Below are 142,526 nucleotides of genomic sequence, written 5' to 3' on the forward strand. Positions count from 1 at the left end.
ATTGCTATAAAATTTAATTCTATTTCCCATTAACTCATTCCATGATTTCCTTTTCTATCAAAATATATTGCCATATATAAGGTTACCATAGATCATTGCCATATAATGTATTACGCAATTATGTAGTATAATGTTGTAAAATCTAATATTTTTTTTTTTCAATGCAAGATGTATCAGAAGCCATTTTATTAAAAGTGAACACAAATATCGTAATTCGATTTTTTATATTGATATTGTAATTTTTAAGAAAATAATGAGGAGCATAACAAATATCATAACAAGTGAACACAAATATCGTAATTCGATTTTTTATATTGATATCGTAATTTTTTATATTAATGTAGGGAACAATGCTTGAAAGATCTTTATAGGAAATGGTTGAATTTACGAGAACCGTTTTGAATTTGCTAAACTATTTTATGATGGTATATTCTCTATAAGATAAGAATGTATATAGCCTAATTACTGGTGGTATACGTCATTTAAATACGACAGATGTGGCCGTAATTATTTTAGGTTAGTATATATATAGTTTTGACTATTTTATAAACTCAAAATGCATTATATCCCTTTAATATGGTAAAAATTTAAGGTGATTCCACTGATTAATACTCCATTTATATAGAATATAAATCAATGACATATATATGGTAAACATTGCTGTTCTATGCGTTGATATATGAGTGATTGACAAGCTAAATTGAACGTCTTAAAGGCATTATGATACGAATATATTCTCTTTATGACTCTTTTTTCCTCCTATATAAGCCAAGGGGATGTGAGTCATTTCGTCCTATTGCAAACCAAAGCAAAATCATTGATCCATACCCCAAAAAAATCAACATGACTGCGATGAACCATATCGGAGACCCGAAGCTTTACAAGTTAAGATCAAAATCATCCGGCTGCGGGTTGTGAAGTTATAAAGATGATCTTTCTGTATACTAAAGTTTAAAGAGCCGTTGGAGTTGTTTTATTTCATATGTTATGCTTGCTATACATAGTATGTAAGGTTTCTTACTATTTCGTGTTCATCTTTAATAGGGTGACAAGATTCATGGATTTGTGAAGAAGGATGAAATGAGGAAATTATTCCATGTGTTGCAGCACGGATAAACAAAAATCCTCATCAACTTCATGGTTACTCATTCAGGTGGTTCTTATCGCTCAACCAAACATCCATGCGACTCAATCTCCTACGGTAAAACTAATGGAACAGCATGTCATGTATATTTTCGTGTTGTTGATACCGACATTCTAACGTGATATTATTGCTATATGTAGGGAAGTGATAACATGTTTGGAGGGATATTTTCAACTCAGTCTGATGCTCCTAAGGTTGTCTGATAATTTTCCATTATAATAATACATATATTGATGGATTATGTATAAGCTTAGTAGCTGATTGTTTTGCATTTTTAATATAGGGGTCTCTGATGTTACAGTGTGGTTCATCTCAGCATTCTGAATCTAATGATCTGACATCAGCCAAGTACACCAATCACTGGTTTGGAGGAGGATTTTTATCAGAAATATGTTACAAGGCCAGAGTTAACTATAAAGGTTGAGAAGGACAAGTTCTAAAAAAGTGGCTACATTGAAACTGGGCGTTATAGGGCCTCTGAGCAGAGGCTTATTTTTTTCATTAGTGCTATGAGTTTTCTGTTTTGGTTTTCAATGTTACGATTTTAGTTCTGTTTGGTGGTTTCTTTAACCATTTTTTTTAATTTGTTGTCCAATTTGTTTGAATCATGGTAATCTCAAGCCTCTGTTTTTTTATGAATTTCTATTTCTTATGCTTACTCAGTTTTCGTTCTTATGTTTATTTGCTTTGGTTGAAATCATTTATACATCCTTTAGAAGTTTTCAAATCACCGCCCTGCAGTTAATAATCTAAATTGTCTAATCTTAATGGTTTTTTGGCATGATAATAAACCAGCAGTTTAATCCTAGAGACGCAAGCAACATGAACGACACATTCACTACGAGTTAGCTAGACAGACTTCTATATTTAGACTGAGTTGAATACTAGCCTCTATTAACTGCATTTGATGGTAAAAATATATTTCTTGCTTTTTCTCTTAGTGAATCCATGAATATTGAAGATGATCCATTACAGAGAGATCATCAGTTAACATACATGAAATAAAACAGATCCCCAATTATGTTAGTAATATAAAAAAAAAGACAGTAAATTGCTTGAAATTCACTAATCATGGGATTAATCTGTTTAGGATCAAGACTGTTTTTTTTGTCTGTGACATCTCTCATGCAAGTTATTTACACTTCTGCAGAGACACCAGTTGACTTTCGCAGAGACACCAGTTGACTTCTGCAGAGACACCTGAAGAAGCAGCCGACCAGACCGAATTTGAAGGGATTTTCAACCTTTTTGGGAGAAGTTTCGGAGCAGATTGATACGACACACATACTTGAAAAGGCCTGCAACGTTTAAAAAATATACAATCATTCATCTGTCTTGCTGTATTGTGAGATAATAATTTATAAACATAAAATTGAAAGGTTCAGATTGATAGTTTACCAATCTCAAATACAAAGACTAAGTTTTTCCAAGAAGCCATTGAAATATTCTGTGTCTGGAAGATATACAATTAGAGAAGGAAAATATATCATCATGAGGAATAAATAAATGATTTTATCAACGAACGAATCCTTAATCGTTAAATATGAAAATTTCTAAACCCAAATTTTGAAAACCAAACCTTTATTTGAGTAGGTTGATTGGCCCCTAGAATAGAGTGAACTGTTTTGATAAACATAAAATCTTCTTTTGGTCTGGTTTTCAAATATGGATCTTCCAATAATATAAATTCCGGTCTGATGAACATCAAGGAAGAAGACTTAACTAAGACACACCGGGAAAGAAATAAAATACAAAAGCCTTTAATTTTTTATGGTTTACCTTATTTTGTGACCGGAAACAATTAGTTTGTAATGGACTTTATTATTAATATTTTAATGGGCTTTTCACGTAAATGGCCCTTGGGTATTCAACTTAATTAATTGTCTGCCCAATTTAGAAGATGCTTTGGTTTTTATTAACTTAGAGGTTGGAAACTTTTATTTTGAAACTAAGTCGAAAACGTACATGTATTGATTATTTGTTTGATAGTTATTGTATGTATAGCAAATCGTTTAAAAGATATACATACAAAGTAGTTGTTAGTCATATATTGCAACATTGTAGAATTGAGCTGAGTTCTTGAAAAACATTCAAACAAATAAAATTTAATGAGATAAATAAAAGAAACAAAATTTAAGATGAGGAAAATGTATTTGACAAACGATTGGGACATAGGTTCCGATTGGTAATGGTTGTAGCTTCAAAATTATTGTTGTAGAAAAAAAAATATGTAGACGTTTTACTATAGCTTTAGATTTTAATGCTGTAAAATTTTATGGAAAGCAATAAAAATCGATTTGGATATTTGGCTCTGCAGAGCACTTCTACAGCTGTAGGTTATTTCAAGAGCTGTGGTTTAAAAAAATAAATTAAAATTTGATTGCTCTGATTTTGGTGCTTTAAAAATAAATAGGACTGTGGAGAGCACCCACAACCACTACTAATCACACTCATAATCACCAATATTTTTGATAGAATTGAACAAATTATAATTTTCTAACTCTAATCCCCTTTCACACAAACTTAATGATGTTCCGGAAAAGGAAAATGTATGTTTCGGTTTTAGAAACATATGAAATAATGGGGTTGACTTATCTTTGGCTTTTGTTTAACATGTACATCCACTAAGATATGACATTCAAAAATATAATCCACTAAAATATATATTCAAAGGGGTTTTCCAATAACTATATAAAAGTTTATTTGTAAGCATTTGATATTGCTGTCTCTATGCATTTTTTCAATTCTATTTATTATATATTTTTTCAATTTAATTATAACTCGAACTATATTACAAATATACAAGAAAAAAAGACACCATGCAAACTACGATTTACTACTTTGATTTATCGTGTTTAAATATATAACACAACATATTAAACATGTTTATATCAATAAACTGATGTAGAATATATACAAAATATTAAGTACATAATAAAATTAAAATCAAACTCTCACACCGCGCAAGACGCGGGTCTCATCTAGTTAGATGTTACTTTATCGCAGAGCACAACATATTGTTTTTTTGTGTGAAAATGAGCACAACATATTGTTGTTACTTGTTATATAAAAGACAACTTCAGTTAAGAGTAGCAAGTACAAATTAAACTAACAAACCACTAAAATTGAGTAAAGCTTAATTGTCGTTTTTTTTTTAGTCAAAAAAAAAAAACAACTCGAGCAAAATATTCATCTGGATCCCACTATATATACGAAAATTCACATACAATACATATACTAGTCTCTAGAGTTCATGAAAAAAATATTTTTACTATTTAAAATGTTTATAGTGATTCCATGCTCTATTATACCAATTTAATTAAATTGATAAAGAAAGTTATAACCTCCCGTGTTATTCAGCAAAAATTATAGAAACATCTATTGTTTGATCCCCTCATGTAAATATTCTTTTTGTTACTTAATGAAATTTGAACAAAAAAATGGGTTTCAAATATTTAATCAACTACCTGATGCGATACTATAGGTTGGCCTGGAACCTATTTATCCAGAACTTCTAAAAATAAATAAAGGAAAAAATATGAGCGCGTCATTCAAACTTTATATAAATGTATGAATAACCCAAGGCCCATTAAAGAGAGTGCACTTATGCCTATTAGCAGGCCCACCAACATTCTTGTGTTCACTATAGTAACAAAAACAGGGAAAACTAGGGGTGGGCATTTCGGTTTAGTTTCGGGTTCGGTTTGGGTTCGGTTTGGTTTGGGTAATTTGGGTTTTATAAAACTCAAACCAATTAAAACCAAAGTAGCTTTGGTTTGGGTTCGGTTTGGGTTTAATTCGGTTCGGTTCAGTTTGGTTTGGTTTAGATTTAGTTCGGTTTACATTATTATGGTCTAGTTTGGTTCGGTGTAGTTCGGGTTGGTTATAAAATATGAAGGCATCAGTTTTATACTTTTATTAAAAAGTAATCAACCCATAAACAATAGATTGAGAATATAAAAACTTATGCTACATGATTTTATATATAATAGTATTATTTGAATCGTATTTATAATTTTTTTTTAAGATATGGAAGTTATGAAAAAATAAAAAACGAAACTTTAACTAAAATTTACAATATGTTAATACGTATATATATATCATATATATTTTTACTATATATATTAGATTATCGGTTTGGTTTGGTTTGGTTCGGTTTAAACCCAAACCAAACCAAACCGTTCGGATTGAGTAAAACATGAACCAATTGGGTTACATAAAGAACACGGTTTGGTTTGGTTCGATTTAACTTCGGTTTGGTTAGTTTGGTTTGGTTCGGTTTGAGTTTTTTTGCCCACCCCTAGGGAAAACGGTAGGGAAGAAGAAGAAGTTCATCGTTAAATAGATTCAAATCTAAAATAACACTAAACTGTACATAGATATGGCCATGGAAGAAGTATTTTTCAGGATAAATGGCTTTCACTTTCGCCATGTAATTTACGAAATACGAAGAGGTCTACGCACATACGCCACGGTCGTTTTGAGCAGCTTATCCATTTATTTTTATTCGAAGAGAAACTTAATCGACTCACCAAATCAATTATCTATGAATTATTCTGACAGAACCAAGGTCATGTATTTATTGTGGGAACAAAATCTACTTACCCCGGTCAAAATTACAAGTTGGAATTATAATTATTTTAGTACGTTTTTAACTAAGTTCTTCAACGTGAATGGCATTAAATGATAGGATAGTCCTATGTATGAAACGCAAAACTCGATTCCTTGGTCTTCTTTGAATGAAATAAATTAGTATTATTATTGTAGTATGAAGAAAGAATGAACAAATATGAACACATGTATTGACGTCTGTGGTTAGCATGCACTGCACACCACCGCCAACACTTTAATTAGAAGAAAGAAAACAAAACTCAAACAACGGTCAACTGCGAATAACCAAACGATGGATGAGGAGATAACGGCGACAAAAGCGGAAAGTTAAGAAACCCCGTTAAGTCCCAATCGCAGAACTCCGTCAACTTACAAGCCTCGTTACCGTCAACGCTTTGTTCCGTCTTCAACACCTTCTCTACCACCGCCACATCTTCATCGTCGATTTCGTCTCTCTTCCGTTTCTTCTCACCGTCGGCGTCGTCGAAGCGTGGCTTCCACTTCCCGACCTCGAGCGGGAAATTCAGAATGGCTTTCGATCCTCGCAGTCTAAACGCCGCTTCGTCGTAAGCTCTAGCCGCTTCAATCGCGGTATCAAACGTCCCGAGCCAAATGCGAGATCCGCGTTTGTTCGGGTCTCGAATCTCCGACGCGAATTTCCCCCATGGCCTTTGTCTCACTCCCCTGTAATGCCTTTGCTCTTCCGCCTCCGGTTGAACCGGTTTAGTAACTTCCGGTTGCGGATTAAATTGAATCCATTCGGTTTTGGTTGGTACGGAGATCTTCAGTGGCGGTTTACGGTTGGAATGTGAATCGTCTGAGGAGGTACAAGGGATTTGAGTTTTAAATTCCGGTTCAAATTGATTTCCGGTTTGAAATGTTGGTTTAAAATCGAAATCAGAAACAGAAACGTGCGTGTCGAATTCAAACGGAGTCGAAATCAAATCCATGAATCTCGGCGTGGAGAGATCGATGATTTCAGGTTTGATCTCTGATTCAGAGAAATCAACTGGAGATGATGATGATCTGAAGATGATGGAAGAAGAATCGGAGCTAGATTCAGTTGATGCTGATTCGTGTATCGTCCGTCGATCTGTAGCCACGGGAGAAGCCACGTCAAGAAGATGCTTCTCGATGAACCAAAGTGCAGAAGACACTTCGCTAGTGTTGGCCATTGATATAATTCTCAGTTTCAGGTGAAGATTAAGGTCGTGAGAGTTGAAAGAAAACAGAGAAGGAAGAGGAAGATGATCTGAGTAGAGAAGAGAGTGGAAACATGTATTTATATATGCTATACACAAGAACCATCCTTGCAGGAGACTTTTTCAAGGGTGGTTGTGAATATATTTGAATTTAATTAAAAACATGAAGGGCCAACGAACCATCCTCTTGTTTTAAAAGTTTTAAACTAATACTACATTTTGACCCGCGGGTATATTTTTTTTTACATTTTTTTATAAATTTAATTTTTATATTTATGTTTTTATTTATGTTTTTTTCATTATATAATATCAATATACTAAAACAGGAATATGACCTATTGATATATGTGTAGTCAAATTATTTTATGATAATTATTAAAACCTCTTATTAATTATTTAAAAGAAAGATTATACAAAGAAAAATATAAATATGATTAAAAACATACATATAAAAATTAAATTTCTAAAATATATAAAACAAAAAAAATATACCAGCTCTTTTAAAGGCGAATCCGAATCTAGTCAATACTATTAAAATAGAAACATAACATATTGATATATGTATGGTAAAACTATTTTAATACAATGATTAAAATGTCCTATTAATTATTTAAGAGAAATGTTATACAATGAAAAACACAAATATGACTAAAACATATAAATATAAAAATTAAATTTCTAAAAGAATATAAAACTAAAAAATATAAAAAGGCGGGTCCAAATGTAGAAATCTATTTAAAACCCGTTAAACTAAAATCTGTAGAATATCGGATCATGATAATAATTTTAATTTTAATTTTAGTTGTTTAGTTTTAGTTTTAATTTTATTTTTTAAAGAAACATAATTTTTATGTTTGTGTGTTTGTATAGTCATATTCTGTATGATATGAATTTAATAGAATAGATAAGTTTTGTAAGTATGTACATGTATCATATGGTAAGGCTTCATCTTTTTGTCAATATTCATTCCAAATTATTTGTTTTTTTTTATTTGAACATAAAAACAGGAATATAGGGAAGTTACGAACGGTTAACAATATTCGAAGCCCAAATTATCGTTTCATATGCCGAGGGAAGTTACGAACGGTTAACAATACTCTAAAGGACCTTTTATTAATTGGTCATACATGATAATTAATAGAATAGATTTTGATCCGCCTTTAAAAGGGCGGGTAAATTTTTTGTTTTATATTTTTTAAAAGTTTAATTTTTATATTTGTGTTTTTAATTATTTTTGTTTTTAATTTGTATAATATCTTTTTAAAATGATTTATAAGAAGCTTTAATAATTATAATCTTTGTATAATACTCCCTCTGTTTTTAAATAATACATGTTTTGAGATTTTCACACTTTTTAATAAAACATATTAAAATTTACTTATTAGTGCATAGTTTTTTGTTATTTTATATTTCCTATATTTCTAAACCAATAAAATTTCAAGAAATGCAATTAATGTTTTTGAGATTCACAATTATTCATAATTAGTTGACAAAAATTACATTGAAAATATGAAAAATACATCTTTTTGAAACAAAAAAAATTCCTAAAACATACATCTTTAAAAAACAGAGGGAGTATCTTTTTAGTCAGTTACGTGATTAATGACCATGATTAAAAAATTAAAAAATATAATTATGCAGTAATGGACGTTAACATTAAAATATTTTTTAATAACTTTTTGTGAACGCCCATTACTTTTACTGACTAGAAGTCTACTGTCTACAACGTAATCCTTCTGTTTGTAGACAGTAGACATCGTAATCCTTCTGTTTTGCACTGACTAGAAGTCTACTGTCTACAACGCTCCGTCTCTGTGATGAATGATGTACGAACGTTAATCTCGAATTACTTGAAAGTTTTCGGGACTAACACAAATGTGTACTATATATATTGAGATCAAGATCCATCGCGAGTAAAACACTGCTTTGTGTTACGAATCTGATGATTGGTGTCAATTATTTTCTATTTATTTCAACTTCATTCATCATCATCTTCATTTTATCGAGCTGTACCAAGTCAATTTGTAAATATGTGAAATACAAACGACTAAGAAAATACTAACAATTGTTCAAAGTGTGAATGTAGTTTTACAATCCGATTTGGTTTACTTCTTTCAAACGTTACTAGCAATTCTTTTCAGCCTCTGATTACAAACGACGACATTCCAATAAAAAATCAATAAAACAAGCAACAGTCGAGTCTTCTACCTAACCAAATCAGAATTGGTAATTAAATAAAGTGAAAATTGACAAATGAGAACAAAAATTCAGCATGGTTGTCTTTTTTGTATAAAAATATTTTTTGTCTATTTTTTTTTTGACCATTTTCAATTCTAAAAATTAATGAAATAAATAGTTTTGATGAAGAAAAAGTTGTGTTAAAATAGAAACAATTGATAAAACATTCATATACACAAATTGATATCTTTTCGTTGAAAAACTTGATAAATTAAAATTTTAAATTACGTTCTATTAAAAGTAGAATTTATCTTCTACGAAAAATGAGTTATTAAAAAGTGAATTCAAGATTAAACAGATTCATCTACTTTTTTTAGAACGAACAATCTAATTTTACTTAAAATTTTAAACAAGAAGAATGTGAATTTTACTAACAGTGAAGATGATTATTTTTCTGTCGAATGCAACTTCTACTTGTATTATGTATTCTACAACTTTCGGAATGTGAAATCTAGACATTGCTCTGACGACCACATGAGATATATTCTGTTTATGGAATTTTTGTCTTCATTATATGCAATGTAGACGGTGCTTTTTACGAATAAAAAAACCTGATTTTTACGAAATTTTTGAAAATTTCAGTTAAGAAAATATTTTAAAAATATATGACATATTCTAGCTTCCTAAAACATTTATATTTGTTCATAAAAATATTCTAAAAATATTTGTAATATTTGTACTTGCCTAAAACCTTATAAACATATATTTTTGATTTTTTATATGTTTACAAATATATATATATATATATATATATATATATATATATATATATATATATATATATATATATATATTCAACGTTTTTGATATATTTACAAACATATATCGACTAAAAACTATATATCTATATTTAATTTTATTTTTATTATTATATTTATTTATAGAATTATTTGAAATTAAATTGTGTATATCACTAGGAATATATAAATGTTATTGTCCATGCTATGCATGAGAATATTTTATTTTAATTAAAATTATATATTAAAAGTAATAATTGAATTTAAGTATAAGTATCATTAAAATATTAGTATAAAAGTGTTACTTATTACAATTGTTTAAGTATAAAATTATTTATCAAATATGATTAAAATTTTAAAATATTTAATAAAAGTTTAAGATAGTTAAATAATTTATAAATAGTTAACATACACTAAAACTTGTTGAATATCGACTAAAAACTTTTAGTCGATTTTTAGGAAATATTTGTTTGAATGTACAATTTATTTAAAAAAATATTTTTTGTGTGCTCTTTATAATAATTAAGGTTTTACTAATATATTCATTTCTTTTTATTAATTTATTAATTTATATATATATTTTCAATTCAATTGTTTATATCAATTTTGTATATTAATATACAAAACGTTAAATATATTATTTTGTTAATATATTCTAAAATTTCGATTTAAATAAATAATATATATATATATATATATAAAATTAAGTTTTTGTTTTTAATTCGTCTTTGATATTGAAATACTTTTAAAATGTATTTTTACTAATCAAATGTTGGTTTTTGGATTATAAAAAATATACTAAAGAGACAACTTAGTGATGGTATTATACCAAAGAGATAATTATATTGAATTTTTATTTCGTTTTGGCAATTTGTTTCTTATTCACACATAATTAACAAGAAAAAAGAGTTGGGATTAGTTTCTTTGAAATATGACTCTCTCCACCATCCAGTCCATGTTCCATTCACATTTAGTCAAAAAAGTTATAGCATCAAATTCATTTTCCAAAGTTCATATATATATAACCTCCTCCATATTCATTTCAAATCCATAATGTTTTGTTCTTAGCTATAAACTTTCTTCTTTAGTACTGCAAAACAGCAAAATATCACACAAATATCTTGATTGTACCTCTTTCAAATATTGTCTGTAATCACGTTGTGTATTCAAAGTTGGTTATTCACGCCCTATTCAAATTACTTGCAGGATCGGTCCAGAAATTTTAGGGGCTGTAGACGAGTAAAGAGAGAATTTAAAATTTGGGGGTTTAAATTTTTTTTTTACAAATTTGGAGGCTTATATCCATATAAAAAATTTTGGAGACTTGAAGTGAATGTTTCGTTAGGCTTGGTCCAGGACCGGTCCTGATTACGTGTTATAAAAATTAACGGGTTATTTTCATTTATATGCATGTATAACAAATCTGATCCCAGTGCCAAAACAAAACAAAAAGGTTTGTTAAGTTTGTTTTTTTTAATTCAAAATAGTATTACAAGAAAACTTACATCGCAATTCACAAACATAAATATTGTAAACCCTAAATATTTGAGTCAATTTGCTGAAATTTCTAAAAAAATTATGAAATTAACTAAGTGCACATGATATGACAACTTTGCTGTCTAGCAATAGAGGTACCAATATGTGAGATTTAGGGTATTTAGTTAATTATGGGAAATTTGTGTGTAGAGGATGCAAATTCCCTAAATATTTTGGATTGTCAACTTAAAGCGTGAATGGGTTTTATATGTTTTTTTCTCTTAAATTTGTGTTTTATATGTTATTTTAGGTTAATCTTTTATAATTTATGCGGAAAGATCCAACAATAAACAATTTCAGTTGACAAACATACAACCCATTCGCACAGTTTTCATACAATAATAAAACAGAAATAATTAATTCACGAACATCAGCAACTCGTTAACTTTGCATCGAAAGTAGATCGTTTCTAGTTTCTACGTACCCGAATATGTATATTACGTGGTAACAAAAGCACTCAAATTATGTTAAATCAGCGACGTCTAACCAAATCAAACTCATAACGTTAGCAGTTATAGTTGGTTTGATGCATTATTGAAGGAGTCAAGTCAAAGCATGCGGCCTTTTATCACAAACTTTATTAGATAACACTAGATTTTGACCCGCCCTTAAAAAGTACGGATTATATTTTTTTATTGAAAAATTTATTTTACGTAATAAAAATTATGATTTTTGATAAATTATATATTTTAAATTTTTATGAAATTTATCTTTATTTTATTTATATAACTTATTTTTGTTATTTTCAATATGACTAAATTTTAGAAGACTCTAAATAATTCTAACCCGTAATATGATTTTATTTATTTAAACCGAAGTTAAACTTATTTTACACTGATTTTTTAATTTAAATAAAATATTTTATATTAAATATACACTCTTGTATTGAAAATTTCATTTGTGTGTTTCATTTTCTATAATTTTATTAAATTTAGTTTACGTATTTAGTTTTTAATTTAAATGAAACTATTTTTAAGGAGTTGGGATAATTCAGACTCGTATTATGATTTTGTTGATTTTTGATAAATTATATATTTTAACGTTTTATGAAATTTATCTTAAATTTATTTATATGACTTGTTTTTGTTATTTTCAATATGACTAAATTTTAGAAGACTCTAAATAATTCTAAACCGTAATATGATTTTATTTATTTAAACTGAAGTTAAACTTATTTTACACTGATTTTTTAATTTAAATAAAATATTTTATATCTTCAACACTCTTGTATTAGAAAAATTCATTTGTGTGTTTCAAAACATTTTCTATAGTTTTATGCTTTTATTAAATTAAATTTATGTGATTTAGTTTTTATTTTAAATGAAATTATTTTTAAGGAGTTGAGATAATTAGACCCGTATTATGATTTTGTTGATTTAGCCATTTGTTATTTCAACTTGATTTATTTTGAGGTTTCATTTAATAAATGCTTTCAAATAATTAATAATGTGAAATATTTTTTGGAAAGATATGGCGCAAACATTTAGAAAACAAAATTTTCAAAAATGCTAAGAACTGAATTATATTAAATACCATTTAATTTAATTGGAAAATAATGACTTTTGATTGGTTGCAAATGATGCTGAAAGATGCGATTAGTACTTTTATATTATCAAAAAAGAAGAAGATGCGATTAGTACTTTTATATTAGTGTAACACTAAATACCATTTAATTTAATTGGAAAATAATGACTTTTGATCCGCCCTTAAAAAGGGCGGGTATATTTTTTGTTGGAAAATTATTTTACGTAATAAAAATTATAATTTTTGATAAATTATATATTTTAAATTTTTATGAAATTTATCTTAAAATTACTTATATGACTTATTTTGTTATTTTCAATATGACTAAATTTTAGAAGACTCTAAATAATTCTAACCTGTAATATGATTTTTTTTTATTTAAACCGGAGTTAAACTTATTTTACACTGATTTTTTTAATTTAAAATAAAATATTTTATATCTTCAACACTCTTGTATTGAAAAACTCATTTGTGCGTTTCAAAACATTTTCTATAATTTTATTAAATTTAGTTTATCTGATTTAGTTTTTATTTTAAATGAAATTATTTTTAAGGAGTTGAGATAATTTAGACACGTATTATGATTTCGTTGATTTAATCATTTGTTATTTCGACTTGATTTTATTTTGAGATTTCATTTAATAAATGCTTTCAAATAATTAATATGTGAAAAAAATTAGAAAGATATTAAATACTTTTTAATGTAATTGCAAAATAATGATTTTTGATTGGTTGCAAATAATGCTGGGAAAATGTATAAGAAATTTTTGTAATTACTTAGTAATTTCAGGGACAGATTCATAAACAGTCATCTCCTTTAATAGTATAACTAGATTTTGATCCGCGCTTTCAAAGCGCGGATTTATTTTCCTTTATTTTTTTAAATTGACAAATATTTAGTATAGTAAATGTCATATTTTCATATATTTATTTTTTTATAAAAGACTTAAACTTTTTATCTTTCTTTATCGTGTTTCATTTTAAATGAGTATAGGTCTGAGTACAATATCCGGACCCGAATAACCAACCCGAAACCGACCCGAAAATCAGGGTCCTGAACCCGATCTGACCTAGGGTAAATATCCGAATGAGTTCTAAATTGCTATATCCGAAGAACCGGTCTCGAACCTGACCCGAACCGAGAACCGAATGAGTACCCGAAGATATCCGAAATGTGAATATATATCTAAAATATATGTTATAGTTATATTTATAATTATTTTAATATTTTACATTAATATTATAAGTTAATTATAGTAGTTTTTTTGGTACTTTTAGTATTTTTGGATAAAATATGATAGGTTGAATAAAAGTTTACCCAAAAAAACTGTATAGAATGGATATTTTGGTTATTTTTGGTTACTTTTGAGTAATTTGGATACAAAATTTTGAACTGAATCTAATACTTTGGTTACTTTGAGTATAAATAACCAAACCCGTTTTAGATACTTTGGTTATTTGGTTATTTTTCAGGTTCTTATGCATGAGAACTGAACCCACCCGGACCCGGAAAGATCCGACTCGAATCCGACCCGAAATTTTATAATACCCGAATGAGGTTTAATTTCAAAACCCGAAAAATCTGATACCCGAAAGAACCGATCCATACCCGAACGGGTACCCGAACGGGTACCCGAACGTCCAGGTCTAATGAGTATTTATGTTTAGAAAATTAAACTTTATTTTTAATGAATTAAGTTGGCATAACTCTGATAAATTAATTTTATTATGTGGTTAATTTTTTAAATAAAAAAGTTATATAATTCTAGTAAAGATTTATACTTTTCAGTGAAAAAATTTAATTTTTATGAAGGCTTAAATTATATTAAAAAGAAAAAAAACATAATAATTAAGTGATTAATTTTTGTTCACTACAAAAAATATTAAGAATGGTTGAAAATAAATTATTTGAACTTGGAAAAAAATAAGAATTGGATCTGATTTCTTAATCGGCCCAAATGGCCCAAGAGAGATCTGATGTGGGCAATGGGCTGAATCAAAAAGAAAGACCCAATATAGATGTGTTATTGATATTACTTGATTGCCCTTAATGAAATGTGCAATGTTAGTAAAGAAAAGAGTAATTTTAGTAAAAAGACCAATAGGATTCTGCTTTAATAGTATAGATGAAATTATTTTTAAGGAGTTGAGATAATTCAGACACGTATTATGATTTCGTTGATTTAATCATTTGTTATTTAGACTTGATTTTATTTTGAGATTTCATTTAATAAATGCTTTCAAATAATTAATATGTGAAAAAAAATTAGAAAGATATTAAATACTTTTTAATGTAATTGAAAAATAATGATTTTTTATTGGTTGCAAATAATGCTGGAAAATGTATAAGAAATTTTTGTAATTACTTAGTAATTTCAGGGACAGATTCATAAACAGTCATCTGCTTTAATAGTATAAATTAAATTATGTGTTGTGACAAAAAAACAAAAAGGTTACAACAGCCAAAAAGGTTACTTTGAGTATAAATAGTCATCTGATTTCGTATTTACAGGATCTGCATGCGATCGAATTTTATGTATAAACTTTTTGTAGTAGAAAACTACAGTATACAACAGCCAAAAAGGTTACAAAGTGCATTAATTGATTTGAATTTTAAAGAATGAATCAACGAGTGTCTACTGTCTAGAAGACAAGTCTTTGCAACCATGTCTTTATGGGAAAATCTAAATAAAAGTACTAATCGCATCTTCTTCTTTTTTTGATAAACTATGTCAGTATGGCTCTGGAAAAACTCCTTTAGTGTTACAGACTGAATTAGTCAGATATACTATATTGTGTCTGTCCGATTCTAAATTTGAGTATTTTCAGTCTAATATCAGATAATAGACCGATCATTTGTTACGGTCCACCATATTAACTAACTGAACCGAAATTTAAATTCAAACCGACCAAATAATGTTAATTTAGTCTCAACAGAAAATTGAATTTAGAGTCAATGTGAATGCACGTTAAACCACAAAACATTACCAACATCTACCACCGCTTGGTTACTAATAGCATTTTAAGTCTTGTTGTAAAAATATCTATATAGTGGAATTCAATTTTCATTAAATCATACTCCAATATAATAAATTGGAAATGCTCTAATTGATTTTAAAATAATTTTATAATATAATATAAAACATAATAATTGATATTTTCAAATACAATAAATATTAAAAACATATATAATAGAAAAATATATCGAGCAATTTTACAGTTTTTAACAGTTGCGAAAGATATAACTATTCTGATCGAAAAAGAAAAATCTGATCGTTTTAGTTGTCACTTTACATATAAACAAAACAACAATAATTTCAGAACTAAAACTGCATAAAATAATTACTGCTAGTTTAATTAATATTATAATTAGAAGTATGAATTACAAATCAACACAAACAAACGTTTGTTTTCTAATCGAGTTACTAGAAAAGGTTTGGATTTAGCCCCTGATTTCTAGCCAGTATAGGATCAATATATAACACCTACAACATGACCTAAAATTAGGGGTAGGCAAATAAAACAAATCCAAAAATCTGAACCAAAATTGGTTCGATAAATATGAATTTGAAACCGATCTGAATCCGACATAAATACCCTATAAATCTTGTTTTATTGTATTCCGGGTTATGGATACTATCCAAACCAAACCTATACCTAAGTGGATATTCGATAAAACCCGAAATATTTAAAACTCCATAAAAATATTGTACCAAACGTAATCTCAATTCTTAATATATATCCAAAATACACCAAGATATATTGAATCTCTATAATAAATATATATTATATGAAGGTTGGTAATTCTATTACACGAAGGTTGATGGTTAAAGTTTGAACTTTGAAGTTTTTTGATTTGGTTTTGTTTTTAGTGAACAATGTTTTTCATTTTATGAAAATTTAGTTTTCTTTTTATTCTTTCATTTATTTAGTTTTCTTTCTATCAATAAATATGTTTTATCTTTCCTTTGATTTTGAATGATCACGGTTGATGTTCCTTTCTTATTATTTCAAATTTATTTTACTTATATTTTATTACAAAATAGGTATAAATCGTGTATTTAAAACTAAAAAGCCAGCTTCACTTATATGTTGGTTACAAAATAGGTACAAATTATGAATTTTAGAATTGAAGAACTAACTGGAATCCGAAAATACATCGGGTTATACCAGTTCTTTGAAGATTTACTCTCTGAACCAGACTCGATAGAGCCCGAATCAGTCATGAGCTGAACTTTCATATAATTCAAATGAGGTTGTGACTGATTTTGATAAAACTAAAAAACTCTAAACTGGATTGGACAAAAACAAATCTAGTTGAAATCCTGAATGCCCTGAAAACATTTTTCCCCTCAAAGTTTGAACCAAGAATATAAAAATAATACTAATGCATGCTCTTAAACTCATAATCTAGACTAATCAACCACGTCCGGTCGTGAAATTTTGTTTGTTGACGACTGGTATTGTGGTAATGATTATGTGGTAACAAAGCTGCGTTAGCATCCTAACCAAGAACCATGACCTGCGTGTCGTTTTCCTAAATCAATGTGGCCTCTGTTGATGCGTGTTGCGCACTTGCTCTATATCTAGTAAAGCCACCACATACCAACTGTTTTATCTGTTTCGGTCGCCATCGGACAAACATGTTTAGCATCACATAAATGATTGATTATTTTCCATCTATATAACCAAATTTAAGGGTCAAAATAAATAATTTGAATGAGATGTCAGAAAGAAAATAATAGCAATAATAATTTGAATGGAAATGGAAATGAATCATTCTAAATAATTAATTGATCCAAAATATATGTTTTCATCAATCAAGTGAGTCAACGTGACAACCACTCAGCATTGTAAAATGATAAACTGCAATTATAAAAGACCTAATCATTCATCTTTTCATTATAGAGAATATTTGAATTATCATCTAACTTGAAAACAAAGATAAACATAACTTTTTTTTTTTGGTCAAAAAAAAAACATAACTTTTTTTTTGATCAAATCAAAGATAAACATAACTATTCTTTCCGTTGAAGGAAAAACTCAAACATTGCGGTGGGAACGCACGTGCGGGGTTGTTTGCACGTATAGATTTGTGTTTGCTACTAATACAAGTTTGAAAAGTCAGCGTTCATAGTCAAACAAGACTAGATTTGGTCAATTTCAAAGCTTTGAATTGGTGACGGATCATTCAAATTCCTTTCATCGTTCCTCGGATTGTATTGTGTACCTTTTGCTTTATCTTTCCTAATCTTCTCTTTTGCAAAAAAAAAATTTAATTATACAAGGGTATGTTGGCATGAACAACAGAAATGAATCCAAACTAGTTACATATTAGCTGTCTACGTTTTCGGTCAGTGACATAGCCAAATTTTTTTATATTGGAGTCAATTTTTTTCTTTCAAAAACACAGTTTATAAATCATTAAAAATTACTCCATCTGTATCACTATAACTTGGGTTGTCACATGCGTCTGAATTTCATATTTCCATATGTGGAAAGAAGTATAAATATCACCATATACTAGACACTCACTAATGAGTACTGCATCTTCAAAATTGTATCATTCCCATGGCATATAAGCCACTAATATATTTTTCCCCAAAGCGAGTTTCCCACCAACTGTAGCAGCACCATCCGCTAAAATTTGTCCCTTTTTAATGCATTTACCCCGGCGAACCTGAGGTTTTTGATGCATACAAGTATTTTTGTTTGAGTGTTGATACATAATTAATGGAATATTTAAAGTATTCTTATTTCCCGATAAAATTATCTTCTCGGTGTCAAGTATAAAGGATTTTTCCCTCGTGTTCGGCTATAGCGGGAACCCCCGAATCTAAAGCCACTTGGCGTTCCAATCCAGTTCCAACAATACACTTTTCGGACCGAGAAAGTGGAACTGCTTGACGTTGCATATTAGAACTCATTAAAGCTCGATTCGCATCATTATGTTCGATAAAAGGAATTAGGGAAGCTCCAATGGAAAAATATTGGAAAGGAAAAATGCTTTGAAGATGAACCTCTTCCCATGCGATAGTCAAAAATTCTTGGCGGTATCGAGCTGGTACAGCCTGTTCTTCTTGAATGCCTCGATTAAGAGCCAAAGAATTTCCTGCCGCTATCATATAATATTCATCTTGACTTGGTGATAAAAAAAGCATCCGTATCCGCGCTTTTTTGATTTCTCAACGAGTTCATAAAACGGACTTTCTAATGATCCCCAATCACCAATCCTGGCATGAATTGATAAAGATCCAATAAGTCTCACACTATTTTATGTAGAATTTAATAGCATTTGAATTTTGTGACCAATTACAAAATGCTGTCTTTTTTCTTATTGGTTGAATTATTTTCATTTAATGATATTTGTATATAACCAATGTAAATTTTATAAAAGTTAGTATTTTCTTAGTGAGAACATCAATTATTTTGGAACAAAAGAAAATTCTTTAAACACCACTTAATGTGATACAGAGGGAGTATAATTTATAACTTTACTTTTTATGTTTTATAATAATCTTAGTGGAATTATATTTTTAGTGGAGTCAAATTTTATATTTTAATAGGATTGATAATTTTTTCCTTAAACAAAAACAAATACATTTTTGAAAACAGTGGAATCAGCTGACTCCACTTCCCTTTCACTACCTCCGTTTACTAAAATGTTAATTTACTAGTGGTCGAACTTGAATTTTGATGACTTCACCGTATTGGATTTTACTCTCAAATTAATCACCATCGGACCATAAATCATGTTTTGCAAACATACTATTATTTAAGTATAAGTATCATTTTGGTTACATGTGTGCTGGTTAATTACAATGCATGATGAATCAGTTTAAGCTACCCAAAATATCAAGCTCATCTATATTAAAACTGAAGTATAAAATAATATTTACCTATTTTAAACTATTTTACAGATTTTATTATCTTTTAAATTAACTCTAACCACTTTATTTATTGTTTTCTCTAATTAATTCAACAATATTTATTATAAAGTATAAACATAATTACCTATTTTAAGTAGTTTATTACATTTTTCAATCTTCCTAACTACTTTATTAATTGTATTTATTATAATATTCTAATATGATTTATTTTATGTGTTTAATAATTTCACAGGTTTAAATGAAATTGTTTTATTCATAAAGCATCCATATCGGTTAGTAAATATTTTTTTACAAAATCATCTAGACATAGACATCTAAATACCCATTGAAATATGAATCAGTTTTCGGAATATATAACTATTCGAGTGATACATATATTCAGACAGAGTTCAAATCAGATTCTTCTAGATGCAGATAAATTTGTAGAAACGTGAAAATATACAAATAATACATATGTTTAAAATGTTATTAACAATTTATAAAAGATAAATATAAATTAAATCTCATGCAGACACACAGGTCAAGCTATAGTTAACTAATTATGGTTGGAAGCTGGATCCTTTTCCCCTTTAAACGATTGGGATGTATTATATCAAGAAAGACGATTGGAGTTTAATTGTTGAAGTTGTGAGGATAAGTTTGGTCATCAGCTCATATATTATTAAGAAATATCAGCTTTTGTTTTTGTAGGAGTGGACACAAGTCGAATAAACAGGTTTTTAAAAGTATTTGTGATCTAATCTATTTTATCTGTATAACCAATTATCTAAATAAATTTGATCTCTAGATACTTGAATATTCAGTGTTATGTTAAACCGAAAAATAAAATTAATCAGATATATTCAGTCGTTTAAAACAAAATATATTTTCTAAATAATTAAAAATAATTTAACATTCAAAGATAAAATAAAAATAATATTTTATTACAAAAAACTATTTGATTTTTAAAAATTAATATATAATAATATAAATTCAATAAACAAAATATTGTAAAATTTACCTTAAATATAATATTTAGATATTATATACATACTTATATATATATATATATATATATCTAACTCTACGGAATCAAATAAATAGTAATATGCAAAATCTAAATATCTTAACTCTACAAAATAAAATAAATAGTTATATATATATATATATAAATAGATATGTCTGTTTCTAAAAATGTTAATATTTTTAGTTTGATTCGTTTCTATTTTATATTACTATTTATTTTATTTTGTAGAGTTAAGATATTTAGATTTTGCATATTACTATTTATTTGATTCCGTAGAGTTAGATATTTAGATTTTTTGCATATTACTATTTCTTTTAGAGTTAGGATATTTAGATTTTTGATCAGTTTAAAAGGAAAATAATTAAAAAATCGTATCAGAATTTATAGGTATTTTGCTGTGTTTTAGTTTTATAGTTTGTGCGTAAATTTCGGACTAAACTTGTGAATTTTATTGCTGAAGTGTAGACTTCGTAGTGTAAGTGTAAGAGCATGCCCATTAGCGGTTTTTAGAGGGTTCATGGGCTCAAGTTCTTAGGGCCGCGCAGGAAAAGTTAAATCGAAAATGGGCAATTTTCGGTGATCCGAGTCTTACGCGTGATCCGCTCTTAGACGGGTTCAAGACACGTGTTTGTAAGGCATTGGCCCCGCGTTTTCGAGTTTACGCGAAGCATTGACCGAGACCATTCATTTTCTTTTGTTCTTCGATAGCTAGGGTTTCTTTCCTCCGAAAGGCGATTGAGAGGCGATTCTCGTGCGACGGCGAGTTCCGAAGCTTTTCACCATCAAATCGATGACGAACGGTCCCCTTCACGAGCTCAGGTCAGTATCGAGTAGATTCTCCATCATTTTAAAGCGGTTTGGGTCTCGGGGATTCTTAATCAATTTAGGGTTTTCGTAGTAGGGTTCAAAATCGAGTTGATTGTTTCGATTAAAGGTCATGCGGGGTTGTATTTACCGAGTTATGGTTGGTTTATCGGGGATTGTTAATTGATTTGGGGATTTAGGGTTAGGGTTCGAAATTGATTTGGGGGTTTTACAGGTTACGGTTCTTAATCGATTATGTGGGTTTTGTTTTATGGTTTTAGATCGTCTAGACGGGTTAATTGTTCCGTTTTCATCGATTGATTGACATTTGTGAATGTTTTGTTTGTGCTACAGATGGATCCCGCAGCAGAGAGAAGAGACATGAAGAGGAACATTGAGTACAACAACAATTTGATCTATGTGGCAGATTCAGAGTACGGGATACCAAGTAGGTGTTACTGTGGTGGGAAAATGATAGACGAGGTTCAGGGGAAGGAGGAGAGAGACACTCTTCCGGGGAAGCGCTTCTTCACCTGCATAAACTACGAGGTAGTCTTTCAATTCTATCTTTGTTTCAGTTATTTTTCATTTTTTTTTCCTGTCAAGATTATGATGACTTTTATCTTTTTGTTTATGGTATTACCAAGGCTGATGGGCTCCATTATCGTCAGCCTTGGGTGTTTGGTGTCCAGGAGGAGATCGAGAAGCTGACTGCCCGGCTGGAGAAGGCTGAGAAGGTGATCAAGGAGGTGCCCATCCTCAATCAACAGATTGAGTCACTAGAGGTAATCTCTTCTCTCTTTATTGCATTGCTTTATTGTTTTGGTGTTTCATTAGTTTAGCGAAGATAACATATTAACTCATTTTATTTTTCTTGTTTACATGTCCAGGAACAGGTTAAAAGGCTCTTTGGCCAGGTGGATGTTCTCGCTGTGAAGGTCGCTGACTTGGAGATGGTCTGCTTGGATTGAAGGTAAGACTCAACTCAAAGTTTTTGTTTCTGTTTCTCTTCTCGATTGATGTTTCTGTTTCTTTTTTTTTTTAATATATTAACCGTATATAAATTTACTAGAAGTTTATACTACAAGTACAATTTTAAACTACAACTAGAACTAAAACTTTAAACAACAAGTAAAAGTAAAACTTTAAACTACAACTAGAACTACAATTTTAAACTACAACTAAAAGCAAAACTATAAACTACAACTAGAACTAAAACTTTAAACTACAAGTAAAAGTAAAACTTTAAACTACAACTAGAACTACAATTTTAAACTACAACTAAAAGTAAAACTATAAACTACAACTAGATCATAAATTGTATCGGTTTGTTGGTTGGTTGCTGTGATTAATATGGATTGTACTGAGCTTTAAATTATGATTTGCACTGATTTGATAGCTAGAGTTTAATGAAATTGCGATAGATAGTTGTTATGTAATGAATGTTTGGTAGTTAGAGTTTAATGTACTAGACTAAACTAGTTTAAAAACATAGCAAATCGTCATGTAAAACACACACATATCAAACCCAAACCGAAACCAAAATGGAACATTTACCCCAAACCTCCCAAACCTCTCTTCAAAGAAGAAAGTGGTCAACCAAAGAAGACATTGTGCTCATCAGCGCTTGGTTGAACACCAGCAAGGATGCCATCGTGAGTACTGACCAGAAGGCCGAAGTGTTTTATTATGTTTAGCTTTATGGTTGTGTCACGGGAAAGTGTAGTATTTTTTTTCTGTCTACACTTCATTTCAATTCACGGGAATGTACTTGTCTTTATGTTTAACTTTGTACTTGTTTGGTTGCTCACGGGTAGCAACCACATTGAACTTGTATCGACTCTGCCTACTCTATATATTAAGCATGTGTTTGTTTCATAAATTTGCTCAGTCTTTACTCTTCTTTACTCTACTTTTTCCTCTACTGTCAACATACTACTCTCGACTTTGCTCAGTCTTTACTCTACTCTTTCCTTTACTCTTCTTTACTCTACTCTTCTCTCTAGCTCTCGACATAACCCTGTCAAGACAACTTTCAAGACAAGTATACACTCAACTATCAATCTCTATCTCTCTTTGTCATTTTACTACATAGACTACAAGTATCAAGATATCTTCTCTCTATCTCTCTACCTCTCTTTGTCATTTTAAACTAGTGAAGATTTATATATATTTTTTTAAAAAGATATGTTTTGTTATTAAAGTAATGAAGATTTATATTTTTTATTTTATAAAAAATATGTTTCTTATTAGACTAGTGAAATTTTTTTTTTTTTAAATATATGTTTCTTATTAGACTAGTGAATTTTTTTTTTAAAAGATATGTTTCTTATTAAAGTAGTGAAGATTGTCATTTTTAAAAAAAATAAAATTTTTCTTTTGGTGTTGTATGAAGGAAGAAGAGTTCAAGTGATGTCTTTCTCATCAGATGATGCAACAGATAAATTAATTGAAGATACGTTTGACCAACATGTTGATAATTTTATCGACCAACAAGTTGATAATTTCATCGACCAACAAATTAACAAGCCGAAGAGACGAGCTTATATCGAAAGACATAGGGAGCAAGGCCACCAAGACCTTTGGAACGACTATTTCAGTGAAAAACCTACATACCCACCAGAAATGTTTAGGCGGCGTTTTCGAATGACCAAGCCATTGTTCCTTTCCATTGTCGATCGCCTGAGTAATGAAGTTCCATACTTTCGTCAAAGACCAAATGCTCACGGAAGGTACGGCCTATCTGCACTTCAAAAGTGTACTGCGGCTATACGTATGCTAGCATATGGTCAACCGGGAGATACGTATGACGAATGTCTCCGACTTGGTGAGAGTACCGCACTTTTATGTTTGGAGAAGTTCAACGAAGCAATAATACAATTGTTTGGAGATGAGTATCTACGAAAACCTACACCAGCTGATCTCCAACGATTACTCGATATCGGAGAGGTACGCGGATTTCCGGGAATGATAGGCAGCATCGACTGTATGCATTGGGAGTGGAAAAACTGCCCAAGGTCTTGGAGAGGGCAGTAAACACGAGGTCACGGAAAGCCGACCATTGTCTTAGAGGCTGTGGCATCACAGGATCTTTGGATATGGCACGCATTTTTCGGTTTACCAGGTACCCTCAATAATATTAATGTTCTCGATCGGTCACAAGTTTTTTCTGACATTATACAAGGTCGAGCTCCTAAAGTTAATTTCACGGTCAACGGCCACAATTATCGTATGGCGTACTACCTTACAGACGGATTCTATCCGAAATGGTCAACATTTATCCAATCCATCCCACTACATCAAGGTCTTAAAGCTGAGCTTTTTGCTGAAATACAAGAATCCGCCAGAAAAGATGTCAAACGTGCTTTCCGAGTTTTGCAATCAAGGTTTGCAATAGTAAAAAATCCTGCTCTACTATGGGACAAGGAAAAGATTGGAAAGATTATGAGAACTTGTGTCATACTACACAATATGATAGTAGAGAACGAACAAAACACATATACTCTGTCTGATACATCTGAGTTCGAGTCGGGAGAGTCAAGCAAGAGTTCACAGGTGGAAATATCGCAACCTATGGACTCCCCTTCCAACTTCGTTAATAGGCATGGCATTCAAGCTCAAATTCGGGATCAACAGAAATATGATCGTTTGAAAGCCGATTTAGTTGAAAATATATGGCAAAAATTTGGTAATCTAGATGAATAATCTTTGTATGTTTTTGAATTTCCATTGTATTAAATATAAACTTTTTTAAAAAATTAAAAAAAAATATTATTTTATTCTTATGAACCTCATTTTCGGGTTCACTAATGGAAGAGCAAAATTAATACGGATTCGTCACTATTCACAGACCTACCAAAAAACAATAAAAAAATCCCTATGAACCTCCCTTGGGGTTCACTAAGGGCATCTCCAACCCAACTCCATTTTTTACTCCAAAATAGAGTAAAAGTGAATATGGAGTAACATATGCTCCAACCCAACTCCATATCTCACTCCATTTTGAAATTTACTCCATAAATGGAGTAATCTATTTTTTGTTTGTTCATGACTCTATTATGGAGTAAAAAATGGAGTAGGATTGGAGTAATTTTACTCGATATTCACTTTTACTCTATTTTAGAGGAAAAAAATGGAGTTTTACATTGGAGATACTCTAATGGACATGCTGTAATGATCAGTATGTTATTATCTGTCGACTACATCGGTGGCTCAAGAATTTGTGTGGATATGTTTTTCTTTTTATATATAGGAGTATTTTATTTACCCGTTCGTGCGACTTAAATTGATCCGAAGTTATGTATTTTCACATATATAATAAAATACTATTATAGAAAAAAAATGAGAATAACCCATTAGTAAACTCACGGTTGTTGTATAAGGTAGATGGCTTTATTGGTTAGACAAATAAACCTAAATCAAGTATCATTATCTGAACAAATTATTGCGTAATATGAGAAAAGAAAATTCACGCTTTAAAATATAATACTAGGCTTATATGTCGCTAGCTAACTGATAAGATCGTGAACAAAAGTTTTTTTCTATATGAAAACCCTTCGTCAAGAAGGTATTTTTCGAGAAAATAAAAGTTTTATCCATATCTTTATCTAACTAAGTAAAAATCGAATTGAATTATAAAATGTATATTCTCACCAAGACAAATTATACTCTTATGATAATATTTTAATAGACCTAAATCTCAAAGACAAAATTATGTTTTCTTTGAACAAAAACATAAAAATGGAAATGAAAAAATATAATCATAAGATTTTTAACAAAAAAATATGATCATAATATGTAACAAAGAAAAACAGTTCTCCAAAAAAACCCAAGTGGGTGTATGTGAAACGTCCAAGTGATAATTTGAGGATTCAACTGCAGAGTTCAAACATGAAAACGAATGTTCAACTACTACATTGATATATTCTATGCCTTTTGATATTTTGAGTTGATCAAAGTAATTTTATAAGAAACGAGATTTAATCTCATTGGATCCATATATCAATTGCTTAACCCCCCGAATTAGAAAACCTTAGACGACTCAAATATTAACTAATACTTCGTAGATTAAACATGACAACATGTGGTGTCCAAAAATAATTGGTGTCACATCCGGAGTATATTTTTATTTTTACTTTTAGACAGTACAACAATTTTTGGATTTTGACGAGGGTATAGTTTATCGGGAAAATTGCTAGAGAAAAAAGAAAGGGTGTTGTATCTTTGGTAAAAAAAAATTTTTGTCCAATTTTTTTTTTTACCTTTTGTATTTCTGAAAACTAATGAAATAAATACTTTTGTGAATCAAAAAAATATTAAAAATATAAACCATCAATAAAACACTCATATACACAAGCTGATATTTTCTTCTTTCAAAAAATTGATAAATAAAAATTTGAAAATACATTCTACTAAAGGTAGAATATGTCTTCTACGGAAAATTGTATAGTAGAAAATGATTTCTAAAATAAACACGTTCATCTACTTCTTTTAGAACCCACATTCTACTATTTACTAAATTTCTAAATAAGTGGAATTCGCATTCTACTAATCGTAAACTATATACTTTTCGTCTGAATGCATCTTCTACTTTTATTAAATATTCTAAATTTTGGAGAATGTATTTTCTACAATGTACTCTTACGTCTACTAAAAGTAGAAAGTGTGTTCAGGATTTTTGTCAATCTTCTAAACTTTTAGAAGACGCCTTCTACGGATAAGAGTACTTGATTTTTGCGAAAATTAATGAATGTTTTAGTAAAAGAAATATTCTAAAAATCTCCTAAATATATTCTAACTTCCAAAAACATGTTGTAAATGTGTGTGTCTTATTAATGTAGAATATGAACTCTTTATATAGAGAACTACAAGATGGACCACTAATGGGCCAAAACCTAGTAAGTATCTTTTGGATAAACATCCACCTGAACCATTCGGTTCATAATACTTCCCCTGGATGTTGAATCCATCTTGAGTTCGCTAGATACCAAATCTTTTTTGGGTTCGTGATACACTTTACCAATTACTTGGTGTTACCTCATTAAAACCTTAGCAGGAAAAACCCAGTGGGACAAAATCATGGTGAAGGAAAAAGAGTACAACATGTATCACTTCCCCTGATTTGTACCTCCGTATATGCTCTTGAGGTTGGCGCATGAGTAGACTGGTGGTAACTTCATGGGCGCCAAGTCTCTGAGCTGGTCTTCTAATGTGCACGTCCTGGACTGATAGGAATGTCTCATGGACGTGGTGCTGTTGTAGACATGGTAAAGAAAATTTCCGATGCTGAATCTCCATTCTGCATTCAAGGAATTGGGCTTCTTCATCCTCTGGCCAACGTGTGCATATAACTCGTCTGAGATCTATCCATGTATGGATCCAATTTTTATAACCTGTATCATAATCAAAAACAAAACCAAACAAACACATCTTTGGGTTTGGTTAGTATAAAACAATCTCAAACATAACAAAAAGGATATTTCAATCCTGTCTCATTGCCTTTATATTTGGAAATAACTTTAGCTTAGTTCAATGCTTATGTTCGGATGTGTATGGCAAACACATTAAGGCAAGGCGCCAATAGCACCTTTGGCAAGGGACGTGTATGGATTTATTTTCAATGCCTCATGGTCTGATCATTAACAACATATATGATCATATTGTACTCTGAAGTCATTTAGATGTATAGTATTAAGTTTAGACTTAACTATGGTTTCACTTGTGAATATTTACATCTGGATGTGCCTTGAGTCTTTCTAGACTAAGGACATATGTCTTTGTCCATTCTAGGATCAAAGGATCCGTGACCAATCTTAGATGGTCTTATGACCATGTTCGTCCTTAGGACAAAGTGGGTCAGTACTTGGACCGAGTGAAAACCATTCGACCATGGGTCTTACATTGGCTTGTATCCAGACTAAGGTGCAACTTCTTTTTTCCTTCTTATGACCTAATGAGTCTATGTCCGGATCTAGGGACTATGGGACTATGTTACCATACAATGGGGCGAGCCATCTTTATATAGTAAACGTTTAGATTCAATGAACCTTATAGACTTCACACAATGGTTCATGCCTAATGTTTTGTCATCTTTTATATATGCCTTATTGATGCATAAAGATTTCATCTCTAAGTATATTTAAGATACTTACTTTGTAATCCCAAACAATCTTTGTTTGTCCCAAAATTAATCTTTCCCAAAACATTCATTTCAATGCTTTCTTTAGATAGTCTTTTGGGAAGTGTCTACAGAGGTTCCTAGGATATTTTTAGATCATTATCATACACTTATACACTTTAGTTCTCGAGAACTTGTTGCATTTGGCAACTCAATATCCTCTGAGACTTTCATTTCTATTCATTATCCAGTGGACTTATTCATAGTCGGTTTTTACATCCTTTAAACCGGAAATCTAATATCTTTTCTTATGGCCAGACTTACTAGGAATCTATTCATTTGTTGCATCCACCACAAGGAGTATGTCTCCTTTATAATTGATTCCTGGTCTTTGTGAGATCCTTGTGCATATGGTCGTGCCTTATACTTGGCTATCTCACCATGTTTGATTTCTTTTACTCACAAAGAATCATTCCTGTCCAACTGGTTTTCTGTCTAGAGGTGTCCGAACTATAGGACCAAAACCTCTCTTTCTTTATGAACTTTACTCCACGTCTCCTTATCCATTTGATCTTAATCTCTTGTTGAATGCATTCATCTATGGACGTGGGTTCATGATCCTCATTAATAATCTCATGTGCTACATTGCATGCATAGTATATAATTAATCTCGAGCTCGTTTGTTTCTTTGAGTCCTAGACATGACTTAACTCTTTGAGGTTTCATTGTAGCCTTCAATACCCTGAAGCTTGGCGTCCCAAGCATCATTAGGTACCTTAGGTACAACCATATCTTATGGTTTCCTCATCCGTGGCCACGGCTTTTAGGTTTGTCCATATTTGGATCGACTATGTCTAGGAGTCCCTCATCCACAGTTTCATTTGCACCTTTCTATATTTATACGAGGGATCTTATCTTTGGAATTCATTGGTCTATCATGTTTTCAAAACATGTCATAGACTTAGTAGCAACCTGATTGTGTCCTTCTTGAACATCAAACGAATTTGGTGCATTCATAGCTGGTATAGATGACTTAGTCATTCTATTCGGGTCATTGGAATCTGGCAATTGTTTAAGCTAGCTTTTGTATACTCTTCTGGACTTTCTAAGTCTCATTCTCTAGTCTGAGGATCTTGCCAATATCAGGATGTATGATTCCATGTAATCTCATTTTATCCAGCTTATTCTTTTCTCCCCTTGATGTTGGATGTTCGGATTCACTGAGGTGACTATCCTTGTACCTGGCCTTTAATCATCCGTGGTTGGCTCAAGGTTCTTATGAACGTGGGAAACTTATATCAAGTCATATCCAACATCTATTCCCATGCTCTCATCTTATATTTCTGTGGTGGAGCGATAGAATTTATAAGTGGCACTTCTTTATGTGCTAAGATGAGGTGTGTCTGGCCTTTGACCCGTTTCAATCAATGGGATGGGTATCAATATTCACTTCTGTGTGTGTATGTCCTTGTAGAATAAAATGTGGGTTTTTATTCTTATCCTTCCGCCATGGACATATCATTCATTCTTAAAATACTTTTAGAATGTGAATCATGTAAAGATATGTAGCCTTTTAGGTGATTTTTCTTTATGTTCTTGTCCTTTCATTGTGAATATTCGTGTCCACATTGAGTCATGAAATGTTTTCTACATTCTCCATGATCATATAATGTTTATCAAACCCTTTGGAACGTGAGCACTTTAATCTATATTCACTTGGACGTTTTGAAGTAACATGTTTTCCTTTATCCTTAGTTTTAATCCGAATGGGATAAGTCTATCTTTGTTCTTGTGAACTCTTTGATGTATCAATATTGTGTATGTCCATGTTACATGAAATGATTAACACTTACCCCCATGGACATATCATATTTGGATACTTTTAGCGTGAGTTAACTTAGCTTTTACCATTATACAATCTTCTTTGGGCGGTTTCTATTTAAGGAAACACTTTGTTTCTTTTGCCCATGGATTCATTATGAAACTATCCATTCATCAATTCTTAAGTCTTTCACTTATAAGAATGATTATTGTACACGTCCTTTCTTTGTGTACATAGCCTCAAATGTGAATACAATGCACACGACGTCTATATTGTACACGTCCTCTCTTTGTGTACCTTTGAGGCAATAGGATATTTGGTCGTGGATTTTGTGTCTTAAGATGTCTGTGGTTTGATCCACTGTACATCATAAGAGTATTCACATGAATGAATGTTTTGTTTATGATATAAAAGCTTTCATTTCTTTATTCTTTCAAAGATAGCAACCAAAGGAAGTGAATAATGTTTAAAGGAAAATAATAAGGTATGAAATAACTAAGTAAGAACACTAAGGGCTTGATGTCGAGTCATCATGGTGATCTATTCTCTTATGCTTCACTGGATTAATCTTTCTTGTGATCCATCCGACCACACTCTCCTTGATTCATGAGAATATCTTTGACAATTTTCCTTCATATTTCCGAACCATCTTTGCTTTTCTTTTAAAGATTTTATGATAAAGAACAGCTAGATACTTGGGAGTTATGCATCTTTGTCCCGAATGGATTTTCATTCCACAATTATTGCACAACTTAGACCATCCCCCACGTCTATATCCTCTCTTGACATGGTTCGTTTCTAAATCAGCCTTGTCGGTTGGTAGTGCAATAGCCAGTGGCAATGGAGTTGATCCCGTAGTCTTTCTTTCACTACTGCTCATTAGCAACTCATGATTTTGCTCAGCTTGCAACAATCTTGCTATTAGAGATGCATAGGTGGTGAAACCCATCTCTCTATATTGTTGTAGTAACAATAAGTTGGTAGGGTGAAAGGTGGAGAATGTCTTTTCCAACATATCTTCATCAGTCACTACCTCACCACATAGTTTCATTTCGAAAACTATTTTGAGTAGTGCAAAGTTATATTCTCCCACAGAGTTATAGTCTTGGAATTTGAGGTTGATCTATTCGTAAGGCTTTGGTATGTATAACCTCTTGGATACAATTTCTATTCTCTAGATCTGTCCAAAGCTTTGAGGGATCATCGGTCAGATATAGACTTTTGAGTTTTTTCACAAATATGATGGCGAGTGTTCAGGAGTTCTCTTGCGATGCTATCATCTGTGATGCATTCACTGAGTTTATTAGACTCAAGTGTGGTTTTAATATCTTGTGCCCATTGCACATATTGCAAGTAGTTTTCTCCTCAGATTATGATGGAGGAATTCGACATCTGAAATATTTAGTGTTTCATAACTTAGACCTTAGTAATATGTTCCGAGGAACTGATTTTAAAATCTAATTTTAGAGAAGTTTTCCAGAAAATTCTATAAAAAGAAACATTCTAAAAAATGGAAACTTTCTAAAAATGAAAACTTTCTAAAAATGAAACTTTCTAAAAATGGAAACTTTCTAGAAATGGAAATTTTCTATCTACCAAAATAGGGTTTAATAATCGGATATGGTTTAAAGGATTTCATAATCCAATTTGGTTAGGGTTTTATACAAAATTTTAATTTCATAAGTTTTATGGTTTGAATATTAATTCGGTTCATTTTATAAAATCTAGCAACCTAACGATTTGATTTAAATCAAGCAAGAACAATAGTTCAACTTAGTTCAAATCGCAAAACTCAAATTTCATTTTATAAAATCGGTTTCAAGTTTTCAAAATATTAACCAAGTTCTATCAAGTAATCAAAAGAAGTTTGGATTTTGTTAACTTACCTTAAACTCGATCGATTTTGCTCCTTGGCTTCTCTTTAATCTCAATGGGTCTGACTTTGTTTTCCTTAAACAAATTGATCAAAGAGAAGTTAGTAATATGAAAAACAATCAGCTATAAACAAATTAGAAAGAGAAGTTTGCAGCCTTAGGTTTAGTTTCTGATTTTGACGGCGCGTCTTGTAGCTGTCGTAGAGAACGCGTCTGATTACGGATTGAGGTGAGGTCTGCGGCGTTAGATTCTCCTCTTCAATAGCTTCAAATTGATATGTCGCACGTCTTCTGGATCGTTACGGTTTGGGAAAACGATCGATTTGAAGTTGAGTCAAAATTAGGGTTCTTGTGCAATTGACGGCGCGCACTAAAACAGAGCTTGGCGGGGCGTCTGAGATCTGATCGACGCGACGTTTACGGCTTTGGATTCTTCTCTTCAATATCTTCAAGTTGGTATGTTGCACGTCCTTTGGATCGTTATGGTTTGAGAGACCGATCGATTTGAAGTTGCGTCAAAATTAGGGTTCTTGAGCAATTGACGGCGCGTACTAAAACAGAGCGTGCCGGCGTGTCTGAGATCGGATCCTCGCGAGGTTAGTGGCGCTGGCTTCGTCTCGTCGAGATCTTCAGATTGATAGGTGGCTCGCCGTCTAGGTCGTTACGGTTAGGGAGATATGACTGTTTTAAGATGCGGCTAGTTTTTAAGGTTTGGGTGACCTACGAATTTTGCTAGGGTTTTGAGCTTAGCTCGTGCTGATAACGTGTTGTAAATGTGTGTCTTATTAATGTAGAATATGAACTCTTTATATAGGGAACTACAAGATGGACCACTAATGGGCCAAAACCTAGTAAGTATCTTTTGGATAAACATCCACCTGAACCAGTCGGTTCATAATAAAACATTTTATTTTCGATTTTACTTGTCAAAAATAAAAATAAAACGATTCTCTCTTGTCTTCTTCATCAATCTATGATTTTTCCATAGCTTTTCTTTTGATTTTTTTCACAAACTCTTGTTCTCTATGATCTTAAAAGTTAAAACACAGATGAAATATTGTGACTATTAATGAGGTTTTTTTTGCAGGAAGTAAATGGAAACATGAAACCAACTTTTTGTGTGTACTTTGTAGCTATATTTTGCTCAGTGGCTATGTATTTCATTCATACATAAGCGAACCCACTTTCTATATATGTGTGTAGAGCAAAAGACAGAACATGAAGTCTTTTTTTGTTTCATCATCCTCATTTTCTCTCCAATATTAATAGTTCTTTTTATCTTTCTTGGGCAACAACAATACACTGGAAATCAAAATTGCAATAATCATTATATCTTACAAAGCAAAAAAAGATGAGCAAAGTACAAATCGTAGAGGGTAAAAAAACCTAAAATACTAAAAAAATTAAAAGTTTGAATCCCACTGATCACATCCCTTTCCAGCATCTATCACAGATATACACATCGTTTATTAGGGTGGTATTTATTCATCTTATTTTTTAACATTTTTTTGTCTTGTGAAAATTTTTTTAAACATTTTTCATTATAATTAATTAAGGGATTAATTAATTTCATTTTAATTTGTTATTAATTTACTTAATGAAAGGTTAGTTTTAGGATTATGAAAAGATTTATACCATAAGGACAACTATGTGATGATATTATACCAAGAAGACAACACCCTTGTTTTTTTATTCTCTTTTGACAATTTCTTTTTATTGCCTAGGATAGAACAAAGAGAAATTTACGCCTACAGACACAACTCAACTTATCAATTACACATAAAGACAATTTGGTCTTAGTGCACACTTTCTCTTAGTGAAATGTCTAGCCTAACCTTCATCTTGGCGAAAGTGGATTTGATGCATTGCCTAACCAAAACAATTAACCTCCTAACTAGATAATTTATAACTGATCAGATTGAACAAACCGACTATTCCTGAAACAATTAATATATTTTTGACTCTTATTTTAAAAGACAATTGACATTCTCTTACTTCATTTTGTAGATTCCAAGAGACAAATCCTAATTTTTTGTTCTTCCTCGACATCTTCTAGATCCAGAAACTGAAACTTTCGACAATCCACTTTGGGTTATTCTACGATTATCGATTTCGTCCTTTGTTTGAATGTTTTCCTTCTTTATTGACGCTGTTTGTTCTCATCTTCATCGACGCCGTAGAATCTATCCTCGCCGCCGTCTGTCTCGACGCCGTCTGTTCTCATCTAGCCGGATCTGTTATACAGACATAATTAGCTTGACGGTCGCAACATCACTAAGAACGAGGCTCGGTTCTGTGGAAACGATGGCGGTGGAGACCATAGTGGAGGAAGCGATGGATACTGCAGTGGAGGTGGTGGTTACAATGGTGGTGGTTGGTGGAGGTGGCTGCTGAATTTTCATCCACAAAACCTCGAACATAAGACCGCGTCCACAAGATCATCATCCACAAAACCTCTCTTCTGATTGATATCTTTTTCTGTGTCCATATGATATCGTCCACAAGACCTCTATGCCGAATCTTCATCCTCAAAACCTTGAACACGAAATCTTTTGTCAGATGAAAGATATTTTGATAACTTTTCCAAGGTTCTCAGCCGTAGAAAACGTACGTTAGCTCTGATCTGATCTTACTTTCATATGAATTGTAGAACATATAGGCTTTCTTAAGATTGAAATTTAGTTGTTGAAGTTTTGTGATTTGAATTTGGATTTGTAGTATACTCATTGATCTATTGTCAAGGGATTCAGTGTGTAGTGTATGTAATGTTTCATTTGATTTGATTCTAGTCTTATTTGCAGCGAGGCAACAACTGATATATTCATGTGGAAGAACAAGAAGATTTATGGTGGTGTACTCATGGTGCTACAGATGCTTGGGTTCTCTTAACCACATCACTCTGTCCAATATTTTATCTTCCAAAGTTCGATAGGATTATGACATTTTTATCTTATATACATGATTTATAGTAGTGATAGTTACATCTTGAGTTTACTTTATTGTGCAATCTTGTGTTATATGAAGTGTTGGAGAAAACGAAAGATTGTGACATACATTTTGAACAAAGCGGAAGAATCTTATTCTGTATTAGATGAAGTTGAAGTAATTTGTGGATGTGTTGGTGCTAGATTTTGCACACTCTAACTGTTTCTGAATGAGGCTAAAAACTGAAAAAACTATCTATATCCACAAAACACTGTTCATAATTTGTACGTCCACAATTTGCATGTCCACATAACACTCGTCCACAAAGACGCCTCCATACAAAATTTTCACAAAACACTTGTCCACAAAGATGCATCCATACAAAATTGTCACAAAAACCTGACTTCATCTCTGCTCCAACTATTTTATTTTATTCATGATTGATAAAAGAGATAGACATTTAGCATAAGAACATAGTTGTTATCCTTTTATTGATAGAAAATTATAACTTGAGAATTGTGAGGCAACACTAGGCAAATGTTTTAAAGTTGAAGCAACTTATGGATGTGTTGGTGCTAGGGTTGCACACTCTAATTGGTTCTGAATGAGGTTCAAATCTGAAAGAATCCATCCATATCCACAAAACAGTGTCCATAACTTGTATGTCCACAATTTGTATGTCCACATAACACTCGTCCACAAAGACGTATCCGTACAAAATTGAAGGACCAGATCTGAAAATAATCGGAAATCACCATTGTTGCTCGATCTCTTATGTGACGAGACAGACACATCTCATCCATCTGCATTACACGAACAAAAACAAAAGAAACACAAATACATTAAAACCAAGAGACTCTAAAACCAACAGGAAACCATAAAAACTAAAAAAACTACAACCACAGAGATAATAGACTCAAACACACAACGACACGAGTCTCCAACAACACATAACCACATCCACGTAACCAACCACGAAAATAACAAATAACGACTCAACATACACAACATACACATACCATTGCTTGGTTAACTCGACGAAATTGTTTCTTCAAAGAGACATTAGACGTTCCGGTGAACTTCCAATCTTGCTCGGCGAAACTGTTTCACTCTCCAGATCTGAAACACAATTTTCTCACAGACTGAAATTATGAGGAGTTATTGCTCTTTCCATCACGTCGTGTCCTCTTTAATTGCACAAAGCTCAACCCTAATACACTATGATATCCACGGCCGTTGGATATATCCTTATTTAATTCTTTAAATTTCGTCCATTAGATCCATCCACATCTCAGCGTAGGTCTGTACCCAATAACCAAGCAAAGTACTTTACTTACTTTTACATTAATTACAACTGAGCTTTCCACTAGTTACAAACGGAAAATCACTGTAACCATTATTTACAAGAGTAACGAGAGGGAAACAATAGACTTAAGCAGTTCAGGGGCAGTTATGGTCAACAAAAGGACAGCTGTAGCCAAAAAGTGTGTCAAACTCAATATGTATCTGTTAGTGAGAAAAAAAAAGACGAAGTGCCTGTTTTCGTAACAAACTCTAGAACAAATCGTTATTTCTAAATTATACTTTCGATAAGCATCAATTAACGAATAAGTTTTTTTGTGTATGTGTTTTTGCAACTGTTTTAAAGTGAAAATGAAGTTGAAAATTAAGAGGAAAAAAGAGAGTTGAAAATTAACAAAGCTAGTAGAGTATAAAAGAAAGGTAAAAGGCAAAAAGTGAGATGAATACTATTTTGTGTCTAGGGGAAATGCATCCTGATTTGTTCAGACATTTTAAAAGTGTCCCATTGAAAATAGCTATGACCTACCTTATAATATTTTTGTTTCACCACTAAACACAAAATCTAAACTAGATTTCAAATACCAAATTATGCAGATTATGGAGAAACATATTACAGAAGATTTTCAGCTTGGTGCAGGGCGTACCTTCGAATATGTATCTCATAAGACGGCTCAGAATGGTGCAGTCAGGCGATCGATTCAGACGTTAAAAAGCTAGATTTCAAGTAAACTAAGATATATTATTGGCGACCATCTAATTAAATACACATTTACAATTTTAACATCACGTAGTCATGTATTTTTGATACTTTATCCCATAACAAGTAATATTACTTGGTTGGAGAGTTATATAGAATATAGTATAACAACATCACGTAGTTCTGTATTTTTGATACTTTATCCCATAACAAATAATATTACTTGGTTGAAGATTTATATAGAATATAGTATAACAAAGATTAACAGGTTTACAAAAAAAAAAATAAAGAATACCAAATTAAGACCTTGGTCCTATCCTATAGACTAAGTTAAGCCTGGGCATTCGGGTCGTCGGGTCGGGTTCGGGCCGGGTCCTTTCGAGTCTGGGTCTTTCGGGTTTAGGAGTTTAGGATCAGATAGGGTAATTTCAAATTTTTGGTTCCGGGTCGGTTCGGGTCGTACCGGGTCCGGGTCGGGTCGGGTCTTATATAGTTGGACCCATTCGGGTAATTAGAATTTATCGGTTCGATTCTGGGTCGGGTTCGGATCGGGTTCAGTTCGGGTTCGACCTAAAAAATACCTAAAAATACAAAAAAAATCTGAAAATATTTATATATCCGAAAATATTTAAAATTTTATTTAAAATTTGTGTTTTTATTATACTAAAATGTGTATATATACTAAATTATGCGAGATAGAACAGTAATTGGTTGTATCCTAGTGGCTAACCCCTTTATTCTGTAGACAAATAACCCGTCTTCGACTCTCCTTGATTCCTTTTATATAATTTACGTTATTAATTCGGGTACCCGTCGGGTTTCGGGTTCGGTCCAGGTCGGGTCCAAGATCCGCGGGTCCTTTACAACAAGACCCGATAGGGCAATTTGATCGGATCAGTTCTTACCCGGACCAGATTTTTTCGGGTCGGTTTCGGGTCGGGTTTTCGAGTCCGGGTAAAATGTCCAGGCCTAGACTAAGTAAGGGAGAGTTGCTTAACAAACCCAGAACTCAAAATCAACACCGAGCGACAAAACAAGGGACAAGTTGATAAAGAAAAGGGGGACAAGTTGATAGACAAGACCAATCTGCAAATTGCTTCCCTAAATCTCATATCGTTTATTTTGACACTTGATAGTGTGGATAAAACGCACGTGTATTTTTAATCCACGAACGTTCGTAGCACTGAAAAATCCACAACTTTCGTTTCTTAAACCTTATCCACTATATAAACGGTAAACCCCCTCAGCGGCTTGCCGGCTTCCCACATAAGAAAAAAAATAGACAAAAATAAAACATTTTCATTTGCTAAAAAAAAACATTTTCATTTGCTTCTGTAATAATGTTCGGACAGGGCGAGATAACGGCGGCAGCAGAATCCGATTACACATTGCTGGAATCAATACGACGTCACTTGCTAGGAGAAGACAACGAGTTAGGATTCAAAATGGGTAGTATTTAAAAGGCAATTTAAGCTTTCACGTATAAATAAATAGAGTTATAGTTGGTTGTAAACAACAAGATCCGCTGTAGCACAAAGGTTAATTTCAAAACGAGAGAATAGAAAAAGATTATTCACCCCCTTCCTTGAAATCCGGGTTCGATTCCTGGCAGCGGAATAACATCCTTTTTTGGGAAAATTGCCAAAACGGAACAAAAATTCAGCATGGTTGTCCCTATAGTATAACACTATCATTTAGTTGTCTTTTTAGTATAATTTCTTTCATAATCCCAAAACTAACCCTTGATTAATCTAATTAAACACATTAAATTAATATAATTTTAAAAAATAATAATTAAAACGTTTAAAAAGGGAAAATAAAAATAAAAACTTTTATTTTCTTTAATAAAAATAAATTTTGTAAAATTTAATTAAAAAAAAAAAATTTACAAATTTTTTTAAATAAAAAAAGTTAAATCAACCTAATAAAAAACAGTTAACAAATTTTTATTTTTTATAAAAAGTTTAAAATGTTTGTAAACTTTTTAATTTTATCAAAATTTTTAATGAAAATATTAAATGTATTTTTATAAAGTTTGTTTAAACTTTTTATTAAAAACTTTTTGTAAAGTTTTATTTTATTTTTATAAAATTTACAAATTTTATATAGTTTGTTTAAGTTTTTATTAAACACATTAAACTAAAAGAACTAAAAAAATAATTAAAAACGTTTTAAAAAGGGAAAATAAAATAAAACTTTTACAATTTTATTTAATAAAAATAAACTTTGTAAAATAAAAATAATTTACAAATGTTTTTAATAAAAATAAACTTATTAAAACATTTTACAAAGTTTTATTTTTATAAAAAGTTTAAAACTTTTTAAATAAAATTGTAATTAAATAAAAAATTTAAAATTTATAAAATAAAAATAAAACTTTACAAAAAATTAATAAAAACTTTAAACTAACTTTATAAAAAGAAACATTTTATAAAGTTTTATTTTTATAAAAAGTTTAAAACTTTTGTAACCATTTTAATTTTATCAAACTTTTTAATAAAAATATAAATTTTAAAAATGTTTTTAATAAAAATAAAATTTGTAAACTTTATAAAGTAAAAATAAAATTTTACAAAAAAATGCACCTAATTTTAAAACACAACATGTTGTATAGATATGTATCATAGTGAACAAGAGTTTATGAAAAAAAACAAAAGAAAAACTATGGAAAAACCATAGATTAATGAATAAGACAAGGGAAAATCATTTTTTAAAAAAATTTGACAAGCAAAATCGAAAACAACACGTTTTAGGAAGTTAGAATATTTTTAGAAGATTTTTAGAATATTTCCATAACTGAAATTTTCATTAATTTTCGCAAAAATCAGGTAATCTTATCCGTAGAAGGCGCATTCTAAAAGTTTAGAACATTGACAAAAATCCAGAACACGCATTCTACTTTTAGTAGACGGAGGAGTACATTTTAGAAAACGCATTCCGCGAAATTTAGAATACTTAATAAAAGTAGAAGATGCTTCCGGACGAAAAGTAGATAGCTTTAGGATTAGTAGAATGCGCATTCCACTTTTTTAGAAAATTAGTAAATAGTAGAATGTACGTTCTAAAAATAGTAGATGAACATGTTTATTTTAGAAAACGCTTTCTACTATACCATTTTCCGTAGAAGGCACATTCTACCTTTAGTAGAACGTATTTTCAAATTCTTATTTATCAACTTTTTGAAAACAAAAAAAATATCAGCATGTGTATATTGGTGTTTTATTAATTGTTTGTATTTTTAATATTTTTTTGATTCACAAAAGTATTTATTTCATTAGTTTTCAGAAATACAAAGGGTAAAAAGGAGAAAAATTGGACAAAAAATGATTTATACCAAAGGGACAACACCCTTTTTTTTTTGTTCTCTATTAGCAATTTTCCCTTTTTTTTTCAACAAGCTTATATGGACCAACTAAACTAGGTTTTTAAAGGTTTTTAGAAAGCCCATATTAGTTATTCTTTTTTTTTTGTCAACCCCCATATAAGTTATTCAATTTAACTAAATTATCAATCAAACCTTTCATTATTGACTTCAGTACTTAAATACTATGTATATAATATTCTTTTATCAAATATCAAAAACTCAATAGATGGGTAGGTAGACAAGAGATCTTATAAAATTCTACAATTGACTACAGTGAAATTTACCAGCAGAAAATGTGAATAAAGTTGTATAGTGAGAATTTTTTCTTTTGGGTAAAATATAGTGAGAATTAATGTAAAGTAATGATTAGTTTTCTCATTCATTCAATCATGCATATGTTTAAACACACCACTGCTCACTGTCTTTTAGAGCGAGGAACAATCACATTCATTCGTCTTTAATTTGGTCTTTCAAAATCCAGCTCTTGGCATGCGTCTTTTCTCTTCCATGTCAGAACCACCAGGATCTTACAAATACTAGTTTCATAGCCCCCGCGCAGGCGCGTAGTCGAGGACATTGTCGACACGTTAGGTAATTTTGTTTAGGGGTGGGCATTTCGGTTTAATTTCGGGTTAGGTTTAGGTTCGGTTTGGTTTGGATAATTTGGGTTTTATAAAACTCAAACCAATTAAAACCAAAGTAGTTTTGGTTTGGATTCGGTTTGGATTTAATTCGGTTCGGTTCAGTTCGGTTTGGTTTAGATTTAGTTTGGTTTACATTATTATGGTTTAGTTTGGTTCGGTATAGTTCGGGTTGGTTATAAATTATGAAGACATCCGTTTTATACTATTATTAAAAAATAATCAACTCATAAACGATAGAATGAGAATATAAAAACTTATGCTATATGATTTTATATAATAGTATTATTTGAATCATATTTATAATTTTTTTAAAGATATGGAAGTTATGAAAAAATAAAAAACGAAACTTTAACTAAAATTTACAATATGTTAATACATATATATATATATATCATATATATTTTTACTATATATATATTGGATTATCGGTTTGGTTCGGTTTGGTTCGGTTTAAACCCAAACCAAGCCAAACCGTTCGGGTTAAATAAAACATAAACCAATTGGGTTACATAAAGAGCACGGCTTGGTTTGGTTCGGTTTAACTTCGGTTTGGTTGGTTCGGTTCGGTTCGATTTGGGTTTTTTACCCACCCCTAATTTTGTGTACGTGATTTTGTTATTTAATTAGGTTGTTGAATATTTAAGGGATTTTGTATGATTATTATTTTTGGAATTGTAAGAAATGAGAAAATGAATTTCGAGTTTGAAACTTAAAAGTGTTTTTTATTTATTATTAGCCTGTATTGGTACATAAATTACTTTCCCGACACACTGGCAACTTATATTTGTACGAAGCCAATGATCAATGCAAAGAAAATGAAATTTATGGGGTTGAAATATTGGTTACATTGGTGTAGTTCTCAAAGCAGATGGATCATATATGATTTTCCTCTTCAGTTGTCGAAGGTCTATCAGTTCCTTCTAGATCCGTGATGATCAGATCAACGTCAAGTCTTGTGGTTGCATTTAGATTGTAGTATGTGATGATTTTGACGCGGTTTTTGTCGGCGTCAGATGTTAGACATGCAAGAAAGAAGGTTTGAAAATGTTAATTTGGTTGTTCTGCATTGTTATTCGTCTTGCTTAAAAATAATTTATTCTCAATTATATGTGACATTAATTTTAACTATTAAATATTATGGTACTTTGGGATTTTTGGATATTTCAGTTTCTAAATAGTATTTTAAATTTTTTTATTATTCTAAAATCTAATTATAATTAATATTTATAAATATATAAATTATAGCATTGAAATTTGGATATCCATTCGATTGTTGATTCGGTGTCAATTAAGTTCCAGTTCTATTCAAATTTTTTTGTTCTACCGATTTTGGAACCATTCAGGTAACTGGTAGAATCTACATCCAGACCAATTCTCTCTTTCAGTTCTGTTTGGATAAATGTGCCCGAGTTATTTCATCTATGAGAAAACTTATTTGGCCTTTTGAATGTTTGTAAAACATCATTCAAGTGACTGATGATTTTTTTTATCGTCACTTCAAACTAAAACAAATAGTTGAACATGTTCCAAAACAAATTTTCTTAATTGCTTCACAATGCCAAGAAAAGCATTGGAAGTCACACAGATTTCCAGTGGCATTGACGACGGACCACACTCTAAGCAACGTGTCCCTTTGTCACTCTAAGCAACGTGTCCCTTTGTCCACACTCTAAGAAATTGTATCATTTAATTTGTGGAGTTGTTTTCCCACTGATACATATACTATGTTTCTTGAAAGACTTACAGTAGGAGATTGGATGGAAATTGTGGAGTTTTAATTTTAAATATTAACCAAATTTCATCTCCTTTGACCAACTAAATTAATGGTAGTAAAAGTATAGTGGAGTTTATGTGTGAAACTGATTATTTTATGTTTTATCAGCTTATGTGTTTGGTAGCTGTAAAATTGTTTAGGCTATATACGCAGACGCCGCCGTTCTATCGCTAATAAGAACAATAACTCGTTTCACACAAACATTTTCTTACAGAGAGCACTACCACTCTTATGTTCACATATATTCTTCTAGAAACTACGCATCATAAAGAAGCCTTTCGTAAGGTCCACCATACACAGGACTACATGAGCCTCTTGTCCCTGTTTATCAACACCAGATAAAGAAACGCAAGGGATAAATGACTTCAGTTCATAAAAAGGGGGGAAGGGTATAATAAATGAACACACGTACTCACTCTCTTTTCACCAAAAAGAAAAGAAAAAACAGATACTTTCTTCAACAATAAGCTTGGGACAAACAACAAAAGGGCAAAATATAGTAAAAGATATATTAAACACCTGTTCTTGTCTCTCGAGTTTGCCAAGTTGCAAAGTACGCTAGAATTTCGCACAGAAATGATCTCATTCTTGGACACTTCATACACCCTGTGACCACAAATTCGCATATCTCTCTTCTGTCAGTGATAACCAGCATGCATGTAGTATGGCCACAAAAAACTTTAATCAATCCAGAGACCACAAAAATGGGAAGAAAGGAAAAAAAATTATGAGAACACGCTGCATAAGTAAAACAATGTACGTTTCAGTGAACATAAGTTGAAACAAAAGAACACAAACCAATTATGCCATAACAGAGAGTGACAAGTTTGAGGCCGCATGTCACCTTGCTTCCTTCGTGTATCCGTTTATTCAGCTCGTAGCATTCTTTTTTGGCATGTGGAATCCTCACTGAGGTTAAGCTCCGACGCATCAAGCCGCTCTATCTTTAGTACTCTGTACACTCCATTACCATTCCAACCAATCATATAGAAATTCTGAAGAAAACAAAAAAGAATGGATATTCAAGCATGTAATCATGTGCTAATGATTACTACATAAACATGTAATCATGTGCTAATCACCTATATATGGTTTACTGATAAAATTTTATATTCAAGTTAGGACGGGATACCTCTCTCAACGTTCCTTGATGTTTAGCGAAAACCTCATTGTACTTTATTTGAAAATCAGACTTCTCAGAATGAAGCTTCTTGTAATCAGAAACTGAAGGACCTCCTAGCTTCTGCTGGATGAATCTGAAAGCAAAACCAAAGAAGAATACAATAGTAAGGGATCATAAACAAATTATGAAATTATACTGTAAGAGTTTCGTTTGAAATAAGAAGACAAACCAAGAAGTTGTGGCAGACGAAAGCTCTAGGTTCCCAAGAGAGCACTTCAGTCCACTGATCTCCTCTCTTCCCAAGTCCCTCCTCACCTCTGAGTACGATAAAAAATAATGAAAACAATTTGACTCAAAAACATCATTCCGATCAAACAAAATAGTCAGGGTTCAAGCACCTCTCAGTCGCAGCTCGTCGGAAATAAGAGAGATCCATAGGAGAAGATTCGTCGTTGTTATTAATCAGAAGAGAGAAAACCCCAAAATCCAAAAGCATCAAGAGAAAGATCGTCACCATGAACCAACATCAATGTCGACCATTTCCTCGCAGTAATAATCTCTGCGACAGCCTCGCCATCACCACCGCTAAAGATCTACACGAAACAACAGAGAAAGAGAGTACACCCGTGGGAGGAAGAAGAAGATTAAAAAATCAGTGGGCAATATCTCTGCTGGGCAATATGATCGCTTTGAATTTGAATATTCGGTTACAGAGAACGTAGATATATCTCAACTTCAGGTTGAAGCCCACTCATCTTGAATATAGAACACATATTACAGGAAGAGGAATCACATCGTCAGTGGAGAACGCGGAGGAGTCGAACAGATCGAGTAAAAAAGGAACTTTCGGGAAGCGGAGTCGACAGAGAATGAAAAAGATGAAGTAGGAAACTCTAAAGATTAACGGGCCAAATGGGAAGCCCAGCAACACAAAAAACATGAATTGACCATATGATGCTCACGGGCCGAAAAACATTAAAACCCACTCGGCGGGAGATAAATATTTAATGTGATGCCACGTGTCCTTTATACAGGAGTGATACTCCCTCATTATATTATAGATTCTAGAATAGAATGAAACGTTTGGTCGGAAATGCAACATAAATAATGTTTTTTTTAACTTCTAATTTCATTGAAATCAAATACCGAAATACAATTTTGAAACAGAGGGGACTCGACGTACACAGAGGCTAGTCGATCACCACTCCTAATAAAACCACAAGCCAAAATTACAAACGTCACTACGCACACGTTTGTATTCAACCCCACTCAACAGCAGGATGATTAGAGGCAACGACTTTCATTCACAAAGAACTCAAAAAGCCACGCCGGAGGTCCCGTAGCGACATAAGATCTCACTCTCCCCTGCCTCGTGACACTTTGTGCTATGATTGTCGCTCCTCTATTCTCCTCTGCTACAACGCTTTTAAGCTGGAACTCATCCATTCCTAAAAGCCTTTCTTTCATCATCTGAACTTGAAATCTGAGAGCTGGCCATAGCTGAGGTTTTTGAAATGCAGAGAAGAGATCCTTAAAACTCCCAGCAAACACGATCCTCTCTTGATGCATACTCCGCATGCTTTCTATCGCCCAAAGGATTGTCGTTAATCTCGCCTCCTCCAAATTGCCAAGATCCGAGAAAGCCCTTCTGCTATGCCAACGAACCACTCCTCTATGGTTACGTACAACCCAAGCAACCCCAAGTAACTTGGTTTTTTTTGCCACTCCATTCCTATATTGCAAGTTAACCAATCTTCATTTGGGGGTAGCCACTTTCGTCTAGTGCGCACCACTTCCTTCACTCCACCATTCAATATCTCTTGTCCTACCTCCTGAGCCAAAAACCAATCAGAGGCCTCTTCCTTCGCCTTGGTTCTAATCTCTTCCGGTTGCCAGCTTAAGGATTTGAACAAGAGCTCATTTATGTTCTTCCAAATTAACCACAGGACCCATGGCCACGCTCTCTTGTCTTCAACCTCACCTCTATGAACCGCTTTGATATTCATCAGCTAGTTTAAATTGCTGAACAAACTCCCTTCCTGAAAACCAAAAGGCGGCTATGGAATTCCCGAGAGAGCCCATACCTGTCTGGCGACATCACATTGAAAGAGAATATGATGAATCGATTCTCCCACCAAACCACAGCCCTGACATCTCCCATCCATCTTCATTCCTCTGTTAATGATCAAGTCATTAACCGGTAGCGCCTCACTGATGGCTTTCCATAGGAAGATACGTATCTTTGGAGCCGTCGGGATCTTCCAAATCTTCTCCTTTATTATGTTAACCGACGGTTGTGCCAAAACCTCTAGGTAGGAGACTTCTATCTTTGATTTATGTGCTAACCAGTACGCCGACTTGACCGTGAAGTTGCCACTTTTATTGTGCTTCCAAATTGCAAAGTCATCTCTGCCTAGGATCGGTTGCTTTGACATGATCAGCTCAATATCACTAGGCACAAAGAGTTCCTCAAGCGCTTGTGGGTTCCACTTCCTTGTCTCAGCATCAATCAGTTTATCTGCTGTCAAGTTGACATCAAAACACACATTCTTTCTCCATGGAGCCCTCATACCTGACTCAGGGTCCTCCACCCAGTCATCTAGCCAAACCCTCGTGTTTTCCCCATTCCCCACCTGTCTTTTAAGACCTTTTTCAAGGCGTTCTGTTCCAAACAAAATGCTTCTCCAAGCAAATGAAGGTCGCGCTCCCAGTTTTGCTTCTAGGAAGTTGGAATGAGGGTGATACCTACTCTTGATGAACCTCGCAACAAGAGAATCATGATTATCAAGAAGCTTCCATCCTTGCTTTGCAAGCAAAGCCTGATTGAAAAATTCAAGATCTTTAAATCCCATGTCTCCTAGAGACTTTGGAAGACACATCTTGTCCCAAGAAATCCAATGAATTTTCTTCAAGTGAGAGTGAGAGCTCCACCAAAACTTGGACATCAAACTAACAACAGCTTTGATGACAGTCTTTGGGATTTTAAAACATGACATCGCGAAGACTGGGAGGGCTGAGGCAGTAGTTTTGAGTACTATCTCCTTCCCTCCTTGAGATAATTTCCGAAAGAACCAGCTCTCTAGTCTGCAGTGAGTACGGTCCTTGAGGTAGGAGAGTAAGTTCACCTTAGACCTTGAGAAGCATTCAGGTAGACCTAAGTATTTACTAGTACCTCCGTCATTGAAGATCCCTAGAATCGTTCTCATCTCAGCTTTGTTCTCCTCTGGTATCAACTCTCCAAAAGTTATCGATGACTTCTGCAAGTTAATGCACTGGCCAGTATCTTCTTCGTAGAACATGAGGATTCTTTGTAGGATTTTGCATTGATCTACAGTTGCTTGACACAGGAAGAGACTATCGTCTGCGAAGAACAGATGGTGTATAGACGGCCCCTCGTTATCAAAGCTCATCCCCTTCAAGAGAGAATTTCTCTCCGCCACGTTCAAAAGATGAGATAGTCCCTCAGTGCAAAGAACAAACAAGAAAGGCGAAAGCGGATCTCCCTGTCGCAAACCTCTGCTCGGAGTTATCAAACTAAAAAGTTGGTCATTCATCAAAACCGCAAAAGATGTAGAAGTCACACACATCATTACCCATATGATCCACTGTTCTGCAAAACCCATAGCTTTTAACAGAGCTTGGAGGTAAGACCACTCCACTCTGTCATAAGCCTTTGACATGTCGGTCTTGATGGCCATGTACTCCGCAGCCACTGCCTGATGGGTTTTTAGAGCATGAACAGCTTCATGTGCTATTATGATATTGTCCTGTATCAATCGCTCACTAACAAAAGCGGATTGATTAACTGATACCATCTCTCCCAAGAAAGGCTGAAGTCGTTTGACAAGGATCTTAGACACCGTCTTGTATAGTACCGAACATAAGCTGATTGGCCTCAGGTCCGTCATGTGCTCAGGATTTGGAATCTTCGGAATCAGGCATAGATAAGTGAAATTCCAATCCGCTGGAAGAGATCCGTTCGCGAACACTTCTTTAACTTCCTTTGTCACCTCATCACCAATGGTAGACCACAACTTTTGAAAAAAGAAACCGCTCATGTCGTCGGGTCCCAGTGAGACAATACCGAGTTCATGTCTCACATAGAGTTGGGGAGACTTGCCGTCGTTGAAAGAGAATGATTCCGAGGATATGTTAGTATACGGTATACTTAACGACGCCTTCAACGGAGCCTCTGAAACGTCATCACCGTCGTCGGACTTGAGCTGTCTCAGCGACTTTAACGACTTTTCGGCGGTTAAAATGGAACGTTCGGAGAATGTCGCAGCGGAGACGGAGAATCCGACGGCGGTGGCGGCAGAGGCAAATGGAAAGCATTACAGAGGGGTGAGACAGAGGCCGTGGGGGAAGTTCGCGGCAGAGATACGTGATCCGGCGAGAAAAGGAGCGAGGGTTTGGTTAGGGACGTTTGAGACGGCGGAAGATGCAGCTTTGGCTTACGATAGAGCTGCTTTTAAGATGCGTGGTTCCCGCGCTTTGTTGAATTTTCCGTTGAGAATCAATTCCGGTGAACCCGACCCGTAAGGATCTAGTCGAAGAGGTATTAGTCCTCTTCTGGAAACGGGAAACCGAAGTGGAGGAGAAAAACAGAGAAGGTCTCGTCAGAGTTGTCGCAGGTGAAGTGCGAGGTTGAATAGGAGACACGTGTCAGTCACTTGTTTGGTACCGTTAGTTTGATGTGTATTTTATAGTTTGAAAGTAAAGTGTTCCTTTTGTAAATTATCTGATACATGATGGCTGTAACTGGAAATATATTTTATGAATACTCCGAATGAAAGGAATTAGAAAAATTGGATGTAAACGTTGAAATGGGAGCAGTTACAAAATGGAATGAGTAATTGCAGGAAAACATTTTTGTAACATAAATGGTAACATTTTAAAGGAATGGATTGGAATGAAATTAACTATAATTTTAATTATTATTAAAAAAATTTCATTATACTACTTAAATGTATCTAACAGTAAAATAAATTTCACTAAAATTAATAAAAAAATGATGAGAGGATAGGATGGTACTGTTAGAAGAGAAAACAACTTTTGATTTGTAACTATGATTATTACGAAGTGTTTAAAACATATTGCTATCTTTTAGTTTAAGGTTGTGACAAATAAAAGATTCTACCATTATTTTAAAATTTAAAATCTTAAAAATTACGCCATGTTATAGCAAAAAAAATAAGTAATGTAAAAAAAAAGAAAAAAAAATACGTCATTTGACTGCAAATAAATAAGTTATGTAAAAATAGTATAGTTTTATTCCATTCCACTTCATTCACGTTACTTTTTTCTTCTGAATGATTTATTACTGCATTCCTTTTGTTTCCGTTGATTCCACAGGAATTGTTGGAATGTGATCTTTTTTTTTATTCCATGTAATTGGTAGTTTTATTTTGGAATCAATAGGAATTAGTCATTCCAGAGAGTTTCATTCAGAAAAAAGGCAATCCAGTTGCAGCCGATAATCTTCTTTTGTAAATTATCTTTTTTTTTATCAACCCTTTTGTAAATTATCTGATACATGATTTTCATTTGTTTTTTGGTCTCTTTTACTAAAATAAACGGAGCAACTCCTTTAATACATTGTTAGATGATATATAATAATAATAATCTCATGATATGAATACATGACTATCTCCAGTGGATAGGTGATGCACAATTACTTATTCACTGGAAATAGAATGGCTAAAATAAATGTTAACACCGCACACATCTTCTGCAAAGAACCACCAGAGTCACATGATCACTTGTTTATCAGTGCATATATACTCGTAAGGAATCGAAAAAGTTCACTGAAAATTTACCGAAAGAATTAGGTATGCTTAAGAACGGATTAAAGTCATTAATTTCATCACAAAATTCATCAATGGGAGCAATACCTCTGCTGCTGACAAGATATGCTTTCCAAGCTACCACTCATGCTTTGTGGAGAGAAAGAAACAATATGGGCGGGGAGGATCATATTGTACACCAACAACTCTTAAAAATCTTTGTCAAAAATGTTTGTAATCGTCTATGCTTGCTGAGGAAAACATGGGAAAAATATATTTGAAGATGTATTTACTACTTGATTTTCCATACGAGTTTAAGCCGTAAATATCTTATACAAACTCATAAGTAAAAACATTTGATGCAATAATGAGTTTTTTAATGAATACAATTTTACATTCATTAAAAAAAACTATATATTTGAAAGACACTTTTATAAGAAGACATATCGAATCTATCCAATACTGATTCCTCATAAAAAGACACAAAGAGAGGATCCATACCCGATCTTTTAGTTTCATCTCTTTATTTATGTATGTCTTAAAAACAAGTAATAATATTTTATTCAAGGGTTGTGGTGCTCTGTGTTTATGATTCTGATTCCTGTTATCTCTACCGAAAGAGCAACCGCTGAGTTTGTCTTCACTAATTTCAACACTAACAATGGACTCGTTATTAAAAGCTACGCTTATATATTCGTTTCGGGGGCTTCTCATGAGCCAGTACACTATTATAGGGTATGATGCCTCTGCCCACATGGTGAGTATGGAAGCAAATGGATCATTGTGTTAAGCTTTCTCGAAGTTTAATACTGCTTTATATAATATAAAGTGTATTATTCCATGAACTAAGTGCATGCATCTCTAATGGAGTACTATTTTCTCCTATATTTTTCGCTCTAAAATAGCAACTATATTGTAGAGTTGTATTTACTCCAATTATGAACTCTATAATAGAGTTACTCCTTAATAGGATAGAAAATAGAGGGATGTAACCATTTTACTCTAACAATAGACTCATCATTACAAGCTACGCTTGTATATTCGTTTTGAGGGTTTCTCATGAGCTAGTACATTATTACATAGGGGGTTTCTCATGAGCTAGTACACTATTACTAAAGATCGCAAAGATCAACTTTGTAAAGGAAGAAAGAAACTTTAACTTTTCTGTATTTCTTTGCTTGAATGAAACATTACAACGTCATGTTCTTTTATAGTGAATCTAAATCTTATCCTCTACCTAGCCACAACACGTCATCCCACACAAGCTGAGAGCATCAAATCTGTTAAAGGTCTTGACTGTATGAGCTGGTGCCATCGTACAAGGACCAGCTTGTCGTCTTCTGCCAACGTTAACGTTGAACACTTTAACCGTTGCAGTCAAACGTTGAACGGGCTTTGAGACATGATCTTGCTTGTGGGCTTCGGATACTTGCGTGTGGGCTTTAGGAGGCGGGCCTTGCTTCTGTCCTTCAGCTGATGTCGAACCTTCTCCATCAGTGAGCATGTTTGAGTTCATGCTGTCTTTACTCCCCCTCAAACTTAGTGGCGAGAGAAGAGAGACACCAAGTTTGCCACGAAGTCTGAAGAAAGGTTCCTGAGGTAGAGGCTTAGTAAACACATCAGCTAGCTGGAGAGTGGCCGGAATGTGCTTCACCTCCAGTACCTTAAGCGCCACTCTTTCTCTAACATAATGAAAGTCTACCTCAAAATGCTTTGTTCTCTTGTGGAACATAGGAGTAGCTGACAAACAAACTGCTGATAGGTTGTCGCAGAGAAGGAGAGGTGTCACACGTTGTTGTAAACCCATAATCTTGAGGAGGTTCTGTAACCAAGCTATTTCAGAAGCAGCTGCAGACATGGTTCGGTACTCTGCTTCGGTAGAAGACTTTGACACTGTCTCATGTCGCTTTGCTGACCAGGAAATGAGGTTAGATCCAAGGAAAGTACAGAAGCCCCCTGTAGAACGTCTGGTACTCTTGCAACCTGCCCAATCATTGTCACTGTAACACACTAGTGTTGAATCTGTGTTTGCAGTGATACCAATCCCCATGTCAAGCGTTCCTTTCACATACCTTAGTATCCGCTTCAGTAAGCTAAAATCTGATACACTGGGCATATGCATCTTCTGGCATATGTAGTTGACTGAGTATTGAAGGTCAGGCCTCGTCAGTGTCAAGTACTGAAGCTTACCTGCTAGACTTCTAAAGTATGTCGGATCAGAGAAGAGGATATCTTGTCCCGAAACATTATCAAGCTTTGTTGGTAGAGGTGTGGGCATTGGTGCGCAATCCTTCATCCCAGCAGTGACTAGCAAGTCTTGAGCATACTTTGACTGATTCAAGAACAAACCGTGCTCATGATGATGAACTTGGATGCCAAGGAAGTAGTCTACTTCACCCATATCCTTCATCCTGAACACTGTATTGAGATCGGCAAGGAGCTTTCCGATCAGAGAGTTGTTGTTTCCTGTCAACAACATATCGTCGACATACAAAAGGAGATAGATCACATCGGTTCCCTGATGATACACAAAGAGAGAAGGATCCGGGAAGCTGCACTCAAATCCAAACTCAAGCAAAAACGAACTGAACTTATCAAACCAAGCTCTTGGAGCTTGCTTGAGTCCGTAAATAGCCTTCTTAAGCTTGCATACATAATCAGGTCTTGCACTATCTTCAAAACCTGGGGGCTGAGACATGTAAACAGTTTCTTGAAGATCTCCATGCAGAAATGCATTTTGAACATCTAGCTGTTTAATGTCCCACTTCTTTGTCACGGCGACGTGAAGAACTGTCCTTATGGTTGCTGTCCTGACCACCGGGCTAAACGTTTCAATGAAATCAACACCTTCAACCTGTTCATTGCCTCTAGCTACCAAACGTAATCTGAGCTTCTTCACACTGCCGTCAGAATTATACTTAATCTTGTGAACCCATCCACAACTGATCAGCTGTTGATCCTCTGCAGGTGGAACCAGATCCCAAGTATCTATTTCCTTCATGTTGGTTACCTCCTCTGTCATAGCACCGTTCCACCCCGGATGATTAAGAGCTGCTTTGAGTGTCCTTGGTTCAGTGACTGCAGACTTATCAGTGAACAAAACATATTTGGGATTCGGCTTTACGATTCCTAACTTGGCTCTTGTGTTCATCGAATGAGGCACTTGAGCAATAGGAACAGGAACCGCTTGAGCATTTGGCACTGGACTCACTGGAGGAGTGATATCAATAGCATTGTCTGAATCCGAAGCACTGCTATCTGAGTCATTAACTTCAGGGGGTGGGGAATGTTGTACTACAACTGAAGGCTGCTGTAGAGGACGTCTGAGAGGTGGGAATTCTTCTGCACTGTAAGAGAAGCCTGTGTCTGGAGGCGACTCACATACTTGCTCTTCAGCAACTGATGACAATCTCCAAGCATTGAGCAGAGCGGAGTCTGTCTTTGTAAGAAACTTACTGTAAAGGTCTGAATAAGGAAAACTCTTCTCTTCAAATAAAACATGCCTGCTAATGAAAACCTTGCCTGTTGGAGGGTACAAGCATCGATATCCTTTATATTTCTCATTATAACCCACAAACACACACGGTAGAGACTTAGGATCGAGTTTATTACTCATGTAAGGCCTGAGATACGGAAAGCACTTACAACCAAAGACTCTGAGTGATGAGTATGTTGGTGGTTTGCCATGAAGCTTTTCGTAGGGACTGACATTTGCAGGAAGTACAGACGAAGGAAGTAAATTCCCGAGAAAAGCTGCACTGAAGAAAGCTTCCACCCAAAGCTGTTGTGGAACATTGCTTTGATACATCATAGTAAGGCCGAGCTCTGTTATATGTCTGTGTTTCCTCTCAGACAAGCCATTTTGTTGAGGGGTATGTGGGCATGAGACCAGTTGCTTGATGCCACAATCTGCTAGGTGAGTCAGAAATCTTGAGTTTATAAACTCTCCCCTGCCATCGCATTGAAACTGCTTTATTGGCAGACGAAATTGTGTCTCAACCAGAGTTTGAAAACGAGTAAACACAGTAAAGAAATCTGACTTCAACTTCAAGGGATAAAACCAAGTGAATCTTGAAAAATTGTCTATAAAGATCACATAATATCTGAAACCTTGAGTAGAAAGAACTGGACTAGGACCCCACAAATCACAATGAATCCTTTCAAGAGGACTTCTTGTTACTGTCTCAGAAGATAAAAAAGGAAGTCTAGAGCTCTTTCCTAACTGACAAGCATCACACAACAAAGAGGAGCTTATCTTATTCAAAACTAACGACTTGTTCTTGACGAGCAGCTGAAGAATGTCCTTGTGAGGGTGACCCAACCTCTGATGCCACACCTCATCACTTGTGGCTTGTTGTCGTGTTGAATAACAAGCTTGAAACTTCGCACTCTTCAGCATATACAAGTCCTTATGCCTTCTTCCTTGAGCCATCACCTGTTTTGTCTTTTTGTCCTTAATAAACACAGATTCATCATCAAAGGTGAATTCACATGGGTAATCTGATGTTAACTTTGAGACAGACAAAAGAGATTTTGTGATAGCCGGACACACTAATACATCATCGAGAGGTAGAGTACCTTTAGGAGTTTGAAGAGAAACAGACCCAACATGAGTGATAGGCAGATAGTCACCATTACCAACAATGATTTGATCGTTTCCCAAGTAAGGTTCAGACGAATGTAGTTGAGATCCATTGTTGGTAATGTGAGCTGAAGCAGCAGAGTCTGGATACCATTCATTACCATCTTCATCAGTCAACTTCATGACGGTAAGAGCGTTGTGCAGATTGTCCGGATTCTCGTATGCCTGATCAAAGCGGTTGTAACATTTTACTGCAGAGTGGCCAAACTTCCCACAAATCTGGCACGTAGGACGCGTATTTGAGCCAGAACCTGACCCTCCTGCGAACTGTTGAGTGAAACCACGTCCCCGTGTTGAGTAGGAGTGTGAACCTCTTCCTCTGTAGCCTCCTCTGTTTGTGTATCCTCCTCTGCCTCTGTTTGAGTAACCTCGTCCAGCGTGAAAAGCAAGGTGAGGATTCAAATCAGGTGCTTGGTTATAGATCTGTAGCTTATCATCAAAAGTCACGAGCTTGAATACTGCATCTTCAAATCTCATTTCAGAAACAGAGTCCATGGAGTGTTCTATAACCGTGCAAATCGATTCATACTCCTTCCCTAGACCACTCAAAGCCCCATAGATCATTTCTTGCTCAGAGACTGGACAACCTATGGAGTCTAGTTGATCACAGACAGCCTTAATTTCTCCTAGATACGCAAACATGGTTTTCTGGTTCTTTTTCATACCTTGGAGTTTTCTCTGCAGGTCAAGCTTGCGGGTTGCTGACACTCTGTTGTATTTCTTCCCAAGGCTGAACCAGACATCCTGAGCCGAGTGAAGTCCATAAATGGAACGCAGAGCCTCTTCAGTCAACGAACCGAACAACCACGCCATGACGAGTTGGTCCTTGCGTATCCACTTGACAAACTCTGGGTTGGCTGTCTCTGTTTGTTCATCTCCGGTTCCAGTCGTGACAGTAGGGGATGGTCTGGGTGTGGAGCCGTTGATGAAGCCTAGAAGGGATTGACTCGATAGAAAGGATTCAAACTGTGTTTTCCATAAGAGATAGTTTGTAGAGGAAAGTTTCAGTGTCACACACTGAGAGATGCTCAACGTTGGAGCAGAAACAGAGTCGGCAGGATCATCCATGCTCTGATACCATAAAGATCGCAAAGATCAACTTTGTAAAGGAAGAAAGAAACTTTAACTTTTCTGTATTTTTTTGCTTGAATAAAACATTACAACGTCATGTTCTTTTATAGTGAATCTAAATCTTATCCTCTACCTAGCCACAACACGTCATCCCACACAAGCTGAGAGCATCAAATCTGTTAAAGGTCTTGACTGTATGAACTGGTGCCATCGTACAAGGACCAGCTTGTCGTCTTCTGCCAACGTTAACGTTGAACACTTTAACCGTTGCAGTCAAACGTTGAACGGGCTTTGAGACATGATCTTGCTTGTGGGCTTCGGATACTTGCGTGTGGGCTTTAGGAGGCGGGCCTTGCTTCTGTCCTTCAGCTGATGTCGAACCTTCTCCATCAGTGAGCATGTTTGAGTTCATGATGTCTTTAATTACATGGTATGATGCCTCTGTCCATATGGTGAGTATGGAAGCAAATGGATCATTGTGTTAAGCTTTCTCAAAGCTTAATACTGCTTTATATAGAGCATATAAAGTGTATTCCTTTAAAATAGAGTGAAATATAGAATAGAAAATAGTATTCTATTGGAGATGATCTTATATAGTAACTCTATTATAGAGTTTACTATTGGAGCAAATCCAATTCTGTAATAGAGTGAATTGTAGAGCATAAAATAATGTTCCGTTTGAGATAGTCTAAGCTTTTTTTGAAGCTTAGCCTCATATAATTGTAATCAAATAATAATATATTTTAAAAAAACAAAAGATGGATAAGAAAGATAATATAACAAAATCATAATATACAAAAATCATTTCATTATCTTTTTGAAATAATAAATATTAATCTAAAATACAAATTCATGTAATTCATTAATTTTAGGGATGTTAATGGGAGGATAATTTATTATGGTTGTTAAACTTTTAAAATTATATAATTATAGATTCTAACATTCTTACAAAATCAAGTGTTATTGGTTTTGATGATTCTTTAATTACATATACAATCAATTTTTATTGAAAAAGTTTTAATGATTTTACAATTCTATCAAAATCTATTGTTATTGGAACTTAAATTCTTAACATTTAACTCATCAAATAAAACTTTCAAAGAATTGCATTTATACTCAAGATTTTCAAAATCATTGTAGTGAAACAGTTTCATAGATCCTTTAAATATAAAAAAAAAACTCATTGAAACTCTTTATAAATTTAACAAATCTATAAATTCTTAAAATTAATCTAACTCAACTTAAGAAAATAGAATTGGGCTACTGGGCTAGTTCTAGTTTCGTATACTTACAAGTTATAACATTTAAACAGGACATGGTTAGGGTTAAACAGAACCCATCTTATACTGAATAAGGCTGGGCCCAAACTTTAAGCATCTCTAGGTTTTACATCGAAAGGCGTATCATATCATCATCATCTCTAATTCTATACCTTCGGCCGCATCATTGCTAGGGTTTTACATTTCGTAAAGCGTCGTCCAGTCTCCTTCGACATCTGAAACTCCCAAGTGTTGTCTGAATCACCTTTTGGCCATGGAATCGTCTTGTCAATAAGGTTTTTCCCTCTCGAAAAATCCATCGGTCAAGCTCGCAGTGTGTCGTATTTTGATTCGCGTGATTACCCCGACCGGAGATGACGACTTTGAACCCGTTCGATCTCTTAGGAGTTGACGCTGAGGATCCAAGCCAGATTGTTGTGGCTTTACCGAAGAAGGTCGTGGAAGCAGCTCCTCTGCCGCCTGCTAAGAACACTAAGTTGCAAACCAAGCAGGCTCCTCCTTCTCAAGCTGGTAATATTGTTATTTTGTTTGTGGTAGATATTTTAACAGTTTCAGTGTTTAACCATGTTGGGTAGTCTTTGATTGTTAAAACAAATGTATTCTTAAGTGTTTCTCTGGTTTTATTATGTCTGCATAATCTCTTGTATTAGTAAGACCTAAGCTTAACTAGGGAGCTTTGTGTCTGAATTTTCTTTTTATCTTGATCCGTACTCATTTTGAATTATACAACAGAAAGTTTTCAGTTTCATTGGTGTCTTGATAAGTTCTTGAGTAAAATGTAATATGACCTATCTAGTTTTTTTTCTCTAATAAATGCAGTGAGGGAGTCAAGGAATGCTCCTTCAGGAGGTCGTGGTGGTGCTGGAGGTCGTGGTGGTGCTGGAGGTCGTGGGCCTCCTCGTGGTTCGTTTAACCCGGGAGGAAACAGACCTTATGATCCAAAGGATGGACCAAAGGATGGAGAAAGAAATGGTGGGTTCCGTGGATACCGCGAAAGTGGTGGTCGCGGAGGTCACGTTGGTGGATTTGCCAATGGTAAGACGGGTGATGTGGAACGCACAAAGAGGGTCTATGACCGCCGTAGCGGAACAGGTCGTAGGTAAGCTTTCTTTTTCATGTCTTTCCTTCTACTTTTGGTTACTCCTATGAAATTTTTCTTTTTTACTGTTTGTGATTTTGTTTTTGACTTTTGCTAGTAATGACCTGAAACGTGAGGGTGGTGGGCGTGGAAACTGGGGTACCCCTGAAGATGATATTCCACCGTAAGCGTCTTGCTCTTCCTGCCATTAGTTCACTGATTACCTTTGTACATATAAACTGAATAAGAAACTCTTATATTAGACCAACCGAGGAACCAACAACAGAGGTTGAGAAGAGCCCTGTTGCTGAGAAGGAAGGCGGTGAGGGTGACACCACTGATGAAAAGAAAGAGGCTCCTGCGGATGAACAAGAGGAGAAAGAACCTGAGGACAAGGTATAAAACATGTTACTATTATAATATGAGATGAGAAACGCTCATTAGTTTTAGCCTCCTCAGGGAAAGCATGTATGCATACTTAACTTTTTTAAGATGGGTTTTTGTTATAGGAGATGACACTGGAAGAGTATGAGAAAATTCTGGAGGAGAAGAAGAAAGCTCTGCAAGCCACAAAAGTTGAGGAGAGGAAAGTTGACACCAAGGTGTTTGAGTCTATGCAACAGCTTTCTAACAAGAAGACCAATAATGAGGAAATCTTCATCAAGCTGGTGAGATAGAGATGATACTGAGTTTTGTTAGTTCTCTTGACAATAACAAATGTTTTATCATTTTTTTTTATTGTGTCAGGGATCCGACAAGGACAAACGCAAAGATGGTGCTGAGAAAGAAGAGAAGGCCAAGAAGGTCTTGTTTCCTTCTCTTCTCACCATCCAATATACTAGTCTTTCGGGTTTAAACATTTACGTACTGAATCCTTCTTATGTGGGTGATTTTGTAGTCGTTGAGCATTAACGAGTTTTTGAAACCGGCTGATGGAGAGAGATACAACCCAAGAGGTGGATACCGTGGAAGAGGAGGTCGCAGTGGTGGTCGTGGACAGAGAGATGGAGGAAACCAAAGGCATGGAGGAGCACTTGCTCCGGCTATCGGAGACAGTGCTCAGTTCCCATCGTTGGGCAAGTAAAGACCCCTGTTGGTCCTTGAGCCTCTTATCAATCTCTACAACTTTATTTAGTTTGATTTTTGTTCTTAGTGCTATCAATTTTTGTTACACTTTCTCTACAAAACGAGTTTGGAGACTTTTATGTTATGAAAAAAAAAACAGTATTGTGATCTATCTGATCTTGTTAGTTTTTAAGATTCTTTTATTCCAGCATCTAGATGCTGCATCAAATACACAAAACCGAACATGGCCTATATGATAAACTCAACTTATGTTAGCTCTTCTGTTGTTTAACACAGGATTAGTTAAATAATAAAATGAACTTATGTTAGCTGTTGTGTTGTTTGACACAGGATTAGATAAAAAATAACATGAAGTTAATGATAATAAGCCCCCGTCCTAGTTAAGCATTTCCCAAAACTCCATTACAAGTTTGCTTCCTTAAGAGTCTGATTTGGACTTGCTTCCTTTGTAACAGAACTTTTGAAGATAACCAAATGGCTAGTATTTAAAAGGCCATTTAAGCTTTCACGTATAAATATAGTTATTGTTGGTTATAAACATCAAGATCCGCTGTAGCGCAGAGGTTATTTCAAAACGAGAAAGAATAGAAGTAGTTGATTATTCACCCCCTCCTTGAAATCCGGGTTCGATTCCTGGCAGCGGAAAAACTCCTTTTTTTTTTATTTCAACAAGCTTATGGACCAAATAAACTAGGCTTTTAAAAGTTTTTAGAGAGCCCATATAAGTTATTCAATTTAACTAAATTATCAATCAATCCTTTCATTGTTGACTTCAGTACTAAAATACTATGTATATAATATTCTTTTATCAAATATCAAAAACTCAATAGATGGGTAGGTAGACGAGAGATCTTACAAAACTCTACAATTGACTACAGTGAAATTTACCAGCGGAAAATGTGAATAAAGTTGTATAGTGAGAATTAATGTAAACTAATGATTAGTTTTCTCATTCATTTAATCATGCATATGTTTAAGAAACACACCACTGCTCACTGTCTTCTAGAGCGAGGAACAATCACATTCATTCGTCTTTAATTTGGTCTTTCAAAATCCAACTCTTGGCATGCGTCTTTTCTCTTCCATGTCAGAACCACCGGGATCTTACAAATATTCTAGAATAGAATGAAACGTTTTGTCGGAGATGCAACATAAATAATGTTACAATAATATATTTTGAGTTAAAGCTTTAAGAGTGGAGAATTTAGAAAAACCAACGGGCCTATATAATTTACTAACATATACATATGATTGCTGTTGAGTTGTTTGACACAAGATAATATAAATAATGCGACACAAGATTAGATAAATACAAGAATCTATACTATACTAAACTAAAAGCTAAATAACATCAACTCTCAGTATGTCCACTTAGACAGATTAAATCGACCAATAGGAATAGAATTTTGCGACACGTCAGATGCGTCATTGGGCTTTAATCGCATTCCACTTAAATGTTAAGCGTCAATTTTTTTTAATGACTATTTCTCTTCGTCTTCACCAATCGATTCCTCTGCACTGCGGTTACTGTAATCTCCTCTTCGTGAATCTGTAATGCTCTAAATCCTCCTTTAATTGTTTCGTTCCATCTCCCCCTCTTTCTTCTTCTATATAAAGCCCTAATCTGATGTTTAATCCACACCCTTTTCAAAACCGTATAAATCTTCCAAAATTCAAGCGATGAGCGAGAACAACTTCAACGAGAATAATAGGAGTATTCTGTCCTAATTACAACTCTGATAATGGCGAATTGCATACCAAAACTGGAAAAGGCCATTGTTATCTGCTTTTTTAGCTTCCAGATGCGAGAGGAAGTTCTAAGAAGATGATCGGAGGAAGAAAGTCGAAGGCTTTAGTCTCTCAGCGCAAACCGGTACCTTTTCCCTTCTCAATCTGAATGGTTGAGCTTTATTTTTTCTTTTTGGTAGAATGTATCGATATATTATGTGATCTGCTGTCGAAATTGAGTTCACTGTTTAATACTTTGTCTTCTGGATTGAACATAATTGAATGTATTTTTGGTTTTCTTATTGCAACCAGTTTTCAGAGGCAAGGAAATACTTTCTCAACAAAAGCTGGGACCTTATTACTTTCTCAACAAAAGATGGGTCCTTTTTTTTGTAAATCATGGTGGGCTGTCTTTTCATTTCAAGATTCCCTGATGTTCAACTATTGCACTTTCGATTTTAAGGTTTTTCTTTGTTGCTTATGCTGGTCAGACCTGTGTCTTTGTGAATAGATAAGGAGGGTTTCCATTTTCTCTGATTTTGAGAGATATGAGTATCGCAGTCCATTCAGATTGCTTGGCCAGCCAACAAATGGAAAGCTTGAATTGATGGATGGTCAATGATGCAAACTTGATGTGCATGTCAATAAAATTTCTAGCGTAAGTTATATATGTCTTAGCTAAATATAGAACTATTGTAGTTGGGTTGGTCTTGAGTGAAATCCCTTGAACTTTGCAGAACAAATTTTGTTTGACAGATCCTCGGGCCACACAGAAACTCCCTAAAAAAAGTTGAGCGCAACACACTGTAAGGTTTTTATTAGAGGGCGAGGATCTGTGAAAGACATTGTCAAGGTATGGTTACTTGATAATTGATTCTCTGAAACTGGATTTTATTTCATATGTTTTTACTCACCTACTGGTTCTACATCCATTAGTTGAATATACACAATTGTCTTACAGCCATTTGTGTTAGGATCGGAACTTTACTAGAGTTTCAAGAAATTCAGAGAGTATGGTGAATGGATATGAGAAAATAAAACTAGAATATGAAATTGAAAACAAGAAGACAAGCTTCTTATTGTTAGCCTAACTTTATATTGCATCTTTTTTAGTTTAGATTATAGTACTAATTCCTACGGGTTGCTCTCCATTTTTGCAGCTGAAATCAAAGATAGAAAAATCAACAACAGAGTTTTTAAAATATAATCTTTATGGAAACCATCTGAGTGCGACAATGTTTTGAGATATTGGCTAATGTTTTGAGCATCAGCATTAGAAACATAGGGAAATTGCAAAAGTGATCATGATGCAGAAGATTCATCAAGAGTAGTTTACTCAGAAAAATCCCCTGAAGCAGAGAAAATGGTGTACTGATCTTAGTTGGAAAACTTAAGGGACACACAATACCGATACATTGTGGCAAGACCTACAAACGTCTTTCATTATCCGAAAAGAAAAACGTAACGAAGAACTGTTTGATGCAGCGACTGCTTAAGTAAATGAAAGGCAAAATATTTCTCTTCCCTAATTTGATAGAGACACACTGTTTTGTAAAATGAATGAATCGTTTCATGTTTGGCTGGTATTGTAGTCGCTAAAGTTCTTTGCTAACAAGAGGGAAAGAGCCGGAAGATTTGGAAGTGAGTTTAATAGAATTTTTCAAGACCCTGCTTCTGAGTTATGTGGTTGCAACTTGCAAGTAGGAGTAAATGATTAACACGTAAAAGTTTATTTCCTTTGACGACATGATTATTTGGAATTATTTTAGGGGGGTTTGTGGTAATAGTTTATAAAAAAAGTTATTAATTCACTTCAGTATACATTACAAAAATTTATTTCATTCCATCAATCGATATCACTAGGATTAGGGATGGACGTTTGATTATCCATTAGAGTTTCGGTTCAGGTCTATTCGGGTTTCAGATTTTTGGAGTCAAAGATTTTAATCCCATTTGGATATTTTTAAATTTTGATGCAGATTGGGTTCAGATCTTTGCAGGTTTGGTTCGGATTCGGATAACCCATTTAAATAATTTTTTAAAAAATTAAATTCATTGTATAGTTTAAATTTATTAAAATATATAAATAAAATATTATATTACATATAAATTTGAATTATATAAGTTAAAATACCTAAAATTAACATATAATTTGATTTGGTTTGACTATTTGAATAGAGTAGAATAAATATTTTAAGTAGTTTTGGTTCTTTGACTATACTTTAACTATTTTAGATATCTAATTTTGACTATTTGTATATATATATATTTTCAAGTCTTCCAGAAAAATGAAATTAACCCACTCAAAAGTACGTGTTAAGCACTTCCTAAAACTCGATTACAAGTTTGCTTCTCTAGAGTCTGATTTGGATTTGCATCAATTATTTACAGCTGTGTCGACTATATCATGTTAGTTTTGAAAAGATAACCAAATTGTAATAAAGTTTGCTTCTTCTGTAATCGAGTTGTTAAAGATGACCAAATCTATATAATCTATTAATTTAGGGATTATCTACTATTTGAAGTTCTCATTTAAATTTTGGACTCTTTCATAGTTGTTGCTAGAATATATTATGCCTCTTATACAATGCAACCTACCAACTTAAATTAAACCAAATCTTAACCAACATAGATTAGTTAAACGTAACCAGTAAAACTTTTATAATATTTTTGGTTAATCTCTTAATATAATCAATACTATTAATTTTCCAACATGACCAATTGATAACTGTTTAGTCCATTTATTTATAATCATGTTTTCCTAATAATTAACTGCCAATATTTAACATATAGATATCTGCAAAGATATATTAGATTGTTGATGTCTTGCATATTTGCATTGTTTTAACCATTCATTCATAAGCATTTACATCATGTAGATTAGGATTTAGACATGTTTAGGTTGCATTATGCATACATATGTCTCTATCAGGTATTGGAGCACCTCATGAGGTTATTGGAGACATTTGGATGCATTTGGAGCTCAAAAGAAGAATAAGAGTTGATCTTTGGACAAAACCGACCGGAGCGACCACCTCGGAGCGACTAGGTGACATCGCTCCAGCCGGAGCGACCTCAAGGCTCAATCTCAGAGCGACGCCATGAAGTCGTTCGCCTTTTTATCGCTTCGGACATCCGTGGATCAGCCTGGAGCGACCTGCAGAGGTCGCTGTGAGACCTCGCTCCAGCCGGAGCGACCTTTGACGACCAAAGCTGGAGCGACCACTCCAAGTCGCTCGGCTTTACACAGCTCGAAGACAGAAGAAAATACCTCCGGAGCGATGCCTCGCAGCGACCACCCGAGGTCGCTCCCGAAGCCAGAGCGACCTCTCGGAGCGACTGGCCGAGGTCGCTCCGCGTTATCAGTGCACGACTTTTATTATTTTCAAGGACCTTTTTGCAATTTATTGTGCACGTTTTTGCACTGAAAAACCTAATGTTTAAGTACTCTTTGTAGCCACCATTGGCAGATTATCTTTTATCTATTGAAGAACACAAAACTCTCTCAAGAAAGTTCTCTTTTGATTTGATTGTTCTTGTGTTCTTGTGATTTTCTTTTCTAGTTCTCTATATGATTCATCTGAAATCCACCATGGGTTTAAGAGGAATCATGGGGATTAGTGAGTAATCACCTTTTGAATTCATGGGTTAGGGAGATTAAGGGTGATTAGGCTAGTTCTAGGATGTTTTAGTGTAGATCATTCTTGTTCCTTGCTAGTAGAGTATTCATAATGCATCATTTGAGTAGGCCACTCAAAGGGTGATCTCTAGGCATTTCCCACCCAAAAGGTGTTTGATGAAATGCCTGAGTCAACTCTCCTAGGCTTTTAGTGTACTTTGCCAAAGAGATTTGTTGTTAAAGATGCTAAGATAGCTAATAGACTTGTTAGTAATGATTGCTTGCATGTTATTCAACCAAAGACATTTGATGTTTGAGACATGTTAGCAAATGAGCATTCATCTAGACATAGAGCTTGCTTAGAATTGTGTCTAGGCTTAAGGTTAATAGTTTGATTGATTCATTTGTCATCCTTAGTTCGAAACCTGATCACCCAAGGTCTAAATCCCTAAACCCATGAGTTCTCCTTTCCAATAGATTAAAAGTATCATTTTTATTGCTTTGCTTTAGCTTTAATCATTAGTATAGAAATCATCAAATCACTGTTTGCACTTAGATTAGGCAAATACTTGCATTCTCACTGCTTTGAGTCCCTCAGAACTGGTTCGACAAACTTACTTCCACTATACTATCATTTGACTTAGGAGCCTTAAAACTCCTAGCATCAAATTGGCGCCGTTGCCAAATTCTGAGTTTGATTTGAACATTGAGATTTAGTCATTTGCTTGAGACTAAGTCATTTTTATTTTTGTAAGTTACTGATTCTCTTCTTCACCTCTTTGTGGTTTTCAGGTGTATGAACTTGAGGAGCAAGGGTACATCAAACCTTGTTCCAAGAGCCGCAGACATCAGAGCTTTAGAGAGAGAGTGTGCTAGAAAAAGAAGAGAAGAAGAGCAACAAGCTCAACTGCCGCCACTGGAAGCTGCAATGGAAGAACAACAAAATCCTCAGAACCCCAATGGACCTCAACAGCGACCAGCTCGCCCCATTGGCACTTATGACTGCCCCAACATCCATGGTCCTAGACTTGGAATCCGAGCACCAGCTGTGGCTGCTAACAATTTTGAGATCAAGTCAGGACTGCTAAACTGCATAGAGAACAACAAGTATCATGGTCTGGCTGTGGAGGACCCATTTGATCACTTGGATAAGTTTGACAGCTACTGTGGTATGTCAAAGACTAATGGTGTGTCAGAAGATGTCTTGAAGCTCAAGCTATTCCCTTTCTCTTTGGGGGATAAGGCACGTCAATGGGAGAAGTCTCTACCAAGTGACTCCATCACCACTTGGGAAGACTGCAAAAGGGCATTCTTGGAGAAGTTCTTCTCTACCTCAAGAACTGCTAAGTTGAGGAATGAGATCTCCAGCTTCCAACAGAAGAACTTGGAAGGATTCAGTGAAGCTTGGGAGAGATTCAATGGTTACCAAGCTCAGTGCCCACACCATGGATTCTCTAAGGAGAGCTTGCTGAGCACATTCTACAGAGGTGCTCTTCCTAAGTACAGAGCCAGACTGGATACAGCTAGCAATGGGTTCTTTTTGGGGAGAACTGAGGAAGAGGCAGAGGCTCTGGTTGACAACATGGTTAAGAGTGATGCAGTCTACAGTGGAGACCATGACAGAAGCAGCAGAGGTGATGACAATCAAACAAGGAATGAGATAAAGGCTCTTCAGGAGAAGATTGACAAACTCATTGCTGATAAGGCCACACAAGCACATGTGAACTTTGTTGGCAACCCAAGCCAGGAGATACCTCCTACTGTCAATGAGGTTGAGGGTTTGGAAGGGCAAGAAGAATTATGTTTCATCAACAGTAATGGTAGCTGGTACAAGAAGGAACCCAACTTTCAGTACAACAACTACCAACAGAAGCCCTATTCAAACAACCAGCAGAGTGGTTATCAGCCTCGAAACAACCAGCAGAGCAACTATCAGCCTCAGCAAAACTCCTCTCCTAGCTCCTCTACCCCTCAACAGAGCAGCACTGATGCCTTACTGAAACAGATCTTGGAGTCTCAGACTAGAAGTGAGAAGCATGTGGGCTATGAGCTGAAGAACCTTCACTCCAAGATTGATGGGAGCTACAATGAGCTCAACAACAAATTCACCCACCTCGCTTCTTCTGTCAAGAATTTGGAGAATCAGTTTGCTTCCATGAGCTCCCACCAGAACCGCCAGCAAGGATCTCTACCTGGAAAGTCAGATCAAAACCCCAAGGAAGCAAAAGCTGTCACACTTAGGAGTGGTAAGCAGTTGACTCCTGTAACCCTCACCAGGGATGCTGAGAAACAAGGTGAGGAGGTGGCCATCAACCTAGATGATGAAGTGGTCATTGTTGATGAGAAGACAGATGCTGAGATCTTGGAGAAGATTGTGAAAGCCAAGGGTAAAGGAAAGGTTGGAGAAGAGAAGAAAACAACAAAAGATGGTGAATCTGCTGCTCCAGCAAGTGAGAGCTCTCCTGTCTCCCCTCCCTATGAACCAAAGCTTCCATTCCCTGGTAGATTCAAGAAGCAGCTGCTACAGAAGTACAAGGCTTTGTTTGAGAAGCAGATGAGTGAAGCTCAGGTTACAATGCCCATCATTGATGCTTTCATGCTGATTCCTCAATACAGCAAACTCCTGAAAGATGTTGTAGCTGCTAAGAAGAAAGAGATGGAGGGCATGATGGTTCTGAGTCATGAGTGCAATGCCATCATTCAGAGGCTTGATGCTCCAGAGAAGCTAGAGGACCCAGGATGCTTCACACTCCCTTGTGCTCTTGGACCTATGGTATTTGAGAAATGTCTCTGCGATTTGGGAGCTAGTGTCAGCTTGATGCCTTTGTCTGTGGCAAAGAAGCTTGGCTTCACTCAATACAAGAAGTGTAGACTCTCTCTGGTGTTGGCTGATCGTTCAGTGAAGTACCCTGTGGGCATCCTAGAGAACCTCCCTGTGAAGATTGGAAGGTATGAGATACCTACAGATTTTGTGGTGCTTGAAATGGGTGAGGAGGCTCAAGACCCATTGATTCTTGGAAGGCCATTCTTAGCTACAGCAGGAGCTATTGTGAATGTGAAGGAAGGGAAGATTGACCTCCATTTGGGCAAGGAGAACATCCTCCACTTTGACATCAAGGAGAAGATGAGGAACCCCACTGTATTTGGACAAGCCTTCACCATTGAAGAGATGAATTTTTCTCCTGCTGATGATCTCTATGATGAGCTACCACCTGAGGAAGATGGGGTGTCAACTCCACTTTCTGCCTCTAGTCCAGCCTGATCCAAGGGAGGCAAAGTCAAGCTAGAGACTTAAAACAAGCTCACTTGGGAGGAAGTCCCATGAGTATCCTTGTATATATTGCATTAGTATTTGCATTATCATTCTATTGCATAGAACAATTGGAAAATGAAGTTGTTTGCAGGTGTGGAGCAGAAACTCGGACATCAGAGCGAGGTCATGGAGCGAGGGAGAGAAGTCGCTCCAGCTGGGAGCGACTTGCCCACAGCGACCCCCAGAGGTCGCTCGTGGCCTCCGGAGCGAAACTGACCATGGAGCGAGGTCTCCGCAGCGACGTCACGAGGTCGCTCCAACTGGGAGCGACCTGCCGCAGCGACCCTTCAACCTCGCCCCCGTCTCAGGTAACTGCAAACTTCCCTTTTTCCAGTTTTTCTTTGTATTTCACATTTCCATTGGGTACCTCACTCACACAGAGACTGTGTGATTTAAGTGTGGGGGAGGTACCTAGTATTTGATCATGTTTGTTTCCATGATTTTGAGTCTCATGCATTGCATATACATTCTTATTTGCATTAGAAAAATCCAAAAAAAAAAAATAAAAAATTTGAAAAACACAAAAAGAATCATTTAGTTGCATCATTTGCATTTTTAGGATTGAGTCTAGAAGCATATAAGTTGCATTCATGCATTAGGGGGATCTCAACCTTGTAAAGAGCTCATGCTAAGTACTGAATTTGTTGACCTTTGTAATCATGACAAGTAGCTTGAGCACCCTTTAGAAAGCTTGTAAACTTCGCGCCTTGAATGCTCCTCTTGAAACTCATTTGACTGTTGATACTCTCTCTTTGAAGCAAGCTCCTGTTTTAATGACTCTTGCATATGGTCCCTTGTGTACTAAGTCATGGATATACACACTTGAGTTGTCCCATCTGTTTTACCAATCTTTTTGACAAACTCAAGTGGTACTCCACTCCCAAAACCCATACCTCATTTTTAAACCATCAGTATTTGTTGAGTGAGGCCTCTTTGGAAAGCTTTGCATGTGCATAATGTTGAGAGTATTGGGAACGACAATGCTTAGTCTCCATTCTTGCTAGATTAGTCACTCTATTGTCTAGCTATAGGAAGGGGGTGAGTGTTGTGATTGTGATTTGGGAATATGAAAGGTTTGACTCTTTGTGCTTAAATGATTAGTCTTTATGGGATTAGTGGAGAAGTATCTAGCTCTTATTGTGAAAAGTCTTGGCCCCCAAATAAAAAAAAAAAAAAAGAAAAAAAAAAAAGAAAAAAAAAAAAAAGAAGAATGAAAAAGGGGGCTAGCAAAGTTGTTAGGAGCTAAGATTTGTTTTAAAATTGTGAAAATCCCTTATTGATTTCAAAAGAAAGAGTCTGATGTGAAGAATGTTCTTGGGATCTTTTGGTGAGAGATGTGAGTTGGGTTTGACATTGAGGAATGATTGAATATCTTGTGTGTTTGGGAAAGGGTAGAACAATGGAGATTGAGCATTGTATGCATGAGTTGATCCCTTTCTTAGATATATTATGTGTATTGTCAAAGCTACTTTGTTTTGAGAGTAAACCACCATAAAAGATCATTTTGAACCTCTGATTTCACTTGCATTAAAGCCTTTGTCTTACCAAACCAAATGACTTGGACCAGTTGACCATTTGTGAGATGTCTATTGAGTTTGCTTCATAAATGTTAGAGAGATGTGGATTTGTGGTTTGTAGATGCATGGTTAATGAGTGTAGAGATCAAAGGAGCTGAGATAGGCCTAGAGAAGTTAGAGATGGATAAAATCTTTGCTCTTGCTATTTGGTATGATTATGCAAGGTTGTTAGGTTGAGAACTAAGAAGATTTTCTTTTGGTTATGAGTCCCCATTTTCAAACCTTTTCTCCTTGGTTCTTGAAAGTTTACTTGTGGACAAGTAAAGGACTAGTATGGGGGAGTTGATGTCTTGCATATTTGCATTGTTTTAACCATTCATTCATAAGCATTTACATCATTGTAGATTAGGATTTAGACATGTTTAGGTTGCATTATGCATACATATGTCTCTATCAGGTATTGGAGCACCTCATGAGGTTATTGGAGACATTTGGATGCATTTGGAGCTCAAAAGAAGAATAAGAGTTGATCTTTGGACAAAACCGACCGGAGCGACCACCTCGGAGCGACTAGGTGACATCGCTCCAGCCGGAGCGACCTCAAGGCTCAATCTCAGAGCGACGCCATGAAGTCGCTCGCCTTTTTATCGCTTCGGACATCCGTGGATCAGCCTGGAGCGACCTGCAGAGGTCGCTGTGAGACCTCGCTCCAGCCGGAGCGACCTTTGACGACCAAAGCTGGAGCGACCACTCCAAGTCGCTCGGCTTTACACAGCTCGAAGACAGAAGAAAATACCTCCGGAGCGATGCCTCGCAGCGACCACCCGAGGTCGCTCCCGAAGCCAGAGCGACCTCTCGGAGCGACTGGCCGAGGTCGCTCCGCGTTATCAGTGCACGACTTTTATTATTTTCAAGGACCTTTTTGCAATTTATTGTGCACGTTTTTGCACTGAAAAACCTAATGTTTAAGTACTCTTTGTAGCCACCATTGGCAGATTATCTTTTATCTATTGAAGAACACAAAACTCTCTCAAGAAAGTTCTCTTTTGATTTGATTGTTCTTGTGTTCTTGTGATTTTCTTTTCTAGTTCTCTATATGATTCATCTGAAATCCACCATGGGTTTAAGAGGAATCATGGGGATTAGTGAGTAATCACCTTTTGAATTCATGGGTTAGGGAGATTAAGGGTGATTAGGCTAGTTCTAGGATGTTTTAGTGTAGATCATTCTTGTTCCTTGCTAGTAGAGTATTCATAATGCATCATTTGAGTAGGCCACTCAAAGGGTGATCTCTAGGCATTTCCCACCCAAAAGGTGTTTGATGAAATGCCTGAGTCAACTCTCCTAGGCTTTTAGTGTACTTTGCCAAAGAGATTTGTTGTTAAAGATGCTAAGATAGCTAATAGACTTGTTAGTAATGATTGCTTGCATGTTATTCAACCAAAGACATTTGATGTTTGAGACATGTTAGCAAATGAACATTCATCTAGACATAGAGCTTGCTTAGAATTGTGTCTAGGCTTAAGGTTAATAGTTTGATTGATTCATTTGTCATCCTTAGTTCGAAACCTGATCACCCAAGGTCTAAATCCCTAAACCCATGAGTTCTCCTTTCCAATAGATTAAAAGTATCATTTTTATTGCTTTGCTTTAGCTTTAATCATTAGTATAGAAATCATCAAATCACTGTTTGCACTTAGATTAGGCAAATACTTGCATTCTCACTGCTTTGAGTCCCTCAGAACTGGTTCGACAAACTTACTTCCACTATACTATCATTTGACTTAGGAGCCTTAAAACTCCTAGCATCAATTGTAACTGCCACTACACCACTACACGTTTTAAGATTATCACGAAAACAACTTCTGTTTTTGAATGTTTAAAAAAATCAAACACACGCACAAATATATTAATATGCTATACAAATTCTTATATAAAATTATGGTTTTATGGTATGTGTTATAATTTAGCATAACTGTATATATATATATATATATACATATATATTTATATGTATATTATTTATAGTTTGTATTGAAATATTTTTAATAAACTAAAAAATAGTATATTTAAAATTTAAAATAAATCTTCAATTTGTATTCATAAATTTATGATTAGAAAGTTAATAATAAAATAGTAATAATTAATTTCAGACATATTTACAGAAAAAAATACAAAACAACACTATATATGCGCTTCAAGTACATATCAAGATCTAATATAGGTCTAACATTTTACCGGACCCGAAAAACCAAACTAGAACGGATCCGAAAATACAGGTTCAGATTCAAGTTTATGCTAAAATATTTATTGGATCTTTTTTATGGGGACCCACAAGTCTCGGTTTGGATCTACGTCCTACAAGAGACCCAATCAGGTATTCGAAATACTCAAAAATTATTATATATTAGGTAAATTTGGATGATTGTGTGTATTTTAGATATTTCAGATATTTTTTTAAATAACGGATTCAGGTTTTAGGTATAATTTCAGGTTTCGGGTAAATTTTAGATTTTCAAAAAATATAATTTGGGTGTATGGGTAAATTTGAGATACCTTTCGAGTTTTCGGATCTGATTTTGTGTAAGTTTCAGATATATTTTCTCCAGGTATTTTTAGGATTTGCAGGTACTTTTTGAGTTTTCAAATTCAGTTTGGATATGTCAGGTTTTTTTCGGGTCCTATATACCCAAATCAACCCGAATCCGAAATAAAACTGAAATTACGAGTGTTTTACGTATATTAGAATTATATATTTGAACCGACAAGAGTTCGACAAGATCCTGGCCGAACAGACCTGAAAAATTATAGATATCTATATGGATCTAAATTTTCAGGAACCGAAAGATGCGGACCCAATAAGACCTGATCTGAGGACCGGATGCCTAGGCCTAATCTGAATAGATAAATATGATTACAAAAAATGGATTTATAATTATAAAGAAACGAGTATATGCCGGCCAACTTTAAATTACTATTATTTCTACAGTAAATCAAATAGGTTTTGATTAAGATTTATACACATATATGACTACAAAAAAATATGATTAAGAAAAAAACATAAGTATTACAATTAAATATCTAGAAAAGGTTAAACAAAAAATATACATGTCCTTTTGAAAGGGCGGGTCAGAATCTAGATTCTGAAGACCCAAATGTTCTCAAATATTTAAAAAAATAGTTTCATTTAAAATAAAAAATCATATAAACTTTTTAAAATACACAAAAACAGATTTTATCAATACATAACGGGTCTATGACAAAAAAATAGTTTAAAAATATTAAACTTTTTCTTTAAATTAAAATACTAAAAATAAAATCACTGTGAAATAATTCACAAGTTTAACAACAGGTTAATAAACAAAAATCATAAAATACGAATCAGAATTATTTGGAGTCTTCAAAATTTTGGTCATATTTAAAATAACAAAAATTATTCATACAATAATTTTAGATAAATTTCATAAAATTCTTAACAAAATATAATTTATCAAGTATAAAAATATTCATGACATAAAATTAATATTTTCAACAAAAATATACCCGCCCTCTGAAGGGCGGGTCAGAATCTAGTTGTTAGTTTTAAAAAGGCCATTTAAGCTTCTATCTATAAATAAATACCTTTATTGTTGCAATTGACAACAAGATCCACTGTAACACAAAGGTTATTTCAAACTGAGAATAGAATCTAGGGTATATCCCTTCGTTCACACCACCCCCTCCTCAAATCCGGGTTTGATTTTCGGCAGCGGAAACTTTATTTTTTATTTCAATAAAGCTTACGGGCCAACTAAATAAACTAACCTTTTAAAGGTTTTAAGAGAGCCCATATAAATTAAACAATTTACAACTAGATTATCAATCAAACGTTTCATTATTGACTTCAGTAATCAGTACTAGAAATCTAGAATACTATGTAATTATGTATATAATAATATTCTTTTATCATCAGTTTTTTTTGGTTTGTTTGAATAACATTATCGTTAGTTTTCTCATTCTGTCAGTCATGCATATGTTTTAAGAAACCCACCACTGCTCACTGTCTTCTAAGGCGAGGAACAATCACATTCATTCGCCTTTAATTTGGTCTTTCAAAATCCAACTCTTGGCATGTGTCTTTTCTTTTTCAAAATCCAACTCTTGGCATGTGTATTTTCTCTTCCATGTTAAAACCACCGGGATCTTAATAATATTCTAGAATGAAATGTTTTGTCGGAAATGCAACTTAAATAATGTTACAATAATATATTTCGAGTTAAAGCATTAAGAGTGGAGAATTTAGAAAAGGTTTGTCTGCTTTATTTGCATAAATGGTCTTTCACTATAGAATTTATGGGTTTCAAACTTCGAAATACATCAGAAAAAGAAGAGAAAAGCTATAAAACGGAAGGAAAAGAAAGTTGTCAATTGGAGAAGTCTTACATGCAATGCAAACAAATGATTATAATGGTGTGTTATGATCCAAATAGACTTCTTGAGACTAATAGAATCAAGATGAGCAACAGCCTGATTGCTGGTTCACTGGCTGTCCGCGAATATTGACCGTCGGTGGCTTGGCACCTCCAGCTGGTTGGCTAGCCATTCTGCAAACAGAAACCACAAAAAAAAAAGGTTAAGTATGGAAGTGAAAGGTTTAACTTTCAGGGAACACAAGTAGAATCTAAAACAAACCTGGTCTTAATAGCAGCAGTCATGGCCATGAAAGCTTCTTCAACATTGGTTGCATTTTTGGCACTTGTTTCCAAGAAAGGGATCCCAAGTTCATCTGCAAAAGCCTGTAAGTAGAGAAAACAATCTTCTTATTATCACTTCAACAAGGTTTATGCAAAAGAAGGGCCATTTGGTTTGTTTAATTACCTGAGCTGTTTCAGTGGATACAACCTTCTGCGATGTGAGATCGTTTTTGTTCCCAACCAGTAGCTTGTTCACATTCTCACTGGCGTAACGGTCGATTTCATTCAGCCATTGTTTGACGTTGTTGAAGCTCTCTTGGTCCGTGACGTCATAGGTGACCTGCCAAGAATAGCCAATGATGATGATGGAGAACCAAAAAATGGATCAATAACCAAAGAACGGAGAGCACATACAATGATCCCATGAGCTCCTCTGTAGTAGCTACTGGTGATAGTCCTGAAACGTTCTTGGCCTGCTGTGTCCCACTGTATGTATACGCAGGTCATTGCCACGAGTTTATATATTATACAATCTTAATCAAGTTTTAAAGAGTGTCATAAATGCAGCTAAGGAACACTTACGATCTGGAGTTTGATTGTCTTTCCGTCTTGTTCAACTGTGCGGATTTTCTGCAACACATGATTAATCAAAATTAAATACTAATTCGGTATTGATGCATATCAATTCAAGCAAGCATGCGAGCGAAGAGTAAGCTTACAAAGTCAACACCAATGGTACTGATGTAGCTATCCAGGTAAGAATCATCCTGTACACAAAAAAAAAATCGAGATATCAAATTATAAGCACGGAAAGAGTAACAATGATACAATAGTGTAGTCTGAGAAGTAAGAAGTGACTAGTAATTTTTGAGAAACAAAGTATTAAACATCAAAGTAGACCCATAGATTGTTACTTGTGTACAATGTTAAAAAGGCAATTACAAAAAGTGTAAACTGAGAACTAAAGTAGCCATTGAACTAGAAGGACGCATTATTAGATTGTTACTTGTGTACAATGTTAAAAGAGCGATAAACATATATGTAAAAACAATTCATCAGCTGGAGAAAGTAAAGAGTTAACTTACAGCAAACCTTAGAAGCAAGCAAGATTTGCCAACACCAGAGTCACCAATAAGCAAAAGCTTGAACAGATAGTCACTGCCAAAGAGAGATCAGAATACACATCATTAATTAAGAATATGTTATACTACTCATAAAGGATTTGCCTTTTGCTATGTTTCAGCGTTGTATATCCAAAACTGAAAAAAATCAATTAATCTGAAAGATATATGTTGCTCGCATAAAAATCAAAACCACGAGAGAGCATGAGATCAAAGGTATTGTTATTGTTATTAAGTCACAGCCTCCTCGAATCAACAGAAATTTCGGATCTCAGTCAAAAATTCCCCTAGATCCAAATCTATGTAAAATCGATCAAACAAAAAATTGAGTAGATTCAACACAGAAACCTACATAATATAGATCCAAAGCAAAAAATCGACAAATTCAAATCACATGAAAACCAAAATTCGAAAAGAAGAATCATTCGGGGATCCAAAATCATATAAGATGCAATCATCAAATCACGAGAAGAGAAGAGAAGAGTCTTACTATTCGGGATTCATGGTTGTAGATCGATCTCCAACGTATCCAAAGAGAATCTCGCGGTAAACGGAAATCCGGCGGTAGTAATCTCTCAGCGATCTTCTTCGTCGGACGAGAGGGGAGACGAGAGAGGGAGAGACCTAAATGGTGAATGTTTTTTGGTTATTTATTTATTTATCCTTTTCTTCTCTTTGGGCTTCCCTAACTTATTATTATTTGCTCTCTCTATTTATCACGTCAGCATTTTTTATTTTTTTGTAAAGTGGGACCTAACTTTTGGAAAATTTATATAAATGCGTTTGTTTTTTTATTCTCTAATGCGTTTGCTTTTGATGTTTGAATGCTGACTTGGCAAAGCCAACCCCATATATTATATAGATGCGTGGAGTGGAGGACATATATGATCAAATCATTCAATCTTTTCTTCTCCTTTTCTCACTTTTTTTTTGATTCTATACACTCGGGGAGGAAAACCTAAATTTAGGAGGAGATTAAAGCTTCGAATCTGATCAAACTTACTTTTAAGATATTTATTATTATGCTTTCTGGAATAATTTGCTTTTTAAGAAACATATATTCGTTCTACAAAAATTAGACATATATAAAGACGAGAAGAACATTTGATTATCTTTTGTGATTATTACTGTATGATAATTTTATTATTTAGTTTATCATCGTCGTGTAAGTCAATGATAACGCGAACATGTAAACAAGTTGAATGAACTAATATAATCTTTAATTATTTCATTTATATTCAACATGACGATTACAGCCTTTATAAATCAACGAAAACTACGTCCAGAAAACTCAAGAATGTTAGCACCAAACCATAGGAGGAACATACTTTGAGAATATCTCGTAGCCTTCACTACATGTTTTCATGAAACTTGTAAGACAGGCGAGTAACGAAGCACATTGTTCATCATAAGTCGCAAGAGATATACAAAATGACCTTGTTTCTTGACTCGATGTTGTATAATGAGTGATGATACGTACTTTGACTGATCGTACACTTCCTTCTGAGATAAACAAAGCATTTTGCCGACAAAGAAAAGAAAAAGAAAATTAGTATATAGCTATAATGCAGGCTCCACAACAACAGAAACATTTAAGCAGTTACACAAGGCTCAGAATCGATTATGTAATCATGTGAATAAGTTTTGATTAGTAATTCTCTATCACATGGATACAATAATAAATGGTTAGTTACCAATCATAAAAATGATATCTGGTTTAATACTTTACCATTCATCAAAAACGTTAAAAATATATGATACCACAAACATATATTTATTTGTAAACTCGTTAAATGGATCATCTCAAATTCTAGAAACTGGAAGATAACAAGCATTAGAGCAGGCATTGGTTGCGGAGTCAGCTTTGGTAAAAATGGTCTAATGTTATATTCCCTCCGTTTCACAATAGATGAAGTTTTAGGAAGTTTTGATGTTTCAAAATACATGATGTTTTCAACTTTCAATGTTACTTTTTACTTTATTAAAAACTGTGTAACCAATCATACTCAATAATGTCTTTTGTAATTGGCTAAATAGTTTTAAATTTATATTTTAATCACACTTTTTAAAATAAATAACAAATTTCTTAATAATTGTGCATAGCCTAAAACTTCAACTATTTTGGATCAGAGGGAGTACTACATTTATAAAGTGAATACGGGCCCAATGTATAGGCCCATTAAAGCTATTGTGCCGAGGATAAGAGATTTTATTATTTCTAAAACGCAGAAGCTGATAAGGCTTCGTTTACTTTGCAAACATGGCGACTAGCTCTCATCTTCTTCTTCCTCAGGTCCTTCTTTACTCTGACTCACAAGTTGATTCTATTGAATTCTCTATTTACCTTGTGCTTAATTTCCTTTGTGTGGAGACAGGCACTGCATATGATACCGAGAATCCCTAGTAAGAATCTAGGAGTTTCTTCACTTATACCATCAGTGAACTCTCGGATATCATTGTCTAGGGTTTCCCTAAACCATTCCAGCTCGAACGTTGGATTCGCAATCGGTTCCAGGAAGAGAAGGGAGTTTATAGCTAAAGCCGAAGAGAGCAGTACTGTAGGTGAAGACACTGAAGCAGTTCCGGAGGATGTTGCTGAAACAGTAGAAGACAATGAGGTTGAGGAAGCAAAAACTCCGTGGAAGCCAAGGACCAAGCTCGGAGATGTCATGGGGGTAAAGTTAAAAATATCAAATGATATGTGCCATGTTCGTTTTTATCTGATGCTACAATGCTGATATTACAACGGATATATGACATGTTGTATTGGGTTTTGATTATGTAGATACTGAACCAGAAAGCAATTGAGGTTTCAGAGAAAGTAAGACCGGTTCCAGAGATTAGGACAGGGGACATTGTAGAGATCAAACTGGTAAGTTCTTCTTGTTTCTTGGTATATATCTGAAGGCAGGCATGATGCATCAAAATGCAAATATTTGATTTTGACATGGTGGTGTGGGTTTGATTTTTTTACAGGAAGTACCTGAGAACAGGCGTAGGCTATCAATCTACAAAGGGATAGTGATGTCTAGGCAAAACGCAGGCATCCACACTACTATTCGTATCCGGAGAATCATTGCTGGCATTGGCGTTGAAATCGTCTTTCCTTTGTAAGTATCTCTTCTTCCTTGCCATTCTTTATTATCCACACACACACTGGCTCTGGAATATTGTTATACATGAAATGTTAATGATATAAATAGGAGACTAGCTGGGGTTAGAGTTAAAGAGTCTTTGACCATTTGGTAGTGATTAAGGAGTTGGGGCTAGAATGCAAACTCTACATGGTCATCATCATGTTCTTCCTTATTTTGAAAATTAAGGAGAGTTTAGATTCTGAATCGTATCACAATTGCAACAGCTATCTATCTTACATGTGAAAAAATGGAAAAAAGCATTTGCTACTGCAAGTATGAAATATATAGAATTATCACGGAACAGTGCATGATCAGCCTTAGTCTTGATGACTTTGGAGTCTCTTATAACTCTATGAACTTGGTAGTAACATTGGCTTGAATCAACAGTTAAGAATAAGTATGTGATGTGTGTGTTTGAAATGAACAGATACTCACCCAACATAAAGGAGATAAAAGTGGTAAGCCACAGGAAAGTGAGAAGAGCAAGACTTTACTATCTGAGGGACAAACTTCCTCGTCTCTCTACTTTTAAATGAGGCACCAAACCCAACATCAGTCTTTTGCTGTCTTAAGTCTCCAGAGGTAGCCTGCTACTCCTCTTCTTGTAAGAATTGTTTGTTTGTTTGCTTTGTCTTATGGGATTTTGTTACTCGTCATGTAATATTACAGTGACAATTGAGAAAAGTAAATCAAAATGTTTTGTGAGGCTTCCAGTTGATGTTTTTGATATTGAGTAGAAATGTGGAGCAGTTAATTTTATATTCAGGTCTTACTGAATCAAATGATTTTCCTAGGTAAAGCAGAGCAGACAAACGAATATTCTGGGAAATCATAATATGAGTATTTTCTTGTCTCTTTCATCTCTAGTGACTATAACCCATAATAGTCTACTACGGGTTCGTTATGATTAAAAATACTAATCTGGAGTTAATAATGCGTTTATGTCCGATATTTAATTACTACAACCCAGTGCCCACCACCAAGACTAATCATTAATGCCAATGGTCACGGAAAGATAATTAAAAAAATAATAGGGAGGAATGAAGATGGCCAACCACCTGAAAGCCCATTATGACATTTAGCCTTATATAAACTAATTAAACCAATGATAACATGCCACGTCTTTGGCTCTTATTTACAGCCTGTCGCTTTAACATTATGTCTTCTCCTTCAACTGTATAACACACGTGTCACGCAAATTCTCTCCCTCTTTCTCTCTTCTTCCCCCGTGGTTCCCGGAGACGACGCCGGAGGAACTTTGCTTCGACTTCACGTGGCCGCTCCACGAAGCGCTTTGGTTTTCTCTCTCTCTCTCCTGAAATTTTCCCGTGACTTGGTTACCACCAACTGAACCAGAGGAGGAGAGCGATTTTCGGAAGACAGAGAGAGAGAAAAAAGAGCAGCTTCTTCGCTGATCAAACGTTAGACCCGTGACCTTTTGTTTTTGTTTTCTTCTTCTTCTTCTTCAGGTTTGATCCCGTATCTTCTGGCTCTTTACTTCTCACTGATATTTTTTTTTTTTGCACTTTGTAACTTTTCTGATATATATTTTTTTCTTTTCTGGAGAAAAGAAAAGAAAAGAAGAATTTGGAATTGTTTGAAAAAGGGGTTTGGATTTGGATGTGTTGTATAGGTTTGAAGTTGTAGAGATTGATTGAGAATCGATTCTTGTGTGTGGAAATGTCTGGCGTTGGCGAGAACCAGCTTATCTCCATTGTACCTGATGAACTCAAATTCCTTTGTAAGCATTCCCCCCCACCCCCAACCTCCTTATACCAGTTATAGAAGATCGTGCCATGCATATGAAATGTGAAATGTTGTCTGGGTTGTCCTTAGAAATAGTGAAATGTTGATGATAATGGTTTCCTCTTGTTACACCAAATACACTTTTTTAGGGCTTGATTCTCTTAAGCTATGAAGTAAAAAATTGTTATCAGCTCTATGAAATAATGGATATATATATGCTCATGTCAATATATTGTTATCAGTTGAACTCGAGAAACAAAGCTACTGTGATCTTAAAGTTGCCAATAAAACTGACAACTATGTTGCTTTCAAGGTATTTTTCTTCAATACTTGCATTTGCTTTCCTTTCTCTGATGATCAAGTCCGCAAAATTAAACTTCCTTTCACTAAATCATCAGGTAAAGACAACATCTCCAAAAAAGTATTTTGTTAGACCCAACACTGGTGTCATTCAGCCATGGGACTCCTGCATCATTCGAGGTACTACTTCTCATTCACTCTTCATTACTCCTTCCCTCATTAACATCTTCTAAAATTGGTAGTTACTCTACAAGCGCAAAGGGAGTATCCTCCAGACATGCAGTGCAAAGACAAGTTTCTCCTTCAAAGCACCCTTGTTCCTCCACACACCGATGTTGATGATCTTCCACAAGATACAGTAAGTCACTGCTTAAAAACATTATTTTATTCAAAGTCATTATGATTGCCAACATTTCTTGGAAAGGAATTAGTTATTAAATCTGCCACCATGTCTGTGTTTTAGTTTACAAAGGACAGTGGGAAAACGTTAACGGAGTGTAAGCTCAAGGTCTCTTATATCTCCTCCTCTACTACAACCCAAAGATCCTCTGATTCTGGAGCTACCAATGTCGATGCAAATTCCTCTGAAACCATCTCTGTGAGTTACCACCCACCTCATATCATTGAATCTAACTTCTCTTAAGGACCATGCTATTATTAATTTGAACTGCTAACCAATTCTGATAGTAACAAAAGGCTTATAGTAGGATGATCCTGTATTTGATACATATATATATACCTTGGACCTCTTGCATAGACGGACACTTCATTTTGTGATAGTTGTATTAATACAGACTTTCATTTCAATCCAAGACTTTCTAGTATTCACCCTTATTGTTGTTTTGAGGCTATATAAATTGTAATTCTGAGTCTTTTCTTCATTCGGTGGACAACTCTACATCGCAAAATCCCGTCACCACATATCATAGTTTAAGAGAGATTTAGTTCTTCCCTTCCACTCTAACTTCTTTACCACTGACATTGTATGGGTCAGACTGTTCAGCGGTTGAAGGAAGAGCGAGATGCAGCTGTAAAGCAAACACAACAGCTGCAACATGAATTGGTACGCCCTTCTATCATTGATATATCCATTGCTTAGTTACAAAGGATACCGCGAAACATGTTTTTTCTTTTAAATGGCATTGCAGGAGATGGTGAAGAAACGAAGAAATAACAGCGGAAATGGGTTATCCTTAAAGTTGGCAGCTTTGGTTGGACTCATTGGACTTATCATCGGTTTCATCCTAAAACTCACCTTAGCTTCTTCTCCCACATAGAAAGCTATCCAAAACGGTTTTGGGGTATTCTACTCTGTTAACCCTCTCTCTCTCTCTATGATCTGTTCTACTTTTGTTTTTGTCCATTAAAAGGTTTGCTTCTTCGTCAGTTGTATTGGATGTACATTTTTTGACTCAACAGACTCTTTCGTGATTTGCTTTGTACTCTTTCATTGCTTCATTTAGTGTTGAAATGCCTAATCCTTTATTGTGAAGGAAAATCTGTTTCGAAAAAAAACAGACCTCTCCAGTCTTCAAACTAGCTTGAGTGTCCAAATTTTTTATTTGTCTACTCTAGACTGAATTGTTGGGCCCAAGTTATATAATGAATCAGAAAACAAAAATTGGATAAAAATAATAAATCTGAATTGGGTCCATAAGTTCCAAAACAGAGTAACATTTAATTTGAAAACATAGCAAACTCTAGTTAGTTTTGTTTTTGTGTATATACACACCCATAACAACTTGAAATGATGTGATCCATTTCTCTGTAGATTTTGATGATGGCTTAGGTTTTTTCTTTTTGTTTTTTTTTTTCAAAAGGTTTTTTTTTTGTATATTCTGTTAAATATACAGAATTCAATACTTATTTTTCATTTATTTTCTCTATGGTAGTTGGAGCCATTAAATGAGAATGAACTACTTTCAAGTTTCAACTAAGGTTTGCATTTGGGTCTTACCAACCCAAGCAAAGGAACTGGTACTAAAGATAGCATTATTACTAAAGATAGCATTATTAATAACTTTGTACAAAAACAGAAACAAAAGCATCAATACAAAAGAAAGGGTAAAGCATATCTGACAAGAAAGCAAAAGATTCCAAACCCTACTGTTATGTTATGATTAGCAAGCAAAGTTCCTTTACTCTGATACTATCTCCATTCTCCACACCCAAAAAGAAGCTTTCCAACTCACACTAAATATTTCAAGTTAGTGGAAACCTGACCAGCAACTCTACATAGCTTGAACTTAAACACAACACTACCTCCACGTCCCCTCTCTCTCCAATATTCCTGAACCAAGTACAACCCATCATACACGTAACAGTTTCTCTTCTGGCCCAATCCCTTAACGCCACGTATCACTCTCACCGGAGTCTTTGCCTCCATGCTGTTAGCCAGAGCCAAGTTGCCCGTCTCAAGCTTCTGATCTTTGACCACTCTCTGATCCTTGCTCCTCAAGTTACCTCCCTGCCCTGAGTAAATCATCACATCGGAGTTAAACCTATCCGTGTAACCATTCCCTTCCGATGAAATGATGCTCGTAGCTAGCTTCAAGTCGTCTCCTCTAGTAATGTAGTCAATGCCACCTCTGATGTCGAAGTGGAGACCGATCAAGTTGAGTTCTGATTTGTACTGGAACTCGTCTCCAATCTCAATCCCAGGGACTGGTCCAATCATCTTCTTAGCGTTCACAAGCATCCCCTCGCTCATGAGGATGGCTCGTGCTTCGTAATGCCGCCGCCCTGCTTTGTCTGGGTCCAGCTCTTTAAACACAAGCTTGAAAAGACGCAACACCTTTTGAACTTGCTCGCGTGGTGTAAGAGCTTTGGTTATCTGGTTTTGTCTCGTAACCGGGTTAAGTCCAAGTCTTTGATCTTTTGCCCTTAGCGCAGTTGCATTACCCTTCTCAGGTGAGTTTCTCTGTTTTTCAACAGCTTTGGCTAACAAAAGCTTCCTCTCGCTGCTGGTATACGAAGGTTGTCTTCTTCTACTATGAGAGGCACTTAGCCTGAAAGCTTCCTCAGAACTAAGCGGTTTCACTTTGCTTCCGCAAGATGGAGCGAACTTAGTGTGAGATGAAACAGATCTTCTTCCCCTGTCAGCAGCATGACTCCTAGCTGGGACATTGAAGCCAGCTTTCTTCATAATCTCATCAATCGATTCAACTTCATTGACAGGACAAGCAGGCCTACTACGGTGGTGGTGACCACGATTAGTAACACCAATCGATTCTTGTCGTATCTCACTTGTGACCGGAACAGCTTTACGATTAACACTTGTATGATTCTGAAGAGAGCGAGTCCCACATCCATTTGGAAAATCTCTTATAGCAAAGACCCTTTTTGTCTTTTCGGAAGGGTATGTCATTTTGGATAATCTTCCTGCAATACATGCAAAATCAACATCTTAGTAACAACACTAAACATTACCTTCTAGCAAACATACAAAACCATTTTCTTAGTAACTCTAAAACAAAAAAGTTACTTCTTAGTAACACAGGGAATGAACAGTGGCTAGAACAAATTGGTGAATATGAAGTGGTAGCAAATACACAATCTGGAGCGATTTTAGTGAGATTCGGACCGTTGCAGTATGTACGAACATGGATATTGAGTGAAAATCGATTAATACACATTGATTCAACCTAATGTTCTAGAGACTTCCATCGAACTTCCCCTGCTTAACAAAAACCCAAGCGAAAAAAAAACAAACAAAAAAAAACAATGAGAGAAGAAGACTCACAACTCACAAGGAAGACGATGAGTAAGTAGCGAGATGATGATGATCCTCTTCTTCTTCTTCTTCTTCTTCTTGTAAGAGTATTATTTGCTTAGGGCTCGGAGAACGAGAGATATCACTGAAAAGACCGTTTGTTTGATTGATTAATTTTGTGAGTTTTTGGATTTTAAAAATATATGTTTTTTGAGGAACCGCTTAGGCCACTATTAACTACATTAATGGTTTTCGGTTATAACCTTCAAACATAATTAAGCGAATTATTAGCAAAAACTTAATGGATTTTTAATTCATAATCACGTGATGCGTTATGCCAATTGTGTACGATGTTGTGATGTTACATCTTCCATAGCATTTACTTCATTACATGATTAAAATTTTCTTTCCTTTCTCTGCCTCATTTTACTTTATTACTGGATATATGCTTCTGGAAACTCAGAAAGTCTTATGACAATTCAAATTTCTCTTTCTATAAATACTTGTATGAATTTATTACTATTTAATATGCAGTTGTATGAATTTATTATATATTAATATGCAGCTCTTTTTTTCAGTTTACTACTGTGAGGTTGCACAAAAAAAAAACTCTTACTACTGTGAAATAATTTTCTAGATTTCTGATGCTTCATTCTCTTTCAAGTATAGAAAAATAATATTTTTAAAAGAAGGCTCGTATCAAGTTCAAATAAAATTTATTTTTTTGGGTAAAAAAGCTCAAAAGAAACCAATAGAAAATAATGGCATACTAGTATTTTATAGATGATAAAACAAACCCATAAATTAGATTATTATGCTATCAAATCTTATAAAAATATGCATAGTAAAATTTTCAGATATAAACATAAATTTTCTTAAAAGATTACTTTATATTAATCTTAAATGTTAGTAGTTTAATAATCTCATTTATGAATATGTGGACTACAAATTCTTTTATTGAAATAATAAAATATGAATAGTTGGAAACAATAATATAGATCGATAAACGATAAAACCAGTGGCGGATTTGGGAGTCGATTCATACGGGGCATATAATTCTATTTCGGGTCTAACTGGTGACCAAAGAATGGAAGGGAATAGTGCATTCCTTGCTATTCCTAATTGTTTTTACCATTTATGAGGAATAATTTTTTCTTTTCATTCCTTATCATTCCTTTTATTCTAGAGGAATATAGAACAAATTTGTTCCTTGCTATAATTGATGAGGAATAATATTCCTTTCTATTCCTATAAGTTTATTCCTCTGCATTTTTTCCCTACTCATTCCTAGTATTCCTCTAATGGTCACCAGTTAGACCCTTCATCATATTTAGCTGTAAGACTAACGGTCTAACTGGTGACCAAGGAACAGAGAGGAATATTGCATTCCTTAATGTTTCTAACAAATTTTACCATTCACAAAGAATAATCATTCATTTTCATTCCTTCTAATTTTTTTTATTGTAGAGAATTAAAGAACTAATTTGTTCCTCACTAAATTTGATATGGAATAACCATTCCTCACCATTCCCATAATTTTATTCCCATCCATTATTTTCCTATTTGTTTCTAGCATTCCTAATATAGTTACCAGTTAGACTCTAAGTGATAACCTGCGCCTTGCGCATGATGAATAGATTAAAAGAAATTATAAATTTTTGTTAATAAATATTAAAAAGATAAAGCCAATCTTATAATGATGGTTGGTCGTCTGATATAAACTGTTAGAAGATGTCAAGAAGAAATTGAACACTCTAGTCATGTATATATAGTGATAACTGATAGGAAAGTTGTGGTACCGTAGATATTAGTTTAAGTCATGTATATAGTGATAACTAATAGGGTTAGTTTCACCTCAATTTGAAAGAAAACGAATATTCTATCTCCAAAATTTAAATCTTAATAATCCCAAAATTTTAGTTCATAATTTAGAATTTTAAAAAGTATCATAACTAAGAAATCAACATATAGGAAACAATATTAACTATGAAATTTGACTCTAGAAAACAATATTAACTATGAGATTTGATAATATTAAGGAATCTAATAATTTATATGGTCAAAATTATTTGTCTATCACCATTTATGTTGATTACTTAGTTAAAAAAAAATTTTAGGGCTTAAATTAAAGGATTGCAAAGACTAAATTTAATATCGTACAATCAATTAAGAGATAAAAACCAATTATATCTGCTTATTCAAGTTTTAAATAAATATTCAAATCATCGTCAACTAAATGATATATGTATAGACGATAATTTTGAATATAGTTTTAAAAATATTTTTTGATCATGAAAAAATAATAAAACTAAAAAAAAATAATTTGTTTCAATAGTGATTCATATATTAAGGTTATAGTACGAAAAAATATATTTATTTCAACAGTGATTCATCAAAATCATTGACCCGACTGGTTTTACTGGTCAAGTTAGTAAGGCATATATTTTGACTTGCTATTATCTACATGTAAACCTATAAATGACAACTTCACTTTCATGTATAATATATATGTTGGTATATTATATGGTTAATTTAGATATATAGAAGTGGATTATATTATGTCGGTATTTAACGTCATATATATTAGAAGTTATATATATATATTAGAAGTTATAAATCAAATAAAATTCATATATAATATAATGATATTTTAATCATATTTAAATAGTATTTAAGCGATATATGACAGCCAAATAAATAATGTAACGGTCAAGTTTATAGTTAAATTATGTTTGGTCCGTCTAAATTAACCTATTAATATTTCTTTGTTTATATATAACAGTCTGTAACAGTCAAGTTTATAGTTAGATTATGTTTGGTCCGTCAAAATAGTCAATTACAAAATTAACATATGCATTGAACAAAATACTACACAGAAATATTTCAGCAGCTTCATACAAAATACAATTTCATGACACCAATATTAAGAAAATAAAAAGAAGTAACTATTTTTTAGATCTGATATGAGTTCAAGTTTAGCATCTTAAGCACCTACAACTTTGAACTTCAGTGTAAATATGATTTTCATGAACTCTAAAATTTTTGATATCTAGACTTGTGACATAATAAAACTATTAGAAAAATTATCGGAATACCTCAATTCATTGTTGCAAATTTTTTTTGAGTGAATTTGATATGGAAAAGAGTTCTTTATTTTCAAACAAGATTTTGAGGTTTTTCTCCTCCCACCTAAAATCTTTTTTATGTGTTGTTTTTTAATTTTGTTTCCATGTTTTCTGTAATGGTTCAGAGACAACTATTTATAGGTAGAAAGAGAGACTAAACTTTCTCAAATTACTTCGTCCTTTTTTCTATTATAAGTGAAAGTTTTGAAAGTAAATATTATTGTTTTGAAGTCAATGAGTCTGACCAGGAATTTTGCAAAGCTTGAACTTGTACATACTCTTACCACTAACTCCGTTCTCTAACCAATACTTATCAACTAAGTACAACCCATCATAGACATAACGCTTCCCTTTACCATCCCATCTCTCCAGGCCACGGATCACTCTCACTTCGGTCTTGTGCCTCATGCTGTTAGCTAAAGCTAAGTTTCCCTTGATCATCCTCTGATCTTCAGTTTTCTTTTCATGCTTGCTTATCACGTTACCTCCTTCACCTGTGTATATCACAACACCTGCTTCAAACTTATCATTGTAACCATATCCTTCCGAGGCGACGATGCTTGTCGCGTACTTCACACCTCCTACGTCCATGTAGTCGATCCCGCACATGGTCTTGAAGTGAAGCCCGACAAGACGAAGTTCTGTTTTGTACTGAAACTCGTCGCCGATGTTGATTCCAGGAACTGGTCCGATTCTCTTCTCTGCATTCACGTGTTTACCTTCACTCTCTAGGAAAGCCTGTGCTTTGAGGTCTATTCTAGCTGTAGCGTCAAATGAATCTCCACCACGCCTTGCTTGTTTATCTCGATCTAACTCTCTGTAAACATCTTTAAAAGCACGCAAGACCTCGAGCACTTTCTCACGAGGTGTAGGAGGTGCAGCAACAACATGGTCATGATCAGAGTGTTTAGACTCTGGTTCTTGTTTGGAACAACTTCCCTTGTATTTAGGAGCTCCAAGAACACGATCATGGAAAGATCTTAACGCCGGTTCTTGTAGTTTGAGACAAGTTTCTTCAGGTTTTGGAGCGCGAACAAGAACACGATCGTGTTTAGAGGTTCTAAACTTTTGTTCTTCCTTGGGAGAAGCACCAACAGGTTCCGAATCTGAAACAACATCATCACTTGTTCTTGAATTGGTGAAATGATCCTTGTCAGGGAAATTAGCGGGATTAGTTCCACAACCAGGTGGAAAATCTCGAATTGCATAGACAATTGGTCTCTTACGAGCACGATCCATCTTCCTGTACAGACATTACAAAATGCACAATATCAAGTTTCTTTTAGACATTAGATAAATTCAAAACAATTTCTATATATTTCTTTCTGGACTGAATTTCTATATATTTTAAGGAAAATTTTCACTAGAAAATATCTAAAGAGAAGTCTTGTTTTAAAAAAAAAATTGATTTTATGCACTTTTTACAGATCGTTTGAGAAAAGTTAAAGATAATTCAAAAAAAAATTAGCGAAGAGGATTTGAATTCCCTTTCATTTCTTTGGAGAAGAGAGAACAAAAGAAGGAGATGAAAGCATGAGGTAAGAACTAAGACTAAGTCAGTTCAAAGAAGACAGATGACGAATAAAAAGTTAAATGTAAGAAGAAAAGACAAAGACACAAGATATTACCCGAGAAATCACGACGCGTAAAGACTGATCGATCTTCTTCTGCGGCTTTGCCTCAGGGGAAGCAAACGAACAGTCACGAGAAAATAAGGTAGAGTGTTGAATATGACTTGGTGCAGAGTTTGATAAATAGACAAAAAATGTGTACTTAATGTCTCTGTTGTTAAGGGGCCCATACCGTTCACTTAATTAAGGGTTGTGTGATGTTCTAAAATTAAAATGAACCTGAAAAATGGCAAATATACTTTATTATTAGTTGGACGGACCACGTTTGATATGATCATGATTCCAATATCATGTACTATGGTTTACTAACAAAGCTACTTGAATGGTAATAAGGTTTGTGATAATTGCAAGAAGACCATAGGCAGAACACACAGATGAATAAATGCAATAAACGAAAAGAGCACATAGATTTAACATGATTCATCAGTAGACTATTTCTATGAGAAGAACAGATTAAATTGCTTTTTATTTTAGTTGCTGTAGAAGAGAAACAAAAAAATATACATACTGGTCTCTTATGTCCTAAAATCCTATTATTAATGGACTTAAAAACACTAAAAACTTAAACAGATTTGTGTTTTCTAAATCATCAAAGTGCTAGATACATACAAATTTCTCTACAATATCAAAATAGCGAACACAGATTTTTTAAAGTGGACACTTCAGGTAAACATCAAAGTTAATGCTATACTTAATCTAGTAGCATAAAAAGGATGAGTGTTTTAAACTTTCATATGCTTTCTTTTGCGTTTTAGTAACCAACATTGATTAAACGGTATCATACAAAATAATGCAAATAATGCAAATGCTGCTACTGCCATGTGGGTTTCATATAAAACGAATATAGTGTTCATATTCATGACATCTATGTATTACCTTAAATATGTACAGAAACTTTCCGTTTGTAAAAAAGGGTTGCTATTAAGAATTCAAGAAGATGACAAAAATATGAAAAGCCAGAAATATGAAAAAAACACTATATTTTAGAAAAGATTGATAACGATATTTTAGTCTTCTATGTAAGAAAGCGTATAAATAAGACATACAAATTGTTTCTCTATTTCTTTTTTGTTGTTGTAAAACAGAACTCTAGAAAATTAACCAACTGACGTTCTAACAAAAAGTAGTCTATTGAAAAAACTATTTGTACTATATAACATATAAATCTTTTATTTAAGAAAAACAGTTTAGGCTATTTGCTCGGCAAACAATCGTAATTTATCATTTACTTGATTCATTAAAAGTAACTGCGAACAAACCACAAAAGCAAAGTATAATCATCGAATCTGGTAGTGATGAAGCGGATTAAAAGACAATTTGAGTAATTGATTTTCTTTATCTGTAAAATAGAATTTAATGTACCTAACCCTTCTGCTGACAACAAAAGATAAAAGGAAATTAATATCACACCATAAGATAATTTAATAATATAACTGTGTTGAAAATAAAACTGATAAAAGGTAGAAATGATTTTTGAATTAGTATGCCTGGTAAAACCATTTACATAGGTTTATATAATTCACTACTATCTTTTTCTCTTTTCGATACTACACATCTTTATTTGTCTCTTTTATCTAATTACTAATAAATTTTATTATAACTAATTTAAATAATTGAAATGATATAGTTTTTAATAATTTTAATTTTTGTTGATATTTTTACATATTTTATAAAATGGGATTAGTCTATATTTATATATCATAAAACTATGAATATGTTTTAGTATTTTTGAAAATGGTTTACTGTCAAATAATTGAATGAGATAAAACTCATAAGAATCTTGACAACCAATCAAAATTAAACACTAAATTTCATCTGGTCATGCATATATTGCCCAAGTAAAAGCCAACACATGGCAGCTTAGACTGCTTTTCTTCTTTTCAACAAATTTAATATTTAGAGTGCATCACTTTCAAGTTGAATTATTGATTTAAGAGTCAATTGGGCGAAAATACTAAAAGAATATGGATATATGGTGCAATTTCTCTTGATTTAACTCTAGTATCGATGGTCTAATGCAAAGAGTGAGCTTCCTTCTTGGTTTCGTAGGGCTTCGTAGGAAATAAAAAGTATAATGTGGAATCAAATGCACTTCTGTAAATAGGCCCACAAACTTTTTTTACACAAACTTTCAGTCCATAAAACAAACTTTTGCTGTTAATAGTTAAAAAAATCACTATGAAAAATTGACATGTTATGCATTGAGAAAAGTTGTTTTCACACTACATCTTAGGGAAAAATGGCATATAGCAAGCTTTTTTAATATAAAAAGACTTATGACTACTTTATTAGTGAATAAAATGAATTTTGAAGGTTTTTTTAATTCTTTGAACTCTTAAGTTGAATACAAAAGCCGGCCCTTCAAATTTAGGGGCCCAACCAAAAGAAATATTTAAGCCAGTTTCACATTTTTCAGAAATGCCTAAAGAACAAAGTTTTCTCTTTAGTAGAAAGAGATATCTGATCTTCATTTTTCTTTGCATTGCTTACCACGTTTCCTCTTTCATCAGTATAAACCACAACATCAGCATCAACCTTATCATTGTAACCCTATCATTGTTGGCACAATAAAGTTTTCAAGAAATATATTTTAATAAGGAAACCAAACTTTCTTTTTTCTTCAAGTTTAGTAAAAACAAGAAGACAGTATATATATCAAATAAGACCGCCGAAAAGATCCCTTACAAGAAACTTCTTCCCTTTTAAATATATCTGCAGATTGCAATTTCTAATGCAGGAAATTAAAATCTCATTTGGCCACATTTTCTCAGCCAAGATAAAGAGAGTTTTATCTTCAATCATTAGAGACAGAAAGAGAGAGATCTTTGAAGAGGTCTTTTTAAGTATTTGTTCTGAGAAAACACCAATTGAGATTGAGAAGCTTTCTCTTCTTTCATATCATGTGAAGAAGCTCTGCTTGAGGGTATGATCCATTGGACGGCACATCAAGAAGAAGATCCTGATCAGAAATATCATTATCTTCATAGCTAAATGCCATAGATCCACCATAGCTCATTTGATTGAAGGAAGAGACACTATTCTCTATAGTTTCATTGGTTTCCATGTGTTTTGAGCTAATCTTCATCACTTCTTTGGGGCTCTTCATCACTGCCCTTGTCTCTGAAGAGTTCAAAACTCAAAATTATCAGAAACAGAGAGAGTTTTTATTGCAGGAAGTTATGGATTGACATGATTTAAGAATCTTGAATTGACCTAAGAAGTTTTGGTTTAAGCTTTCACAAGGTCTTTCAATGGTTACTAGACTATGATTATCTGATGGTTTAGTAACAGAGTCTTCAATTCCTTTTCTCTGTTCCTGAAGAAAGGATTTTATGTGAACAAAAGCCGAAGTAAAAAAGAAACTATTTGTTTCATGAATAGTATATGTTAAAACCTTGAGCATGTGATAGGTTTCCAACAAATGGGATTTGTTGGGATCAGATAAAGCAAGCTTTGCAAGAGTCTTAAAGTCTGATCCTGAGGAAGAAAAAGATGGTGAGCATGTCTCAAAGACACCATCAGCAACTAGTTGCTGAAACAAGGAGAAGTTTTCTCTGAATTGAGAACACTCAAACATGCTTCTGACGCTGGCAAATAGAAGAAAATGAGAAGTATAAGAATTTTGAAAGTAGCAACTAAAAAAACCTATAAAACAATGAAGTTGCATTGAGTTTAAAACCTATCAGGAAGATCAACAGAGTCAACTTGAGGAAGTAATTTCATCAGCTTTTGTTGTTCTTCCTTTGTGAAATTTTCTATGAACTCATCATAATTGAAAACATCCTGGAGAAACAAGATGTTCCATGATAAGGCATTTTCAAAATGATCTTTGAAGAAACAAAAAACTGTTGCAGATGAATTTTTTACCTTCAAATCTATGTTACAAAGTGGTAAACCATGTCTTCCCGAGACTTGAGATTTGGTCCTGCAACCAAAGTTTAGAGATCTCTGGCCTCTCTTCACCACAAATTCAGCAGAACGAATTGATGAGGACCTGCTGCTGTCAACCAAGAGTGAGCTAGCTTCAGTTTCCTCATGAGGATCTCTCAAAAGAACACTCCCATGTCCTATCACCATAGGTGATTCATTCTCATAAAGCAAGTCTTCCTCTGAAGTACCAGAGAGACAAGAAGACTGTTGTTCTTGTAAAATACTATAGAGATCCTTTGTGAGCTTCTCAACAGAAGAAGCCGCCTTAGGACGCCCCAACACACATGTCCTCTTCTTACAAGGAAAAGTAGTTTCCCAGGCATTGGATTGATCACAGCTCTCCGAGTTGGATACAACCGACCCTGAACTCGACCTGTTGCTAGCTTCTAATTCGTCTAAAGCCCTCTTCTTCAAACCGTTGTTGGTTCTTTTAACCGTGAAGTTTTCTTGATATGGTTTCCTCTTGGGAGTCTTTTTGTTCAAAGGCATTCCATTAATCAACATCATCCTTGGAGCTCTGTGATCATTAATATCATCAGCACGAGAATGAAGGGGAGTGTAGTTTACTAATGATCCCTTCGTTCTCCATCTCGAACCACACGCATTGCACAATACTGGCTTCTCTGGTGGCCCGTTTCTCCATAGAGGTGTGCCTGTCAACAACATTTTCCCAATGATCAAACACTAACAAACAAATGTCACAGTCATATTCTTCAGGTTGTATAAAATAAAGCGGAAAGAACAATTATCTATCAAGACCAAACGTTCTTATGATTTGAGTTCTGATTCAACACAACTCGGCATTTTAAGAGACAAACTAAAGATCCAAATTTGCCACACAAAAAAAAACTAATGACTTCACTACACATTTGACAACAATACATAAACATATACAAAGCTAAGTGAGGAGTGATCAAAACAGCAAAGGACACACAACTTGTGGTTAAGGTCTCATAAACACATACACAAACATAATCATTTTCATAAGATTCAATGTTTGTTCATGTTTGCATTATAAGTTGAATCAAGTTATTCTGTAAACAACCTGTAATCAGCTCAAAATCTGGACTTTAATTAATCAAAATCAGGAATTGGTGAGAAAAACAAGAACTCACTTGTGACACCACAGTGATAGCAAGGCCCTTGCTTTCCCATATTTTTCAACAAAAAAAAAGTTATTTAATATTATAGATAGCTTATTGAGTTTAAGACTATTGAGAAGCTTCACTGCTAAGAAATAAACCCAGAAAAGTCTATTCCTCAACAGAAGCCAATAAAAAAAACCTTCCTCTGTGAAAATTCGAGAAAACAAGAACAGCCCAGGAAATAAAAAGAGAGAAGAATCTAACAAATGGCTGTGAAAAAAAGGGAAAGAGAGAGAAAGTAACGAGGCTCTAGACAGAGAGAGAGACTTTTATGAATGTAAAAATGGCTCTTTTTTGTATTATGAAGTTAATGTTTCAGCTTCCTAGTCTTATACCACTATTAATTTTAGTTTAAAAACTTTAATGTATACTTGACTTTGGAGATTTTCAATTACTTACTTAATTGAAAGGACATTTTATTTGATTTATTTCTTAGCTTTTTTTAAAGCATATCTGTATTTTCATTTGATTGAGAAGTGTATAAATGGTTAAGAAATAGAGTAATGCTTTTATTTTTTGGTTATCACTTTATTTTCCACTCCATTTTCAACTTCATTTCTCAATTTGGAGTAATTTATGGAGTGGGGTTGGAGATGGTCTAAGTAGAAACATTTGGTTAAAAGTAAAATTGACATACCACATTCACTAATTTCAGATTTTTTTAAAAGGTATGCAAACGCACCAAACAACATGAAACATGATGTATATAAGCTTTTTTTTTAAATGAAAAAAATAGTGAGCTCATCTAAATACTTTAATATTAGATAATAAATTTATAAGTATACAAAATTAACTAACATTAGTTATTGGTTTCAATGTGTTTCTTTTGCGTCTAAAATGCTCCAAGCGCTATGAACGGAATATATATTTACAGTTAAGCCTTTTTCCACTTAGAAAAGGTAAAATAATTGATCTAATCTTCAATAATTTATAGTTATAGAGAAGCCTCTAATGGTTCGAAAGTGACGATGGGGGGAGAGGCTGGAGGAATATCATTGCTTGTGCCTTATGGTTCCTTCCTGTTGACTATAGACTTTTCCTCTGATTTTGTTTTCTTTTGTCATTCCAACGAAAATTAAAGTTTTATAATGACAACAACTATAATAGTCATAACAAAGTAATAGTAGATGGTAAATAATATTTATAAGAGTTGAATGGTACTCCTTCCGTTTTTTAATAAGTATCATTTTGACACTTTTTACGGAGATTAAGAAAATTATATTTTTTTTATCAACCAAAAAATTATATAATATACTAATATATCCATATTCAATACACTATTAGTTAAATGAGAATAATTTAAATAAAATTTATTAGTTATTCAAAAAAGTAAAAATAAATTAAATATACAAAATTGTATTGAAATTGTAGAATGACACTTACTTTAAAACAAAATTAAAAATTTAAAGTGACACTTATTATAAAATAGAGAGAATATTAAATAAAAATAGAGAGAATATTCACAATATCATATTGAAATAAAAATTAGTTATCTGTTATTTTCCAATTAAATTATTTTTTTCTACTATACAGATTCATTTTCTGATTTTCACTATTTTAATTAATTTTTTCACAAATCAATTTTTCGTACAAAAAAGTTTAACTATAAGTGTTAAACAAAGAATGAGAGGGTTAAAAAGCCAAGAAGGAAAGATGAAATCAACAAGATTAGTTCTTTTCACTTTTGAATTTTATAGATATAGTAAAAACTCTTAAATTAATAATGTTGAGACTGTGATATTTTATTAATTTATAAAAATGGTTTTTCATAGTTTTATGTTTTAAATATATAAATTTTCAAAAATAAGAAAAATATTTGATTTTGTGTATGTACATTAACTAAAATTTTGAAACTTTATAATTTAATGAGACTATATATTTATATAGGATTTTCTAAAACTTTATTATCTTACTATTATTTGTATCATATTTTGAAACGGTCTAATTTGATGTAAAAAATGTATTAATTTATACCTTTTATTAATTTATCGAGTATAAATTAATAAAGATTCTACTGTATTGTGTATATAACTGATTGTCGTTTTGATAAATAGGAGTATAAGAGTAGGTTATAAGAATAGTTTTAACTTATGCAAAAGTATGTGATGGCATGACGTTGTGAATTAATATTTACATTTATTAATAGATTCCAGAATATCAAACTAAATAAAATAAATGGTGTGTGAAGTCACCGGCCGTAACGATCATGGACACAACTCTTTTCTGCACCGTTTGATTTGGTTAAAGTATTTGTAATGATGGGGCCCACTTCTTTCGTTTGGTGAATGTGATTAGTGGGCTAATTTCGGTACATTACTCGTTGTCTACGCGTATTATAATACTGTTGCCTATTGCCACTAAGTTATATACTTACATACATATAAAGTTAACTATATATATTTATATATATGCGATTATCCATGATCAAGTTCCACATAATTTGAGGTTTGGTAAAATAATGACATGTTATAATGAGATGTATAAAAAATAGGTTTTATATTTCAAGGAAAAAGTAAAATGTAGAAAACTTTGATCATGGTTACGTAACTCCAAAAATAACGCAGAGTCTCTATCAAATAATAGTACTTTATATCCTCAAGAGAGGTGTAAGGAAGCAATATAATCTCCTTCTTATTAATCAAGAAGCATTTTTAAAAAATAACCTTAAATATGTAAGTTATTTACATGAGTGCCATGCTGACGTGTCAGCACCATATTCACTCTCAGTCCATATATAGAATCACCCTTGATTCACTACAGAAATTACAAAGAAATGCCATTGTGGTACCACTCGAATTTCCTCATATACATTATAGTTCAAAATGAATAATTGGACGATTTCGTGTAAAAAAAAAAAGTCAAAGATATGTCCGATTTCATCATTTCATGTTTAAGGAAAGTCAAAGATCATTACTATTTCTCTTAATTCTATTTCCCATTAACTCATTCCATGATTTCTTTTTCTATCAAAATATATTGCCATATATAAGGTTACCATAGATCATTGCCATATAATATATTACGCAATTATGTAGTATAATGTTGTAAAATCTAATATTTGTTTTTTTTTCAATGCAAGATGTATCAGAAGCCATTTTATTAAAATTAAACTAAACATTTTTATAATGTATCAGAAGCCATTTTATTATAACCGTATTTAATATATGAAAACTGCAATAAATTTTAAACTAATTTAGTATGTTATTTAATATAACCGTAATTTATGCCAAATCCTCCACAGAAATGGTTATCATTTTAAGTTTATACTATACACTTAATATTTGGTCAAATATCGTATTGAATATTGTTTCCTATATTAGGTTCGAAAATATAGTACTAACCAAATTTTGGAAGGCGATAATGCGTGTAGTTAAATATAGTAATAGCGTAAATTTTGGGTAAACTACTCAATATTTGTTTCTGGTAATTCTTGTGTGCCTAAACCCTAAGTTGCCTGACTATATATGACCTTCTAAACTCATTTACTCAGCATCATTACCAACCAAGTTCGAACCAGTATGCAATCTAACAAAAATAAGTTCTATGCACTCAATATCTGAGTTGAAACATTTCAAAGGTGAAAAAGAGATGTAAAAAGTTTTTGGAAGCAATACTAAGCTAAAGGTGTAGAAACTTTTATAATATTTTTTCATGGATGCAAAAATAAGTTTTTTTTAGTTTATTGCAATATGCTCTATATCAACTTAGCCCTGTCTAACCAAACAACTAACACTTTCATATGGTAAATTTTTGCAGGAGGACAAAATGCGACATTTAAAAAGGTTTTGGTTTCTTAGTTTGATCCTTTTCTGAAACAAGGATAAAAAGGATTTTATTTCTCTTTTTGATTCAAATATATAAGCAGGTGACTTCAAATAGACGAGGAGCTTCATGTTCTCACATTTTGTTTGACCCTGAACTCCTAGAAATAGAAGCCTTCAAAAACAAGTAAGCATATATGAACATTTTCATCTGTTAATTATTTTACTTCTATGTTTGCTTACACAAACTACATTGACAGGATTTGTTTTTCAGGATACCAAGAAGAGCCTTTTCATGTGAGTTGCATATTAATTCGAATTTTATTTTGGTTTTCAGTTTTTAAATAATAAAGCCTTTGTAACGTATCGTTCATATTTTGATTTGTACCATTGTTGTTTTTAGCATTTGATCTTAAGATTCTAATTGATGAACTATGTACCGTTTAAATTATCTTGCCAGGACTAAACTATTGAAAGCATTATTTTTAGTTATTTATTGTCCATTGTTTAGTTTGTTTTATTTTGTTGCTAAATATTTCATGGAAATGAAATAATCGATTAGTTTATAAATATTATAAAAACTACAAAGAGATTTCGCAGGTATAATTTCGGAAACAAAAGAAGATAAAAAATATTGAAAGAGTAATAAACTCCATAGTTTTGGGACATATTTAACAACCATTGAAGGTTCGTCTTCTGGATTTTATATGTACTGGTATAAACTAATAAAATAATCGATTAGTTACGTTAGTTCATCATTATTATTAGTTCAAAAAAAAAAAAAGTAAACCCCTGTTATAATATTTTTTGTACCTGCAAAATCTCTTTGTAGTTTTTGTATATGTATTTTCTTATAGTGATTTTTATTTTACAATGCAAACAAAAATTAAATTACAGAAAATATAATATTAATTTCCAACATTAAAAATATAAGAACAATTTAAGTTGAAATGTTTTCACAGATAAACTAATTTATTTGAAATCAAATTTCTATATATTTAAATGTAAATGATACACTTTATGGTATCAATTCATAATCGTGATTTGCAAGTTATGATCTTTAATTTAATGCATTTATGATTTAGAATATAAGTGAGTGATATTTGTTATCAATATATTGATCTCCACTCAAATTTAGATTATTATTTAGGTCAATATTGTATTGTATATGGAAAGTCTTGATTGCAATCACAAAATTTTATGTGGAGATAAAATTAGTGCTGATTGCCGTTATTTATACTACCTTCTTAATCTTTACATCACAAACGAAATCCTTGATTCAAATGTTTAATATTAACCTAAAACAGTATTCAGCCATATTTATCAACTTCCGAAAACAAAAACATTTGAAGAAATCTTAACTTGCAATTTGCCAATCAGTATCATCGAGCGTATATTTGATATATTGATCTCATTTAATAAAGAAATAATTTGAAACTTATATAAATATAAGTGATGGAAGTGCTTCAATGATATCATCTTCTCTCTAACTTTTTTTGAGATCCAGTACTTAAATAAATGGCAGGTTTAGATTTAATTTGTTAGCGATTTGAAGCCTGTCTACACAATATGCCCCTCACATAGAAGACCCACATTTAACATTTACTAGATCTTGACCCGTAGGACCGCACATGTATTAATTTTCAGTTTTAGTTTTCATTTATTTATACTTAATTATATATTTGTAATATTTGATCATTTTATATTGACTAAGCTATGGGTGGGTATTTGGGTACCCATTCGAATTTCGTTAAAATTTATTCAGGTTTGAGGTTTTTGAGTTTAAAGATTCTAGCTCTATTCGGCTATTTATAAATTTTGATTCCGGTTTAATTCAGATCTTTGCGGGTCCGGATAACCCGTTTAAACTATTTTTAAATTTTAAAATTTATATACTTTAAATTTCCCTAAATCTAAAAATAAAAATACTATAACATGTAAATTTGAGTAATGTAAGCCAAATTACCTAAATTAAAAATATTTTTAATTTGAATATTTGGATGGAGAAGAAATATATATTTTAAGTATTTTTGGTGTTTTTTTATATTTCAAATATTTTAGTCAACTTTAAGATAGCTTATATCTTGGATATTAACTATAAAAATAGATAACATATTCAAGTATATATGATTCAAATACATTCGAATATCCGAAATATTTTGATCGGATCATGTTTGGTTCTGGTTATTTAGATACCAGAATGATAAATTTGTTTGGATATTTATCCACTTTTGATTCAAATTTAATAATATTTTTTTTCGAGATATACACTTAAGTCAAATTTTAGTTGTTTCCATATCTAAAATGACTTTCTGTACACGATGTTTTTTTTAATTGTTTAGTTAAACAAACTAGTTGGTTAGCAGATAAACATGGTAAGTTAACTGATAATGTATATTTTATTGATTTCGATTTTGGTTAAAGCCGTTTGATACTGAAATTACGAAAAATGACATTAGCGAATGAAGCAAAAAAACGACCGAATGCTATACCTATTTCCAAACATAATTAATTTTTTTTTAATATTACTATCTATGTTTCTAAACAAAACTGAAATATAATTCAGTTTTAATAATATAGATATTTGGTTATCCTTTTATGGTATAATATTTTACATTCACGAACCTAATAAATGATATACTATAGAACCACAAAATCATATTATTTAATCATATTTGCTAATTAACCTAAAACTCAATATCATGATCTCAGTTATGCATAATGTTCCTCTCTTTATACTATAGAACCTATAGAATCGTATCATGTAACTATTTTCGATGGTAGTCTATCTATAGTTTAACTATTTTCAATACAAAATACATGTAACCTAATGTTACCTATCAAAGATTTGATTGATTCCAGTCAGTGCTTCAGATTGTCTTGGGATTTGTATTTGATTTTTTGTTACTGATTTGTTCAAAGCTCCCTCAGATAGATCTACACAAACCAAAATTAAATAGAACAAAGACACTGGTCAGAAGACCAAACCGGAATGAAAGTTTGGTTTATTATTTCATTAACGAACAAAAATCACTCAAGTAGTGTAATGTATACAAAAGGTCGCTACGTACCTTTCGAACGAAGAGATAGATGAAAATTAAAAATATATGTCTATCATCCGTAGTTAAAAATAAATGTCTATCATCTATAGTTAATAATTATGAACAAAAATATGTTGAGAATGTTATTACATAACCGATCCACAAACTATGTTTACAAATTTAGAACATATGTTAAAATTAAATTAAAATTTTAGAAACCAATCTCACCCTATGCAAGGCGCAGGTCCTACCTAGTTACTTAAGTACAACTAAACATGCCGACAAAAAAAAGTACAACTAAACATCTTGTAATCGCTATAAAGGAAATTTGGCTATTGGGTTTGAGGTTACATATGGGACAATTTACTAGCTGGTTTAAATACTTTTGAACGTGCTAAATTACTATTAGCAAAATGATTAGTGAGACATCAAAATCAAAATAGATAAATAAAAAATCTAGCAAGCTGGTCTATGATTTTATATTGAAAGATCTCTTCATTTAATATTATACTAGATAAATATCTGCGTCTTGGACTGACTAAGACTGTTCTTAAAATATTAACGTTTTGCAACAACCTGCCCTTGCATAAAATAAAATATTTGTAATTTAAAAAAATATGTAAAATATATTTTAATGATTTAATCAAATTACAACTAGAAGAACATTTAACTTCTTTTCAGTTAAAATATGATACATGTTTCTAAAATTTTGAAATTAAAATATTTTTATATAGTATACATTTTAACCTAAACGATATTAAAATAGATATGTATATATATATATATATATATATATATATATATATATATTTAGTATGCATATATGTTAGATGAAAATTTTCTACTCATAAAGATTTATGATTATTTGTATATTAGTATAACAAAATTCAAACGATTGATTACAAAATTTACAATGTGAAGTTTTTTAATAGTTTTATTAATTTATAGTTGTTTTAAAAAAATTCAAATATAACATATACAAAAATCTAAATTTTAACTATATGAATAATATGATTTGTTTAGCTTATTTTAATAATATAAAACCAAACAAAAATGATAAATGATGAATTAATTTTTATTAAATATTTATCATTAAAAATCGTAATTGTCATATTAGGTAACTCAGTAAATTTATTTAAGAAAATTAAAGATAATCCTTTTTGATTATTAATTGAGTTAATAGTTATTTATTATATGTTTAATATAATGGGCCAACATATTTTAAAAAAATAATTTAAGAAATATTTTAGTTATAACATGTATCATTAATAAAAAAAGTTGTAATGTTTTTCAAATAGTATAGAATTTTGGGTTTACGTGAACCTAAAGGTTTACCAAGTAATAATATTTATTTATTTTATATTTTATCTTTTAAAAATGAAACAAAATATTGTTATGTTATATTATATTTTAAAAATAAAAAATAGTAGTAGTTGCAAAAAAATATTTTTAAATTTTTTTTAACTCCGTTAATAAAACACTAAACTCTAAATCATTGGATAAACCCTAAACCTTTGGATAAATCTTAAACTAAACATTAAATCTTAAAAATACTAAACTTTTAATCATAACCCCTAAACCCTTGGATAAGTCTTAAACCCTGGAGTTTATGGTTTATCCAAAGGTTTAGAATTAAGTGTTTCATATTTAGGGTTTAGTGTTTAGTATTTAGGGTTTAGTGTTTCACTGAAGCCATTTAATTTTGTAAAAAAATTCTTTTAGCAACAACTACTATTTTTATTTACTTTTATCTAAGGGTTTAGTTAAGGGTTATATTTAAAGGTTTAGTGTTTTAAGATTTAGCTTTTAATATTTTTGATTTAGGGTTTATAATTTATCTATGGGTATTGGTTTACCCATATATTTAAGATTCAAAATTTAGGATTTAAGTTTAGTATTTTCTGACTGTGTTAGAAATAAAATCCTTTTTTGCAGCTATTATTTTTTATTTATTTTTATTTTAAAAATATAATATAATTTGATAATATTTTTAATATTAGTTATTAAATAAAAAATACTATTGGCTGGTGATCCAAGAATAACTCATATATAATATACATATATACCAAAGTTTAATCAATCACGAATATTTTATATTAATAGATTGCACGTTGATACGATATCATAAAAATTAACTTGACAATCTAATTGTCAACATTCCTGAGTTTGATGAGTTATTTTTTTATAAATATTTTTTTTTTGAAACCTTTTTATATATAAATTATTTTTTTTGTCAACCTTTTTATAAATTATTTTTTAACCTTGCTAATTTCAATAAACATGATATCTGTATAAAGAAATTAGAAATAAAATGTTGCGAGTATAGTATTTTCCAAAGGAAATATGAGTAAAATTATATTTATTTGTGAAATTTTATATATCTATCAAACTATAACGAAATGGTAAGAAATTCGTGACCCGTAATTAGACTGCGTGCTAATTAAGTTCAAGAAAATGTTGATGGAACTAAAAAAATAATAATGTAGTGATCATAGAATCGGACGGTGGAAATCAGGCGTTGGAACTAATGGATGAGATAAGGTTAAAAGTATAAAAGGTAATGCACGAGTAGTGCTTAAATAAAAATAAAGTTTATCGACTGATGATCTGCATGCAATTCACATTCACTCTAATAAAAATACAAACACCACAGCACAAAATGACAACAATAAAAAAAAAAAATATAATAGGTCCTAACTCTTTTATTCTTTCTATCCAAATAAACAATTCCGGATAGCTAGGGATGGCAATTAAGTTCTTCTGTCCCGTCCCTCCCAAACCGCTACGAGTTCGGCTTTTGGCAGTACACGGCGGGTCTGTCCCGCGCAGAATGCGGTCCTCAAACTAGTTGTCCAATCCCGTACCGCAAAATATGCAGGTCTTCATGGACCGTCTCGCGAGACATCAAATATTACATTACTTGTTTCTACATGCACAAACAAACATAGACAAGAGTTGAGTTTTACCTTGCACATGATCAAGCATACTCTTACAAATTAATACACTAAGCTTATACAAAACAAATGTTTCTATTATCATTTATGATGGAAGCTTCACCAGTGCAGATCAGAGGCGTTTGGGAGACCGGAAGCATCATCGACTCTGAAACCACCATCAATAGAGTTCCATAATGTCTAATCTCATTCTCTCTTTCTTTCTCTCTCTCTCTCTCTTTTCTCTCTCTCTCTCTCTCCCTCTCTCTCTCTCTCCCCCTGTCTCTCTCAGGTGAAAAGACTTAAGATTGTGGGTCTTCAAAATTCTGTGGTTTAACCCATTCCTCTTTCGACCCGTCCTGCTTTGAGCCCATCCCATTTTGAACATGTCAGCTTTGAACCCGTCCGTGAGGTCCGTAATTTTGCGAGCTTATCAAATAGAGATCCAATCCCGTCTCGCAGCAAACTTTTACAGACCAGTTTCGCGGTCTAGATCATTGATTGTCATCCCTAGAGATAGAGATAGCTAAAACTAAAATTTAATAATGACTTATATTCCAAAAAGAAATCAATAATGATTTGGTATTTCATTTATTTCAACCTCCAACCAGAGCGATTCTGGTATCACTTATTAATTATCAATCGTGATTAGTCTCGTTCCACCGTATGGAATTCATCTATATTCCCGTTTGAACCAAACTTTTTCTTTTTGAAAAGAAAAGATCTTGTTGGATTGGAGCTTCATACTGGATTTAAATCTTTTAATTCTTTTGTTCTGAGTTTGAGCCAAACTTACTACCTTCTATATATTCTTAGCCTAGCTAATGCGACTGAACTAATCAGCAAAAGAAAAAACAACCCTAATAACATGTCCATCATTTACCACCGGACGTGGTAAACCAATTGGTTTAATTACAGACTTTGGTACTGTTAGGAAGAGTGTTCTACCATGTTTTGATATAATAATACGCCATCTTTCTTGCCTGGATGACTAACTATTAGGCCGAAGCACCTCTTAGTTAACAAAAAAAAAGATGTCCATCTTTAGTAAAATAAAACATGCCCATCTAAATATCTGAGTAACGACTTAAGCATTTGCACCACAAGTTTTCTTTTGAACTATACACCACGATTATATTTGCTACAACTATTTATTTAAACTAGAAAATATCCTAGATACTACAAAACAAAACAAGTTATAATTTATATATATATATATATATCTAAAATACCACAAACCTGAAGAAGAAAAATCCCAAAAAAGAAAGAAAAAAAGAAAAATCCCAAATTACTTAAAATTTTATGCTACAAAAGCACATTTTCTAGTTTTGAAATGGTTTTCAAATTATATATACATATTTCTTAATTTTTCACTGAACCAGTTTAACGTTTTGGTAAATAATTTTAAAATTTAGTGTTCATCTTGATAAGAAAATATTAGCATGTATGAGAACAAAATGGTGGAATCGTACATTTTCACGATTTCATCTAGTAATTATATATTTTCACCAATGCATTTTTACTACATAAGGTTACCATTTACTTACTTTCAAGAGTTTGATTATGTATTGAAATGCAGATTAGGAATATATATACCTATCGAAATGATTTAGTTTATTGTCATAAGATTTCTTTTCAGCGACCGGACCTAAGTCTATTTAACCCTCTGTTTTCAACTGGTAAAGATGGTGTCATCACCTGAAAAATGGCCAATTTTTATTACGCATATGGAGGAGTTCCAGCGCAGTAAGACTTTCATTCATTCCTTCAAGATCCGACATATTTCGAAAGCACATAATCTAGTGACGGACAAGTTGGCACGCGGTACGAGATATTTCACTTCTGCTATGTTTCATGTCGATTCTAAACTTCCGATTTGATTCTTTAAACCGGAAAAACATATATCATAATTAATTTTATTTGTTGTAAAAAAAAGTAATAGTGGAAATAAACCATCATATTTTTTCTTTGCATTTCTTTGATTTACAAATCCAAAAGTTACTCGTCATTCACAAACCTATGCACAATTTGTCGTCAACAACTTCGTCTTCTATAATTTATCGTCTATACTACGTAGTTCATTACTCATCATTTTTTACAGGGACAAATTTGTTAAAAATACATCTAGACCCAACAAAAAAGCGTTTCACATGTGGAAAATAACTCTCGGTATTAAAGAAAGACAAGGGTGTAGTTAAGTCTAGAATCATTCTGAGTTTTTGAACTAAGGAAGGATGGTTTTTTTTAACTTTACTTTGGGCTAAAGGCTAAGCTAAAATGAAATTGGCACCTATTTGATATATAAAAGCCCATTGATAATCACGTTTTCATTTGGAACACAAAAACGTCACGTAGTTTCTGCAATGAAAGAAAACACGGAAACGACATACATTTTACGCGACTAACGACGATAACATATCTTTCCCTTCCTTCAAATCTCATTTCGAACCACACATTCAAAACTAACTCTGAAGAACTGAACAGAGGAGAGACAGAGGAGGAGTGTGTGTGTGTGTGTGTGAGGACTGAGCAAGCAACAAATGTCCATATCCATGGCGTTATTCTCTCCGCCGATCTCTTCTCCACTTCTAAACCCTAACCCCATCCCCAAGATCTCGCTCTCTCTCCTCTCCACCAAGCGCCTCTCTCTCGTCTCCCTCACTCGAGCCTCCTCCGACAACGGTACGTCAACACCCGCTTCCTCCACAGTCTCTGCAACCACCGTGGAGGCTCCAAAGCCTGTAGAGGAAGTCTCAGTAAAATCTCCGTCTGAAAACGGCGCCGTTGGAGGCGAAGAGACTGACTTGACGACCACCACGACGACTGAGATCAAGTTCCAAGATGCGAAGTGGGTTAATGGAACGTGGGATCTGAAACAGTTCGAGAAAGAAGGCAAAACAGATTGGGACTCTGTTATCGTTGCTGGTTAGTTAGTTCTTACAAAACTCTAGTTTCGTTTCACTTACTTCATTCTTGTTACAATTTACTTTACAGTAATATTTTATTTTTTTGAAAAAAAGCTTTACAGTAATGTTTCCTCATAATGTGACTTTGATATTAGCAATGACATGATGATGATTTAGGTCTGTATACTTGATGCTCTGTTACTAGGATGCTCATTGCTCTTGTTTTGTAATAAATTTAGGGAGACGAGTGATTGTTGTGTAATTATGTGTGCTGTTTCTGTAATGATAGAGGCAAAGAGGAGAAAGTGGCTTGAAGATAACCCGGAAACAACTACTAACGACGAGCCTGTCCTTTTCGATACCTCCATCATTCCATGGTGGGCATGGATGAAGAGATACCATCTACCCGAAGCTGAACTCCTCAACGGTTATTTTCCAAAACACTATTGTCCATGATAAAGATTCAAACATTATCTGAAGTTTGAAGTGGCTTTTTTTTTGGTTTATCTTGTAGGTCGTGCGGCGATGGTAGGGTTCTTCATGGCTTACTTTGTTGATAGCCTTACCGGAGTAGGACTTGTTGATCAGATGGGAAACTTCTTCTGCAAAACACTCTTGTTTGTGGCTGTTGCCGGAGTTCTTTTCATCCGCAAGAACGAAGATTTAGACAAACTTAAGGGTCTGATTGAAGAGACAACGTTATATGACAAGCAATGGCAAGCGGCATGGAAAGAGCCGGAATCATCATCATCAACGGTTTCTTCAAAGAAGTGAAGAAAATTAATGGCTTATGTTTCCTCTTTTCTTATGTGATGTTTGTGATGATAAGTGAAAGTCCCAAGATAATTTCTTTATTGTATTACTGATCTTGAGATTGTAATCTTTCTGGCTTTAGAAATCTCTATGAAGTAGTCCATCCCAAAGAAAATCCAGGAAGGTCCTTTACTTTTGTAAAACAGAAGAAAAACCGATTCTACAAAAAAATTATCAATTATAAACTACTAGATGAATCAGGAAAGATAATTGGTTTGTATGTTTGTCATGCTAATGTGTGTGCCTTTGTGTGCTACAGTTTACAAGTCATCAAGTGGCTTAGAGATATCCAATGTATTATCCTGTATTTTCTTTAAAATATAATTATATTTTATTATAGATTTGTTTCATGGAGTGAAAAATGAAATAATAGATAAATATAAAATTTGAAAAAGAAAAAATAGATAAATATAAAATAATTACTTAATTTTGAAGTGCTTCCATTATTTATTCTATCATGAAATAAAAAAACAGGAAGCAGGGTTAAAAAAAAATTAACACCAAATTCAGATTTAAAGTAAAAAAAAAGAAATGAAAATGGAAATGTAATTATAGTTTAAAATAGCATTGTGCTATATAAAAGCATCAAAAATATTATTTTTATGATACAATTTAATATCTAATATATTTATCTAAAGTTTTGACAAGTATTATATTAGTTTCAAAAACATGCTACTAAAATTTCTCAATGAGCTATTCTTCTATTGAAAAAAACATTGGATTTCTCAATAATAAAATTGTTGCGTTTTCAAGTCACGGATGTTCCAGTTTTAAAGATTGCAAATCAGTGTCTTAGTCTCCAATTCATCACATTGGTAGGGATAATAATACTTATTTTTTCTTAGTTCTCCAAAGATAGGTTCTTGAGTGTTCACCTCTTTTTTATTTGCAAAATTCAATTCGAGTAGAAGTGACAATTAATTGTGAATAGACATGCTTTGCTGAATGCAATTTCAAAGTTTTGAAGGTCCTTAGCCACTCTTCTGTTGCAGATCTCCGACGAAGAAAAGTGCACATCTTAAAGGAAGAACCACACTTTATTAGTGTTTTTTCTACTTTAGAACAAAACTCTGCTTTTCTTTGATAGAACAGTAAGATAATCAATTCTTTACAAGTTTCATATAATATGATTCTCCTGGTGGTATAAAATAATATTGTTCCTTATACAGTAAAATATTATAGAAATTTTATCTTTGCGCGTGCCTATCTCAAAGCTCAATCTACTAAACCCAAATATTTATCAAAAAATGTAGAAAGAAACATATACCAGTCACTCAATTTTTGCTACAGTTGCAAATCTTCTTTGCAGCCATGAGAATTTGAACACCCATGAAGCATGTATTTGAAAAATCAAAATTAGTGCATCATTTTATGATTGCATCAACTAATTTACAAAGAGATTTTAAAAGAACATATTTGTTACAAAAATCTGCATATACTAATTTTATGATTGTATCAACTAATTTACAAAGTTATAAAAGTACATACTTGTCACACAAATCTGCATATATCAAATATTGTGTCCAAAATACTTGTCACACAAATTTGCATACATCAAATATTGTGTCCAAAATCATGTTCAACGTTGTGGATGTTTTTGTTCATCCAACAACTAAGAAAATTGTTAAAACCGTGAATACTTATATTCTCATTCAACAAGGAATTGAAATTGGGATAGGAAGGAAATGACATGTAGATTGGTGCTGACCGTTGTTAGAAAAAGGAGCAAGCATCAGGCCCCTTAATTTCCAGTCAAATTTTTAGACCCCATTTATGTGTACAATACATTAGTTTGTGTGCAATGATTTATATGTATGATACATTAGTTTGTAAGTGTTAGGAATATTTTCAGAATATATGTATATAAAATATATATAGTTTGACTGGTTATATTTTTTTTCTCTACATTTTAGCTTGGAATCTTTTATTTTTAGAAATTTTTATTGTAAAACAGTTGTCTTAGCTGTTGCAATTTTCTTATTAGACATACCAATTAAATTTTTTATAAAGACACTATTCAAAAAAATTGTTTAAGGCGTTGTAAATTTTTTTTGGCTTAGGCCCCCAAAAGGGTTCCATGGTTCTGAATTTGATCCCTTATCAACTTGAATCATAGTTTTTGTTATAAAACTATTTAAAATCATAGGTATATTCCAACAAGTAAAAATATAACCTTTTTTTTTGCAAAACTGTTTTGATCCAACAAATCAAAATAGTTTTATATTTTATAGTTTTTCTTTTATAATTACTCAAAAGTATATGTATATTATTTAAACAGAAATACTTTGGAAAGTATTTGGAATCATGGATATCAGTATTAAAAAGAATATAATGTCTTTTGAAAACATATGTAGCAGTAAATTAAAAAAAATATATTTTTATGTTATTAGAAAAATTAGAAATCAATTATATTATGAAAAACTATCTATCTGAACCAGCTTTAAAATATACGAAAATGACTCAATCTGATTATCTAAAAACATCTTTTATCTAAAACAATCATAAAATAAAATCTAAACTTTATATACATATTTCAAATCAAAATAATAATTTAAAATTGATTATATCAAAATTTGATTCAAAAATATACGTATATTCACAAATTGATTTTTACTAAAATATTTTTCAATAACCATATATATAAGTGAAATACAATACAAAGCCATGTTTCAAACACTAACTTAATTTATGATTTTTATATTTCACATTAAATTTTAAAAATATAATATGTGATTATTTATATGATGGTACATATAAAATACTATTAATATATGATTATTTATATGATGGTACATATAAAATACGATTAATTATACGATGACACATTACACATGTATGATATATAAGAGTGGCATGAAAAAAATGATTCAAAAATATTTGTGATTATTTATATGATAGTATGTATAAAATACTATTAATTATATGATGGTACATATAAAAATATTATATATATGATATATAATACGATTAATTATATGATTAGTTATATGATAACACATATATAATATATAATAGTGATTGGTCATTGATCCATCCCAGTGCCGATGATTGGTCATTGATTCATCATTGGTAGTGTAGCTGGCTGATTGTGTGCATGTCACTAGAGTCTTCCCGGATTAGTGTGTGGCATAGAGGTCTGACCCTTTTATGTACAGGTTCGGTGGCGGCATTAGCAAGCACTTGCTTGGTTAGGAGGAGGTTTCAAACGTTGTGTGGTGTTGTGTACAAGACGGGTTTTGGTGGCGATTGAAAGGTTCATGGTAAGTATCCGAACTCTCCTCTATTTGTCGTCTGGAACTATAAGCATAGTGATAGATATAGGTTCGGTGGAGTTTATTGGGAGCTACCTACTCAAAAAGAAGATACGAAAAACCCCGGCGTCCGAGGCAACAAAGAGAATCTCATTTTCTAATGATTTTTGGTAATAGTTGAGAACAATAATCGATTATAAAAAAATTCGAGGATGGACTAGTGGAATTTGTCGGGTTTAGTGGACGAACGAAGCTAGTTTTTATATTAAATCGACTTTGAAATTTTTTTCAAAATCTGCTTGTAACCAGATATAATCCCATTTTTACAGGCTGATTTTAATTTAATATATATATATATTATATATATATATTTATAATTAAAAAAAGTGGGGCCAAGTGGAACAGTTTAGGCATGGTTTTTAAGATAAAGCCAATATTTCAATGGTTATGCTCAGATCCGGTCCAGGTTCATGGTTCAGTGATTTTCTCTCTCTTTAGTGGCTGCCGATTCACCGCTCCACTTCCTCCCTCGTCTCCGGGAACCTACATTTCTATTTTCCATTTTGCCCCTTTTTATTTCTTTATTGTTTAATTTAAAACACTTTTTCAAAAAATAAAAATCCAACGGTGAAATGAGAAAAATATACAAAAGTTTCTCGGTACGAAACAGACAGTAGTACTTGCGAAATAAAAAATACGCTTAGAACCAGATTCGACACAGGAGAAAAAAGAAGAAAAAGCTTCCATTTCAAAACCCTAGAACTCAATTTAAACCAGCTACGGCCATCAATTTCTCAATCCCACCGGCAAGAATCGCCATTCTTTTATAAAACGAGAAAAAGTCAGGGAGAGTGAGAGAGGGATTTTAGAATCATGTATCAAGAGAGAGGAACGAGACCAGAGGTTGTGGATCGTAAACGAATCAACCAAGCTCTTGAACGCCCTTCTCCGTCAACCTCCCGTCAAGCTAACGGCAACGGAAAAGGAACCGTCACGGGAAAGCAGCCGCATGACACTAGAGATTCACGTTCTGCTTCTCTCTCTAAGAGTAACGTTTCAGACAGTGAGTTTAATTCATTATCATATCCCTCGTCTATTGGATTCTAATCAACCAAAATGATGAAATGTGTGTTTGGTCATAGATGAATCAGACACAGACAGTGAAGAAGAATCTGATGTCAGTGGTTCAGACACCTCATGGATATCTTGGTTCTGTAGTTTAAGGGGAAACGAGTTCTTCTGTGAAGTTGGTGAAGATTACATCCAAGATGACTTCAACCTATGTGGACTCAGCAGTCTAATTCCCTACTATGAGTATGCCCTTGATCTGATTTTGGATGTAGAGTCTTCTCATGGTAAGTTCTTTTGTAGCCAAACTAGTTAGGCACGGAATCTGCTTTGACGCTTAAGATTAGATAGTGTTGATGAGGGATCATAAAAGAGTGAAACCTATGTCTCTTGGATGTTTGATATGGATTGGGTCGGTGACAGGGGAGATGTTTACAGAGGAACAGAATGAATTGATCGAGTCAGCAGCTGAGATGCTTTATGGACTTATTCATGCGCGTTACATATTAACAACTAAAGGGTTGGCTGCAATGGTAGGCAAGATATAATCTTTGTACTCATTTCCCTATTTTAAACATCGTATATGAAAGTTTTCACCTCTTGATTCTTATCCTTTGTTGTGATATATTTGCAGTTGGATAAATACAAAAACTACGACTTTGGAAGATGTCCTAGAGTTTATTGTTGTGGCCAAACTTGTCTTCCGGTTGGTCAGTCGGATTTGCCTCGATCAAGCACTGTGAAAATATATTGCCCTAAATGTGGAGACATTTATTACCCAAGATCAAAATACCAAGGCAGTATCCTTTTTTTTTGTCTCACACTTTCACTTCTTGCTGATACATTATCTATAATGCAAGTTCTGAAATCTCGTGTTTTATTCTTATGCATAAAGCAATAATCATCTTTATTGAGTTTCTATAGACCTGGCAGCTGTTGTTGATCTTTGTTGGGCTTTTCCTTAAAACAATGAACAGACATTGATGGTGCTTACTTCGGGACAACGTTTCCACATCTGTTCTTGATGACTTACGGACATCTCAAGCCACAAAAGGCAACACAAAACTATGTTCCAAGAGTATTTGGGTTCAAATTACACAAGCCGTGAAGGAAGTTTAAGATAGAGAAAATCAAGATTATTGCTTTGGATTTGAAAAGAGAAACAAGAAGCATTGTAATCACGAAAGGTGAAGAAGCAATTAGTCTTGGCTCTATTTGTCATCAGGTACATACAACACATTATAAGCAAGCAAAAGCATGGTTAGAAGAAAAATCATTTGATGAGCTTTGAAATTTGCACCTGTATGTTCCTACTTCTGTAATCTTTTTATTTTCGTTTGTTTTGTTTCTCATTGGCAGATGATATCAAAAGGAAAGTTATATTTTAGCTTCATTCACTAGAATATCCCATCAAAGATTTGGAATTTAGTTTCAACTGTCCAGGGTTTAGTGGTTAGGGGCATCTTCAACTGCTCTATTTTCTACTGGAAACATTTTTTTTTTTTTGAAATAAAATATGCTCTAATTCTATTCTATTTGCAACTCAAAAATGGAATAATACCTCCTCTTCTATTTTAGAGTTGAACTTTTTTTATTTATAAAATATATTCTATTAATTTAGTATCATGATCTAGTCTAACTATTTTAATATAATTCTTAAAAAAATTATTAATTAATTAAAAAATATTATATTAAGATAAATATAGATATGAATAAAACAAAAATAGAAAACAAAATTTCTAAAAAATATATTCTATTAGAACATGACTCTTAGAAAGTTAAAACCCTGGAAAGTTATATTCTATGAGAACATGACTCTCAAAACATCTTCACCAATTTCTATACTTGTTTTTATAATAGTATTTAAAAATAAAATTAATTTGATTCTTTTTATTTTTATTTTTAAAATAAAATATTATTATTATTTTATTTATAGAAGAAAAAATAATACTTTTTTATTTTAATCTATTGTTGAAGATTGATATGATAGAATAAAATATTAGAGCAAATCTCATTTTTATTATAAAAAAATCTATTTAAATGAATAAATAGCAAAATACATTGGAGATGAATGTTTAAACAAAACTTGTAAATTATAGATACAATTCTTGTATGCAGGCCCGGCTCGGGACGGAAGCGTTAGAAGCGACCGCTTAAGGACCAAGTCTGTTTCCCATTTTTTCTAAGCTAATTCTTTTTTTTTTTTTTTTTTTATTCATACAGCTAAAATCCAAATTTTGCGTGGAGTCTTCAATACAGTGGGACCGGCGCTGCTTATATGTTCAAGTTGCATCATCTTATTGTTTAATTGCGTTACTACCCATATTTCTGCAAAAATATTGACCAGAAATATTTTTCTCAGGAAAAATCTTCATTATATAGGAAGTGGATAATTTCAAAAAAATATATATAGGAAGTGGAAACGTGGTTTGGCCATCTTCAGAAAAATGTCGGATTAAACATGTCTTATAAGTTTCTTTTACATAAATAAATTAAGCACGGGAGTTGCGAATATCTCCAACTCATTGTTGTCGGATTTTGATGGATATGTCTTATAAATTTGTTTACATAATTAAATTATTCACGGAAGTTGCGAACATCAACAACTCATTGTTATTTTTATATTTATATGCTATAACAATAAAATATACTTTAATTTATATATGCTTATTCCTCTACAGTAGATATTGTATCTAAATACAGAGAGAAAATACAGTGAAACCTCTATAAATTAATAATATTGGGACTACACCAAAACTATAATTTTTTAGTAATTTATAGAGATTATTAATTTATCGAAATATTAATTGAATCAAAAACTCAATTTAAAACTATTAAAATTATATTAATTTATAAAAATATTAATTTATAGAGATATTAATTATAGAGGTTGCACTGTAGTATTATTCTGCTATAGAATCTACTCTACTAAAATAAAATTTTATTTTATCGACAAGTTTTTGGATTATCAAAATATTTAAAATGGTCCAAACAGAATTGACCTCTTTAATAATATAATTTCAGAAATATAAATATTATATAACCAATCAAAAAATTTAATTTTTGAACTAATATTTGATTTTTAGATTTATTTTGAACTATCTTTGATTTTTCAACTAAAATCAGATAATAGATATATTTTAAAAGTCGAAATCTCTTTATATAATTAATTAATTATCAATGCTTATAACAAAAAAGTTTCCTATAACCATATCAAATATACGTGTAATAATATATATTTAAATATTTTAATATATTTATATAAATGTCTTATATAATTATCAATGCTTATAACAAAAAGGTTCCATATAACCATATCAAATGTACGTGCAATAATATATATTTAAATATTTTAAATTTATTTATTTTAATAAAAAGATATACATCTATACCAAAAAATCATATTTTAGAAATATATATTTATTTTAATATATATTTATAGTTATGTGAGAAAGAAATCAATTTAAAAAATCTGCTCTATTGAAAAAAAAAAGAAATCAAATTTCTTAACAATAGGTATATCTTATACTTGTTCAAAAAAAAAGGTATATCTTATAATCAAAAATGAAAACTGTAAGTAATGATTATCTTTTGTTATGTATTGCTACATAAAATATTAAAATTTGAAAAATAAAATTACTATAATATATTTTTATCACAAATTTTGTAAACTATCACATAATTTTTATATAAAAATATACTATATAAATTTATTTACACAAGAAATAAAATAAGATGGTTTCATCTTTTAAATTACATAAAAATCTACATTCTAATGTAATCTCTAAACTATGAATACTTTTCTTAGTGGGAAACCATCATATAAATATTAAATATTCTTAAATATTAAATTAATTCCAGTTTCAAAAAAAAAGAAAAATTGTGAGAACCTTTTAAGAGTCATTCAAAAAGACTAATATATCTCATACATCTAAAATAGATCTGAATATGCAATTTAAAGTATTTATGCATATAAATAGTATATATTTGTCAGTAAAAAAATCCTTTAAACTGATGATAAAAAATAAAACTGTAAATTTATATTCAAATTAACTAAAATTTAAAGTCAAATTATTTATAAGTAAGATTGTTCATCAGTTCTATAAATTTAAATAATCAATTTTTGATCCGTAAAAAAGAACAATGTCCATGTTGTAGTTATAAGAAAACATTTTCGGCGTTTTAGCATGGGTAGTATCCTAGTAATATCTTAAAAGATTTTAAATAGTCGTTCAATTCTTAACTTCCAATCATTGTACAATTTTTCTTTTTGAAATTATACGAAATGTTTGTGCAATGGTTTCAAGTAACACAATAACTCACTAGTATTGTTTTTCTTTTGCTTGCTTTTAGTACTTTGTATCCATCGGACAAAGATGGTTGTCTTATATAAGGTTCACATAAATATTTCATATCCAATTTGAACTCAATATATACTAATGTTTTTTTTAATTTTGTTACATGGGAGTTATGAAGAAATAACCAGATTGGAAATGTTCACCGGGTACGGAAAATAAAGTGTTCAGAAGAAATTGGATCTCAAATGGAACATTTCATCTCATCAGATCATTCTTGTTGATTATGTTTGTGTTCAGATTAAACCCATCCGAACAAGAACACTTTTGACAACTAAATAAACAAAAGTAAAGTCTGAATATAATGTCTCCTTTGTTTTATTATTGTATATAATATATCTTTTTGCAATAATTAGTTTAAATGATAATACAATTTTATGAAGATCGCAAAAATTAAAATGAATAAAGTTACTTATCAACTTTTATAAGTACAAAAGTGTTAGGTATAAAATAAAAAACAATCTATTAAAAAATCTTTTAAAAGGAAAAAGTAAAAAAAAAAATACATTAGAGTGAAGCACAATTTTATTGAGACGAGGATTTCAGTGTCTCCTCTGTTTACACAAATATGTCATACCTGCTGAGCTTGAAAATTGATAAAAGAGTGGAAATCGAGACGAGGTGTAGCTGGCCATGGATTCTGTGGTACTTGTGGAAGAATAGAAATTCCCTTATGTTTGAAGGGAAAACTTTTGAAGCAGAAGAAATTGTGGCCAAAGCTAGAGAGGAAGCTGATGACTGGTTTCTAGCGTAACAAGTGCAGGAAGGGATGGAGCTAGCAGAGGAACAGATCTCCACTGCTGGCGATACCACGATGCTACAAAATGTTCCGGTGGGATGGGTTCAGTGTGAGTTCGCGATGGATTGGGCGAAAAGGGATGAGAGCATGGGAGCCTCATGGATTGTCAAAGATGATAAAGGCAAAGTGCTGGAGCATAGTAGGCGTGCTTTTGTGAAGGTGGGATCTTTGAGAGAAGCTCAAATGGTCTTGTGGTTATGGGTTCTGGAAAGTATGAAGAGTTTGCGGAAACGAAAAGTCAGGTTTGTTTCATCTTTTCATGACTTGATTGAAGCCATCCAAAAACCTGCCTTGCAATCGGCTCGGCAATTTGAAGCGGGGGAGCTCAAGAGGGAGTTGCAGGCTTTCGAAGCGTGGGAACTAAGGATTGGGCCGTGGGCTATAATCAGATGTGCATCTTTCATTGCTCAGAGTGTAAGGAATTTGGGTTTTACTCAGTCATATGTAGCTGCTGGTCACCCTAGATGGTTGGACCATCTCTACATGAATGACAGAGGTGCATCTGGTGTTTAAGTGGGTTGCTGTTTTTTGTTTGGAATCCGCCATGGTTGGCGTTGATGTGTTGGGGTTTAGAGCTTCTAACCCAATTTTTGTGATGGTTGTTTAGTAAGTTGTATGCTTAGGTTTTCCATGTCCTTTTTAACATGGTGATATCTATAATATTTCAATTTGGGTTAAAAAAAAAAGAAGCACAATTTTATTGTAGCTACTAAAGACAAAAAGAGAGAAATGGTCTTGCAGTGTTAGGAACTTAGGATTAAAGAATCATTAAATTGCGATGTTGTGGTTAACTAGCTGTATTAACTTACTTTCTAACTAAGAAATGTATATAGACCGATCTGACTCAATCCAATAAATATGATTATTGACTATTATCATCACACGCTTTTTAAAATAATTTTCTTTCAAAAATTTAGACGAGACTTTTAGTTATATTGACTTATTTAGTCAAAAAGTTTCACCAGTATCAAACTGTAGGTTTTGGACCATTTGTGATTTGTTCATTAAAAAAAAATTGCATTCTATGTAAACAATGTTCATCTATATGATATGACCATTGAAATTCTTCTACTCATACGCTTTTCAGAAAGAGTTTTATTAAATTCATTGTAAACAGATTCATACACGCTTATTTTTTGGGTTGTGTAGACAGCAAAAGAATACATTTGAAATTTGATTAGTGGTATATTATACTGATGAAATGAATTTTTAAACCAAAAGCAAAATATACGTATGTATCAAACTTTATTTATTTAACTACTTTAACAACCAAATGCATGTATACGACCACAGATAGAGTTTAACTTTTCCACATGTTTTATTGATTTAATTATTTTAATTTGTGTTTTCTCTGTAATTACAACACCAGACCCTACAATTATAACACACTGAATTGTTATGACAAAGTTTTCCCATTGACCAAATAATCAAATCCTTCTTCTCTCAATTCTTTCACACATACTTTTCTACGTCTATTTTTCACGTACGTACACGATTTCTTCTTTTCTTCTTCTTTCCTTTATTCTTTTATTACGAGGAAGAAGAACATAACACTTTTTTGTCCCTTTCCCACCTCCAAATCATCTCTGGTTTTCTCGACAAAGACGTGGGAGAAAGAAAGAGAGAGAGAGAGAAAGTCTGATTACTCCTTTAATTTTGTTGTCTCTCCTTCACTTTCCAGGAAAATCCCTTTCTCATGTTAGTTAAATTGATTTCTGTTCATACTTCTTATTCCATAATTCATATTTTTTGTGTTTAACTTCTCGGATCAAAAGTAATTTAATTGTTTTCTTTATTCCACCAAAATTCAACTTGTTTTCCTTAAAAAAAGTTTTAATTTTCTACTCTCTGAAGACATGAACTGTCTGTTCTTGTTCAAATCAAAGAAACCTAAAACCAGAAATCAAAACAAAGACAAAAGAAAAGGAAAAGAGATAGCACAAAACTCAGCTCCAGAATTGAGGAACCAGAGCGAAACGCTGTCGTTTAATCTCCAGACGCCGAGATCGTTGCCTTCTCCGCGAAGTATCAGAGACTTGTATACAGAGAGGGAAAATAATCTTAGGGTTTTCACTTACGAAGAACTCAGTGAAGCCACTTGTGGGTTTAGCAGAAAGCTTAAGATCGGCGAAGGTGGTTTCGGTAGTGTTTATAAAGGAAAGATTCCGACAAGTGGAGATTCTGATTCTCCACTTGTCGTAGCCATCAAGAAACTCAATCAACAAGGCTTACAGGTAACTTAAAAAAAATAAAAATATATACTCACGGTCTTGTCACTGTTTTCTGCTAATCTGATCATGAATATGATTTTAAAGGAAGAAACTTATGTATTTAGGGTCACAAGCAATGGTTAGCAGAGGTTCAGTTTCTTGGGGTAGTGAATCATCAGAATGTTGTGAAGCTCTTAGGTTATTGCTCAGATGATGGCGAGAGGGGGATCGAGAGGCTTCTGGTTTATGAGTTTATGTCGAATCGAAGCTTAGAGGATCATCTCTTCACCCGTGGATCATACACATTACCATGGAAACAAAGGCTTGAGATCATTCTTGGTGCAGCTGAAGGATTGGCTTATTTACATGAAATTCAGGTAAACATCTTTAAAACAAAACAGAGGAAACCTATTTTTCTTTTAAAACAGATCATTTGGTAGTTTCTTGATAGTTTAGGACAAAAACAGTCTAAACACATTGATTGTATATTAATGTCTTATTAGACCCGTGATTAGTAGATTAGGTATGAGACAGAGACATGCTCTCTATTGGGTAGAATGATTAATGGATTCTGAAATATTCACTGTCTAGTTTCTAAGCTTTGATATGTGATTCAGTGGATGATAGTTATTTGGTTGGGCAGGTGATATACCGAGACTTCAAATCCTCTAATGTGCTCTTAAACGATGAGTTTTGTCCCAAATTATCGGACTTTGGGCTTGCAAGAGAAGGACCTCAGGGCGACAATACTCACGTCACAACTGCAGTAAGTATTGGAATACTCCTTACCTTCTTGGTTTTAATATTTTGCTGTTAGGTCTTGGTTTGGTTCTGTTCGTTATGGTTATGGTTTACATAGCTTTGTAGGTGATGGATCATTTACAAAGTTTTTATAATATTTCTTCTTGTTCATCTTTGTGTCATTATAGAGAGTTGGAACACATGGTTATGCGGCTCCTGAGTACGTGCAAACAGGCCATCTTCGAATGAAAAGCGATGTCTATAGCTTCGGTGTTGTGCTCTACGAGATCATAACCGGACGTCGAACCATTGAGAGGAGCAAGCCAGCTGCTGAACAAAGACTATTGGAGTGGATCAAAGAGTATCCTGCTGATAGTCAACGATTCAACATGATCGTTGACTCTCGGCTACGCAACAATTATCCAGCTGCTGGAGTCAGGAGTTTAGCTAAACTGGCAGATCTTTGTCTGAAAAAGAACGATAAAGAGCGGCCGTCAATGGAGATAGTAGTGGAAAGATTGAAGAAGATTATCGAAGAATCAAATAGTGAATATTATTCAATGTCAGGGACTAAGGAAAGTAGTCAAGTACGAAGCAAGAGTCGAGTAGGAGGACCTGTGAAGGGGAGTTCGAGAGGAGGAGTTAGTGTCAGAGGATGATTTTGAGTTTTAGAAGATTTTTCTTTTTTTTGGTCAAAAGTTTTAGAAGATTATTTTGTAGGTTTTAGTATATAAAAAAAGTTACATGGTTTATGCGATTTGTTGGTTCGTAGTGGAATTAGTAGAAAAAAAAAGGTAGCATATTGTGTGTTTAGAACTGATTTAATACGGTGAATACAGAGAACCTTTAATGGTGTTAGCGATAGACGACCACAACAAAATCAGTGGTGAATCTAGAAATTATTTTTGGTGGGAGCAAAATATATAATTATAAATAATAATTCACTAAAATAAATAAATAATACTATTATTTATAATTTTAGTTTGGATAACAATTTTTGGAACATTAGTATTTGAAATATTTTTATTGTACATTTTATTACTTATCTGATATCGTAAATAAGTAAAACTCAATTTTTTAAAATTTTTAAATTTAAAAGACAAACATTAATAAAATATTTAACACACTAGTTTACAGTGATCTATTCTATTAAATTAGAAACAAGATCTATTGATATAGATTTATTATAATTATTTTAATATAATTATTAGAACTGTTTACTAGTCTTTTAAAAAAAATATTTTACATTAATATAGTTACAAAGAAAACATAAATATGACTAAAACACAAATATAAAAATTAAATTTCTAAAAAATATATTAAACAACAAATGTATCCATCACGAATCAGAATCTAGTAGTTTTTAAAAAAAAATTATGACAAAGTCCTAGTTGTAGTTAAAAGTCCAGGAGATATTTTGAGTAATAAGAAACAAATTCATATAGGCTAATATGATATAGGTTTAGAAGGTTAGATTAGTTAATATACAAGCGTTCACGTTAAAAAATTAAAAGAAAAAGTAATTTGCATATATGGGCTCTTTCTACAAATACAATTTAGCTTGTATTTACATTGAATTTACTCTGCTTTTATGTTAAGTTTCAAGACTGAGGGCACAATTGCAAATAGTTATGGGGCCTTTATATCAGTTTGTCTAAATTTTACATGAACTTTGAAAAATAAATGGGGCATCTCCCCCCCCCCCCACCCCACCCCTTTTACACCACGTGCCTCCGCCATGAACAAAATGATGCATGTTTACAATTTCCTGTTAAAAATTTGTTGCACATAAATACAATTAACGAACAAACATAATTAATTGCAGAAATATATCGTTATTGTTGAAATATGAAGTTATATTATTCGTCAATGTCGTCGTGACTATGGTAGCAAATAACTAGCTCTTGGACAAAAAAAAAGTATCTGTTTTAGAAAACAACCAAACAAACGACAATCACATTTATTAAAACTCCGAAGGAAATTGAATATTTATAGGACATACAAATGATTCCTTGCAAGTTATACGTTCCACTTAACTTTTGTTTCCAAGAAGAACTATATGGTAGAGTTTGCTACACTTTCAAATTTATGCACGATAAAAATATGCAGATGCAATGAAGTAAGTTTTGTATTTTATTATGACTACTTAATTAAGAAGTTACTTGGTAATAGCTCTTGTGACTACCGAGATAATATCGAGTTTTCATCTTCAAATGATCAAATCTGCCATATACTACTCTTTCTCTAGATTTCATGCGCTCTACTTTTTGGTTGCTCCAGTTGAGGAAGAAGTTGTGGTCGGGAGGATGCTTCTCTTTGGCTTTGGTTGCAACGGATCGGGTTCTGAAACCCGTAATTAATTTCTGATTCTTTAGAGATTTTCCAACTTCTTAGTGTCCTTTCTTGCAACAAACAGTAGTTGGTAGTCAAATGATAAAAACAGAGTTTCACCTTGTCTACCTGGGCTCTGACCCAACACTAAAGCAGAACAAAACATAATAAACCAAAAATGTGTGTGAAGGGGAATCAAACTGGTGAAAAGGTGGGTCAGTCAAAGTGGCGTAAGACCAGATGAGCTACCTGTGTCAAATGATAAAAACACAGTTTCACCTTGTCTACCTGGGCTCTGATCCAACATCAAAGCAGAACAAAAACATAATAAACCAAAAATGTGTGTGAAGGGGAATCAAACTGTTGAAAAGGTGGGTCCGTCAATGTGGCCTAAGACCAGATGAGCTACCTGAGTATATCGATGTTACCATACAAACAGTGTATTATATCACTTAACCTGTGTCATATGACCCCCTATCTTGCAACATAGGTCAGCCTCTGGTTTGCCTCGTGGTTCTTTATGACCATGGTTTTGAATATCGACCTTAATAATGTTCAGTAGTGGTTGTTACTCTTCTCACTACTCCTATTTATATCAGCATTCTTCATTTGATTTGGTTGTTTGGTTCTTTTGATTTGTTATGTTGTTCTATTCTTTTTCTGGGATGTCCCTTTCTCGCCGGTTTTTGCCTCTGATTTTTATCTACTGGCTTTGGTTTCCTGAGATTAATAAAATCAGCAGTTTTATTTTAATGGGTAACATTTTTGAGTTCAATGTTAAATAATATCCTCGTTCGGTAAAAAAGAAAATAATACCCGCCATAGGGTTAATGTCAAAAACTTAACTTGTTAATCATAAAAATGGTACACCATTTTCGTAAGAAAAAAAGAAAAATAAATTTTGTACTGCCAACAAGTATTTGGAGAGAAAACTGTACTACCACAATTTATTAATTTCCCTGTTTTAGCAAGTCACCAAACTTGACGCAACAAGAATCAAATGCTTTTCTTTGCCAAATAAACTTAATGTAAATAATTCTCATAATTTTCTCGTATAGTACAATATTTTCATGGTCGAATATGTAATTTTTATATATTTATTTTCTCTTATTCAGCAAGAATTAGAAACAAGAAAATTTACTCAAGAATGCCATGGATGTTATATAACTCACACAAGCATTTACAATTTATCTCCTCATATGAACTACCAAAACTTTAAAATTGAAACAAAAACCACAAAGCAAAAAAAAAAGCACAAGGAAGAAGTTAAAGGATCTTTAGCTTTCTTATTTTCAAAAAAAAAAAAAGGAACTTTAGCTTTCTCTTTTCCTGCAAACTTCAAGCTGAAGTAAAATAATCTTTAAGGAAAAGATCTAAAGAGAATCCCAAAACCAGCTTCGAAGCTTAAAGAGAAAATCTCACTTTTTTCCATTTTTTAACATAATTATTTTTATTATTATAATTCTCAAACTCATTATCAGATTGGGAATTTCAAGCAGCAGCAACAGTTCCGTTGTGAAAAGCATAGTCACGAGATCTAGTAGGAGACGAAGATGAGCTTCGTTGTTCTTTTCTCCTCATTGCTGATTTCACAGAATGAGACAGATTCTTTTTCTTCTCTTTTGCTTCATCTCTCTCTATCTGTTCTTGTCTACACTCTTCGCTGCAAAATGGTGTGTCTCCTCTGCAAATTACACAAAACTTCCGAATCAGACCCATGTTGAATCGTTTAATTGGTATCCTAAAATAATCAATTATTTTTTTTCTCTGGGTTTTAATCATTTCGATGAAAAGTTGAAAATTTTAAATGAGATCTGATGTGTAGATCTTATACCTGTACATGTAGATGTCTCTGTTATCACCAAGTGGTTTCTTGCAGAGGAAACACGAATCCAAGAAATGAGGCTGTTGATTATCGAATCTCAAGTCATGGAATCTTCCGGACACAACAGATCTCGGAGACGAAACAGAGTATTGTCGGTAATAACAAGGGTAGTTGTTATAATAACAGTTCTTGTCCCTGTTGTTGATACTGTTCATCCTCGTATAAGAGAAAGGTCTCGAAACGACGCCGTGTTGTGGGTTTCCACTGTTACCAGAAAATCCAGCTTCCATCTCCGATAAAGAAGAACCCAGATCATCTTCTTCTTCAATAAAATAAGACTTTGTCGCTGAAACCTCCATTAGAGAGAAAGAGAGATAGGTTATGTTTTGTGGGTGAAGTGTTTGAGAGGAAAGTGTGAGTGCGTGAGGTTTTATAGCAAAAGTTCTTTTGTATTTTTAAGGGGTTTAAGAGAGAGAAAGTAAGAAACAAGGTGTGCGGATGTTGAGAGAGAGAATCTGTATCGGCTTTGTAGTAACCAAAACACTTTTTCTTTGAATTTTTGCAAGTACAAGAAATCGAAAACCACTTTTGTTATTTTCTAGAAATACTTTTTATTGCCACATATGGAATATTAATTTTCAGGCGTTATAAAGTAATTTCTTCGTGACTTATTCACTGCAGTTTCAGAGGAACTTTCGTGAGAGCTTAGATTTTTGAAAAGTTTACCTTATTGATAGTACTATTATTCATGTTTACTTTCACTAAAACATCTTCAAAAATATCTTTATTAAGAATCAAAAGTCTCTTAATCTTTTTTTTATATATGTATATATATATATATATATACATGTGTGTATATATACACATAGTCTCCTAATAAAATATAAAAATATAAAGTATTTTTTTATTTTTTGAATTATACTTTTTCAAATTCGAAATTTTTTATAACTCCTTTTTGAATATTTTCTTCGAATTTTTTGAAATTTTCTATTTGAAATTCAAAAATTACTTTTGAAAATTGAAATTATTTTTTAAAAAACTTATAAGTATTTATTTAGATATTTATTAGAATCCTAATTTTCTCTTTCCAAAAATCCTACTCTATAGTGAGATTGAATAAAAATTGTAAATAGATCAGATTAATTGTTTGCAGAGTTTAACAAAGAATTTAACAAATAATGCTCAGAACCGAAAACTAGAGTCACTAGCAACTCTCGGAATTCTCTTTTTACTATAATAGATTAATTTTTTTCATATAGTGTTCAGGATTCTGAATCGATGGTTTTTTATATCACTGATTTAACTTTCTGAATCAATGTTGTTATTTTTAAATAGAATATATATTGTTAAAAAACAGAACAGATAAAACGATTATTTCTCTGTTTCAATATAAATTGTATGCAAGAAAAAATATTTGATTTTTATTATAAACAAATTTTAATGTTTAATGTAAAAAATTAACTAGCTAATAATAATATTTAATCTAAAAGTTAAAACGTAAATTTTAAGTATGATTTTGATCATTCTCTTTATTTAACTAAATGTTAAACACAAATCAATAGGTATCTAAATATATATTTTTGGCAAAAAGACTTATAATATAAAACAGAGAAAGCCTATATAAATGACATATATGAATTCATTTTATGATACTTTTTATAATTTTACCCAATTACCAGTTAAGTTATTTCTCTAGTATTATTTATCTAGTTAGTGAAACAGTTAAAGTATGTTTGCTATAAAATCTAAATTTACATGCCCAAACAGAAAGTTTAAGCAAATGATCACATATGTCCAGGAGGATAACTTTTTAAGGAATTGGGGAAATTTTTATTTTATTTTTAAGTAGGAAAAGGTAAATAAATCAAATTTAAAAATTTGAATAGAACCCACTGATAAAAATGAACCTTAACCAAATTGATTTTGACATATATATCAGTGAGATTTATTTTATAATTTCTTAGATTGTGGATAATTTAGTTGAATCAACCCTAAATAGATATCCAAAATGTGGAAATTTTAAATTTCAAAAAAAATAAAACTCAAACTCATTCTCGTATAACTATCTAAAATACTCAAAAACTTTAGTATTCAAATTAATTATCTATTACATGAAGAATAAAAAATACTTAAATTTATTATATTTTGGTATTTGATGTTCTTTGTTCTTCACTATAGCTGTGTTGATTGGATTTTATGTTTTTGCGTTGTAGATTTATCGAATATGATATGATTGCTCATAGTTTTGAATTTTGTTCTCTTATTTTTTTTCCTATCTAATTCACTTCAATTATATTATAACAAAAAAACTATTATAAGAGCATTTACCATTTTAGTTTTTTTCTATTTTTGATTTTTATTTCATTGAATCTTTATTTGATTTTTAGATTTAACTAAATGCGAAAGGTATTTTAAAACCAAAAACTTGATCAAATCTGAAACCTAAAATTATATTGAATCATTGATTTTTATAATATTATTAAATGTAAACCGAATCAGATCTAAACCGAATTTTTATAGTATTCAAAAAGATTAAAATTAGAAATCCAAAAATTCAAAATTTGATTGAATCCGAATTCAATTTGGTCTCCGAACATCGACTCCTAATTTTAAGGTAAACAAAACAAGAGGAAGAGACGTAATAGCGGTAATAATATATATAAAAAATATTAAGGGTGTAAAACTAAATAAATCACATTCCATTACGGAAGTCACACCAGTACTTGAAAGGCGTTAAAGAAAGTCATGGGGATTCGGGGAGGAAGAGGTGGAGTCTACGCGCGTGGGGGTTCTCCTTTATTTTATAAAGGCGTTACAGTTACGGGCGAACACAGATCGAATAGTACCATAATTTTTAGTATTTGTGATTTATTTTGTACTTACAGATATCTGACTTTTTGACTTTATTTACTTCGAAAAATACAGATATCTGATTTTTTGGATATCCAAAAAGATTATTGATATTTACGAATATTCATAGATATTTACAAATATTTTATCTACTTTATCCAATACAAGTAAATCTACAAAACATTATACCAATTTTTTTTTTCTTAAAAAATATTTACATATTATAGAAACTAAACTAAAAATTAATGAATTTTTTTGTTTTATGAATTTTTAAATCAATAAATATTTCTTATATAACAAACATTTTTAGAAAATTGTATTTTTCTATAAAGATTTTATATATTTTTATTGATACTATATTTATAAGTAATTTTATAAATAAAATTAATAAAATTATATGTTAAAATAATAATTAATATAATATTACCTTAAAACTCTATATTTAGTCATAGACATACATCTATGTGTACATAAGTCGAAGCTTATTAGATATTCACTTCTAAATTTTTAGTATTGGTATTTACTTCGTTTTTAGCGGATACTGGTTTTGAATATATATTTTTTTGGAGATTTAATGATAGTCATATTTTTCAGATCGAACCAAAATAAATAACGAATCGAATCAAATTTGAAAGATAAAATATCTAGTTTAATTGCCGTAGTGAAGACACCGCATTATTTACTATTAGTCTACTACAACTTGTGTTTTTTCTCTTCTTTCTTGACAAAACTGGTAATTTGTTTTTGATAAAATTATTTTGTTTAGTACAACTGAGAACGAAATATATAAACAAGATTTTGTCGTTTTGTCTACTTTATGAATTTCCCTGGTGGGTGACGATTCTGGCGAAGACTTTGAGGAGCTTGGTGAGCTACAAATAGTAGTGGTGCGGCAAGGTCGGTGTTTTCTTAATGTGGTATTGGTGTGGTTGCGACTAGTTGTGATTTACTGATTTTGATATATGTACTAATTCAAAATAAAGGATCATTCTTTTGCAAGAAAAATAAAGGATCTTGAAACAAACGATAATCTGGACCTCTGATACTGCGGGAGATGCTCTTGTACAAAAACCCGGTGAGTTTAAAACAACTTTCAAAAATTGCAAGTTTTAGCACTATAAAAATATTTCATACGATGTTTTAAATCTGTATATTAACTTATCTTAAACTATTGTTTAGGATACTCTTATAAGTAACATATCAACCTTGTTTGTTAAAAAAAAAAAAAAAAACATATCAACCTTTATCTTTCAAAGTTAAGAAAATTATATTTATAGAAATAAAAAAATATTGAAATAGTGAATTGATGTTATGGTAAAAGAACTTCAACACTACTTAGTTTTCTACTCTGTCGTATACAGAAAAATGGTTTTACATACTCTAGAGTAATATACTTTTTGTCTACCACTTTATTTTACTATAAAATAAAATATAATACAATTTTATTTAAAGTATATTTAAAAAAAATAGAATGATCCATTGGGGATAGTTTAATTACTTCAAATGAACTTGAATTACACACTATCATTAACATCCCGACTCCCGAGTCATGAACATATTTCTAATCGTTGTTACACCGCAAAATATTATTATCCAAACCCTCTTTTGTCAATGAAAGAAGTGACATGTGTATACAGTATTACATCACTTACGTTGATATCTGGGGACAGAGCCTTTACTAGATTAAGTTCGAAGTGGTTAACCTAGATTTCTTACGTGCAGTATAATTCACATGTAAGTGAATAAAAATATACGTATTGGGAAACTAGCAATTGCTAAACAATAGTTTTTTCCTTCGAAAATGTAGACTATACTACAAATAGTATTATGTATTAATAGTTTACTAGGTGATATCCGCGCCTTGCGCGGAGTGAACGAACTAAATAGAAATTAAAATTTTTAATCTATAGATATTAGAATGTTAAATGTTTTAGTCACAAATATTACATACACGTTATATAATGAAAGATTGAAGGACATTGTGCATATTATAGAAAGTAAACTTCGACTTTTTTTAAACTTGTGTAATTGGTAAAGTGTAATTGAAGTATATTTTGTGAAAGTAAATCTAAAGAAGTAATTTACAACTTGTGTAATTGGTTAGATTTTTTTTTTAATTATTTAAAAAACTTGTTTAATAATGTTTCTCAATTAAATCCCAAAATTTTGTGTGTGATTTTTAATTAGTTATGAGAATTTGAATAAATTTATAGTAACTTTTTATATTAACCGAGACTAAAATGTGTTATGATAATCGCGTATATCAGTTTTCTATTTTTTAATATTTCATAAATTACGATCAAATTTAAATTTTCTTAATATCTATCTTTTTAGAATAATGTTATTTAAATTTGCATATGAAACTTAAATTTAATATTTATATATTGAAGGAAAGAAATCTTGTATGGATGGTTAGTAGTTCGGTACGAACCATATGAGTGATCAACTGAGAAGTTAATGAGAATCTTTTAATCACCCTGGGACAGAACGGGATCAAATCGATTCACCAATTCCTTTCTTCACGGAATCATGAATTTTCATTCCCAGCAATGAACATTGGCAATAAAAAAATTGTTACAACATATCTTCCACTTAAATAGCATTAAAACTACAAAAAAACAACAATGAATCTCACGTTAGAGTCGACGACGACCATCTCCATTGTTAATCCTCTTGCAGGGGAGTAGTGCTTCCAAAGACGAACGATCTTAACCTTTATCTTCCACATGGATTTGAAAGGTTTGAGATCAGTTACACTGCTGAAAGAAGAGATGATTTTGGTAGGTTAAACGATTTAAAGAACGGCAAGAGAAGCTGTATGTCTAATCTATTATCGGTGGTCTTATACCCCTTTATATAGTTGATAAGATATAAAGGAAATTAGGTATCGACGATATAAATGTGAGCAATATTTAGTAAACTTGGGTAGAAAGCAATCCAATGAAGCATTTAAGTTTATTTCTTTTGCAAGTAACAATATACAAAACTTTAAAGAAACATTGATTAAAATGTAAACATGCGAATATCTAGATTCCAAATCGAGTATTTGGATCAACAATAAGTAAAATGTATATTATGTATATCTAATAAAACGGTTAATATATTAATGTTTGACGCTTCTCCAAGTATAATATATTGAATGCATTAAATATATATGTCTTCACCCTCAAGTCTGTAAATATTTGACTTTTAATAACTATTAAAAGTTGGCAATATGAAAAACTCTGTAGAGAAAGCATTAATAGCAACTATTTAATACCCCTTATAATTTTTAATATGATTAAAAAAGTGAATAGAGGAAAGTTATATAAAATAAAGTTGGAATGTAATTTTCCGAACAATAGAAATCGTAAACAATCTTGAAATTGTAATATAACTATTGCTATATTAAGTTACTTTTTGAATATAATAAAATGTATAAGTTACTATTAGTTATAAAAATATTTACTAACCAAAAGGGTCTTAAATAAAATTTAACAAAAAAATTTACATGCACAACGTCCTCTTAAACGGGAAACAAATCAATGTGTTTTACTGCATCTGCTCGATATTATTATCATGCAATGTGATCATAAGCCAACGAAGTTCAACTAAAATCCACCCATGTCATGAAGTTTAACTAAATCAACTCGAGTTCACCTGAAGTTCAAGATTTTATTGCAGTGTACGTCTATATAGCTTCTTTCTATAACCTTGTTTGACAAAAAGAGAAGAGACCAAACATTATTTGAAGCTGTTGTTTCGGTTATGAAACTTCCGCGAAGAAGAAACACATAATTCAACAGAGACAGACATGAAGCTGTGGTCGAGAAGGAAGCTTAGTTTGAGTTCGAGTAGGAAGCGTAGTTTGAGTTCAGTTTGTTTATTTGCTATAACGACATTGTACCTTCGGCCTCTAATGAAGACCACATGTCGGGGGAACAGAGCGACAGAGCAATATAGATATGTTTGTCTAATTTTAGTTTGAGTTCGAGAAGGAAGCGTTGTTTGATAACTCTGTTCAAGTCGGATGAACAGAACACGGAATAGATATGCTCTTAAGCTCACGCAAAAGAGCTTGCTTGTTTTTATACATTGCAATCTTCTTAGTTAGGATCAACGAAGCTTATGACAGGAACACATAACTGGCTAACCTTCTGGTAGAACTTGAATTTCCACTCGAGCGTCGCATACACATAAGATTTCTAATGCATCTCAATCTCTTCAACCAGATCAGAATTTCCACATGTCTTCAATAATAACTAAAGCATACAAAAAAAAACATAACTACTGATCAAACATGACTATAATGTTACTGGTTGGTTCCATACAATTATGGTTATACAATAGCAGCAAATGACTCCGCATATAACTTATATACAACAAACATCTGTGTGGATAAATCTAGACAACTAATACTAAAGCATACAGAAAAAAAAAACATAATTCACTATCAAACATTACTATAATGTTACTGGTTGGTTCCATAGCAACTATGGTTATACCATAACAACAAATGTCTCCAAACAGGATTCACCCACTTGCCTTGTCAAAATGCAAGACTTTCTTTGAATGTTTGATCACAACTTGATTACTAACGTAATGTTTGCGAGAAACGGGGATATAAACATCAGCTCCACGATCAGCTCGGTTCTACAAACACATAATTCAACAGAGACATAAAAGATAATTATGGTCGAGAAGGAAATTTAGAGACCGAGAACTAAACTAAAAATCAGTGTAGAGAACAAAATGTGTGATGCAAGTAAATTTTTAATATAAAGGACAAAGAAGTTATGTAGTATATAGTCATATATACAGTCGAAGACTATGAAAAACATAAAGTTTCTTCTTCGTAAACGTATCAAATCTTCTCCTTCTCTCTTACAATCTTCCATAGTTACTAATATGACTCTGCTCATCCCTTAGCTCTCCCTGTTTGCAAACGGCAACCTCACCACGGATTTCGAGGCGAGTTTGGCCTTCGCAACTGGAGTTCCAGCCAATATAATGTTCTCACTAACTTTTGTCCTCTTCGTCTACGCTAAGTGCTGCCTCATGAATCTCAGATCAATAACCCGCGACAGAACACAGCAAGACTCGAAGGGAGAGAACGATGACTCGGGTCCATCCATCATCGACAGGAAATGCTTCTAAGTGTTTCTGGTTCGTGGTGGTGAGTTTGGTACGATCTTTATCCACTTGCTGAGATGGTGATTCAAAATATATGTTGTAATTGTGGTTCTTTCTTGTCGTTTAACGTCAAAGCTATGCAAAAGAATGTAAACAGAAACAGTTCGAGCATGAAAAAAATATGGTTACGTTTCTTGTCATTGAAGCAAATAAGGAAAGAAATCAAAGAATTAAATGATCCGTTTTTCTTAAAATCGCTCACAGAGTGACACGTGGAATGGAGCCTTCTCATGCATTTTCACCAAAATTGTTTAAGGAAAGCCTTAAAAATGTTTCTTCTTTAATATATAGGAGATTGATGGGAAGAAAATAAGACGGCCTTGAAGTGTGATACACTTCACACGAGCTACGGAATACATGCAAGCATATATTGTAAGGGTATAATTAACCTCGATCTCTTCACCGAAATTCTTAACTCATGATTTGATATTTTTATTTATTTATTTTATTTTCTACACTTTTCGACTAAAAATAATCTTATATCTTTTATTAAAAGACGGTTCTTAACTTTTTTTAGTTAAAATCTAAAGAATACTAAGAACCGTCTTTTAACCAAAACTAAGAACTCGAGTTAAAAGACCAGAATTAATTATAGTCTAAGAACCGTCTCTTAACCAAAGGTAAAAACTCCAGTTAAAAGACCGGAGTTAATTATTGTCTAAAAGCTAATGTTGCACACTTGCGCAAGGCTCCGATGTAAGCGAAACCCACTTTTTTAAACAAATTCTAAAAAGAAAAATCTCATTTTTTTTCTTTGATGTAAACGAATTAAACCCACTTATTTTTTTTTATAAATAAACCCACTTGTTTGCCGTTGTCTTTGTCTTTGTCTTCGTTTTTGTCTTAGTCTTAGACAATATCGTATTCTAAAATTTTGAAATAAATTACATTTTTTGTCGACGAGTTTTCAAATAATTTCGTAAGTTTTTTTTCTTTTGGAACTCACAGCGATAAATTTATTAATAAAATTTACACTTTTAATTAGAAGTTAAAACGGAAATTTCATTTCTAGTAATAAACTGCCACCAAAAAAAGTTATTCCTGTGACGTCAGTTTTTACCTGTCGTTGTTTCTTTTACAAATTAAATTCGTTTTAGGTTATTCTCCTTTGTCTTGTCTTTTCCCACTCTTCTACATGACGTGGACCCACCGTCTATCCACTGGATATGGACCCATTCAATGTATTGAAGTACGTGTCTACGCTTCCCTTGCCCAAATATAACTTGCGAGTAACTTTTAGCAGACTCGTGATGTATTTCCAGTAATGTTTGTTTCTTGATATTTGAATTTACCTTGTCAAGTGGCAACTAAAAGAATCTTGTCCAAAAAAAAAGAAGTGGCAATTAAAAGAAGGAACTATATATAGTAATACCATAGTATAATTTATGTTATAAACTAAAGAAGAGACTATATAGTATGGTAAGAAAATATAAAATTGTTTTATATAAAGGTGCAACTTTTGCAAGGTTTGTTTATTTCATCAACCACTCCTCTTTGCCGGGCATTTCCCTGGAGTCCATCGCCCCTAGACTCCTAGACTCAGTTGTCATTTATGAAATTGTCTCCTCTTTTTATATCAAATATTAGAAACTACTCCATCAAGATTTGTTACAAGGAAACGAAAAACAATTTTGTTAATACTTCTGTTTAGTTAAACTGATATGGAACATATTATTTGGCATACAAACTTATCTGTCACTATTACGATTATATAGCACCTATGTAATAATGCCGTTATAAAAAAACACCTTTATAATATATGAGAGAAATAATAGTTAGAATGGCGTAAATTTCGATTTTTATACAAAAATAAATATACTAGTGGCATTTAACTTGTGTTGTCTTGATCTTTGATCTAGAATTTTCAAACAGTACACGTGTGAAACAAGGCTTGACAATTGTGACACGTAAGAGCTTACCGATCAGGTATTGTCTGCTTCACAGTGAATCTAATATCATCAGTTAATCAGTTAATCAGACTGTCAGGCTCTGATTGGTTTTCATCAATGGCGTTAATATATCAGCGAAAAACATGTTACTCTCACTTCAGCCATTGTATAAACCAATCAGGTGAAATACTTTTTCGGAATTCTCATATGCTCTAATTACTGTTAAAATGGGTAAAACACACACACAATTTTCCTCCACCCTAGATGAGAGCCTTGTGCAAAAACGCGGCCGCGTTATCGATTTTGCGGCCGCATAAACGCTACTCGTAACATGAACGTGGCGATTTTCATTGATTCGGTTGCATTGAATAGTAACACGCTTAACTCCCGTAGAATAAGAGAACGCGGCGTCTAAATCCGTGTAATTGGAATCAAAATTCTTCGACATCTGATTTCTTCTCTTTTTGCCGGTGCCGTCACCGTTTTCGGTGGTCCCATCGAATCTCCGACGTGTTCTCCAGCTCTTTAACAACCAATCCCTTCATATCTCCTTCGTTCATTGCCTCAACAGTTTCATGATTTGTATTGTCAGGGTGTTTGTTTAAATATAGTATACTCTACTAAGCTCATAAAAAGGTTGGGTTATGAGTGTTTTGACTCATAACAAGGAAATCGGGAAAAAAACATGGCGGCTGCTGTAATTCTCTGCAGAAAATCATAATTCTGGATTGAAGATAAGGATATTTTAATCATTTCCTATTTCTGATGACCTAAAAATAAAAATAATTAATTAAATGGGCCGTTCTACATTCGAACCTGGATCTGCTGGATGTTAAGGTAAGCCAACTAACCACTACACCAACGTATTCTCATTGTTATGTAACTGTAAAACATATATGAAACTTAAAAATTATGCGCCGATTAATCCACGTGTAATATCCGCTTAGTTGATTCGGCGCTAGGCCCTATCTGACCGCACGCATAGCGCCTAGCGAGTTTCCGAACAGGGGATGAGAGTAAATATATTTAATCTACTTTACTCTCTCTCTCATTTTTAGGTTTTGATTGGTAAAACAACCAGCGCAACACAGAAGAAATCAAAAAAAGCGAAAAAGATTTATTAAATATTTTGAATAAATATTTTGGAGTAAATAAATTTTACTCTGTATTCTACTTTATTGTTACCAATCAGGTGAAAGGCAGCAGAAATGTTTTCCACCTATTTTCAGCTGAATTCTGCTGAAAAGGTTAAAATGTTTTCCACTTGTCTTATAGAGAAGTAAAAGATTACGTGCTCTCTCCTCCTTTTTTTCTGTTCCATTTTCTTTATTTATTTTTTCATTTGACCATTTAACTCTATTTACTAATTTTCTTTTCCTCTGAGTTCATCTATTTTATTTACTTCTAGTTGCGCTGTGGTTTCCCAATCACACTGGGAAACTTTTGAAAGAGAGATAAAAAAAAAAGTAGATTTTAGTTTCTCGCGCAAATCAGAATAAAAACTTTTTATCTCTTTTCATCTTTGATTGGATGAGTTTAGGTGGAAATGAGAGTAAATTCTACTCTACTTTTTGTTGCGCCAATTATACTAAACAATCGTACTCTTATTTTTCTTCCATTCCACTTTTATATTTCTCTTTTATTTACTCCAACTTTTCCAATCACACTCTCAATAAGATTTGATCATTTGATCAATGTTTGACCGTACGATTGTAAACTGATTCATTCAGCCTCCTAGGCTCCTATGAACGAGTTCAAAAGTGATAATGTAGTAAAGTTAAGAAATGAACTTCACAATCAGAAAAAATTTTGAGCAAAAAAATTTATAGAAGTTTGTCGTAGATTGGAATTTTCACATAAATCAATCATGTTTGTTGTTAACATGCGTTTGTAAATCACTCATTATAATCAACGAATATAGTGAGACAATCTCTGCAAAAATCTAGGCACATGCCTGATATGATAGTTTTTATTTATAATGATAAACATAATTAAAATTGATAACTGCTTTGCTGAGTTCGTTGCATGTGATGTGTTTCATGAAAGAAGTTGCAACCAATGTGGCTCACCATGGGCCATTGTTGGTGTATATACCAAATACATCAAAAACAAAAGAATGAGCCTAATGTTGATATCTTTATAATTAGTGAACTAGCCTAAGACCTTTTGCGCAGGCTGAACTTATATAATAAAAACTAAAACTATATAGTATTAAAAAATTAAATATGTATATTTGTTTGATTTTTTTATTATGCATACAATTATGTATTTTTATATAATCATCTATATGTCGGCTGAGCATTTGTAATTGTAGTTGTAATTGTAATTATGAACCGAATTTTATTTTAAATTTATGATGAATTTGATCGGTTTGGACTTAAAAATTTTATCACCTTTTTATACCTAATAAAATCATAATGTGATCATTAAGTAAATTTTTATTACAAAAACATATTTTACAAATTTTTTTAATACTTTATTTTAACATCACTGAAAACCATTTTAATTGTTTTAGAATCAACAACTTAATATTATTTCCAAAATCAAATTACTTTGATCTTAGTATTCCACATGCTTTGAAAGGTTTCAACCGGATGTCTAAATTCATACAACCAATTTTTTTTTTGCCTTAAGTTGTTAGCTAAATATATATATATATATATATATATATATATATATATATATATATATATTATTTAATTTGAATATTTATTAAATAAAATTCATTTTAATACAATTTTATGATCATTTGTATCTTTTTATAACAAAAATAAATTAATCCATTGATCACAAAAATTTTAAAGTGAAATTTTTAAATTTCTAATAATTTATAGTCGTTTGAAAAAATTCAAAATATAACATATAAGTGAAACTTTTTTTTTATTATATGGTTAATGTGATTGTTTAATATCTTTCAATAATATAAAATTAAATAAAAAAAGAGGTAGGATACAAAAATTGTTATCAAATATTTATTATTCATAATCATTAATTGTCATATATACGTTAATAATATTATGTAATTCCGTAGCTTTTATTTAAGGAAAGTGTGAGACCTTCCTTTAGTTAATAGGATATATGATATCATATAGTTGGCACTCGATATATCTAGAGAGATATACAAATCGAACTGGACCACCATGTTTTTCAGTTTGAATGTAAAGATGACATATATGACTAATTGACTATCTAATGGATTGCCACATAAGCAAAGTGTCTTTTTTAATTATTATAAAATTGAGATTACAATTTTTCAAATATTTCTCCTTTAATATATAGTGATTCAGAAATTATTATTTATACTTGATAATTCCAAGAACACATAATTATTATTACAATATTGTGTAAATTTTTCAAAATTCAATATGTAATAACAAATTGAGCTGCTGAATATTTCCAAACATTAGGTTGGCTTAACAAATACCTATTTAACAACTTTTGGATCCACCGTGACGTTTTACTCCTAAACAAGAGTTTGGAGTTTAGAATACCACAATATTTACACAAATCAGTTTCCGGGATTGATATATTCAACCTTTATTTTTTTGTTTACAATTAGGTAATTTCAACCTTTTGAGAATTTGGTAATTTCAACTTGCCAAGTTGCATTGTTTAATTATTTATAATTTAGACAAATACGCCGTTAAGAAGAAGCCGCAACGGAGAATTTAAACCGGCAGCAAAATGTGTTGAATGTCTCCGGCTTGTCATGCAAAATGGTACCTCTATTCTTTTTCACTTTATTTATTTTTAAAACATGCATTACTAGTTTAATGCAAAATTCACTTAGAAGGATGTATTCAATTGAAAGTTCAAAGTGATTTATATTGAAATGATAAATTTATTGTTATTCAACCATAAATTTTAAAAATGCTTTAAAATCTAGTGTTATTGAACTTGACATTTTATAAAACATTCTGAACTCTACTGCTATTGAACAAAATTTAAGTCGGAGATTTTAGAGTACTTCAAGTGTTTTTAGAATTGTTTGAGAAGAATTCCTTAATTATAAAAATAAAAATCTAAATCCTACTGTTTTAGATGAGATTCTAGAGTATTTTAACAAAAAATCACACCAAATTCTCTAAAGGATATATTGAATTAGGAGTTTTAGAAGTTTTCATAGTGTTTTTATTTTAGTGGGATTTAGGTGAATTTTAAAATTATTTGGGTTATTTAATAAAAAATTAAAAATACAAATCCAAATCTTTAAGTGATTTGATAAAAGATCTTTAGTGTTTTATAATTTTCAGAGTTATTCAGGTGATTTGAAACAATAATTTTGTTTCTCTTTTTTGTTGAAATGCAATATTATATTAAATTAATAGAAGAAGAAAAGTGATATACACAATGATCGTTGATGATCAGTTGCCCAATAAACTAAAGATGGAAAAGTTTTTTTTTTTTTTTTTGTCAACTAGATAGAAAAGTTTTATGCTGAAAAACAGAGAACCTAACTTGCAAAAGATTTCTGCTTCTTTGGATGTCACAAGCCGCAGTCCATAGATTTTGCAGTTCGGGAATGTCGCTGGAGTAAGCCGGGAGAGTTCCAAGTGTATGGGTTTGTTGTTGATGTCTACAACACGTGTAGGCTATTCCAAAAAGAAACACCAAAGAAACAATCCATGACATTTCATCTTGAAGAGTTCCATCTGAGTAAACCAAGACATGTCACTCTATTTGTAAACTTTTTCCAATAACTTCATGAACGCCTTCATCCCTGGATACAAAAAGGAATTATATTCAACAATGCTCCAATAAAAACCTCATCTTGTAGGATTAGACTAAGGTATAATTATAAGCAATGGAAAAGTATAGACTCTATGTAGTAAATAAGTACATGCAAATTGGAGAGCAACATCTAGCCTTTGTATACAACAGATAAGGACCAGTAAAAAAAAGACAAAAAAAACAATTCTATTAATTAGGACTGCAGAAACAAGTAAAAGTATCAGAAGAACATAAACACCAGAACCCTATTGCTAGAGTGAATATTTTGGAAGACATGATATTGATAAAGGTTAAAGCTTTGTATACAAATTTTATCCTCCTCTTCAGACACTTCTTCCGAACAAGATGCATGAACTCACCCTGCACCCTCTCCGTCTCTTCCACTACGCGATCAAATCAATATTCTCTATGCAAGTGATGAAATCACTAGTTCAGGTTTCACAGAGGTATTGTTTAGAGAAATCTGTTGCAGCAAGATTCATAGGAGACTAGGATCTAAGCGGAATAGCAAAACAATCGAAAGAGCACAATTTTCATTAACGATAAACTATAACATTTCTGAGAATGTTTTTTTTTATTCTCCTCAAATAACACCTCTGGAGATGTTATTCTATATGAACTATTTTTAACTAAGAAGTGACGTGAACTATTCTCAAATCCTCTTCACAAACTTCTCATCTGAAATATTGTTTACCTTTGAATAACATGGAATTTGATATAGTTTCTATAAATTGTCAATTGCATAACAGGGAATTTAAAGTGATTTTTAATGACTTTGTACAAACTCTCTATTGAATAACACATGATTTGAAAAAAATATATCCAAATCACTACTTGAATAACAGGTGATTTTAATCAAATCCCAAAAACTTCTAAAATCTAATACATCCCTCTAATTTTCCTGCAAACATCTACAAACTCTTTAAAAACAAAATCACTTCAAATTTCAGATTCAACACACCTCTTACATTTTTAATACTTACTCCCGTAGATAATTTCGCGTGATATTATTTGTGTCACATCACCTGTTTTGAATATGATGAAAGCAAAGCCAATTAACAAGAAAGTATACTAATATTAATGGGCATACCTTTCGTCACTTTCTTTTCACAGTGTTATTATAATTTTTTCTCATACCGCTGCTTGTCTAGGTCGTATAAAAATAAAGGGTCTCCACCTCGTATGTGGTAATTTTGAAAATGTAATACATGCTCGTCTACTATTATACGAATATTTGATGACTGTTGTGAATTATAGGACAAATCAAAAGTATTATTTTGTTTATGGGAGTGATAGTCTTGCGAGAGAGTAAGTTGAGTTGGATCATTATTATTTTGTAAATGGAGCGATACAGAAAAATAGAGGAGACCAAAGATAAGTATTCAGCTCTTCAACGTTCTATTTAAGCTCCGAGTGGAGAAAGCGGATCAAGCGTTACGGAGCAAGCGTTACGGATCAAGCGGAACAAGAGTTCTCATCATTGTCCTTTAGTCAAAAACTGAACAAACATATCAACTTGTGTGTTACTATTCGGTTCGTATGTATGAACGAACAAGTCATGCGCGTCCATCTTATTGTTTTTTTTTTGTCAAGTCCATCTTATTGGGCCCTGTTTGTTTCTCCATTTAGATGAATCCATTTAGCTGATCCATTTGTGTGTTTTATCTAAATGATCCATTCAAATTTTTGGCCATATTTGTTTCTCCATTTGGATGAGTCATTTGAATGAACCATTTGAATGTATTTTATGTTTGTTTTTCCATTTAGATGAATCATTCAAATGAGTTTAATAACCAAATTACATATATACTCATGTTTTGGTTTAATCATATATTTGATATCAATTGATATCAATTTTAACTACACAAAATTTTATTATTCATTATAAAATATATTTACACTAAAATTATTTTAAAATTAACATTTTGACATTTATAAATTTTTATTTCATAAAATATACTCAAATTTTGCGGAAAACCGCATTTTGCATTTTTTGCGGGAAACCGCGTTTTGCGGTTTTTGAGGAAAACCGCGTTTTCCTCAAAAACCGCGTTTTGGCGGGAAACCGCTGTTCTGCAGTTTTGGCGAAACCGCTGTTTTGCGGTTTTTGCGGGAAACCGCATTTTGCCGTTTTGGTGGGAAAACGCGTTTTTGCAGTTTTTACGAAAAATCACGGGTTTGCGGTTTTTGCGGCAAACCGTGTTTTTGCTGTTTTGGCGGGAAACTGCATTTTTGTGGTTTTAGCGGAAAATACGTTTTTGCGGTTTTGGCGGGAAACCGCGTTTTTGCGGTTTTGGCGGGAAACCGCGTTTTTGCGGTTTTGGCGGGAAACCGCGTTTTTGCGGTTTTGGCGGGAAACCGCATTTTTGCGGTTTTGGCGGAAAACACATTTTTGTGGTTTTGGCAGGAAAACGTGTTTTGGCGGGAAAACACATTTTTGCAATTTTGGGGGAAAAACACGTTTTTTGATTTTGGTGAGAAAACATATTTTTGCGGTTTTGTTGAGAAAATGCGTTTTGGTGAAAAACACACATTTTGTGGTTTTGGCGAGAAAATACATTTTTTTGGGTTTTGGCGGAAAAAATTATTCGTAGTTTTGGTGAGAAAATACGTCTTGTGGTTTTGTCATTTTTCGTGAGTGATAAAACAGTATTAGGTTAAATTTTAATTTTATAAATTATATAAGGGGTATAATAGACATTATGCTATTTTGAATGAACCATCTCCATTCAAATGGTCCAATTTGGATCATTTGAATGAACCATCTTCATTCTAAAAATTAAGCCTAGATTTTTAAAACTCATTCAAATGAACCATTCAAATGACTTGTACTTTTAATGTCTAAACGAACAAAACTCTCATCTCCATCCAAATGACTCATTCAAATGGAGAAACGAACAGACCCTTGTTTGTTTTCACATAAACAGTTCGACTGCATTATTGTCACATGATTTTTTTTTTAATTTTTTTAACTTATGAATCCAGTGGAGTTACAATCCCGCGGATGGACTCATTCTCTAGGATATTCAAATAGATTATAAAGCATATATTCATATTCGTGTTACGTGAACAGAACAATGTGACATAGTTTCGCATAGCAGAATAATCGAACATGAAACGTGTTAGCGTTCTAGACTGTCCACTGCCACTTTATCACCCGTTTTTATCATGTGAAATTTAAAAGTCTATTGCTTCAGCTCATACGGAAAGTCGTGTCACCAAACATGGAATATATCAAAGCATTGGATCAATTCTCTTATTTTCTTTTCTCCTATTAAATTAGTTTATATGATTTAATATTACAAACTGAGATCGAATTACATCTTTCACCAAAAAAAACTTAGATCGAACCGTTCTTTCATGTCTTTGGATCATTGTCTATGCTGCTGATGTCGATGAAGATGATCTCTGCAGTTAAATTTTGACTCCTCAGGGTAAATTTTCTCTCTTTAAAGTCAGGTTTTTTCAAGTCGCCAACTTTTGAATGAATGTTGTCAAAAGTGATAAAAGAAAATTCATTCGGGTTTGTTATTATTGCTTAGATTTTTCCTGATCCGATTATTTCAATGTTATTTCCTTCACATAGTCACAACTATTTTATCAGTTTCTTTTGTTTATATCAACAAAGTAATGATCAGAATGGTTTGGCTTCTATCCTAACTTATTTAACTCTTTTTGTAACAGAAAAATAATTAATTTTCTTTACATTATGTGGAAATATATACAAACATTAAATAAATCCAACCATATAAACTACTCTCCTACACAACAAATATAAAACACCAACCACAAAAAAGTAACATGTACAGTTCATCATCCCATTTCAACCATATTACAATACAATTTGAAGAATCACTGATAACACCTGAACACAAA

General features: G+C 32.7%; 16 protein-coding genes, 3 long non-coding RNA genes and 1 other non-coding gene across 30 annotated transcripts; 12 read left to right on the forward strand and 8 right to left on the reverse strand.

Annotated features, from left to right (window-relative positions):
- Nucleotides 1–5,884: 5,884 nt before the first annotated feature.
- On the reverse strand, nt 5,885–7,019 carry LOC108849135 (ethylene-responsive transcription factor 5). Its single transcript, XM_018622643.2, has one exon. The coding sequence runs from the start codon at nt 6,928–6,930 to the stop codon at nt 6,016–6,018; it is 915 nt and encodes a 304-aa protein (XP_018478145.2). The 5' UTR covers nt 6,931–7,019; the 3' UTR covers nt 5,885–6,015.
- A 14,659-nt stretch (nt 7,020–21,678) lies between these two features.
- Nucleotides 21,679–22,663, forward strand: LOC130511134 (uncharacterized). Its single transcript, XM_057007995.1, has 5 exons — nt 21,679–21,707; nt 21,974–21,986; nt 22,047–22,241; nt 22,340–22,477; nt 22,583–22,663. The coding sequence occupies exons 1-5, from the start codon at nt 21,679–21,681 to the stop codon at nt 22,661–22,663; spliced, it is 456 nt and encodes a 151-aa protein (XP_056863975.1).
- Nucleotides 22,664–24,104: 1,441 nt separating this feature from the next.
- LOC108825078 (uncharacterized) lies at nt 24,105–24,728 on the forward strand. Its single transcript, XM_018598418.1, has one exon. It carries the CDS (start codon nt 24,105–24,107, stop codon nt 24,726–24,728), a length of 624 nt encoding a protein of 207 aa, XP_018453920.1.
- A 195-nt stretch (nt 24,729–24,923) lies between these two features.
- Nucleotides 24,924–25,397, forward strand: LOC130511135 (uncharacterized). Its single transcript, XM_057007996.1, has one exon. It carries the CDS (start codon nt 24,924–24,926, stop codon nt 25,395–25,397), a length of 474 nt encoding a protein of 157 aa, XP_056863976.1.
- A 9,465-nt stretch (nt 25,398–34,862) lies between these two features.
- Nucleotides 34,863–35,617, forward strand: LOC130510583 (uncharacterized). Its single transcript, XR_008944269.1, has 2 exons — nt 34,863–35,112; nt 35,307–35,617. It is a non-coding gene; the product is annotated as an uncharacterized LOC130510583 (long non-coding RNA).
- Nucleotides 35,618–43,382: 7,765 nt separating this feature from the next.
- On the reverse strand, nt 43,383–45,228 carry LOC108826359 (uncharacterized). Of its 5 annotated transcripts, none has more exons than XR_008944985.1 (6): nt 44,733–45,228; nt 44,564–44,651; nt 44,344–44,467; nt 44,010–44,206; nt 43,731–43,846; nt 43,383–43,532 (listed from the first exon to the last, which is right to left on the reverse strand). It is a non-coding gene; the product is annotated as an uncharacterized LOC108826359 (long non-coding RNA). The 5 variants fall into 5 exon arrangements; XR_008944986.1 differs by having other exon boundaries at nt 44,056–44,206; nt 44,733–45,226; XR_008944984.1 differs by having other exon boundaries at nt 43,731–43,817; nt 44,733–45,224.
- A 3,012-nt stretch (nt 45,229–48,240) lies between these two features.
- LOC108825080 (ethylene-responsive transcription factor 1A-like) lies at nt 48,241–49,190 on the forward strand. The gene is made up of 2 exons (XM_018598421.2): nt 48,241–48,272; nt 48,441–49,190. The coding sequence occupies exons 1-2, from the start codon at nt 48,241–48,243 to the stop codon at nt 48,874–48,876; spliced, it is 468 nt and encodes a 155-aa protein (XP_018453923.1). The 3' UTR covers nt 48,877–49,190.
- Nucleotides 49,191–57,237: 8,047 nt separating this feature from the next.
- LOC108824403 (RGG repeats nuclear RNA binding protein C-like) lies at nt 57,238–59,539 on the forward strand. 2 transcript variants are annotated; one of them, XM_018597821.2, is made up of 7 exons: nt 57,246–57,623; nt 57,933–58,212; nt 58,310–58,375; nt 58,455–58,587; nt 58,701–58,859; nt 58,939–58,995; nt 59,090–59,426. In XM_018597821.2, the coding sequence occupies exons 1-7, from the start codon at nt 57,467–57,469 to the stop codon at nt 59,273–59,275; spliced, it is 1,038 nt and encodes a 345-aa protein (XP_018453323.1). In that variant the 5' UTR covers nt 57,246–57,466; the 3' UTR covers nt 59,276–59,426. The 2 variants fall into 2 exon arrangements, with proteins under 2 accessions (XP_056865991.1, XP_018453323.1); XM_057010011.1 differs by lacking the exon at nt 58,939–58,995 and having other exon boundaries at nt 57,238–57,623; nt 58,701–58,752; nt 59,155–59,539.
- A 1,188-nt stretch (nt 59,540–60,727) lies between these two features.
- Nucleotides 60,728–62,816, forward strand: LOC130510734 (uncharacterized). Its single transcript, XR_008944473.1, has 5 exons — nt 60,728–61,150; nt 61,318–61,407; nt 61,517–61,663; nt 61,762–61,858; nt 62,166–62,816. It is a non-coding gene; the product is annotated as an uncharacterized LOC130510734 (long non-coding RNA).
- A 3,153-nt stretch (nt 62,817–65,969) lies between these two features.
- On the reverse strand, nt 65,970–66,076 carry LOC130512092 (small nucleolar RNA R71). Its single transcript, XR_008945653.1, has one exon. It is a non-coding gene; the product is annotated as a small nucleolar RNA R71 (small nucleolar RNA).
- Nucleotides 66,077–73,731: 7,655 nt separating this feature from the next.
- LOC108849021 (ras-related protein RABD2b) lies at nt 73,732–75,915 on the reverse strand. Its single transcript, XM_018622512.2, has 8 exons — nt 75,739–75,915; nt 75,213–75,285; nt 74,847–74,894; nt 74,710–74,757; nt 74,542–74,613; nt 74,312–74,467; nt 74,126–74,229; nt 73,732–74,037 (listed from the first exon to the last, which is right to left on the reverse strand). The coding sequence occupies exons 1-8, from the start codon at nt 75,750–75,752 to the stop codon at nt 73,944–73,946; spliced, it is 609 nt and encodes a 202-aa protein (XP_018478014.1). The 5' UTR covers nt 75,753–75,915; the 3' UTR covers nt 73,732–73,943.
- Nucleotides 75,916–77,440: 1,525 nt separating this feature from the next.
- Nucleotides 77,441–79,094, forward strand: LOC108849139 (50S ribosomal protein L19-2, chloroplastic-like). The gene is made up of 5 exons (XM_018622648.2): nt 77,441–77,541; nt 77,624–77,923; nt 78,034–78,120; nt 78,225–78,358; nt 78,813–79,094. The coding sequence occupies exons 1-5, from the start codon at nt 77,509–77,511 to the stop codon at nt 78,919–78,921; spliced, it is 663 nt and encodes a 220-aa protein (XP_018478150.2). The 5' UTR covers nt 77,441–77,508; the 3' UTR covers nt 78,922–79,094.
- Nucleotides 79,095–79,547: 453 nt separating this feature from the next.
- LOC108849405 (vesicle-associated protein 2-1-like) lies at nt 79,548–81,862 on the forward strand. 4 transcript variants are annotated; one of them, XM_018622957.2, is made up of 8 exons: nt 79,548–79,854; nt 80,019–80,126; nt 80,374–80,444; nt 80,530–80,611; nt 80,686–80,789; nt 80,895–81,029; nt 81,426–81,494; nt 81,580–81,862. In XM_018622957.2, exons 2-8 carry the CDS (start codon nt 80,066–80,068, stop codon nt 81,706–81,708), a joined length of 651 nt encoding a protein of 216 aa, XP_018478459.1. In that variant the 5' UTR covers nt 79,548–79,854; nt 80,019–80,065; the 3' UTR covers nt 81,709–81,862. The 4 variants fall into 4 exon arrangements, with proteins under 4 accessions (XP_018478459.1, XP_056865209.1, XP_056865210.1 ...); XM_057009229.1 differs by having other exon boundaries at nt 79,549–79,864; nt 80,674–80,789; XM_057009230.1 differs by having other exon boundaries at nt 79,549–79,806; nt 80,674–80,789.
- A 561-nt stretch (nt 81,863–82,423) lies between these two features.
- On the reverse strand, nt 82,424–84,325 carry LOC108851897 (YDG domain-containing protein At5g47160). Its single transcript, XM_018625372.2, has 2 exons — nt 84,174–84,325; nt 82,424–83,812 (listed from the first exon to the last, which is right to left on the reverse strand). Exon 2 carries the CDS (start codon nt 83,796–83,798, stop codon nt 82,620–82,622), a length of 1,179 nt encoding a protein of 392 aa, XP_018480874.1. The 5' UTR covers nt 83,799–83,812; nt 84,174–84,325; the 3' UTR covers nt 82,424–82,619.
- Nucleotides 84,326–87,468: 3,143 nt separating this feature from the next.
- LOC108852305 (YDG domain-containing protein At5g47150-like) lies at nt 87,469–89,021 on the reverse strand. The gene is made up of 2 exons (XM_018625807.2): nt 88,897–89,021; nt 87,469–88,511 (listed from the first exon to the last, which is right to left on the reverse strand). The coding sequence occupies exon 2, from the start codon at nt 88,505–88,507 to the stop codon at nt 87,500–87,502; it is 1,008 nt and encodes a 335-aa protein (XP_018481309.1). The 5' UTR covers nt 88,508–88,511; nt 88,897–89,021; the 3' UTR covers nt 87,469–87,499.
- Nucleotides 89,022–91,533: 2,512 nt separating this feature from the next.
- Nucleotides 91,534–94,259, reverse strand: LOC108849606 (GATA transcription factor 27-like). Its single transcript, XM_018623182.2, has 6 exons — nt 93,945–94,259; nt 92,767–93,482; nt 92,579–92,682; nt 92,294–92,486; nt 92,113–92,215; nt 91,534–92,019 (listed from the first exon to the last, which is right to left on the reverse strand). Exons 1-6 carry the CDS (start codon nt 93,982–93,984, stop codon nt 91,793–91,795), a joined length of 1,383 nt encoding a protein of 460 aa, XP_018478684.1. The 5' UTR covers nt 93,985–94,259; the 3' UTR covers nt 91,534–91,792.
- Nucleotides 94,260–106,141: 11,882 nt separating this feature from the next.
- On the forward strand, nt 106,142–107,543 carry LOC108848456 (light-harvesting complex-like protein 3 isotype 2, chloroplastic). The gene is made up of 3 exons (XM_018621826.2): nt 106,142–106,634; nt 106,905–107,042; nt 107,130–107,543. Exons 1-3 carry the CDS (start codon nt 106,250–106,252, stop codon nt 107,387–107,389), a joined length of 783 nt encoding a protein of 260 aa, XP_018477328.1. The 5' UTR covers nt 106,142–106,249; the 3' UTR covers nt 107,390–107,543.
- Nucleotides 107,544–111,348: 3,805 nt separating this feature from the next.
- LOC108853061 (casein kinase II subunit beta-1-like) lies at nt 111,349–113,140 on the forward strand. 3 transcript variants are annotated; one of them, XM_018626522.2, is made up of 5 exons: nt 111,349–111,742; nt 111,822–112,034; nt 112,171–112,280; nt 112,382–112,547; nt 112,725–113,140. In XM_018626522.2, exons 1-5 carry the CDS (start codon nt 111,553–111,555, stop codon nt 112,853–112,855), a joined length of 810 nt encoding a protein of 269 aa, XP_018482024.1. In that variant the 5' UTR covers nt 111,349–111,552; the 3' UTR covers nt 112,856–113,140. The 3 variants fall into 3 exon arrangements, with proteins under 3 accessions (XP_018482024.1, XP_018482025.1, XP_018482028.1); XM_018626523.2 differs by having other exon boundaries at nt 112,186–112,280; XM_018626526.2 differs by having other exon boundaries at nt 111,349–111,727.
- Nucleotides 113,141–118,332: 5,192 nt separating this feature from the next.
- Nucleotides 118,333–120,710, forward strand: LOC130511922 (probable serine/threonine-protein kinase PBL19). Its single transcript, XM_057009809.1, has 4 exons — nt 118,333–119,135; nt 119,237–119,488; nt 119,755–119,877; nt 120,041–120,710. The coding sequence occupies exons 1-4, from the start codon at nt 118,758–118,760 to the stop codon at nt 120,509–120,511; spliced, it is 1,224 nt and encodes a 407-aa protein (XP_056865789.1). The 5' UTR covers nt 118,333–118,757; the 3' UTR covers nt 120,512–120,710.
- A 2,598-nt stretch (nt 120,711–123,308) lies between these two features.
- Nucleotides 123,309–124,522, reverse strand: LOC108836420 (FCS-Like Zinc finger 1-like). The gene is made up of 2 exons (XM_018609577.2): nt 124,018–124,522; nt 123,309–123,867 (listed from the first exon to the last, which is right to left on the reverse strand). The coding sequence occupies exons 1-2, from the start codon at nt 124,365–124,367 to the stop codon at nt 123,675–123,677; spliced, it is 543 nt and encodes a 180-aa protein (XP_018465079.1). The 5' UTR covers nt 124,368–124,522; the 3' UTR covers nt 123,309–123,674.
- Nucleotides 124,523–142,526: the final 18,004 nt, after the last annotated feature.

The sequence above is a fragment of the Raphanus sativus genome, chromosome 4 (genome assembly GCF_000801105.2).
Source record: "Raphanus sativus cultivar WK10039 chromosome 4, ASM80110v3, whole genome shotgun sequence".
NCBI lineage: Eukaryota > Viridiplantae > Streptophyta > Magnoliopsida > Brassicales > Brassicaceae > Raphanus > Raphanus sativus.

Coding starts and splice junctions, on each gene's coding strand:
- LOC108849135 (XM_018622643.2), bottom strand. CDS start 6,930: ATGGCCAACACTAGCGAAGTGTCTTCTGCACTTTGGTTCATCGAGAAG.
- LOC130511134 (XM_057007995.1), top strand. CDS start 21,679: ATGACGAACGGTCCCCTTCACGAGCTCAG. Junction 22,242..22,339: donor TCACCTGCATAAACTACGAG/GTAGTCTTTCAA, acceptor GGTATTACCAAG/GCTGATGGGCTCCATTATCG. Junction 22,478..22,582: donor AACAGATTGAGTCACTAGAG/GTAATCTCTTCT, acceptor TTACATGTCCAG/GAACAGGTTAAAAGGCTCTT.
- LOC108825078 (XM_018598418.1), top strand. CDS start 24,105: ATGTCTTTCTCATCAGATGATGCAACAGATAAATTAATTGAAGATACG.
- LOC130511135 (XM_057007996.1), top strand. CDS start 24,924: ATGGCGTACTACCTTACAGACGGATTCTATCCGAAATGGTCAACATTT.
- LOC108825080 (XM_018598421.2), top strand. CDS start 48,241: ATGTGCTCAGGATTTGGAATCTTCGGAATCAG. Junction 48,273..48,440: donor TTTGGAATCTTCGGAATCAG/GCATAGATAAGT, acceptor TCTCACATAGAG/TTGGGGAGACTTGCCGTCGT.
- LOC108824403 (XM_057010011.1), top strand. CDS start 57,467: ATGACGACTTTGAACCCGTTCGATCTCTTAGGAGTTGACGCTGAGGAT. Junction 58,376..58,454: donor CCTGAAGATGATATTCCACC/GTAAGCGTCTTG, acceptor CTCTTATATTAG/ACCAACCGAGGAACCAACAA. Junction 58,588..58,700: donor AGAAAGAACCTGAGGACAAG/GTATAAAACATG, acceptor TTTTTGTTATAG/GAGATGACACTGGAAGAGTA.
- LOC108849021 (XM_018622512.2), bottom strand. Junction 74,614..74,709: donor AGACAATCAAACTCCAGATC/GTAAGTGTTCCT, acceptor GTATACATACAG/TGGGACACAGCAGGCCAAGA. Junction 74,468..74,541: donor GAGGAGCTCATGGGATCATT/GTATGTGCTCTC, acceptor TATTCTTGGCAG/GTCACCTATGACGTCACGGA.
- LOC108849139 (XM_018622648.2), top strand. CDS start 77,509: ATGGCGACTAGCTCTCATCTTCTTCTTCCTCAG. Junction 77,924..78,033: donor AGCTCGGAGATGTCATGGGG/GTAAAGTTAAAA, acceptor TTGATTATGTAG/ATACTGAACCAGAAAGCAAT. Junction 78,121..78,224: donor ACATTGTAGAGATCAAACTG/GTAAGTTCTTCT, acceptor ATTTTTTTACAG/GAAGTACCTGAGAACAGGCG.
- LOC108849405 (XM_057009229.1), top strand. CDS start 80,066: ATGTCTGGCGTTGGCGAGAACCAGCTTATCTCCATTGTACCTGATGAA. Junction 80,127..80,373: donor TGATGAACTCAAATTCCTTT/GTAAGCATTCCC, acceptor TATTGTTATCAG/TTGAACTCGAGAAACAAAGC. Junction 80,790..80,894: donor ATGATCTTCCACAAGATACA/GTAAGTCACTGC, acceptor TCTGTGTTTTAG/TTTACAAAGGACAGTGGGAA.
- LOC108851897 (XM_018625372.2), bottom strand. CDS start 83,798: ATGACATACCCTTCCGAAAAGACAAAAAGGGTCTTTGCTATAAGAGAT.
- LOC108852305 (XM_018625807.2), bottom strand. CDS start 88,507: ATGGATCGTGCTCGTAAGAGACCAATTGTCTATGCAATTCGAGATTTT.
- LOC108849606 (XM_018623182.2), bottom strand. CDS start 93,984: ATGGGAAAGCAAGGGCCTTGCTATCACTGTGGTGTCACAA. Junction 93,483..93,944: donor CTATCACTGTGGTGTCACAA/GTGAGTTCTTGT, acceptor TGTTGTTGACAG/GCACACCTCTATGGAGAAAC. Junction 92,020..92,112: donor CTTAAACCAAAACTTCTTAG/GTCAATTCAAGA, acceptor TGAACTCTTCAG/AGACAAGGGCAGTGATGAAG.
- LOC108848456 (XM_018621826.2), top strand. CDS start 106,250: ATGTCCATATCCATGGCGTTATTCTCTCCGCCGATCTCTTCTCCACTT. Junction 106,635..106,904: donor GGACTCTGTTATCGTTGCTG/GTTAGTTAGTTC, acceptor CTGTAATGATAG/AGGCAAAGAGGAGAAAGTGG. Junction 107,043..107,129: donor CGAAGCTGAACTCCTCAACG/GTTATTTTCCAA, acceptor TTTATCTTGTAG/GTCGTGCGGCGATGGTAGGG.
- LOC108853061 (XM_018626522.2), top strand. CDS start 111,553: ATGTATCAAGAGAGAGGAACGAGACCAGAGGTTGTGGATCGTAAACGA. Junction 111,743..111,821: donor TAAGAGTAACGTTTCAGACA/GTGAGTTTAATT, acceptor GTTTGGTCATAG/ATGAATCAGACACAGACAGT. Junction 112,548..112,724: donor AAGATCAAAATACCAAGGCA/GTATCCTTTTTT, acceptor AACAATGAACAG/ACATTGATGGTGCTTACTTC.
- LOC130511922 (XM_057009809.1), top strand. CDS start 118,758: ATGAACTGTCTGTTCTTGTTCAAATCAAAGAAACCTAAAACCAGAAAT. Junction 119,489..119,754: donor CTTATTTACATGAAATTCAG/GTAAACATCTTT, acceptor TTGGTTGGGCAG/GTGATATACCGAGACTTCAA. Junction 119,878..120,040: donor ATACTCACGTCACAACTGCA/GTAAGTATTGGA, acceptor GTGTCATTATAG/AGAGTTGGAACACATGGTTA.
- LOC108836420 (XM_018609577.2), bottom strand. CDS start 124,367: ATGGAGGTTTCAGCGACAAAGTCTTATTTTATTGAAGAAGAAGATGAT. Junction 123,868..124,017: donor AGAGACATCTACATGTACAG/GTATAAGATCTA, acceptor TGTAATTTGCAG/AGGAGACACACCATTTTGCA.